We start from the raw sequence: 144,179 nt of genomic DNA, 5'->3' as shown, positions 1-144,179 counted from the left end.
ACTCATGCCAAGTATTTCTTTATTTGAAACAAAGATAAATTCGGCACAATTTTTTTGAAAAGTGCAAATTTAACAAAGACTAATAGGGGAAAATCAATGGTGGGAATACACCTTCCTAAATTAGGACACATGGGAAAAAATGCATCCCTTGGTATAGAGTTTGTTTCAAAGATATAACTGAGATGTATGTTTTTATTAATGACATCTATGTACATAAGTTACTACATGTAGTTCTGGTATACTGTATTTACTGAGTTGTAGATTACATTTCTGTCCATGTCAAACAAACCTCTAGTATCAAGCGATAGTCAAATTGTTTTGGCTTTCATTCATGTTTAATTACCTTGCAAAACCTAACTATCATATAATTGGTTAATTTGTTCTAATTTGGAAAATGTATGACATATTTGACACTTATATTAAGCAAACAACAATCAATGAATAAATCAATTGGTATGTTCATATACCGGTATATGATTAGGTTCATTTGTTGTTTTGCTGTCAATTACCCAATATCCATCTTTTTTAACTAACGTAGTTGTTTCTTGTACAAATTTAAAGAACAAAATGTTTCATCAATGATTACATTTTGTTGACGTTAATTAAAGAAGACTTCGATAGGACTTCCTACAAGTAAATCATAACTTTAAATTGGGAGCCAATAACAGAATAAGACAACTTGATTGTTGCTTGAGACTGTGACGTCAGATAGGACACCGAGAAGAGCCCGGACATCGATCGGAGTCATACATAAAGAGTTTACGGTCTGTTTATATATCATGAATGCGTAGTAAATTCATACCGTAAGTGGACGAATAATTGTTATACTGATGTCCGAAATGCAAATTTCCATTTTATTATGTTGTATTATTCTGAATCCTTAAAAAAAAAAAATTGTCTTAACGGCGTTTCAGTAACCAGCTGCTAGTATGTTTATTTGAAAAATATATGCTTAAGACAAAAACATATTAATTTTTATTTCCAACTCACGCGGTTAAATTTACTACTAAAATAAATAAATAATTCGAATTTTTTCAAACATAAAATACATGGATTTAAAAAACAAATAAGCATTAGTTGATATGCACAAGCAGAAATAATGTTACAAACTTTCAATTCAATTGGTAAAAGGATAATGAAATAACCACTCGCACCGATATACTCTTTCACAAAAAATAATATTTTCATTTCACCTATGTCATTAAATAATTTATAGGACATCAATAGTTATTTAAGTAAATCGTTAATCAATAACGCAATGACCCTTTAAATTATACTAAATCCTTTCAAATTATTGAGATAAGTTTGTGACACACACCTATTTAATATAAAGTCTTTTTCAACTTGTTTCTTTTTTAAATGAATATTTTATACATTCCTACTCTGTTTGAATTCAAATTGATAAAAAAGTAATGATTATATATTTTTTAAATTTCTCGGAAGAATTTATTTTTGTTCGTACTTATATACTTATAAAAGTATAGATCATCAGTAAACTCCTGTTGTCGCGAATCAAATACAGATATTAATATTCAATTACATCTCAATTTTCTCAACGTATGTACACTCTCTTATGTATACATATCTAGTAAAAATGTAATTTTTTTAAGAAAATTGAATTAAATCTTATACAGATTTTAAAATGTATGATTTAATGGCCACACCTTTAATTCGGTTTGACTTTCAACATTTTTTTTTCTGAACTCAGCGGTGAAAGCGAATTTATAATCATATTTTGTTCATTTTTTTAAAAATTAACTAGGTAAAAAGTATAAAAATGGAATACCTATACTGTAGTAGGTTGGTTATGATTCTATGATGATATCAGTTACCAAGTAGTCATTGTTTCGGCTATGACATGATTTATATCATGGATTTTCTTTTTTTGGCAGATCAATTTAGAAAACACTAAGATACATTTTACAACGTCTGATGAGGAAGTCCAGGAATTAGTTGGACGTATTAACATTTTAAACAGTTGTTACTCATTTATTAACCATAAGAAATATATCAAAGAGACATTCAAAAATTACAAATCCAAGAGAAAATACGAAAAGAAAACAATTCCATAATACACAGAAAACAGACTGAGAAAACACGAACCCCACCAAACACTGAGGGGAATCTTTTGTGCTCTGGAATAGTGACAAGATCCTGCTCAACAAGTGGCATCCGTCATGTAACTCATGGTAAAGAGACATTCGATGAAAGATAGGATTCGGTGATGCCACCACTAGTAAATGAATTTGTGTCTGAAAGGATCATTCTAATCTTCACATTTTCTGAAAAATCTGAACAATAATTTATTAAGTCAGTTCCGTTTTCAGCAAATTTTCAGACTTATCCAATGTGGTAAATTCAGTGCTGTTCACACAATGCGCTAGCAGTTAATTCAGTACGGTTCAGTAGCGTTTTAGAAAATTCAGTATGATGTTGATGTGTACAGGTAAATAACAGCTACTTAATTGACCGCAAGCGAATTGTCTGAACAATACTAACAGCAGTGAATGAGTCTGAAAATTGACTGAAAGACTGAAAATTACTTAATAATTTGTTAAGTATTTTTAGAGATGTTCAAAAAATGACCGTTTCAGATCAAATTGGTTTTATTACTAGTTTACAGTAACAGTAAAGAGTACGGGACAGTGGTTATGAAAATTTGAACATATGCGTGGTCATCTTTCGTGATGGCGTCATTCAGCTGTGTTTTTTCCATTGCTTATCCGTCAGAAAGATAGTATTAAATGATTAGCTTTAAAAATACCATGCCCACAAATATAACACTGTATAAATATAGTAAAGAAGAGGTTAAAAATGACTCGAAAAACCATTAATGATTAATTGTGATATATAAAGATAATAAATAAGAGATTTAAGTGTACAATACAAATTAAAGTATGCTGACAATGAACTCTCTAAATTAATCTGAATTTCTGCACAAACGTAAAAAATGTATCAATTAAGCATACGCATGCGAATAAAATAGCATAAATAAGGACAGGAAGTAGAGATTACCAAAGAAGAACGTGGAATTACAAACTAAACATGCTAAATAGGTAACAGTAGTTTACCGAGTTTTAAATCTTATAAATCGATGAAAAAACAATTTAAAGTAAACGATGCAAGATTAAGGAATATCAGTACCAAAATAATTGCTACTGACTGGAAGGCAGCTTCAGCCACTGATAGTCCACTTGTCTGGGTTTCAACGAATGTAAATTGGTATCGTATTATTTTGGAACTAGTATCCAGTTATTTTTCAGTACTTAACAGTATATTAGTTAAACGTATATATACATATATATATATATAAACAAACAAACCTTTTACACCCAAACAAATTAAATTTCTTTTTGTTGATTCAGGTGACATATTTTTAGGAAGAAAGGTTACGGCGTCTCTGTGATATTGTTTCCAACTCTATGTATAAATGTCAAATGTTTTTTTTACATAAGACATTTAAATGGAATGTATTACAACGATTAAAATTTCGATGCGTGAAAAGTTAATCATATGATCCGTCACTTATTATAATATTTCGAATATATTATCATAAATTGCACACTAATGGTTTTCAATTTAACAATTGCTCGTTTCAGTTTAATATTTAAACATTTGCACTTTTAATTATTTTCACTCTATGTAATTCCTCGTACTAATGATGATCTTATATGGCAAAAATTCTAGGAAGTGTACTTATAAGTTGGATTAATGTCAAATTAAAAATAAACTAAAATACACCCATTTGAACAGTAAGAGATGCCATTTTTTTTTTATTTAATTGAAATGCATTACAAAAATTCAAAAATGAAAATTTCGATGCGTGACAAGTTAATCATATGGTTCTTACGTTATCATAATATTCCGATTATATTATCATAAAATGCAAAATTAATGAAATTCTATAGATTGAATTAATTTCAAATAAATTGAAAATACACTAAAATACACCCGTTTCAACAGTATGAGTCGCCATTTATTCATTTAAATGGAATGTATAACAAAAATACAAAAATAGAAATACCACTGCTGCTGGAGTATTAGTCCCCAGGGGTATCATCAGCTCAGTATTCAGTACTTTGGTACTGATATAATTCATAACAGACCTTTCTAAAATTGTCCATTTGTAAATTAAGAAATTACAAAGAAACTAAGGTTTTAACTCCCTCAGGCAAAGTTGACCTTAGATGATTTTTGCTATTTTTTATGTCCTTTTTGTTCATATACCTCTTTGACTGTCCCGGCTCTTATATATCCCTGGCTTTCAAATATTCGGCTTTGTGCGTAACTGATGAAGATACATCAAGACATGCTCGTCGGACGCATGAAATTCGTAAAGTGTTGTTTTTTTTTCAGAAAATATGACACATAGAAACATAAGGATTTAAATTTAAAACCTTATGTTTACTTGTATATCCCAGTGAACTTGAAATCAAAGATACTACTGAAACTAGAGGGTCTAGAGTAAAATATGGTATGGATTCTTTAAGTAACTACCATCAAGTAAATTATGTTTTTAAAGTCATTTCATGAGTCACTATTTTAAGGTATTCCTTCAGAAGAAGAAACACTTAAATGAATCAAACTCATTTTTTGGGTAAAACTCGTTTCTTCTCATTTATTGTCTCTGATGGACTTCACTGTAGTAGGATAGTTATTATACAAATTCATCTTAAGTGAAAGATTATATTAAAATACTTAGATCTTCTAATGATATCAGAGTTCCGCAAACAGAGCAAATAAAATTCAAACGTGAAGAAACAAGAAAATATTCCGAACTAACGTTTATTTAACGAAAAGAAGGAGAGAAACCAACATATTGAGCTTCATCGGAAAATTAAACATAAAAGCGAAAATATAAGTCCTTCATCCTCAATTTAGCTCGAGGTAGTTCGTTTTTATCACTATAGAATCTTCCGGTTTGTTTTTTTAATTTCCTTTGCAAATAATACTTTATCAATTGTGTGCGTCTGAAATAATTTTCTGGATCAGAATCATCAGTAACATGCAATTCCTAAACTTTTAAAGCCAATAATGAATACATACCTAAACACTTGAGGAGCTACGATCAAAATAAAGCTAAAAAGAATAGCAGAATTCGTTTATTCGAATAATTCTTATTTTGTGAAGAACCACACTGATTCTACCAGAAAATACAGTGAAGATGATATTATCAAAATGCTGGACTTTTTAATCGACAATATATTTGTTCAGTTTGGAGGATTGATATTTCAACAGACAGTCGGTATTCCAATGGATACTAATTGTGCACCCCTTCTGACAGACTTGTTTTTGTACTCGTATGAAGCAGAATTCATTCAGAACCTTCTAAAAGACAAAAAGAAAAAGCACCTTGCAAAATTCTTTAATTTTACTTTCAGATATATTGATGATGTCCTATCACTGAATAACCCATATTTCAGTCAGTACTTGCATCTCATATATCCCAGTTAACTTGAAATTAAGAATACTACTGATACAAGAAGGACTGCTTTATACCTTGATCTTTTCCTCAATATTGACACAGATGGACGACTTCACACTAAAATCTATTACAAACGGGATGATTTCAACTTCCCAATTATTAACTTCCCATTTCTCAGCAGTAACATACCCTCTGCTCCGTCATATGGTGTTTACATATCTCAATTGATACGTTATGCTCGAGCATGTTCACACTATACTGCCTTCATATACAGGAGTGTGCTCCTTACGCAGAAACTGCTCCAACAGAGTTATGAGGAGGAAAGATTAAAAATGACACTCCGTAAATTTAATGGACACCATCACAAATTGGTTGATCTATACGATGTGTCTGTGTCTAAACTAACTAATGACATTTTTACCACGTCTTAGATTGTGGTTTAACATCTTTGTCGTCTGTCTGCTAAGTACCGAACGTGACCTATTACTGAATATGACTGTTATACCGAGTGCGAATTTGCATTGCTATACGACGTGTCTCGGTATTTTGTACATCCAACATTCATGTATTTTTTTTTAAGTTTTTGTTATGGTTTCGGTTCAATAATGTTTTATGTCTGATTGGTTGTCGTCCAGATAATTATAAAATTGCCTTTCAATACAATCATTGTCATATTCCAGAATATGACTGTTATACCGAGTGTGAATTTGCATTGCTATACGACGCGTCTAGGTATTTTGTACATCCAACATTCCTGCATTTATTTTTGATGTTTGATGGTTTCGGTTGGATAATGTGTTATGTCTTATCGTTTGTAGTCCAAATAATTATAAAATTGCCTTTCAATACCAACATTGTCATGAAATTTGTTTGGACGAGTATTGTGAAAATAATTGTATAAAGTTCGAGATTGCATGTTAGTTACGTAAGCGAGCCATTGTTTGTAGGCGAAAGAATAGCACTACGCAATTTAAAAAATGATAAAACATTTGTAATTTAAAAGGCAGATAAACATTCAGGTTGTGTTATTTTAGACAGGCTAGACTACATAGCAGAAGTCACTAGACAACTGAAAACTCAATATTACTGCCAATTAGACCCATTTACAATAACAGAATTGAGAACCCAGGTCATTAAGTATGTTAAATCATTATACAACCAAGGCATTATCGACAAAATATCATATACATTTTTAACAAATGGTCAAACATTAAGAAATGCACGTTCAGTGTGAATTTATATTTTAACAAAAATTTACAGTCTTTAAACGGAGACGTTCAAACAAATACATTGTACAGCATGCTGGATTAAATTAATTAAATGTAATTCAACCTGGCAGACCAATATATCATTGTGTGGTTCCTTGTATGAACTTATTGGACATTATGTAGTTTATTTTCTTATACCAATAGCTAAAATATCTCGACATTGCGCACATAGAATTTTAAACAAAACACTACAACAAAATTCATCTACAATAAGGTAATAAAAAAAAAGTTGAAAATTGGCCAGTGCATCACGTCCAATCATGAACAGAAAATAGTAGATACTATCTGCTAGGTTATAAAAAAAAATAAAAAAAATGGAAAGGTTTATTATGTATTGATTTGTAGAAACATAAAAAATTATAAATGTTTTTCTTATAAAATTACACTTTACTGCTGATTTTCTTGTTGTTCTAAGAGCAAAGACACTACTTCCGAGTGGCCATTCTGTCTTGCAAAATAAAGAGGATGTATACCATCGTTGTCACATATATTGACATCAGCCGAATGTTTTAACAGTTGTTTCACAATGTTAACATGTCCTTGTTGACTTGCAATCCATATAGGTGTCACACCAATATCATTGCCATTATTTACTACGGCTAAATGTTGTAACAATTCCGAAACAACATGTTCATGTCCTTCATGAGTTGCCCAAAAAAGTGGAGAACATTTATCATTATCACAAAGATTAAATATCAACATCATCACGCTGACGAAGTTCTTTTACAACCTCTATTCTTTTGTTGTAACATGCAATAAGTAGTGGGGGTCCACCATTATCACTACATTTATTTACTTCTGCTGAATGTTTTAACAGTTCTTTAACAACACCAACATGTCCATTCTCACTGGCTTTCCACAGAGGTGACTGACCAAAATAATTGCAACTATTTACACTTGCTGAGTTTTTTAACAGTTCTTTTATAACATCAACATGTCCGTTTTGGCTTGCTATCGAAAGGGGTGGTATATCTTTATTATCACAGCCATTTACGTTAATGCTGCAGCTCATACTGATACCTACCTTGATTCTAAAAATAGAAAAAACTACAAACTGTAAGAGGATAAGATTACACAATGTTTTCTCATATATGCTTATTTCCACAAGATATGGCATCCCAGCTCAAATCTTAATAGAATTCCAGATTATATTACCCTATAACAGTATCTCCGTTTAAAAAAAAAAAGTTGTTTCCATCTTTATTGTACTATTGTTGATTTGTAATTGACCAAGCTTCATTGCTTCATTGCTTTGTTAAAAATGTAGAATTGACTTCAAGAGATATTTATTCTAGGGTTTCTTACAGTAGCATAATTTAACCTATGCTGTTTGTTTTATATTTGAATGATTTGGTCTTCTATTAAGAACACAGAGATACAGACGTATAAGCATATGACACTCCTGTCCGTCATTTATCACGTGTTGTGGGTAGTTTACTAAGTAAATTAAACTTATACACACTTAATGTGCATAGTTTGTGTACAGATAAAGATATGGTAATTATATTGAAAAATTTAAATTCATATTGGTTGCTTCCAAAACAGTGCTAGTACTATTAATATATATTACTAGAATGACGATATCAGGTCAGATTATTAAAAATACAAAACAAGGAGATGTGGTATGATTGCCAATGAGACAACTATCAACCAAAGTTCAAATAAAGTGAATGTAGGCAATTATAGGCAATCGTACGACTTTCATCAATGAGAAAAACCCATACCATATAGTCGGCTATAAAAGACCCCGACATAAAAAATATGAAACTATTCAATTGAGAAAACTAACGGCCTAATTTATAACAAGACAATTTACGAAAAACCAATATGACAGACGTGAACCAACGACAATTACTGTCTCCTGGTCTACTTGACATAAATATTGATAATTATCTGTCATCGTGTGAGCAAAATAATGATATGTTTCCAAATATCATCTAGATTTGGTTGGTGTCGGTTAAGAAATAGTTAGTAATATGATGGTCTTACTTTTTTTATTATTGTAGTAAAATGTTTATTTCAAAGTAATAAAAAATATATACAGACTGCACAACGAGCTGCAACAAGCATTCTTGATTCTGAACATGATGTTTTATCACTTCGGATGTATCAACTTCATGATAAGCTTACACACAGGTGCAATTTATTATCATAGATGTGTCCTTATGTATCAATGTATTAAACTTTATCGTGCAGACTATTTTTGTAATATGTTAATGCATCTCATCACAATTAGTATTATCTTAGATCATATCTAATGGAAATATTTTAATAAATCGACAAAAACTGAAATTAATGAAAGAAATACCTTCATTTTCAACGCAATACTGTCAAGGCTACAGGAAACCATCTATAATTAACAATCCCAAGTTCTATTTTCACTGTGGATTTGTTTAAGAAGAAAACATATGACGTCATACTTGAATGTACAAAACACTAGATCAACTGTTTTTAATTAAACACAACGAGAGTCGTGACTATAAGAGAAATAGGTTAAACAACTTGTGAGAATTTGATATCGCTTGATACTCTCGTTATTTAATTTAAATAGTTATAATAAACTCGCCGGAGGCTCGTTTATTATTATATTTAAATCAAGTAATTCGAGTTAATATCAAGAGATATCAAATTCTCACTCGTAATTAAACCTATAAATATTTACTTGATATCTCAAAGAAGGAATAATGATATAACTTTCAATTTAATTATTAAAAAGATAAATGATATAACCACTAATTCAACCCACCTACCAACCCTTTCACAAAACATATTATTTTCATTTTCACGACCAATTTTTTCTCCTATGTCATTATATACTTTATAGGACACTATTTATAAGTTAATCGTAAAAGCAATGACCCTTTAAATTATAATATGTTCTTTCAAATCATTGAGATTAGTTTGTGACGTACACCTATTTGATATAACTTCTTTTTCAACTTGTTTTATTTTCAAATAGATATTTCAAACATTCCTAATTTGTATTCAAATTGATCAAAATAATGATTACATATTTTAGATTTCTCGGAAGAATTTTATTTTTGTTCGTACTTTAAAATTGAGAATTTTAAATGGGGAATATGTCAAAGAGACAACAACCCGACCAAAGAGCAGACAACAGCCGAAGGCCACCAATGGTTTTCAACGCAGCGGAAAAATCCCGCACCCGGATGTGGTCCTCAACTGGCCCCTAAATAAAATTGTGTACTAGTTCAGTGAAAATGGACGTCACACTAAACTCCAAAACATATAAATGAACTAAAATTAAAAAAACATACCAGACTAACAAAGGCCAGAGGCTCCTGACTTTGAATAGGCGCAAAAATGCGGCGGGGTTAAACATGTTTTGTGAGATCTCAACCCTCCCCCTATACCTTTAGCCAATGTAGAATAAAGAAACACATAGCAATACGCACAGTAAAAATTCAGGTTAAAGAAGTCCGAGTCCGATGTCAAAATAGGTAACAAAAGAAACTAAACAAAATGACAATGATACATAAATGAACAAAGGACTTTGAATGTTCTTACATGAATAAATATTACTGATCATCCGTAAACTACTGTTGTCTCTAATCAAATACAGACATTACTATTCAATTACATCTCAATTTTTTTGAATGGAAGCACGTACGTAAACTCTCTTTTGTATACATATCTAGTGTTTGTAAGTAAATCTTATACAGATTTTCAATGGAAGCAATATACAAGATATAATTGATATAGTTTCTATTTCCTAAAAAAAAATAAAATAGGACAATTTCTAACTCAGTTTGTTCTTTATGGATTCAAACCGTATACATCCCTTTTGAAATATTTCGCTTTTTGTTGTAATGGTTTGCAGTCTTACGGACTTTACCATCAATTCATTCAAGTATATAAGTTCCAATCGTTTAATGGAAGTATGTTTTATGTTGTTTATGTGAAAAAAAATTTAATTTTTGTTTACGCAAAGAATATTTCACAAACAGCGCCATTGAGGTATTAACTGTTATATACGAAGATACAGATTCAACTCGGTAAAAAGTATAAAGTGGAATTCCTACACTGTTGTAGGTTGGATAATATCATTTACCTAGAAGTCAGTGCTTCGGCTATGACATGATTTATATCATGGATTTTCTTCTTTTTTTGGCAGATCAATTTAGAAAACACCAAAAAACATGTAACAACGTCTGATGAGGAAGTCTTATAATTAATCGAAGGTATCAAAATTTTACAATGTTCTTCCTCATTTAAAAAAAAAGAAATATACCATAGAGACGTTTAAAACTTACCAGTCCTAGAGAAACTGACAACGACATGGCAAAATACGAAAGACGACGAAAAGAAAACAATTCCACAAAATAATTATCAAAAACACTAGAAACTGAGCAAACACGAACCCAATCGATCACTGTGACCAGATCCTACAGCACAAGTGACATCCGTCATGTTATTCTAGGAAGAGAAACATTTGATGAAAAAATTCATTCGGTGATGTCACCGCTAGTTAATGAATTTTAGTCTGAAACAATAATTTTAATTTTAACATTATCTGAAAAATCTTAACACTAATTTATTAAGTAAGATCAGTAGTTTTATACTTTACTGTGGTATATTCAGTACTGTCAAAACCATTCGCTTGCAGTGATTCAGTTACTGCTGGGTGGGTTTTTAGACAATCCAGTATGATGTTGATGTGTGCAAAAAAATAATAACTACTTAATTGACGGCAAGTAAATTGTCTGAACAGTACTGAACAGCAGTGAATAATTTTGAAAATTGACTGACAGACTTAAAGATTTGTTAAGTCTTTTAAGAGCTATTCAGATCAAAATGACCGTTTCAGATCAAAATTGGTTTACTAGACTAAGTGCACAATAGCAGAAAAGAGTACAGGGTGGTGGTTATGACAATTTGAACATATTCGTGGTCACATGACGTGATCGCGTCATTCAACTGTATTCGTTCCATTGTGAATCAATTATTGTGATATATCTAATGCCAACAAAAAGTTGACATTGGTCAATTAATTTAAAAAATACCATGCCCACAAATATAAGGGTAGTACAGAAAAAAGTTTAGAATGACTCGAAAAACCATTAATAATTCATTGTGATATATAAACATAATTTTATAAAAGATTTAGCTTAAAGTTACATGGTGTGCAATACAGTACTATAAAAATAAAGAATGCTGACAATGAAATCTCGAAATAAATCTGCATTTCTGCACAAACGGCAAAAATTGTATCAATTAGGCATTAGTATGAAAATAAAATATCATGAATAAGGACACGATGTAGGGAATATCAAAGATGAACGTAAAATTACTATTCTTCAAACGCGTTGAGTACACACCTGTGGTAACATTCGTATATGTTCATATGTCAGCTGAAAGGCAACGTCATGATCCTACCTGTTCCATTTCTACTCCAACGTCGTATGTTTTTCATGAATGATTTACCTCACGTCAAATAGTGTAAATGACGTCATTGAACGGTACGATGACGTAAGGATGTAAGGATTTTACTGGAAAATGCACGAATCGGAAACCTAAAGTTGTCAAAACACGAAAACATCAACAAACGATGGTAAGAATTGTATAATGTACATATCTTCTTAAATGAAAGTCAGATAGTCAGTTAAATTGATCCAAATCTGTCTCAGTATGTTATTGTATATCGTTTAAGAATATCACATGTTCAATTTTCTTCGTTGTTTTTGTCAATATTAATATTCAAAGAAATTTGTGTTTAATTACGGGAACAGCAAACATTTCTCTTCACATTGAGCGCTTCGATCCCAAAGAATTGCTGTCTTTGTCCTATTAGAATAGATATAATTCATTTGGGCTTAATTAATATTGATTTTACCACGGGTTGGCCCTTTATGCTGATATTTTACGCCTCGCTGTCGCTCGTGGTAATATATTTAGCATAAAGGCCCAACCTGTGAAAAAATAACAACAAATTCAATCCCCCATGACAGAAGTTAACCTAGTTTCATATCTTATAAATCGATTAAAAAAATATAACGTAACAACTGAAAGATTTATTTATACATGTATAAGCAGTAACAAAGTAAAAGTTATATAGCGAAAGGAAGCTTCAGGGATTGATATTCCACTTGTCGGGATATCAACGAAAGTAAATTGATATATGAATATTTTGAACAAGTATCTAGTTATTTATCAGTACTTAACAGTATATTCAATTGGTTAAACGTATATATACTTATATAAAAACTAACAAACCTTTCACGCAAAAACAAATTAAATTTCTTTTTTGTTGATTCAGTTGACAGCTTTTTAGAAAGAAAAGTTACAGCGTCTCTGTGATATTGCGTCCAACTATGTATAAAGGTTAAACGATCTTTTTTATATAAGACATTTAAATTGAAATTTTGATGCGTGACCAATGAATCATATGGTCCTTAAATTACATGTATCATGATTTTGCACAAAATATAGTTCCTTGTATTAATGATAATTTGATATGGCAAAAATTCTAGGAAGTTCATTTATAGATTGGATTAATATCAAATAAAAGATAGACTACAATACACCCATTTCGACAGTATGAGTTGCCATTTATTCATTGAAATGAATTGTATTACAAAAATTGTTCTTACTGGAGATTATGTTTTTTAAGAATCCACTAACCACTGTGTTAACTTAAGATAATTTATATTATAACTTTTTACCTTTAACTTACGATCTTTTATGCTCTCAAAAACGATTTTCATACGAAGGGTTCGAACTCGCGCGTATTTTCATCGTAAATCATTGCAGTCTTCAGTCGATGCATGATAGCACTATTCCACGGGTCCTGACACAAATTTAAATTATTCTCTTAAAGCATTAAATGTCAATACATGTCAATAAACTGGAATTCGTCATTATATGAAAATAAAATATATAATATCTCTAAGATTAAAAAAAAAAAAAAAAATTGGTAAGAGAGAAAAATGTTCGATGAAAAAAATAATTCCGGTTCAATGTTTGAACTCCTTACTGTTCATATCACCGTAATAAATTTCGTTTCCAACGACTAAACGATAACGGCTATGAAGAGCTTGGTTAAAATTGTATAAAATCAACATAAATATACATCTGTAGCAGGAGCAATTTTGTTGGTTTCTGTTGAGGATTCGGGAATGCATACCACAGATAATACTAGCTTATTGGCTGATTAACGATTAATGCCAAATGTAATAACGCTTAAGTACAGCTCTTTGTAAGATCCAGGCAGAGCAAGTTAACTTGTGATTCATGATATGTCTTAAAAAATATATAAATTGGCTTAAACCTAGGCAACCAACAACAAAAACGTTTGCAACATAAATTATGGATCAATTTCATCTAATACTGAAAAAAATATGAATTTGATTTTGCGTCTTTTCCCTGTTCATTTCTATAGAAATTAAGGGAAAATTATCCTTAGGTAAATTTATTTAACTAAATTAATTCTGAATGAATTGTATTTTCAATAAAATAATACCAACCAAACTTTATTTTTCAATACTTAAAATTTTGGGATCTAGTCAAAAAATTGTTTACTTAGGGTTATCATATGGACCCTCTGAAATTACTTTTGACTAAGAGTTATTTCCCTTTGTTGTACTCTCCATTGTAAGGGAGATTACTCCAATTGCAGCCATGACAATGTAAACAACTAGATGGCAGACGATGGCAGGAACTTCAACTGATACATCTTTAGTATGCAGCTTTTTTCAGCTTTCACAAATACCAAATGTGGTTTGACACCCTATTTTCCAAAAGAGACAGAAGTCCTGTTATTGAAATATTGACAGAGATATTAAAAATCACACCTGTCTTCTTATTATATCAATGATGATATTAGCACTTAGTGTAAGCTCATTTGTCACCGTGTTGGAATATTTGCTGAGATTGATAGCTATTATGTGTGTCCTTATCATAGATACTCTCTTGGTGTGTATTGGAAAAGACTTTCAAAATGTACACATCCGGAACATACGGGCAAAGGGAAACCAGAAGGAAACAGACGAGGTGTTACTGTAGCTGCAAGTCTACATCTTTTGCAAAGATTTAGCTGTGTAGTCCCGGTTGGATCAGGTAAACTATATGATATAATTACTACATGTCTCCCAATATACTTTCTGTCACATTTAAATTGGTGGTTTGGGGACAGGCATCTGTTTCTGAGGCAAGTGAAAAAGGGGGAGGGGCAATTTTCAAGGGACAGACTATTTATAATTCTTTTCAACTTTTTGTTGACCAAATTAATATTTTCTGAGTGGATATCAGACTGCTAATTGTGTAAGGTTTACAGATTTTCTTTACAGTTAATTTTTACAATAGGCACCACATGAGGTGGGATATGGTTCATGTCTTTAATAAACGAAACTGTTCCACACCTGACCTCTTGATTTGTTTCTCAATTCCCTACTTTAGAGTCAGGGATTGGGTGCTGCCCAATTTTTTTTTAAATCTGGACTTTGTCATTTTCAGCCTTTATGGGGGGGGGGGGGGGGGGGGGGGGGGGGGGGGGGGGGAATGGGTAGGGGTTCTTATCTTATTAATTGCAAAGTTAAAAGTAAGTGGAATTATTAACAAGTTTAAAGGTTTATTAGTACAATCAGACAGATATAACGCTATAACAAGGGGCAGTTAATAAACATAATTACAATTTGACAATGGCAAACAAAAAATGTTTGTTGTTTTTATAACATGACCCAAATTCCTGTCTAATATTTATTTATTTTTATTTTAATTTAATTTTTTTTTTGAGGGGGGGTCTGCCCCATACCCTCCTAGCCTGTTTATATCCAATTATGACAATCACTGGTGATTGTACTGACAGAAGGCTAAAAATATTGATGATAATTGTTGAAAATACTGATAGACCTCATATAAGGCATATAGTTTTTTTTTTAATTTTGTTTGTTTCAATGCTGAGTACAAGACTGTAGCATATGAAGTCAAAGAAAATAACAGATATATGCTCAACAAAAGACTGTGTGCTTGTACTATCAATTTGTGTTAGGAGATTCAAAAAGCACTGATAACTTGTACAATATTACAATTTGTACACAACATATATGCTCTTTGTTTTGGTTATTGAAATTGAAAGTGGAAACTTCATGTTTGATAAACAAATTCAAGTTAGAAAACTTAACTTGTACATACTGTATCATGCTTATTAAGATAATGAATGTCCTTAGCTTTGCAAGCAACATTAATTTAAATATTTATTAAAATACATGTAGTATGAGTACACATGCATATTCTGTGATGTTGGGTAGTACTGCATGATTCAATATAAATATGAAACTTTACATACATTTTCTGCTTAATAAACAACATAATTATGTTTTTGCATTTGGGCTTATTTTGTGAATGAGAGGAGCAATGTGTGTCTCTTGTGAATTGAAAATATGTTCTTCAGAAGAATAAACTTTATGTTGGCTGGTTGACAACAGAGGTTTGTGTCTATAAAAAAAGCAACGAGAGTTCACACGCTGAAATGTCTCGCCTTCTTTACTGACCATTGATTTTATGTTGATAGTCCTATATACAAAGCTTTACTACAAGTAACACATAAACTTAACATTATCCAAGAAAATGAGGTCAAGGTCAGATAAACCAAACGAGAAATACATGTACACCTTACAATCATTCAATAAACCGAACATAGTTGACCTATTGCTTATTGTTTCTAAGAAACAGTCTTAAACAAGAAAACTTAACATTGACCAAAGAACCATGAAAATGAGGTCAAGGTCAGATGAATCATGCCAGACAGACATGTACACCTTACAATCAATTTAGGCATTAAATATAGTTGACATATTGCTTATAGTATCTAAGAAACAAACTTAACCATGAAAACTTAACATTGACCAATAAACCATGAAAATGAGGTCAAGGTCAGATGATACCTGCCAGACAGACATATACACCTTACAATCCTTCCATACATCAAATATAGTTGATCTATTGCTTATAGTTGAAGAAAAACAGACCAAAACACAAAAACTTAACACTGAGAAATGAACCGTGAGAATGAGGTCAAGGTCAAATAAAACCTGTGAGACTGACATGTACATCATAAAATATTTCCATACACCATTTTTAGTTGACCTATTGTATATAGTATTAGAAAAAAAGACCAAAAACTCAAAAATTTAACTTTGACCACTGAACCACGAAAATGAGGTCAAGGTCAAATGACACCTACCAGTTGGACATGTACACCTTACAATCATTCCATATACCAAATATAGTAGACCTATTGCTTATAGTATCTGATATATGGACTTGACGACGAAAACTTAACATTGTTCACTGATCCATGAAATGAGGTCAAGGTCAAATGAAAATTGTCTGACGGACATGAGGACCTTGCAAGGTACACACATACTAAATATAGTTATCCTATTACTCATAATAAGAAAGAAATTAACAAAACAAAAAATGTTGACCTTTTTTTCAAGTAGTCAATGAACCATGAAAATGAGGTCAAGGACAATGGACCTATGCCAGACGGAAACTTCGTAACATAAGGCATCTATATACAAAGTATGAAGCATCCAGGTCTTCTAGCTTCTAAAATATAAAGCTTTTAAGAAGTTAGCTATCGCTGCCGCCGCCGGATTACTATCCCTATGTCGAGCTTTCTGCGACAAAAGTTGCAGGCTCGACAAAAAGCGAATTAAATATGGATACAGTTGTATCTATCAAAAGAAACAAATGAATAGTAATATAGTTAATAGATAAAATCAAGTGAGAACATTTTTACCACATCTCTGGACATTTATATATTATATATTAAAGTGTTATGACTCAATATTTTAGCTAGTCATATGTGAATGCCCCCCCCCCCCCCCCGATCTACGAAGAAATGCTTACGGAAAAAATGTAGAGAGACAGAGGTACATGTATACATTAAAATTAATTTTCAAGTTTATATTGTATAGAAATGATAAAACATTATATTTGTCAAACTTTCATATTTTCTGGAATAACTCCTATAGTATATATGTGGACGTTCCTACATATGTTCCTGACACTTTGGTTTAGTTCTTTAGGTCCACATCTGAGGAACAACTTACACCTGAATGTACAATAATGAAGAAACAAACTTAAAGATTTTTTTTTATAAATCGTATGATTACCGTATATTGTATTATATGGTATTTATTTTTTTAAACTAGTGGATGTGTTGTACAAATAGTGTGACACCATTCACCATTAAATTGATTTTGAAACACTCTCTACAAAGAGAGCTTGAGGGTACATTTTGGGGAAAATTGAGAAAAAAATGTACATTTACAGCCTGTTGAAGATTGACATTTAATGAGAGTTATTATCTGTATGGTATGTGTACCTCTCAAAACCAGTTTAATTAAGAATATTTCTATACGAAATCCTGCCTATTATACATATTTTCTGGAATAACTCCTATAGTATATATGTGGACGTTCCTACATTTGTCAAACTTTCATATTTGTTATGTTAGTAGTTCTGTGTAAAATCAATACCGCTTAATTGGGACCACTTAAATCTGATCTTACACAAGAGTTCAAGAGTTTTGTAAGAACAAATACATTGATCTGTATATTCATGATATTATATATGATGTACATTAATAATGATAATATTGATTTTTATTTGCAGAATGCTGTCTTAGTAAAAAAGATGAAAAAAGATATATTTTTTAGTGATGAGGTAAAACATTAATTTATGCTATAAACTTTTTGGGGGAAATATTATTTTCACGGAGTTGGAATAGAATATTAGGTGACAAAAGCCTTAAGTTGTCTGAAAATACTGGGAAAAATAAAACCAAACTTAGCCACAATTAGCATTAGGGTATTCAGTTTAAAAAGGCCACTGTCCCCACAACTAACCAACATGGCCACCATGGCTAGAAATAAAGCGTAAAATGCAGTTTTGACCAAAAGCTATATTTTTTAAAAGTTGAGCATATTTTTTTTTATCAGGCAAAGATTAACTTTGAAATTTTCAGGCAACTCATTGTTTGGTTGCTGTTTCTGAATTGATTTTTCACCTTTATGCCCCCGCCGCCCTTATCTGTTGGGTACGTGCATACATACGTCCCTAAAATAGGATTTTGTTCTCCAACTTAAGTTTGCCTCAACCAAATATTATGAAACTTATATACAATGCTTATATATACAATAAAACACAGATTAAGTTTTAAATATGGGGCGTCACGTTTACTGTTCCTGAGTTATGTGCCTTTATAAGGCCAAAAAAATAATATGTGTGTTTCCTATTACATCTTTGAAAAAATAGGGTAGGTAGGTAGGGATTTTTTTTTATTTTACAGTTTTTTATTTTTACATTGAGTCTAAGGGAGGGATATTCTGACTTTAACAGTGCTTATTGAAAAATGAAGAAAAACAACTTTAGGGTAGGCTATTTTTGAACTTTCAAAAAAGGGAGGGTAGGGTAATAGGAAACAACTATCTTTTTTTATTTGGCCTAAAATATAAATTGCTAAATTTGTCTTTTCCGTTCCCTAACTTTAGTTTGCATCAACCACGTATGAGGGGAGGACAGGGGGTAGTCTTCTCCCTTCTTCCACCACTCTTCTCCTTTCTCCAACCCCTCATCTCCTTTCTCACATCCCTCTTCTCCTTTCACATAACAGAAAAATGTATCTCCCTTTGAAAAATAGATATGGAATACAAAGTAGGCGACATTTTACATCTTTGTTTCACCCTGAATCGTATCGGGAAGATATCTTTCCATCTTTGTGTTGATTCTGTGAAGAACCTCGAACTACAAATTTTATTTATTAGATGAATTAACATGCACACCTTCTTTGAGACTTCATCTTATTTTCCTTAAATTTATTTCAGTCTAATTTTGAAATGTCATCTCAAGAGACATGTTCCCAAGAATCAAGTCGGAGTCTATCATCTTTTGGAAGACTGGAAATACGCAATGGGGTACACCAATTAAACAATGCCATACACATGTTAGACAGTAAGATCAGTCCTGTGAAGTATATGATTAAGAAGGATTTGAATGGATCCAATGCTAGCACAGTTCGCTATGTAAAGAGAAAATCAAATGAGACAATCAATGAGTTTTGGATCAGATTGCTCCTGGCCAGTCATCCATGTTTCTAGAATTAGTTGGGGCAGATATCAAGCCAGTTCCAGTTTAAATTGAGTCTGATAAAAGTATTACAAACCTTGTTGCAAAATTGTACAGTGAAAGTGATAATAACATGTTAAAATGCCAGCTACTTTCATTAATTTCATCACCTAATATGCATACTAAATCTGAACTTATGGAGCTTATACCAGACCTTACAAAACACAAAATTGACCAAAGTAGAACTCATGCATCACAACATGGTCCAGGATCTCTTCCTTTAAAGAAAGAGCTTAGTCACAGGAATGGGATGGATGAAGTCAAATTAGATCATGCTTTGTCATTCTTCTTGAATCCTGATTTTCAGCAAATTTGCTCATATGGAACTAAGAAATTGGAGTTTGATAAAGGTGAAGTTGTGACCATTCCACAAATAGTAAGGACAACTTGTCATTCTTTGTTGATTGATATGTATGCAAGTTACCGCAATGAAGAACATTTTAATCTATTATCACAATCGACACAGTTTAAACTACTAGCAACATGTGCAGCAGCCAAGAGGTCCAATCTTAGTGGTTTAGATAATATTGCAGCTGATGGTGCAGCATCTATGGACTACATCATAGCAACATTACAAAAGCTGCAAGAGCATGACATCAGTAAAGATGAACTTGAGAGGACAACTTCAGATGTAAAAGCGCTTAAGCTATACATGAAGACCATGTACAAGTTTGACATTAAAAAAACAAGCCATTGCATGGACTATTGCATTAATTTTGCTCTCAGCAATACCAAAGATATTCTTCTACAAGAAGCTTGTACTGACATCAGTCATGATGATGTGTGCAATAGCTGCAATCTTCTTGGAAATGTTACTGAACAGATATTCAAAAATGTTCAAAAAGTGTCTGGTAAGAATGAACTTTTTTGTATAATAACATACAGTGAAACCTGACTAATTGAACCCCTTTGGCACTCGAAAATGTGTTAGGTTTACACATTTGTTTGGTTTACACATGTTCATAGAACATAGAAACTTATATGACAAGACTTAAGAACAATTTGGGTTTAGACAGGTTTCACTGTATTATTTTATAATATTATTGTCTTCAATATTTGTCTACCATATGTAAATTCAATTTCAAGAAGTGAATACATACATTTTTCTGTTTCCATATTGAATACTAGTATAAATGATCTAGAGTTGGCTGTTTTACATTTATCATTATTAAGTTTTTTTTCTATAAATGAAAACATATGTATCATTTTTAGCTCAACTGGCCCAAAGGGCCATGTGAGCTTATGCCATCACTTGGCGTCCGTCGTCGTCATAAACTATTTCAAAGATCTTCTCCTTTAAAACTACCCGGCCAAATACTTTCAAACTTTAACTCAATGTTCCTTAGAGTATCTAGTTTATAAATTATATCCAAAGTGTTGATCCATCAACAAACATGGCCGCTATGGCTAAAAATAGAACATAGGGGTCAAATACAGTTTTTGGCTTGGATCTCAAAAACTAAAGCATTTAGAGTAAATCTGACATGGATTATAAATGTTCAATAGGTCAAGATCTATCCGCCCTAAAATTTTCAGACCAATCGAATAACCCATTGTTGGATGCTCCTACTAAATTGGTAACTTTAAGGAAATTTTGCAGTTTTTTGTTATTATCTTGAATGTTATTGAAGATAAAGATAAACTGTTTACAGCAAAAATGTTCAGCATAGTAAGATCTACAAAAAAGTTAAATGACCAAAATTGTCAATTGACCCCTAAAGGAGTTATTGTCCTTTTAAAACAATTTTACAATGCTTTTTCTTTTCTTTGGAAGAAAATATGACAGAATCAAATAACTGTTTATTTGCATTTTTAAGCAATCATTAATATACATTGAAAAGCAAAAATAATCATTGATGAAAGATTTAAGCAAAAAAGTTACAGGTGAGCGATTCAGGCTCTTGGGAGCCTCTTGTTTAGACACTGTATGGTATACTTGAACTTTACTTGGCCTGTAGATAGTTAATGGGTAGTGCAAATGGTTTAATATTGAAATTGTCAATTTGACCTTCTTTTTTGGCTAGAGGGAAACTATTTTATCATGGACAGTAAAAACTGCTTTCAGAAAATTTATGCAATTCCCAACCCCCACCACCTTCCAGTTTAAAAGAAAACACTCGAAAATTAATATCATATTCTTTTTACACTTCTTCTGTTTAAGATGAAGAATCCAGGGATGATTTATACACAACAACAACAATAGATATGTCAAGCAATGGAAAGCTCACCAACTGCGGACAAAAAACCAAGATGAAGCACGACTGAAGCTCATAGAGTCACTGGAACCTCATCAACTATTACTAGTTATGGATTTGGCAATGAAGTTTTTGTCAATGCGTTACAGGGAGAAACAGTCTGATTTCTTCGGCCAGAAAGGTCTGAATTGGCATTTCAGTGTAGCTATTGTCAAACCAGAAAACACTACATTGCAGGTAATTAACATGATTAATGATTATTTCAATGCAATATTTTGTGTATTCAGATCAAAACAAAATTTGAACTTGATCTTTAACTTGTCATGGTTAAACTTTATTTCAGAATAAATTTTTTTACAATTCAATATCTTTATTACTTTAAGCATGACAAATATAAATGCCTAAAACTGAAAACTTCTATTATTATTTTAAGTCAAAGGACCATATTAAACTCTTCAAAAAATAATCATAAAATAAAATTAATCTCTAAATTTTCATGTAAACTATATACCAAACATGGTATCATTAAGTTATAATGCTGTTTGTCCTATGCATCTATGCAATGTACTTACCACTGTTGTAAACAATTTTGCAAGTTAAACTGTAAACTGATCTTGATCATTTGTATGATTTAAAAAGAATATGATATGACTGTTACATGAATTCATAAAAATAGAGACAAAATGTAATAACACTAGACAAATAATCATAACGCATAAAAGATATTTAGAATTTTCTTTTCTTTAAAAAAAAAATTAAACAATTTATGCCAAGATTTAAAGTTGTATATTATGATACATTATACAGATCATGCTTTTATAGATATTTATATTAATTTCAGCACAAGACATGTGTTCATCTTTTTGATGGGGTACGTCAAGACTGGTTTGCTGTGGCATCCATCATAGAAAATACGTTGATGACCATTAAGAAGCAAATGCCGAATATAGAGGAGGTTTTTCTGTGTAGCGATAATGCAGGTTGCTACCACTGTGGGTGTTTGTGGCTCAGTTTATATGGAATAAGTCAAAGAACAGGTAAATAGTGAAGTTTTTATATGTCCAAATCAAACAATAGATTTGTTGTTCTTCTGTGCAACCCAATCTGAAAAATCTGTAAAATTTTGGAAATTTTGGGAAAAACACATGAACACTGGTTTAATAAACTAGTGCCAGAGATGATTAATGACAAGACACACTAAATTACCTCTTATTTTTTTTTTATTTAAAAAAAAACTTAGATTAGAAAAAAGATCTGAAAAAGATAAGGTTCTTCCTTAGGCATGGTATTGGTGAGGTTTTTAAATAATCATGTTAAATAAAGGATCATTATTTCAATAACTATAAAAACAAGTAACATAAAATATGAATTAAGGCATGCTTGCACTTATCAAAATGTCAAAACTGCAAATCTTGCAAAGGTAAATATAAATAAGAAGATGTGGTATGAGTGCCAATGACACAACTCTCCATCATAGACACAATGTATTTTATAAAGTTTAACAATTATAGGTCAAAGGCTATCTGATATTGATTGATAAAATAAAAACAACAATAAAGTTTATCAGATTTTCAATTTCAATCCTGAACATTTTGACATTTTTTCTTTAGTATTTGTGAGTTTATTTCAGGTTTGAAGATACTGAGGTTTGACTATAGTGAGGCACAGTCTGGGAAAAGCTTTTGTGATGCGAAAATAGCCCATATGCGTTCCAAAATGAAAATGTTTGTCTCTTCAGGCAATAATATTTCATCAGCAGAAGAAATGCAGGCTGCAATTATGAGTGGAGCTGGTGTCACTGGGTGTCAATGCGCAGTTGCTGAAGTGGATACTTCCAAACTAGAGATGACAAGCCATAGATTTAAGGGTGTTAACAGTTTTTCAAACTTAGAGTTTAAAGATGGGGATATTCTTGTTTGGAATTCTTACAACATTGGAATTGGCAAAAATATTCCAAGGTCATCCGTGCTACGACAAGAGCAAGGTGAAACAGGACTAAATGTTATAAATGATTTTAGTGAACAAAGAGCCACTTATGGAGCAATAAAATCAAAAGACACTTCAACAACAGTCAATCATCAAGAGTCTGAAATTTTTGAATGTCCTGAGCCTGGCTGTTGTGTCACTTTTTCATCATTTCATGACATTGAAACCCATCAAAGTAGTGGAAGACACCTCATTAATAGACTTTCCACATATAACAAAGTGAGGAAGCGTTGGGTAGAAACTTGTAATGCAAACTTTCAAAATACCATAAATATTAGTAATATGTCAGACACAGGCACAGAAGGAACCTCATCAGAAGACATGGGATGGGCCTTCAGAAAAGAACGAAAGTTTGTAAGATTTTCTACAGAAGTTAAAGATTTTCTTAAGCAGGAATTTGAAGCAGGGGAAATTAGTGGAAAGAAATCTAACCCAGTTACAACATCTATTAATATGAGGACTAAAGTTGATGAACATGGTTTAAGAGTGTTTAAAGCTGACCAGTTTCTTCAGCCTTCACAGATAGCCTCATTTTTTTGCTAGGTTATCTGTAATGAGTAAGAAAACAGCACCACAACAAAGCACATTAGATTTGCCTGAAGAAAATGATGATGACCTTTTCAACATTATTCGAGAAATTGAGGAAGGAGAAATTCGTGAAGTCATTCTGAATGAAGATTTACAATAACTGTTTATATAAAATGTTTTAAGCCTCACTTTGTCCCTCTGTATGTCTGTCTGTCAACCTTTTTTTATTTCTGATTTTTTTTAATATCACAAATTTTGAGAAACATATTTTGTATAAGCACAAGAACTTCAAAACTATTGGTAGAAGGCCAATGACATTTTGCACAATTGTTGTGTATAATTTGTAATGGTGAAATTTTTGTGAAATTTGGCTAATTGATTTTAGAGAAAAACAATGTTTTTGTCAAAATTGACAGTTTGGAGATGGGTCTTTTGTGAAGAGCAAAAGCTCTAAAAGTATCAGTAGGAGACCAAAATCATTTTTAAACCGTTGTTGTTCATTATATTGATTGTGATTACTTTATTTTGGTGAAATTGGATTCTTGGATTGTTTTTTTATTATCACAAAATTTTGAGATACATCTTTCAAAAGAATAGGTAGGAGGCCAATGATATTTTGCAGAATTGTTGTGCATAGTATATTTTGATGAAATTTGACTCATTAATTTGGTAATAACGATTATTTTTTGGTAAAAATTGCAAATTTTAAGAAATCTCTTTTTCATAAGTATATAAGTTAGGAGGCCATATTTGAAATTTTTCACAGTTGTCATAAATGTTGTGCCTTTTATTTTGAACCATACATTAGGGCAAAAAACTTAGTTATCTAAAAAAAACATTCAGGAGTTTAATATCTTAATGAAATAACAAATTGTATCATTGTAGGGCAATTTATTATTATGGATGATCTTCTTTGCTTCTTATTAAAGAAAGTAATGCACAGTTATAAATGGTTAATGTATATATGTTACAACAATAAAATATGACCATCATCCAGTTTGTTTGTCCATGACACTTTCTAAAAGTATGAATATAAAAATTCATTAAAGATGGCTTCTTATAACTTGAATAAGCAGAACTTTGTGAAAAAAATAATTATAAATTTTCTTTTAAGGTTAAGGTTAATTTGTAATTAACCCATATTCATGGAAAATGATAGTATGAAGAGTGGGGCATCTGTGTGCTATGGACATATTTTCTTGCTGTATAAATAGTTACACCCTACCCCCAGCTAGGTCAAGGGGCCTATCAGAATAATTATTTACAATTTAAAACACTTATTTAACACTTTCAGTGAAAAAGTGTTTAATTTGAATAAACTTTTAAAGTACTTTTAAAAGTAGTAACTTTGGGAAATAAGAATATTAAAAATTGACTTTTTTTCTGAAAATGATGGAATTATTTATAAAACCTTAAGCACATCACTATGTTCATTTTGGAAAGCAGGATCACCATGAAACGGTAGGTTTGCGGCCGTTGCACTAACCTAATAGACTTGGATTACGACGGGTTTTTTTCATTTGATATGGATTACTACGGCTATACTGTAAATCTTGTCTGGATTTTTCTTCATCCGGAACGTTCAAACCCGAATATTTGAAAGCCAAGGATATATAACAGCCGGGACAGTTGACGAGGTATATGAACAAAAAGAAGGTAAAAACATTTAGCCAAAACCATCTAAGATCAACTTTGCTGGTTGAAGGTAAATCCAGACAAGCGCTTTGGACGCATGAAATTTATAAAGTGTTGTTTTTAATTATTTAGAGAATATGACACCTAGAAACATAACGAATTAAATTTCCGTTTGTGAAGTAAAACCTTATTTTTACTTATATATTCCACTGGATTTGATATTAAGGATACTACCTAAATTAGAGGGTCTGCTCCATATCTCTATATATTCCTTGATACTGACATAGGAAACAATTCTTAAGTGATTATTACACTAGATTTGCAATTTGTCTAGAATGAAAATAACTTCCAATTGAAATGCTTCTATAGCAGAAATAAAGTAAAATAAGGTATGGATTCTTTAAGTAACTATCATTATAATCAAATAAATTATGCGTTTTAAAGTATTCCATGAGTCACTGTTTTAAACGTATTCCTTCCGAAGAAGAAACAATTAGATGAATTAAACCAATTGTTGGGGTAAAACTCGTATTTTCTCATTTACTGTCTCTAATGGACTTCACTGTAGTCAAAAGTTATCTTAATTGAACGATATGTATCAAAATACTTAATGCTTCTAATTGTATCTTGAATTGTTGCTCAGAGTTCCGCAAACAGAGCATATAAAGACAAATATATGTCACTGGACGTTAAAATTTCGTTCCATCGTCATCATCATCTTCGTCAAATGTTGCTGTTTTTCTTTACATGAACATATATACACTCCAAGTTATCCCTATTTTATAAAATATATATATATATAATGCAAAGGGAATACTAAAGATGAAAGTCCAATAGGCTGACATAGTTCGATAATGCTTCGAATTATATACAAACAGAGTATATCAAATAACTGCCATATCTATGCCGAATATCTGAAGTCAGCGGTTGATTTGTGAAATAGAAGACAGTAGAATACTTGGTATCAGATTGAACGTACCGTCTCGATCAAGCTTCATAAATTGATTACAGAATATTCAAGATTTACATCTTTTCTAAGATAAAAAAAAGATATGGGCTATGGTTGTCAAAGAGATAAACTATGCGACAGAGACCAAATCAGCCCAATTATTTATTTTGTGTACTATAACAACTGAAGCCGATATTCTGCTGAAGTGCACGTCGGTCACATCTGTTATGACAGGAAGTTGCATGGAATCCATATCACCTAACTAAGTTTATATGTATACAATAACCTTATTTTTGTGGATTATACGCTGGGAAATATACGTCTTATTATTTAGCATGTACTATTAGCAAATGCTATATTTTAACTAAAGTCTTAAACTAATGCGCAGATTTTCATTTTATCTGATAAGCTAAATTAATTTGGACAAAATGTCCATACAGGTACGGAGGATAGAATTTATAATTCGGGATGGCTTTGGTTGTCTTCCTAATATAAACACCCCCGCCCCATACCCGTTACTTTTCACATAAAACATCTCGTTTAAATTTCAATCTGAAAACCCCCGCCCCATACCTGTTACTTTTCACATAAAACATTTAAATTTCAGATTCTAAAGTTTTCATATAAATATCATTATTTAAATTTCTTCAAAAAACTTACACACCGGAGATGAATAGTAGCGTATGGCTAAGTACACCATGCAGACATTTACCCATCGTCGACAGAGATAAAAGTATAACAACGAGAAACTAATACTGCATATTCCTTAAAATCAGGCGTATTGAACAATGGCTTATTGATTTTTTCTCGTTTAAATTTCAATCTGAAAAAAATACAATATAGTACGTGTTTTCGTTTAAGTAAATGAAAGACAGATGTATGCAATGGTAATTCTTCTTTAATTGAGAATATTTATAGTATGAATACAACTATTCTGTATCTTAATGTTTTTATTTGTATGTTAATTCCATAGTAAACGAAAATTGTCCCATTTCGTAGTTTTATATACTGCCGGAATTTAGAATTCGCATTTTATTTTTAGTGAAATTATACAACTAAATTAAATTTAAACTTGTACTAGACATTTGCGGAAACTACGTCTATACCTAGGATTACACTTAGACTTACGATTACAGTTGACGAAAAACAAGGGGTCATCTCAAAATTTAAAAACAGTAACAATAGAGATACCTAGTAAAACCAAATAATTGTTTTTTTGTTATGTAAATAAAACGTTTCGACGACACACAAATGCAGCGCAAATGGTCACAACAGATTTGAATCGCTGTATTGGATATGTCACCAAATAATCCCCATAACTTTGTTTTGTTTTTTTTTTTAATTCTTCGATGGCGTGTTCAAGCTTTACCTTATAGTGTGTGTAATAAGTCCATTTAATTTTTTAGACTGCCTCTACATATCCTGGTATTTCGAACAATCTGTTGTCTTGTATAAGGTTTATAATCTTTATCGGGGAATATGCGACAAGCAAGTATAACACAATATAATTATTAAGCAATGCTTTTGAAATATCAATGTCCTTCGTTTTCACGATTACATTTTGTATCCGAAACTGTTTCCTAACCGGCATAAATAGTTTTTCTTCTCGGCTGATATACCTTTGCACCTTTTATCCCTTTTAATCAACGAAATAATTTTGCGGATAAACTTTGTGTGACCGTCAGAAGTGCACTCTAGAGTACAATTGTACCGGTCTCGGATCAATACTTACTGCTCATGCTTCGATAAGATCAGACCCACCCATGTTTATGGGAGAGAAATAAATACTTATAGACACCGTGAAAAACCCGTCTATACTCAAATGATTCCCAAGATCTCTATCAAAACAAACGACTCAGAAGTCATTATTACCTGCGTCTCTGAAGGCGAAAGCAGATTTAGTAACCGCTCGGCCCTGTCCGTCCATCCGTTCGAAAGACCTTGCTTAAAGTTTTCCTGGTCTCTATAGAAAGGAATTATATCATATTTGGTCTACAGTTTAATAATTAGTGAGTTGAGACCCGCAAGTATAATGCCATGAGAATAAATGGTTCTTTTAAAAGCATCAAACCTCTGTATATCCTCCCATTTTCTTAAAAAAAATATGGAAACTATATGTCTTAGCATAAACATAAATATTGTCAACATGCTCCTTAGTTGATCGTCCTTTCTTTACGCTAAGTCTTGTTGAAATTAATTTCTAATTGTCCAAACCTAGCCAACGACAATACGGTTTTTTTTTGTTTCATGTAAAACTTATCAAGTGATGTTTGTCCATTCTATCATACTCCGTACATGAACACGATGTACAATAATTAAAATCCCTGTTGTTCAACTATAGAAAAACATCATCGGAGTTCTATAACGACGGTTCATATTTACGCTTTGAGACGACCCAAGATTTAAATGCTACCTGAAAGTGTAATTGTAATCCTAATCGTAGGTGTATGACAGTTTCCGCAAATGTCTATTAGCATCAGATATTCACGTTATCTTTGTGTATTAAGTTCTATCTGTTAAAATGACATTCACACCTGTAACAGTGTACCCTTGAGGCTAAATTTGTTTTCAGGTACTTGTATAAAAAGTTGTTTTCACAGTGCTCATCTATTCGAGAAATAAACAATGTCAATCCAATATAAAACCTGAGACTACTATAACAAATAGCGTTATGGTGAGTAGTCTCAGATAATACATGCAACGACCTAGCGTAATTAAAATGGTTGTCAAAATGTAAGATAAAAGAAAAACGTGCATTTGTCCGCCGTACAGTGTCAGTAAATAATATTTGTTCAACAAATACTTCTGAAAAAAATTCTCAACTGATAATGAACACAATTAAATCGATAATGCATATACCTTTACCATAGGAATTTTTATTTCGTCATTGTGATGGTTACACGTGTGTTCGTTTCTTTCAATCTTAGTAGAGGTTACCCGACTTGCTACCGTACCAACCGTAGTACTAAATGGGAGCCGTCGTTGAACTTTTGAAAATAATTGATATAAATACACTTATGATCCCACCAATGTAATACGGTTACAACAACGATATACAGAGAGGCATACAGGAGCTTGTTCGCTGTAAATAAAACCCAACACAAATTGTATGTCGAAAATGAGCATTTAATATGAAATGCCAATATCAAACAAGAGAACACATGTACAATATGATATCAAAAAACAAATTTTATAAAATATCAAAAATATCAAAAATATCAAAAGTATTCATGTAACCAATATGGTAAAACCATGCATATGACTAGACTGTAAATAGTGATTTGTTCATCTGATATAATTAGAGCGAAGTTGTGGGATACAAAGCGCCAATAAAGCTGTTTGAATTTAAATGTCTTAAAATGAAAAGTCAAACAGCAGCCCCAACCGATGTATGCCTCTGATAAAACATGTTTCATGAATCATAATCAAAAGTATTTAAAGGCTTTTTTGGTGCAACTTGGTATTAATTTCACGTGGATATTATTCGTATTTAAATCAAACAATATTGTATGTACTCGATTACACAAAATAATACCTCCATGGTCGAAGAAATGAAACGTGCACACTGACGAAAGACGCCGACAATATCGCACGTACCTTCCAATCTGTTTAAGTCCGTTCGAGTTCTATAAATGTTACTATAAACCTATATAACAATTGTCGTTGCTATCCAAGCTCAGCAACATGTTTCTTAATATTTTAATATTTTATAACAAAAAAATAAAAAAATAAAAATTCCACATTTTTTTTCACCATTTTCACAAAAAATAAACATCTTGACACCGAGAATGGATTCTGGAAAACTCTTTTGTTTCAATCCTTCCACAGAAATATGCTTCTAAGTAAACTAAGTTTTTTTTTCTCAAAAACTTTTATTTTTTTCAATGTGGCAAAAAAAAAATATACATTATCTAAACGTTTCATGAACAATAACTGCATGTTCAAAATTTAATCAACGTCATATCGCTAATTTTAGAGTTTGACTGCGTGTAAGAAAAAGTATTTCCATTAAAATGATACCTAAGACCTTACCTTTTACATGGAAGAGTAATTTATACTTTTCTTGGTTTTTATTCTCCTTTATATCTGCTCAAGTAAGATGACCCAAGTGATTTAGATGACAGATAACTATACATGTAACAGGAAATGGACCTCCGTCATGATTCTTTGTATTATTTATCATACTTCCCAACGAAACAGACATGGATTATCGATCCGTGAGAGTCTCGATTGATCTCGAGTCGCGTTTCCTTTCCTTTTGGATATACAACTCATAGGTGATGATGGATACAGTCAGAGAAATGACAATAATATTTTATGTGTATATATAGTCATTAAGGCTCTACATCTCTATCAAAATATAAATAAGGAAACAAACGAATTAACACAAGACAACTCGATGACATCAGGCAATTAGGTTTCTCGTATAGATTGTTTAACATTCGTCATTTCGGGGCCTTTTATAGCTTACTATGTGGTATGGGTTTTTTGAAGGCGGGACGGTGACATATAGTTGCTAACTTCTACGCCATTTGGTCTCTGGGGAAGAGTTGTCTCATTAACAATCATACCACATCTTATTTTCTTATATATACAGAAACCATACTTAATCGATACTTTGTATTGTTCTGACGAGTTAAAGTTTAGCCTTTTCCAACTTATTTTTTAATTTTTTTCTTTATGTGCCTGTCCCAAGTCAGGGGCCTGTAGTTCACTGGTTATCGTTGGTTCTTGTCTGTCATATTAAAAGTTGAAGTCCCACCTAAAGAAGAATCGGTGAAATTTTCTGGTAATTCCGTAAATTTGTATTCAAGTATAGTTGATACAATCTGTATTCATAATTTGGAGGGTCTAGTTGACAGAAGCCTTGAGCTTTTTGGGGACACTAAAAGACGATATCTTTGCAAATTATGCGATAATAAAACGTTAAAACTTTGTATTCATAAGCAAAACACGACACAAATTAGAAACACATTATTAGTCTTAAAATATTCGTATCCAATGGACATGCGATAACAAAAACAAGATTTTAAAATTGCTTACTGAACATGAGCTATACTGAATTGGCACTGTTATTCCTGCTTCCCCTTGTCAGTCACACAATCGTATGAAAAAAACATTTTGCAATCAATAATTTCATTCTATTTTGGCTAATTTACAAAATTATTAGTTATGAAATGAAAAAAGTGAGATAAATATTATGTTTGAACAAACTGATTAAAATATAAAGTTGAGGTTTCAAACTGTTTCCACTCTAAAAGCTTGATTAAAGTTTGCTGCCTTGGGTATAAATAAATTGAAATCAAGCATATCTTGAATATGATAGCCAATGACCAAACCATATAAACCAGTGTAATGGGTTTTCCAAAACTGTTTTAGTTTGGGATTAACAGATAAGAACATAGCTTTGGGTTTTAAACTATTCCCAAACTGTCAACAAAAACAAATAATCATGATTTATTTCATTTTTTAACTTCTTCAAAACAAATAGAAATAAGATGTGGTATGAGTGCAAATGAGACAACTCTCCGTCCAAGTCACAATGTGTATAAAATGTAACCTATTACAGGTCAAAGTACGGCCTTCAACACGAAGAGTTGGCTCACATCGAACAGCAAGATATAAAGGGCCCCAAAATGACTAGTGTAAAACCATTTAAACAGGAAAACCAACGGTCTAATCTATATAAAAAACGAGAAACGAGAAACACCTATGAACCACACCAACAAACGATAACCACTGAACAACAGGCTCCTGACTTAGGACAGGTGCATAAAAATGCAGCGGGTTTAAACGTTTACCAGGCGCCAACCTTCACCCTAACCTTAGACAGTAGTGTAACATAACTACACAAAAAGACACACTATAAAATATCAATTGAAATGGCTTAGCTCGATCAAAAAGACATTTAAACAAAAACAAGTAAACATACACTGAACGAATAAGTTTGATCTATGACACAATATAAATACATGTACAATATTAAAACGTAGGTATTAAAGACTGTTTTCAAATTTACAGGTCGACCTTAGGTAGCTACCTCTAATTTCAAAACAGCACCTCCGAATGTAACATACAGTGGTGTCTCTTATTTAGCATGTGTTAATGTTATCTATTGGAAGAGAGAGGCATGGGAGAGAGTTAAACGATTTCTTTAACAGGAAAATTATGCCCAACATTGAACTGCAGTTTCAGTACGAAATCCATGTCAGTTTTTCTACATCTTATATAAAAAAGAATTAGGTAAAATCATCCATCTTTATATAACAATTATCTGATCTTTCATACGAAACAGGCATTTGGGTTAACGGTTGCATTTCTTTTTTGTTAAAGAATGCAACTTGTCTTTAACTGTTTAATGAAGAACATTGGATTGACATTGCTATTAACATATTATTTATTCAGTACTGCTAATTATCAATATGAAAATAAGGAGATGAGTTATGATTGCCAATGAAATATTTATCCACTAGAGATAACTCAAATTTTATCCTTTTTCGTAGTATTGATAGACCAAATCAAGGTTTAGATCTTTTGAGATAAGAAGGGTCTTTGGAAAAGAGAGAAGGGGTCCCCCGCGTAACGTGTTTTTTTTTCTTGCCAGATTTTTCTAAAACGTAAACTATAGGTTAATAGCAGCAATATCTCGGACAATTTTTATAATAGTGGACGATCGACTTTTTTTTAAAGAGTTATGCCCCTTAGAGATATTAAATTTATGGAAAATGGCCTCGTTAGCGCTCTCACGTGAACAATTCTTGCCAGATTTTTATAAAACTTACACTATAGGTTAATATCAGCAATATCTCGGACAAGTTCTATAATAGTGGACGATCGACTTTTTTTTTAAAGAGTTATGCCCCTTGGAAATATAAAATATGTGCAACGCGGGGGACATTGAAACTCTGTTCTTTTATTTTTAACGTGTTATGCATCTTTATTAACACAATAGTAGGATTTTTTAATCTTTATTTTTATATACTTTTCTTGTATACTACTGAAATGCTGAAAAAGAAAGTGAAAGAACACATTAAACATGTGTTTTGAATGTATGTAAGCCCGTGCAATAACTGCCTAAAACTTTATGCTGTTACCCAAACAAAGGTCGGTTTCGTACATTTATAAAGTTGGTAAAGACCTCAGAATCCTACCTTTAAGGAAGTTTGGGGCGCCTGAATATGGACAATCACGTATATAATGTGGTGGGATTAATCATGTTTGCAAGCGCTCAATCCTTAATTGCCTATAAATATATTAATTCTTCATAATCTAGTTTAACGTTATTTGCTTAATTGATCATATGCACGAAGAAGTGAAATGAACTACAGCAATCTTAATGATTTATGCAACTATATATGTTGATGTCTGCAACATAATGTTATACATTTAAGCTATTAGAAAAAGTGAACTATATTGCAAAATGCAACACATAGAATTAACATAATACCTCGAAAAATGAAGGGCATGCCAAATATGAAAAAATGTTAGGTGTCGATTGTCCATTATAGAACATTCGTAATAGAAAGAAGAAGCCAAACGCCCAGAAAGGTATATTTAAAGTTGCAAAAATAAATAAATCAGGCATACTCAAAGTGAATGCATAGGAGTTCTATGCTATTCGTCAATGATATTGATGACGATTTGTATGATTTTTGTTCAGTGGCAAATAGTACATCCATTACATCCATGTTAGAGTGAGAACATGCTAACGTGATACACATATGAAATCTGCTTTGTACTAGACCGACACACTTGAGTCGGATTTTTAAAGCTTCTGTTCACAAAATAATAATCATCAGACACATGTGCATATAAACCTATAATGACACGTTATTATAATTCCGCGAGTTGACTGGTGTTTGTTTGTTTACTCTTTAAAGCCACATTCTCAATAGGAAAGCAGTAAAAAACAATTTTCACGTCTTGTGTTTGATGAACCACATCCCCAAACTCCGAAGGATTAAACTCACGACCTCCAGCACTAAAGGCGAGTACGTTTCTAAGGGAATACTGCGGCTTGTATTTGTACGTCTACGAGACAGCAGACTAACGACAAAAATAACAAAAAAAAATATAGACATAGAATAAACAGAATCAGTTTCCTTTTTGAATAAATAAGTCGTATAGATAAAAAAGAAATACTTCACAAATATGAAAACAATTCTATTTGCAAATCCATTATGTGAGACTTAAAAAATCAAATTAAGAGAACAAACATAAACATTAGTACCTTTCTACGAAATTAAAATCATGAAATTCAGTTACCTCCATATTGATCGATAATGATCATTGGTCTTAATAAAGGTAAGGAAAACACAATTTAGACAGGAACCCAACAACTAAAAAAATAAACATTTATTAACATACAAATGGTCTACATAATTTCTACATAATTATAGTTGATTAGTTAGTTGTATTTAATATTCAATTAATGATGTTCGCTCCTCTTGTTTTTGACTTTTTGTCAGATATTCGAAATATTCTAGTTTTATCCTTGTAATAGCAATGAAAATTTATCAAGCTGGCCCTTACTTTTCTTCATATTTTTACAGTTTAAAAATCACTTATTGAAAATTTCATAAAATCCTTGTTATTTTTTTTCACAGTTTTTGAAGAAAAAGGTGCCAATGTTAAATGTATGAAAAACCTATAGAGAGAATCATTTACCGCCAAATTTCAATTGACTATATCTCAAAGACAAGGACACGTACCTTTAATTCTGTTCTGATTTTTTAAATTTCGATATTTATATACTATCAATTTAATAGTCTTTTAGAAAGCTTGTTATTTTCAAAAAAGGAATGAGTAAATTATGCTTCAAAAGAAGTCGTTGAAAAAACAGCGACTTTGTTTTTCAAATTAAAGCTTGGTTAATTATGAATACAGATAGTTTAAATTTATTCTTTTTTAAAGAGCAAAACTGAGGAAACCCAATTAGGTATCAAGTGACTTCAGAAGATTATCCAGATTGAAGATTCATTTATTGATTGGTGATTGCTTTACGCCATATCGGCAGAAAAAGGCTATATCACAGCGACAAATTAAAGATAGTTAAGTAGGAAATATTTTTGAATTTTTTTATCGTCGCTTCATACGGTGCTTTTTGTCCGCAATTTGCTTTTTTCCGCTTTTGCTTTTTGTCCGACACTTTTGCTTTTTGTATGTTGCTTTTTTGTGATTTTATATTTTAATACATATATAAGTGATTACCAGTTGTAAACAATATAAAAACAAGGAGATGTGGTATGACTGCCAATCAGACAACTATCCACTAAAGTTCAAATTAAGGTCCTTACCATTTTTAATAAATATCCTATAATTTTCACTTTCTTTCTCAATATGAAATGTGATGTGTGTCATTTAATTTATATGGTTAGTATGTATTACAGAACAAACGACTAATTTATATTTTGAATTTTAGATACAGATGAAATTAAGAGTGTTAAAGAATTACAAACACTGTTAAATGTTGCCAGTGAATTTGAATTTGTTTCAAAATGGACCATAAGTTTAACGCAAAACAATCAAAAGTTCTAGTGGTAGATAATAACTGGATACTAGGGGATGTTTTAATTGATGATGTAAACGAACATTAAGACAGAAATAAGTTTCAATGGCCAAGAAAGTTAGACACAATGAAAGTGGAAAGGAAATTCGTTTTATTTATAACAGTAAGATGTGGTAAAGTTGCCAATGAGACTACTCTCCACCAGAGACCAAATGACATAGAAGTTAACAGCTGTTTGTATGTTTACTACCCAAACGGTTTCAAGGGGGGTAAAAAGCTTCGTTTTGAAGGGTACGAACTTATTTTGAAATTATATTTAGATTTCAAGAAAGCATATTTTTTTAATTATTTTATTGATCAATTCATGTTACTGGCTTAAATTTGCTTCAAAGCATATGTGCACTACAAGTATCAAAGTATTCTGTATGTCAAAACATGTTTAGATACAACAATTTTGTAGTTAAAATTTGTAACCCTAGTTGTGAATTTGTTTTTATATTTCAAAGAATATTAATTTGACTTGTATATAGTAGGTTGGAAATTAAGTTTGCATGTCACCAGAATTTTGTCGTAAGTATGCTTTTTGTTATTATAAGGTGATTGTATCCCGATTATAAACGTACTTATCTCCTTAATTTTATATTTTTGAAGCACGAAAACTAGCATACTTTGGCTAATGTAAATATTGCAAAAGTTTTCATTTGTAAATCTATAATCGAGAAATCATGTGATTGCTTTCAAAATTGCGTTGTAACTTTTCAGGTGTTTTTATACATGTATAAATCCTTTTAAAATATTTTTTTATGCATATAGAATGGTTATTTTACCTATGAAACCTTGAATAAAGCTTTGAAAATGTGTTTATCAATAGTTCATAATTAATTTGAGGGCTGTTAATATATTTAAAAAAAAGTAATAGCCTTGATTTGCCGAAATATAAAATTTTAGGATGATTTAGAACAACATGAATAATTTGTATACATAAGAGTGTTCCATTTTCTAAGTAGATTTTCCATGGTTTAAGGCTTGAAATTCGTACAAATATTTTATTGTATTTATTTTATATTTTATTTTCGACAAAATTTATTATCCTAAAGTTTGGTCCACAAATACTATTTTATTTAGGTTTTGATAGCCCTACTACTTTGCGAAGGAATATTTAAACTTGAGATATTAAAATTAAATGTTCGAAAATATTTGATGTGTTTTTCTATAACATGTAATGGATATATTAATTAAAATATGACATTTGTATTCATAATATCTGTCATCTAGATTCCAATATTCAAATGTTATAATCTTTATGAAGAAGGCAAGACTATACAAAATTCGAAGCAATAAATTTGCGTATAACTTGATCGCCGTAGTATTTAAGTGCCTGAATTTCCTTGATACAAAATGGAGATGTGGTAGTATTGCCAATGACACAACTATCCATCAGAGACCGAATGACATAGATGTAAGCAATTAAATTCGCCATACGGAGTTCAACAATGACCAAACCAATACCGCACAGCAAGTTATAAAAGGCCCCGACAAAACAAAATGTAAAACGGTTCAAATGAGTCAAACCAACAGCCTGATTTATGTTATAAAACAACAAACTAAAAAACAAAAATGGATTTACCCATGAAATAAACAACCATGTGAATTAACTGGTCGAGATTATCTCTGACTCGTATGAGTGTCCAGAGGGGTGCTTTCTTATATTAGTATATGAATTAAAGGTGATGAAAGGTAAACATGTATGAGACAGCAACCTAACGACACAAATAGTTATGGGAAAACAAGCTATAATTCTTATTGTATATTTTATATTATCGACTTGCAGGTCCAATAGAATATCGTCCAAAAAGTAACCAGTATTTTAATTGTAGGTTTATACATTTTCATTGTAAATTAAACGTTGAAATAGTATGCAATTGCACTTAAAGTAAGGTTGTGACTCTATCTGGTTAGCTTGACCTTCGGAAGGTTTGTGTTTTTTTTGTTTACCAACTGGTCAATTTGTTTTGGATTAGCTAGTAGGTTTTACAGATTTGGCTTCCAAAACTTTGTCCTAAGCTTATTTGATGAAGATTATGTCAAAACCCACGAAGAATGTATTAAGATTGGCATCATACGATTATAAACTATGTCGTGTTTACCATTATACTGTCAAATACACAAAAAGAGTAACATTGTTGTTTGACCCATGTCGAGGGAACGCTACAGAAGTTTTAAAGAGTACCTGGCTTTATTCACATTAATTTTTTGGAATCCTTGCAGACAAATTATGAAAAGTCAGTATGTCCCAGGGCAAACTGTATCCACTTATGCAGCATTCTTTCTCCTTATAGTAAGGAAATTATATTACTACCTTTTCGATGCCTAAAAAGTTGTATTCTTTGACATTGACTTATAAAATTTGCTATGAAAGTTTATTACTATCATGACTATTGACCGATGTGATACTTTTTCTCTAGATCTTCATTTGTTGTAGTCCTTTGACCTCGGGTAATAAAGATGATGTCAGGACATTTTCGTGTCTGGAATTCATCCTTTCTATCCTTTATCACAAGGATATGGTAATTAGTATATTGGTTCCCCCCTCTCCCCCCCCCCCCCCCTCCCCATCAAGACAATGCTCATAATATAAAAGTTAACCCCTGAACTTAACAAGTGACAAACAGGTTAAAATGATTTAAGCAACTTTTAAATATGTTTATGTATCTTTGCAATGTTGTGAGCTTTTCTAAGCACCTTAGAATTTGGCCCAAGCAGGGTTAATGCACGACCCGCGTTATATAATTAATTGTGAAATCTCCTTGAAATGGTTCAGATTCCTATTTGAACCATTTCTTTTCTCGTTTGCCTTGATCAGACCTTTGTAGAGAGTATAGTTTTAGTTCTAGGGGAACATGTTTCGTCTTTTTCATATCTAAAATAGTTTAATATCTTGAACACAGTTCAGACTCACATCCCTACCATTTATATTTTACTTTTCATGCCGTAAGACCACATAGTGCGCAATAGAGGTTAGCCTTCTCAGTTGTGGCTTTCCCCCTGATATAGTAAAATGTTAAATATCAGTTTTCCATCCCTAAACTCATATCATTAAGTGTTGAATATATTGAACTGTCAAGATTTTCACTACTTAGCAAGATAATACTCTTAATCTACCATTGTCTACATAAGGAAATGCCTGTACCAAGTCCGAAATATGACAGTTGTTTTTCATTCGTTTTATGTGTTTTGAGCTTTTGATTTTGCCATTTGATAAGGGACTTTCTGCTTTGCTAGTTTCCTTGGAGTTCGGAATTTTCTTATTTCAATGTTTGCATGTAGCTACCGTGACCTGCAAAAATGTTCAGTACTAGAAAATTGCTTGACTCGGATAATTTCTATAGATAAAGGTGAATTAGAGATTTTTGTTTCAGTCAACTAAAACAGTTCAACCTTCTTCTGGTAGTTGGCGCTAATGCACATTCATTATTACTGAACTAGTATATATATTTGTTTAGGGGCCAGCTGAAGGACGCCTCCGGGTGCGGGAATTTAATTTCTCGCTGCATTGAAGACCTGTTGGTGACCTTCTGCTGTTGTCTGTTCTATGGTCGGGTTGTTGTCTCTTTGACACATTCCCCATTTCCATTCTCAATTTTACATGTTGCTTCAAACAGTGACAATGTTAAAGCTATGCTTTACTCAACTAAAACAGTTCAACTTTCTTTTGGTATTTGGCTATACTGCACCTGTTGTGTCGAACAGTGACAATGTAAATGCTATGCTTTATTCTACTAAAACCAATCTGAACTAACCAATGGTTGGTATTAATTTCAAAAACAAAATTGTATAAATGTGAAAGTCTCAACAACTGCTTCTTTAAACTGTCGTAATAACTGTGGTTATTTTCAGCCAAAACCTGCCAAAAGAGTACTTGCTAGAATTTACCAATACTGATGTCGGCCATATGTTGATAGCACTACCCCTTTTCTTGATATCAGTCAGTACAATTGTGACAACCCTGAGATTTGTTGTTGTTCCCTACTTATTGATGTTTCAATATAAAAAAAAATAACATATCAATTAAAAAGCATAAAAAGAAGAAGTTTTAATTTCATAAAGAAAGTTCACATTCAAAACCAATGCTCCTTAAATCATAGTAAAAGTTCAGCACGAAAGTAGAGTCAACTTTAGCTATCCAAATATGCAAATAAAAATGGTATTCTAAACTTCATAATAGTTATGTTTTTTTATGTGTGTACGCATGTGTAGTTATTGTCTAAACATGCTTCATTTTACTTTGCCTGACATCTTACAATTCTCGTGTTATCAGATTTGAGTAGGAAACAATGTTGGTCATCGTACTTCACGGTCATATATCTCAGTATGACATGATCGCCAACACTATGAAGAAACTGAGCTTTCTTATATGACCACATCAACATCTTCATTTCTCCTGTTTCATCTTTAACGAATACTTCTCGAAGAAATTTTTTTTTTGGTCTAAACAACTCCCCAATTTTACTAATTCTCACTTTCAATGTTGAAACCAACAAGTTCTTATATATTTCATTAATTTCTGATATCTTCTTTCCTTTCACTTTTGGTATCTCATTATACCCTTTTTCTATCGTCTTGATGGTAGTATTTTCCCGAAGAGTTATCTCATATTTGGTGTTGCTGTGCTCTTTCTTACTGTCTTGAATTTGGTAATACCGAAATTTGTATGTGCAACCTATTTGTAACTCTCTTTTAAATTTTCGGGCTGCATCCCCGAAAGAAACCCCTCTCATAATAGTGTTCCCATCGTGGAATACAATGCATATTCTGACATCGTCATGGTCTTTCCCGTGTCTAAGTATAGGTGAAATCGCTTTGGTGCCGAGCGTTATTGGATAGTGACACTTCTCCCTTGGCCCAGAAATAGAGAGTATAGGAGAGTCCTTTCTTTTCAATGTGATTCCAGCTACCTGCAAATGTTCAATAAAACATAATTTGTAAATCAAAATACCTGTAGTTTTTATGTTTGTTAATCTAAATTTCAATCAAATGATGCAGTTACCATTAACTCATCTGCTCACACAAACACACCCACAAACACAAAATTGAGTCTTTTTTCGTAATGATACTAAAATACACATGTTATTTTCCGTGATCATATATAACACTTATATCTGAAACTTTACCTTTAGCAGGCACGATAAAGTAACATCACTCGGAAAACAAACTATATAAATGTCGAAAAGCACAAAACCAGCGGGTCATGAATCATTCTTAATGGGTTGGCATTTAGCATCGACATCAGATGGATAATACAGGCTCATTGGATACTTATGTTCTAAATAATACAAATATCATGTTTATAGAGTATGCAGAGTGTATACTGCGTTGTTACGTTTTATGTGTGTAACAATGCATGATAAATTGTTTGAATGAGAATAAATTTGAATATGATCTAAAGATCTGTACTGTCTCAATTAACCATAAGACAGATCAGAAATAGGTTTTTGATAAGGGCCCATTATTGCCCAAAATGAAAAGCTGATAGTACAATACATGCCGTTACATACAAGGCTGATGTTTAATATTGTTAGTATAACAATAATTAATCTGACTCATATCTTTAGTTTGTTGAACCCTGTGCTTGATGTATTATATGCCTAAATGTGGTTGATATTTTGTCAACTTTTAGGAAAATCTCTATTGTGTGGCCTATTTAACGTATGAATATCAACGATTAATAATAAAAATAGACAAAGATAGTTCTGTTTCACTTTCTAACATCTTTTCATATTTTTTTCATCTTGAAAGAAACAAATTAAGAGCAGTTCTCTATAATAACCTCCTACAATTTATATAGAGGGGTTAGCACGGATTATTACTTTTTTTTCTTGAAACTATAAATAAGGTGATAAAACTAGGGAAAATGCCCTGAAAAATTGGTAGTTAATGGACTTTCCGTACATTTTGGGGATGTTAGCAGCAAAAACTACTATGCTACTAATACTACTTTGCAGTTATTCTGAGGCAAAACCAAATTTCACTGAATGGTATTTCTTTATATGTTTCAGAAATATGATACTTAACAAACAAAACAGTCAAGGGTAATTTTCATTCTATTTGTGAAGGCAAATTATATGTATATTTTGTATGCACAAAATGTTTCTTATCAACATGTTTTGGATTCAGTATGCTAGGATGGCTGCTTTTGGAACCAAAATGTGCCATTTTCCTTTTTAATGTAGAAATGTGTCCATGTTGTTAATACTGATGATTAACCAAAAACATTATTATATATGAAATGAATATGATGTGAAAATATTAAAAATTTAATGACATTTAATTTGAACCATGGTCAAATGTCATAAATGACATTGGGGATGTATAAGTACCCTGCTACGTCCATTCTGTGTTTTTGTTACTTGTTTTTGCTTTGTATCTATCTGATGAGTTAAGGTGTCAGACCACCAATTAAAAATCCCTATCTGTTCAACCAAATTTTGCAATTTTCACAGCTTTCTAAATATTTTACCTTAAGTTTAACTTCATAGAAAACAGGTATATCCTGAATCGTACAGGTATCACCTTTCTACATGCCAATTTTCAACATACCTTTAAAATCTTATAAGAAAGAAGAGACCTTCCGAACTGAGGTACCCCTAAAAATAACGCCTGGTTTTCTGGAAATTTTAAATTAGTATACTATGGAGCGCATTAATCATCAATGTTTAATGCAAACTCATAGACAAGTAAATTTTTGCTCAAAATGGTCTAAATATATTCCTCTTTCACCAAAAGTTTCATTTTTGCAAATTTGTTGGTTAGTTTAAGTAAACAATGACATCAAATGCACTATTTTTTGTCCGAGTAGGCCTACTTTTACATACGTTCTAAATTGGAGGGAGTAATTGATGGTCTGACACCTAAAGAGCAAAAGAAGTTGATCAGAAATCTTTTGTTGTGCTTTATTCTTAATCCTTGGTCAATTTGTATTAAAAAAACAATCCTATCTGAGCATAATGCGACTTAAATTACAATATTCACAGCTCAATTTAAAATGACCGTAATGTATAACTTTAATAGAACATACATGAAAATTTCATTTTGGACTACAGGAACATAAACTTTCAATGTCAAGATCAGGTTTGGTTGATTTTTTCTCGTTTGTCCTACTGCTTTAAAGACTTTCCACTATTTGTACAATGAGTTTAGTAAAAAATCCAAGGTTTTGAAGAGTCAAGAAATAATGACCCCCCTTTTTCACCAGGTTTCAGTAATGGGACTATTAATTGATCAAAAGCGCAGTTATGGTCATTAAACTGTTTTTACTTACTATCAGTCAATATAATTTAAGGTAGAAAACTTTCATTTGAGACAATAAATGGGATTGCGGAGAGTTTATGCACTGTTTACATTAGGCTATATTATCTGTCAAATTCTAATTTGGAGGGAGTAATTGGTGGTCTGACACCTTAAGCATTTTTCAACTGTTTTTTATAGTTTGTTCATATTTTGTATTGTTACACAACTGTCCCAAATTAAGGGGAATGTTGGGCGCCTGCTAACATGTAACCCCTCCACATTCTGTATGTGCCTGTCTGGCGTATTAAATTATAAGCCTGGTACCTTTTGAAGCTATTATTTGTGTGTGTCTCTGTCCTGTATGTTCTCCCAATTATTTGTATTGTAGTTCTCTCATGTAATCTTGTAATTTTAATTTTATATTTAACGTTGCCATCAAAGCGGGAGGTTTGGCTAGCCACACAACCAGGTTCAACCCACCATTTTTTTCTTAAAATGTCCTGTACCAAGTCAGGAAAATGGCCATTGTTATATCAAAGTTCGTTTCTATGTGTGTTGCATTTTAGTTTTGTGTTTCTGTTGTGTCGTTGTTTCTCCTCTTATATTTGATGTGTTTCCCTCAGTTTTAGTTTGTAACCCGGATTTGTTTTTTTCTCAATCGATTTATGAATTTCGAATAGCGGTATACTACTGTTGCCTTTATCTAAGTCAGGAGCCTGTAATTAAGTGGTTGTCGTTTGTTGATGTATATCATATTTGTTTTTCTTTCATTATGTTGAACATGAATCAGGCCGTTTGTTTTCTCGTTTGAATAGTTTTACATTTATCATTTCGGGGCCTTTTATAACTGACTATTCGGTATGGGCTTTGCTCATTGTTGAATGCCGTACGGTGACCTATAATTGTTAATTTGTGTGTCATTTTGAGTCTTGTGTTCATCATTTTGTTAAGAATAAAAACACAAATTGAAATCCCTAATTCTTCTGTGTTGTTAAATTCTGCATTGTCAAGCATTTATTACTATTTTGTTTAAAGATAGAATAAAGTGACAATCATTGCATGAAATACTTTTATTTGGATATTAGAGCACACTGGTTCCAGGAAGTTTGGTAGTACAAAAATACGGTCTTCTTATCTGAGCAACAGTTCAAATATGCCTTCCTATTATAATTTCCAGTATTTGTGTTACCCTTCTATACATTGATAATCTCAATATAAATGGGTGCAGAAGCAATAGTGTTTAATCAGTTCATGCAAAATGCCTATAATTTGCCTTCTTGAAATCAATAAAAATCCTTTATACCAATCAGTGTCGACACCTTTTCTTTCCCCTGCATTTTATAAGAACTAATTTCTTATTTTATATTACCAAATAAATGTTTTACTTTAATAAACAAATTGTACAATATTCATACAAATTGAAATCCAAAGACACCCGTTAACATTGTAACGGGTTACCATATTTCTGATATGTTTTCAACAAATACCAGAAATACAATTCAAAGAAATATGAGACTATGTGTGCTACGATATGGTTTGTGGTTAAAAATAGAGATTTCCTAATAATGGAAAGAGTCTTTTTAGCATCTATTCCTTCATGTAATGTGTTTGGTAAACTTCTAATTTCTTGTCAAAAGTTTGAAACAGAATATATTTAGTACATATAGCAAGCATAGACATGAATCGTGTCTGTATTGGTAGTTTGATCTCAGACACTTTTAGACAATATAGTATAAAACCATACATTACAATACTCACGTGGTATTGTGTTAACACATTAAAACACTTGCCTTGTAAATTTTAGTTTTGATTGCTTGATTGGTATAACAAAACAATTAGCTACATTTATACTTACAGCTGATTTGCTAGCTTCTTTGTCGTATGATGAGTCATATAATGATTCAAACTGTCTACTTTCGTCTGAAAAGCATATTTGTTTTCTCAATTATGCATGAAACTATTAAACTTGAAGTAAATTTCATTGTTATCTGCATTTAAACTTATTATGTTATGACTTTTACCTGGGACTATTATACTAACAGGATTAGAATCTCGTAGGTTTGTCCTTATGATGTGACCTTATTACTTGTTCAACGAGATTTAGCGAAACTTTGGAAGATTTGAACAGAAAGATGTCAACGGCTATGTAAATTTACCGAATATTCCAAACGATCGTAAATAACGTTTTATTTTTAAGTTTAAAACAAAACAAAATAAAATGTGTCATTTCGAATTAAAGAGACATTTCCAGGTTGTGAAGTAATTTAAAGCGTTGTGAAATGGTCAGTGATTTATGGCCACCAAAGCCGCCGTTCTTATCTATTACCCCATTGCATGTAGGCACACTTCTGTAACGAAACATATTCATGTTTTTATGAAATTTTATGAAATGGACAGGGATAACTTTTATCTAGTATAACTTGTTTCCTCAATAAAAACAATTTTACAGAAGAATATATTTCTTGAAAAAAAACCCACACAAAGTGTTGGACATTAAGTCACAGGACAAAAGGTGATATTATATATTTTGAAATTGTTTCCTTGATTGTACATCTCTGTTAATAGTAAGAAAATAAAACCAAAAAAAGAAAAAAATAATATTTGCAATTGCCGTTTTTTGTTCTAATATAAACTTTTAATTTCTGTCTTGTTGTTTATTTTATAATTTTGGAATCAATTAAATAGTTCTACATTATTAACATGATCAAAACAAAGAAGGAATACTATTCGCTGAACATACATAATCAAAGAGTCAATATTGTATTAGACAAAAATAAAAGACAACTCATTCATTGCTAAAAAATATATTAAAACACAAATACCTTTGACCAGTAATCAAATGCATGATTATTAAAATAAAAAAACAATTAGCAAAAACAATTTGTGATCAACAAAACAAATATTGAATGAAATTATACTTTTTTTAAGATTTAACGAATAAAACACTGTTTTTTTTTTTAAATTTGTTTGTAAAAATAACACATTTGAGTATTTTTTAAGTGAAAGTTCGTTTTATTGTTAGTGATAATAAAATAGAAAAAAAGAAAGAAAATTATAATCGCAATTGCCTTATTCTGTACAGTTTTAAAAAACTTAAGTTTCTGTATAATTGTTTATTTTATCATTTCGGAAATAGCTAAATGTTTTTACAGTATTGTTATTATATACAAGAAAATTTCCAGTCATTATATTTTTAAAACTGTTTCGAATTGGCTAGGACATAATATATTTTGAGTATACTATTCCCAAGAATTGGTAATGTAAAGATGTATATTATCGTCATTAGTCAGTCAGGGTCAAAGCCCGTCAACATATTATGTCCAAGTTTTTACAGTCAAAGTTCTCTAGTGAAAATTAAAAAAAATATATCTCCTTTTAAACAATTCAATGCAATACTAAACAAAGATAAGTTTTTTTTTCAGTGTCAAATCTCGTCAACAAATTATGTCCCAGTTTTTACAGTCAAAGTTCTCTAGTGAAAATTAAAAAAAATATATATCCTTTTAAAAAATACAATGCAATACTAAACAAAGATAAGTTTGTTTTTGTCATAAATGAAATTGCCATGTGTACTAAACTAAAATGATTTTCGAAGATCTTACATATCTAAATAGTCGTGTTCATTGAAAGAAAAAGAAAAAGAAAAAAAAAAACTATTCTATGAAGAAAGTGTCTATGTCGTATCAAATGATCAATTTGACATGTGTTGACAATTTCATCTATCAAAGTATTTGTCTTTGCTATATTTATCTAACCGCTGGGTTCTACATGATAGGATTCAAACATAGTATAGGTTGAGACTATTTTTTGCGATGATGAGCCATGATGACATAGCATTTGAGCTTGAATAACGTGTGTTAATACTTTTTCAGTAAATTCTGATCGAATGAAATAGGAATTCGATCACTTTTTCTCCTTTTATCGGTCAATTGATCTGATCTTTGATTAACATTAACCTCCATATGCAAACTTAATAGCAATAGTTCATGACAGGTGGAACTGTTATTCCATATTAGTCACGGGCACACATGATTGTTATAATATTGTATACTTTAATGTAATTAAACGATGATTTTTATACCAAATAACGGTTAATTTTAAGCAAATAATCTAACCTCTTTCAAAAATCAAAAAATATAAGAAAGGCGTTTTCTAGATATAATCTTTCTAAAAAAGGACCAAAATATCGTTAACCATCGAAAATTAATTAGAATGAGAGTGGAACGGTCTGTAACAGTAATTTGAATAAATGCCCATCGCTGGTGATGGAAGTTGGAACCAAAAAACATTATTTAGATTTTACATAATAAATGACTGAATATAAAATACATAGCCTACCTCGATGCAGGACTGGATCTATCCCCCATTTGTTTTGGCGACATATTCCCAAATGCGTATATATATTTGCCTTGTACTTCAATGGATTGTCAATCCTAGCATTCCTGATGCCATCTCTTAAAGCAAAAACATCTGCTTCATTTTGGAAGTTGTTATTGTAAATACAAATTACGTGGTTTTCATTCTCTTTACCAGCAGCACTAACTTTTGCAGAAAAAGTAGGAATTATTCCCCTTATTACACCATCTGCAACAGTTCTCCAGAGTCGATCGATTTCGTTTCCCGTTTCTCCATGGAACATCCATTTCCCATTGGTCAATGAATGCTTTTCAGCAAGCTTTTTCAAAGTTTTACTATTGACTATCTTGGTACCCTCGAAGGCAGACTGTACTGCACGGATGTTAGACATGCTTTTAGTTTCGTATAAACCGTTGTCATGTCGCCGTTCAATGGAAATCCAGTAAACCCCTTTTGATCTGCAGAGAAGTAAATGCCATACATACATATGAATATTCGGATGTATATCTACAAAGATTATTTGAGTTTTCTGAATTAGATAAGAAATCTTTTGAGTTAAGATATCGGATAGTATGTGACATGCAATCAGGCAATATTTCTATGGAGATGCGTAAAGGAGTGTACACAGTGTACATGGTTGTACTCATTCATTCTCTTTTTTTATATTTCGTGCTTTGTTCATTATGATTAGAATTCCTTTTGGAATATAAATTTCAGGCACTTACCTATAATGTGGCATGTACGTAAATGAATAGTGTAAAAATGTATTAATGCACTAAACGAGTGGATTATATTTATTTAAAGATTTACGCTTTATTATTTTTGGAAACAGTTTCCGTTTTAGCTCATATAGTGGGGACTACAGTGAATGGAACGAACGGGAAAACGAAAGCATCAAGTGGTAAGCAGAACTTAGCCCATTAAACTTTAGTTTACGATTTACTTATTTCACTTAAAGCACCAAATATCAAAGCTCATATTTTATGTATTATGCAAAGTGTGATCATGCGGTTTTACGATAGTTCAAGAGCAAACTGTATTGAGTTCCATGTCTTCGTTTTTACAACGAACGGCCATGATACGTTAAGGAACCTGTAATAAAACGATTTCTACACTAACAATTTCTAAAGTTGTATACGTAAACTGTATACGTGGATATTTTCGCGGGTAGTTTATTTTTTTGCGCTTTCAATGCATTCAAATCGACTTTGTTGATTTGTTTAAACTTTTCCCTCAGGATGGGAAATTTTATGTATTTGAAATAAAAGAAAATTACCTCTTAGCGAAAGTTTCAGCAAATAAGCACACAATTGTACATTTTCGAAAAACATTTTGTCTGGAATTTGTTCCAAAATTGCTTTTCATGCTAATTCTATTATTATCATATCATGAAGTATAGTTTATAATTTTCGATCGAAGCAAACAACATACTGCATACTTTTGATGTTGAGACGGAAGATTTTCCTCCACCCATTTGTTAAAAACAGGATGCTCTTCTAAGCAATCTTCACTTGACTGTCCTGCTAGTTCATAAATTGGTTGAGTAACTAGTAAAATAAAAATTAATAATTTAATATATTAGTGAATTATTTCTATCATATGTGTAAGCAATGCACGGGGAACCTTGAGTAAAGAGCTATGTAAATAAAAATCCCATGGTGTGATGGCAAAATTTCAAGTCAAGAAGTTAACAATGAATATATTTCAAGAAACTTCAGAATAGCCTTACAAAGTAGTAGTGAGTTCTTCCCTTGCAGCCTCACCATTTGTCGTATCATCTTTCGTTTTTTTTAGAGGGGGTATTTGGAGTTATGTTATTTCAGTTTAAAATTCCAAACAATTTCACCTTTTCTGCCTGAGTTGCAGCCTTATCTTCAGCATAATTACAAAATTGTATGAGTGAAACATGCTTTTAACATCAAAAACTTTGTATATTCCTGATAATAATTATATCTCAGTATGTCATATAATTCTTTTTTCCTTTGCGACAACTTATGTCTGTTCTTAGTTATTCAATTAGCGTTGCATTTTCCATGTTTTCCCTTATCAACTCTTCATCGCTGTCAGATTGGCTTTAATACATTCTGCATCAATCGACGGAATTAGTTATTTACTCACTGGCGGCGAAAGATGTTTATTTCACAGATGTGCTTGGTGTTCGCTCACAGGAAATATGTTCGACCGCTTTTAAAAACTGACTTTAGATGAATTTGTCTATCTTTTAATGTACATTTTGCGTATGTTGGTCATTTAGCGTTTGCGTGTTTAGATCTTATATATCAATGGCTTTCAAGTGTTCGGGTTTGAACTTTTCCGATTTAAATTTCAGTCAAAACCTGCATCTCATATACTCCAGTGAAATTGAGATTAAGGATACTACCGAAATAGAAGGTTTGCTTCACACCTTGATCTTAACCTTAATTTTTACACAGATGACTAATTTCGAACATCAACTTTCCAATTGTCAACTTGCTATTTCTGAATTCTCAATTAATACGTTACACTCTCGCATTTTCACAGAACTCTGACATCATTAGTAGGAGCGTGCTCCTGACATATCAACTGCTTTAACAGAGTAAATAAGAAATATGACTTAATTTGACACTTTAAACGTTGTACGGTCACCATCGCGAATCGGTGTCCGATACGATCTATCAGTGTCGGAACTCAATATCAAATTGTTTTTAAGGGGCTTGGATATTTAGATATCAAAATGGCCATCTGATCTGTAAATTCCTGGTATCTACGATGAGTTTATTTAAACGATTGTGTCGTTTTTCCGATTGTGAAAATCCGACTGAGAGTCGATTTTCATGGCATGTGATGCATGCATAGTAAAAGACACCTGGTCATGCTGCTTCCAAAGTTCATGTGATTCCTTCATTTTTTAAAACCTTGGTTTATCAAAATAAGAAGATCTGATATGATGCCAATGAAACAATTATCATCAGAGACAAAAGGACGTTGATTTAATTAACTACAGGTCATTGTACGCCATTCAATAATTAGACACATTCATACTGTATAGTGAGCTATAAAAGGCATCGACTTGAAAGAATTGAAAACATTGCAAACGAGAAAAACAACGTCCTAATTTATATTCAAAACAATAAATGAAAATCGCATATGAAATACAGCAATCAACGACAACTACTATATCACAGGTTCCTGCTTAATTGTTTAGTCTTAATTGATTTTTTTAACATCGGTAAACTACACTTGTTTTTTATTTATACTTGTGCCTGTGTATAACTTACATTCGATGTACTTTACAAACCATTGCAGTAAGGCGAACCACTACAACGTTTCAAGTTATAGAAGAATCATATCAAAATGCGTGGATACTTACCTCTTTTTGTCAATCCTTTTGCAGTTTTAGTCGTACCACCTTTTTCGTCCACTTTAGATCTTTTGAGAGATGGACATTGCTCATTTTGTATCTATAGAAGACTTTTATACATGTATGAGTGTCACTAAATTAAACGATTGAATTTCTACTACTTTCGTTGGTGTTGGAATATGAACAGCTTGGAGCAACTCTGATTTATTTAAGTGGAGAAATATAATGATACACTAATTGTCATTTAAATGTTTGTATTTATATAACATGTATAATATACGTTTTCTTTTTTTTTCTTTTTTTGTGTGTGTTTGCTTCGTTTGCTTTGATAAACACTTTTTAACTGATCTTACATGTATGTAAGGAAAACTTTTGTTCCCGCAATTTAACCAAACCAAAATACTAATCTCCCCCACTAAGAGTAGACTACAGATTAACTGCGACACATTATACTTTATCATCCGATAATTGGATGTATCAAAAATCCTTCTAGTTTTTGGATTAACTGGAAAGATGGTAGTTTTCCTAATCTAGAAACTGTTTTTAAATTTTGGCAAACTATTTTAGTTGTAGTTGTAGTGACTGGTGGCAACATGGAAGGGTAATTACAAACACTTAAGATTTGTATAATAATATGTCATAATGTTTCAATAACCTAAACAATATTTAAACAAAAATATTATGTCTTATGTTTTAATAAACCTAATGCACCCATACACATACAAATTTGTTAAACATCATTAGATCATATTTTGTATAGTTGTAGTGACAGGTGACAAGATTGAAGGGATAATTTAAAACGCGAACGATCTTGAAATGTCATTAGACTGCAAACGTCCGTAATAATATTTAAAACATACTGTTTATTTTAGATGTATAAAAAAAACCTTCAATCCATGATCATCATAACTCTAGAAACATCACAGAATCATCGTTTTGAATATTTAGATAAACGTTATACGATAACAAACAATTTTACAATATACAAAAGCTTCGAATATACTGTCTCATATGCGTAGTGTTCAGAAGTACCATGTTTTAGCTTTCTAAACGTTCAAAATAGAGGAAATCAATTAGGAATACGACATACACATAAGATCTACAGCAGCAAGTGTCATGCGTATTTAAAGGACAAATTAGAAAAGTCAAAGAACACCATAGATATAACCCTTGATCAAACCAGTTTTTCGCTGTACCAACATATTACAAGAGTGGATTGTATACACTTCTGTTTTCTTCAATGTACTTAAAGATTGGAATACGCGTTCAAATAGTCAAAAACTCAAAACATGATCACAACAACGCATTCAAAGCAGAGGAAAAGTAAGTAAATGTGTATCTTGCTGTGTCATGAATATCAATTAAATGTATGCTTCCTCTATTCGTATTCATTTAAGCAAACTGATATGTCCTTAAACAAGCCCTATTGGGAATAAACGGAAATGCTCTCATCGGTTATCAATGAAAATATATCAACTAACACGACAGTGTTGTTAAGTCTTTAAGAATTTTTGTATTCCATAATTTTATGGACGCGTATTTTTAAACTGCAACTGTATATTGATTCCTATATGAGTTTTACCTTTAGTTTTATGTGAATCTTATTAAATATATGCTCAGCAAAAACTGATTTAATAGGAATGGCTTTGAAATTTGTCCTACAACTTGTTGCTCTCCGTAAGATATAAAAAGTTATGTATGTAATATGCAAGTCCAAAATGAGCCTTTCACTATCATGTACACACTATATTTACCTTTAATTTCCTTTTTGTTTCACGTGGTGTGTTATTTTTGTCCTTATTGGATTGAGCTGTTTTCTCCATTCTTCGTTGGTATTGTGTATCACTGATGGATTACTTCCTACTGTAAAGAAATGTCGTATTTTCTGATGAAAAGGCTTTCGGTTATGCGATTTTCTACAAGTCATAGAAAGTGATGTTTTTCTATTGTGAAATTTTGACTGACGGCGAACTCGTATGGCGGTATTGCATGTAAAGACAGGAGACGCTTATCCTATCGTCAACGTATCTTACCCCGCTATGTTTGATTTTGTGTCAGGTGTCATAGTATTATTCAATTGTTGATTATCGTTTATTATGTGACCTTGCAAATTCAAAAATTTAAATGTCTTTTTTCAAAGTGGTTGGTTTATCTATACCTTTGAACAGCAACACATAAGATAACAGTTGTCGTTTTAACCTTTCGCTATTACCTTGATGTTAAAATAAAGATATCATGAAAAATGTCACCGTTATAAAAATGACTAAGGAATCTTCTATAGTATGTACTCCCCTCCCCCTTATAGTACCAGTATATGTTTAAATCTGCTACAAAATATGTTTGCCATTAAAAACTAATCTTATATTAAACAGACTCTATGTTATCATATTGAAAAGCTTGACACAAAGGCAACAATGGTGACTGGTTAACAATTCCTACCTGTGATTTTTGTTATTCTCTGTATATTACAACGAATCCAAACTAACATGAAATGAAAAAAAACGCTTTGTCAAATGCGTTCGTCGAAATTATCAATTACTACAGCAACCTAATACATTTTAGTAAAGCTGCTTAAAAATCATTTTCCTTACCTCAAAGACGGTCACTGATACACCATTACAGAATATTTAAAATTTAAAAGGAAGTCCAAAAATAAATTTTCAAGTTTCACTTTCACTTAAGTTTAATATACAGGAGATAATCTATCAAACCAATGACTACGAAAAAATGACCACATTAATATTGTTCGTGTAAATATACAAATTGAGTTGAAAGTTCAAAGAATCAAAGAACTAACTTGTCAAATTTATGTCGAAAAGTTTGTTAACAACGAAGAATAAAAACCAATATTAAGTCAATTTGAAGAGTCATCAATACATATCAATCCATATCGTGTGCCTCTGTTAATAGGTTTGTTATTTATATTTTCTGTACATCGAGGTTATTGGACATAACTCATAAATTCTCGATTACGTTCATGTCAATCATTTTTTATATATGTTCTAAGCTTCTAAAAAAATGCTCTCTTTGTAAAATATTCTAGATGTTTACCTATTTGTGTATCAATTTTACACCTGGATGGCTGTAGGCACGATTAAAACTCATCCGCTTCTACTGCATGTATTATGAATACATCATATATATTGTTTCTTATTTTAATCCAAATCATACATTTTTCGTTTGTTCATGAATTCTCGATTACGTTCATATCAACCATTTTTTATAAATGTTCTAATCTTCTAAATATTGCTCTTTTTGTTAAAAATTCTAGATGTTTACCTATTTGTGTATCAATTTTACACCTGGATGGCTGTAGGCACAATTAAAACTCATCCGCTTCTATTGCATGTATTATGAATACATGATATATATTGTTTCTTATTTTAATCGAGAATTCATAAGTTATGTATAATTATACATTAGAAATATATGACAGATACAGTAAAAATGATATGTCGGGATCCTCGAGCTCATTGTCGATATTTTAAACCAACACAAGACGCTTTTGCGACTGAGTATCTGCACGTTTGAAACAAGGTATCTGAGAAGCGACATACAGTACATTATGTGCTCAACAACACAAAGAACGAATAATTTTCCCCATGTATAGTAATTTCATTATATCTTGTTTTCGCTAATAAATCTCTTGTATATTTTAAACATAAACTTGAAATTAACCCACGGCTTTACAGAGAACTTTTTACTTTAGTGGCGAAAATTGAGGTTTTATTCAAACAAGTAAGAAAATCAATAAAAAAGACCGATTAAGAAACAGAATATTCAAGCCATTTTCCTTTTTTTCAACTAAACTAACAAATAAACAAAACAAAAAAACACGCGTCTTCAGTTTTCAAAAACATGACATTCATGGACATTAATTTGTGTTTTTGGCTTGAGATTAAAACTGAAAATGGCAAGAATCGTCATATTTGAATACTTTGATATTGATGACCCTAGAAGTATTGTGTGAACATTTTGATTTATTTGGAGTTACAGAATTGTACTGTATGTTTTCTAGGCTTACATTTGGTTGCCGTTTAGACGTTAATGTCAAGCTTCACAAAAAATTTCTACTTTTGGCATAAATGAGTTTTCAGGTGTAAAGCCACCTTTGTTTTTCCCCTATTAGTCTTTGTTAAATTTGCACTTTTCAAAAAATTGTGCAGAATTTATCTTTGTTTCAAATAAAGAAATACTTGGCACGAGTAAAGTTTTATCCTGTACAGTACTACAGACAAATTTTTACATAACATTTCATTTGTATATACGATAATACTTATCACTGGAACATGTGGAAGTTAACCAATCAAATTTCCACCCTTTCTTTCCTGCTTACAAGCTGTAGTAACCATGTAACCTCAAGTTTCCAAAATATTTTATAGAAACACCAAATAAAAATAGAACGGTGCTTTGAAACTCCCAAGATATATGTTTATGACTCAGAAATGTTTAACTGCAATGAAATGTAGGATTAATTTCCTACAAGTGTCAAATTCTAGGGAATATTTTTTTTCGAACCTTTTTCGTATGCAACAGGATGTGACGTACTACGATTTGGTGGTATTACACCTAAAATATTAATGTTTTATAAGAAAAGCTATTTAAACATATTTCTCTGTCTTACGTGTCTTTTCAAAAACTTGATTCTTTTTTAATTTGAAACAATGGACTTAATATTCGAGCCAAATTTAGTCCTTACCGAACTAACTCCAGCAGTTGAGAACTTCGACAATCGATATTTCTTCAGTATTGCTAGCCCAAAATATTTAAAAATTCAATACATAACATAATCATTTTAAAGCCGATTCAATCAAATATCACCAAAAGTAAAGCCAAACCCGGACAAGGTAGCAGAATTATGCACGAGGAATACATTTCTTAAATAAAAAAATGTTTAACACACGATCTATATAATCAATTAATAGCCGTCAAAACATACGTATCATACATTCTTTGAACTTTCCTTAATTGCACACTGTCGTTGTTTTAATCCGTATCTTTAATATTCTAAATCTTTAACATGTTTAATGTGCTAAATATATTAGAAGGCAGCGCTCGGGTGAAAACAATCTACTAATTTACTATAATGCATCTTTCTACATGTTTAAATACTACACTCCATTATTGATACATGTAGGAAGATGCATTACATTACGTATCCAGTGAAATTTATTAGAGGTATATAATCTTAATTTCTCATTCAGTAATCAGTCTAATTAGATAGATATGTTCGTAATCTTGTTTGCAATACTTTTAAAAACGCTTACTGGATGTCAAGCAATACGTTATATTAAGTATTATTGTATGACCACTCCAATTATTTTACTTTTTATAAGAACGGGCATATTGATCCCTCCAAAAGTTATGACAAAAACACTGTACATGATTTAATTACGTGATTTTCAGCGTTTTTGTGTAATTCAATGTTTTCTATTGTGCAAAATTTTATTCAGATCAATAAATAACAGTCAATTAAAAGTTGTCATTCTAATTAAAGTATATTGGGAAATAAACCTAGTCGAAACAATACATACTGAATATTGAACTTTGACTATATAGTGCGAAGTTTCTAAAAGTACTGAATTTACCGCCACAAACTATGTTAGAAATTACTCGCAATATCTAAATAAGGCGTAAACATTATTTTTTAACCGTTTACGACACCAGAGATTACAAAACCAGATCGGTATAAAGTTCATATATTGTTTTACGATTTGGGATACAAATGTATCACAATGAGTGTAATTTATTTTGCATCTAAATTTAAGAAAAAAAAATATAAAGAACAATTAACGAATTACCGAATTAAGTTTAATTTTTAATAATTATATATAATTGGTTCTACAGAGGTCAATGGTCTCAAATAGCAACTGCAACAAGTTTTAACATTAACAGATGTGTCCCCTGGTCACACTTTCTTTTGGAACATACTGAATAAAGGAAAAGTTAAACACTGCTGCAGGTTGATTGTAATTTTCCGGGGATATCAATTAAGAAAACACTATTTTCCTCAGGAAAAAATTTACCTTAGATTGGTTTAGGTCCCAAACGAAGCACTCGTGAAGTAAATCCAGAAAACGCTTCGCACGTCAATAAAATTGAAACAATTATTTTTGTTTCATTTACAAATGTAGGATGAACGATACCAACTGAAATATAAAACTTAGAATATTCTAGTCTTAGATGCATGATTTTTTGATTACTTGTTTTTAGCTTTGAACTAGCTGACAGTAATTGCGAGTACTCTCAGATCTGTACTAAGTGTCTTTTTGTTGTGAAGATGTATAAGTACCCGTCCACGTCCACTGTGTTTTTGTTAGATGTATTTATATTTGTATCCATCTGATTAGTTAAGCCTTTTTCAACTGATTTTTATAGTTTGTTTCTATGTTGTAATGTCATACCACTGTCCAAGGTTAGGTAAGGGTTGGTGCCTTCAAACGGGTTTAACCCCGCCACATTATGTATGTGCCTGTCCCAAGTCAGGAGACTGTAGTCTGTAGACTGTAGTCAGTGGTTGTCGTTTGTTGCTATGTAACATATTTGTTTTTCGTTCATTATTTTGTACATAAATTAGGTCGTTAGTTTTCTCTTTCAATTGTTTTACATTTGTCATTTCGGGGCCTTTTATAGCTGACTATGCGGTATGGTCTTTGCTCATTATTGAAGGTTATACGGTGACCTATAGTTATTAATTTCTGTGTCATTTGGTCTCTTTTGAAGAGTTGACTGATTGGCAATCATACCACATCTTCTTATTTCTATATTATAAGTCGACGAGAAACTGACAACGCCATGGGAAAAAATGAGAGACCACGAAAATAAAACAGTTCACATAAATACTGAACAACACGAACCCCACAACATCTTGCAATGATCTCAGATCCTCAGGAATGGTAAATAGACCATGTTCGACCAGATGCTTTTGTCATATTGTTCATGGTAAGTACAAATTCATAGATATACCTCATTTGTTGATGTCAAAATTGAGAAAAGAGGACATCATTGTAATTATGACAATTGCAAAATGTTCGTGATCATCTGTCAAATCTGTGACAGCAAAATTCACTTATGATTAACAAAATCGTGATGGTGTCATTCACATGTGTTCTTTCTGAGCGAATGGCAACTTTAGGGAAATATATTAAAACAGTTGTGGTATCATCGAATGTAAATTAATGATGTATTCTTTTGAACCAGTATCATGTCAGTTGCCAGTACTTAACAATATATAGGTTAGGCATATGTATATATAAAACAAACCTTGTACATCCAAGCAAAATAAATTTCTATTTGTTGATTTAGTTGACAGCTTTGGTAGAGGTGGTCCTGCTTTGTTTCATAAAACAATATGGCCTACTTAGATACTTGTCTTAGGGAGGCATAAATCGTACTTTGTAAAAAATCACTCTGATTATAGCAAAAAATTATCTAAAACTGACAATATCAAGATGCCTGATTTCATGATTGACAACATTTTTGTTTCCTTTAAAGGACGTGTTTTTCAAAAAATAATCGGCATTCCCATGGGAACCAACTCTTCTTGCCGACTTGTTACTTTAATCATATGAGGCTGACTTTATACAGGAACTTCTTAGGAAGAAAGAAAGAATTTAGAAGTATCCTTTCCGCTCTATAGACGATTTGATTGATTTTTTTGTGTTTTAACGCCTCTTTTAAGCACCGCTTTTGGGCTATTTCGTGGCGGCCAGTTTTTATTGGTGGAGGAAGCCGGAGTGTCCGGAGAAAACCACCGACCTTCGATAGAAAAACTGACAATCCTAGTCAGTTTTAGATTGGAGTCGAGTGCACCCGCACGAGCGGGGTTCGAACTCATAACCTCCGTGTTGACTGGCTAGAGATTACAGTAGTAACTACTTAGAACACTCGGCCACCGAGGCCCCCTTCTATAGACGATGTTCTCTCACTAAATAAATCAAAATTTGATGACTATATTGAACGCATCTATCCCATCGAACTTGAGATACAGGATATTACATCTATAAATTGACAATAATGGTTGGTTGAAAAAACAATTTTACGACAAAATAGATGATTTCAGCTTTCCAATCGTGAACTTCTCATTTCTATGTTGCAACATTCCAGCAGCACCTGCATACAGAGTATATATCTCCCAATTGATACGATATTCCGGGGATATTATTTCCTATCATAATTTCCTTGATAGAGGTTTGCTGCTAACAAGGAAGCTATACAAACCAAGAGTTCCAACTGGTGAAGTTGAAATCGTCCCTTCGTAACTTTTACAGACGCCATCACAAGTTGGTTGGCCGTTATGAAATATCAGTTTCACAGATGACAACGGATATGTTCCAATTGTAGTAACAACAGTCTCGTCCCCTTTTCCCCGAAAGTGACCTACCGAATTAGACTCATCACAAGGTTTGTACTAACATGAGCATCACGACGGGCGCCACATGTGGAACAAGATCTGCCTACCCTTCCAGAGTACCTGAGATGACCACCAGTTTTTGGTGGGGTTCGTGTTGCTCAGTCTATGTTGTGTTTTGTGTACTGTTGTTTGTCTATTTGTTTGTTTTCTTTTTTAGCCATGGCGTTATCAGTTTATTTTCGACTTATGAGTTTGAATGTCCCTTTGGTATCCTTCGCCTCACTTTTTGCAAGTAAAAGCTACATGTGACTGTGATTTTGCTTCCAACTCTGTGTTTAAAAATTAAATGATGATTTAAATACATGTACCTGTAACGCATTTATATGGAATTTGGTATTATAATGGAAACTTCTATGCTTTACAAATTAATCACTTGTTCCTTGAATTATTTTAGTGTTCTTATTTTATTATCAGAAATTTTACATATATGGTTTAATCAGCTTTCTCCTTTTGTTGTTCTTTTCATTGACCTGTTTAAAGCTTTTCAACTTTCATTCACAATTTATTATTCCTGATAGATATACACGACGGTATTTTAGGTAGTTTATTTTAATTTTGGTTTAATACCTAAAGAAAGACTTAAATACATAAAATTTTGTTGCAAATTTCACAATTTACGATTTGTTAGGAATTTAAATACGTAATGTATTAAATATGACAGAAAGTGGCTGTTCATGAGTTTGAAAGTTCGGTTGGACGGCAAATCACAACACTAACAAATATCTAAACATTTCTAAAACCGTTAGAAAAAACGAAAGGCACACGTTCTGATGGTCACGAATTAGAGACTGTGTAGGGAACATATAATATAAAATAGTTTTAAAATATTGTATTTGTATGTACATCGTACTACTACGCGTGTCTTGTAAAAGAATTTGGAATAAATGAGCACTCAGGTAATGCCGCATACAAAAACATATCATTTGACAAGAATGAGATTTTGGCTAATCATAAGTCCTTCATTGCTTCAATAAACATTACATTGAACAGCAAATCTAAGGACCTACCTTGTTTGTATTCAATACCAAATTTTAACAAAATTCCGTACAAACAACGGTACTATGCCGGCTCATCTGCATGTTCTACAATTGTCCATGGGATCGACAAAAAGTATGTCCGCAGTGAAAGACGGTCTTCAGAAATATGGGAAACTGTTTAATCGCGTAGTGGTATTAACCATATGTGGATTCTAAAAAAAATTTAAAGAACTTCTGAATAATTTTAAATCTCGATCTTTCTCTAAAATCAATTCTATTAAATCTTTTAGTTTTCAAACCTGTATACCACCATTCCCCGTGTGAAATTGAAAAATCGCCTAAAAGAAATAATCCACAATGCTTTTCAATATAAAATGGTAGCATACGCTATAAATTTATTGCTTTGGGATACCATACGACATATTTTGTTAAAAGTGATCAAAAATGTAAAACATGCTACACAGAGGAACAAGTGATCAGTATTCTGGAGTTTCTTATTGACAACATATTTGTTGAATTTGGAGGTAAACTTTTTCAACAAATTGTCGGCATTCCTATGGGAACACACTGTGCGCCTCTCATAGCCGACCTCTTCTTATTTTAGTATGAGTCGGAGTTCCTTCAGACACTTATCAAATACAAGAAGATCAAAGGAGCCAGACCATTTAATTTCACATTCATATATATTGATGAGGTTCTTTCCATTAGCAGTCCAAACTTTTCTGATTGGGTTCCATTAATATATCATCGAGAGCTAGCAATTAAAGAAAACAACAAACACGGCTTCCTCCGCCTGATTTATATACTTATACCTCGAATTTGACATAAGTGGTCATATCAGTACCAGAATATATGACAAACTAGACGATTTATTTTAATTTTGAAATCATAAATTTCCCCCACCTTAACAGTACTATACCAACTTCACCTGCATATGGAATATACATCTCATTCGGTATTCAGGAGCTTGCAGCTGCTACTCAGACTTTATAAAACGTCACAATTACCTTGTGAGAAAGTTGATAAACCAGGGTTATGTCAAAGAACGTCTCGTCCTTTTTCTAAAAAAAAAACTTCATCGGAAGAACCCAAGACCTTGTTGATAAATATTTCGTATCAACCTCACAAATAGTACAGGATGGTCTTGAAGTATAGATTCTAGGTATTGACGTTGTTTATCATCTTAATTACGTGTCATAATGTTCTTTTTTATTTGCCTTTCTATATCTTTAAACTTTACTGTTTATTCAATTTTTGGTAATATACTTTTTGCCTGTTTAGGTATTTTTACATCCCGCCATTGTGTTATTGTACTATGGTCATTTTTGTATTCTTGTCTTTAATTTTGCTTATGTACTTTGTTTATAGAGTGTCTATATGCAATTTTGTTTTTCTTTGTTGATATAGTTATTTGTTTTTATAGCGATTACGATTATAACAAAAAAATGTCTGCTGTACCCAATTTTTTGACATTTTTACCTATTACGTCTGTTTGTTTTGCTCACACATTGCTGTCAGAATAGAATTCTATATGACTGTCATACAAGTGACATGTTTAGCTAGCTATAAAACCAGGTTTAATCCACTATTTACTACACAAGGAAATGCCTGTACCAAGTCAGGAATATGACAGTTGATTTTCATCCGTTTGATGTGTTTGAGCTTTTGATTTTGCCATTTGATATGGGACTTTTCGTTTTGAATTATCCTTGGAGTTCGGCATTTTTGTTATTTTAAATTTTAGACTACAGCGTTATGATTAAGATTTTTTTATTCGACTGACTCGTGATTCCGTTAATTCTGACATAGTTATACTCTTTTAAATGATTAAAATGTTTCTTGAAGAACAATGATAGCTTCGACTTTATCGACGCATGAAGTATACAGCGAGAATTACACATAAGTTGATGCACTATAAGTAAACTGTGTTTCGAACATACATTGCTGACGTTATATACTTGCGTGTTGATTTGAAGCACTTCTTTGGCAAATGTTTTGTTTGTGCATACATTAGGAGGAATTGTGTATATCACCATGAATATAGATTAACTGTTTACACAACTTTGCAACTTCGTAATTTATTTTGCCTTTTTATCTTTTTTATTCGAGCGTCATTGGTGGGTTTGTTGTAGACGAAACGCGAATCTGGCGTACAAAATGTTAAGCCTAGTATCTGTGATTAGTTTATTGTACTACTTTTGAGCAAAAATATATATATATCCTTTTTCTCTTACCCGTCCAAAGATATGACATTTGCAATGGGAATGCGTTATTTTTACATACGATTTGTTACATTAACTTCTCATTAGCACTTAGTCTACAATATTTCCATTACACTTTTGAATCTGGAACAAGGTGATATAGGCCAAACAATTTTATTTTTGTGAATATTGGCTATTTAGTTGTTAGGATATTTTGTTTTTACTAAGCTGTAATATATTAATCATAACAACACAATTTTGCAATAAAGTTAAATGTAGTTGAAAAATCAATAAAAACAGAAAAATTGTTTAAGAAAATCAATATTCATGAATGTTTGTGTAGAAACTATAAACAAAAATATTTGCAACTGTACTCTGAATCATGAGATTCAAAGTTATATAGATTTGCAATACTAATAACTCCTCTACGGCCATATGGGTGGGGAACAATAACCAATATCAATGTGCATTTGATCCTTCTGATGATGCATCACGAAACCAGCATAGCATCACAAACATATACATGATTAGAACAGAGAGGAGAAAGATACCAAAGGGACATTCAAACTCATGAGTCGAAAACCAAGCACCATGTCAAAAAAAAGAAAAAGCCCCAAAACATTACACAAAACACAACTTGGAAACCTAAAGACTGAACCACACAAAACCCACAATAGAAGATATGGTAGGTTGCAATTGAGACAATATCCACCAGATACTAAAATTACGTTGATGTAGGCAACTATAGATCACCGTACGACCTTCAGCAGAATCCATATCATATATTAGTAAGCTATAAAAGGAACCAACGCTGCCATCTTAAGTAGTACAAATATAAAATATAATGACATTTCTTGATATAGATAAGTCATAATAATATAACAGTGTTGTGTTTATGTTCTCACAAGCATGTTTCTGTTTGCTATTCATTACATCGCAAAATGATCATGTTATCAGACTTTTCTAAATAACATTGTCGGCAGAAACTGTCGTATCTCAAGGACACGTACTTTAGTTTCACAAACTCGCCCTCATTGTACGGAAATTTGTCTGCGTCATGCGACCACATCTTTATCTTTATTTCTCCTGTTGCATCATTAATATATATTTCTCGCAGGAACTTTTCTTTTGGTCTTATTAATTGTTCAATTTCAGTAATCATCACTTTTGATGTTGACACTAACAAGTTTTCAAATTGTTGATCAAGTTCTGATATTTTCATTTTTTTCTCTCTTGGTATTTTAGTATACCCATTTTTTAACTTTTTGAAGACAGTAGTTTCCCAGAGATGTATCTCATACTTAGTATTTGTATATTTTCTATTACTCTCCTTAATTGCGTAACTGCGTATTTTATATGTGCATTTAACGTTTAAAATCTCTTTCCACTTGCGAGCCGAGGCACCAAACGCAATCCCTTTTAAACAAATGTTTCCATCATGGAATAGGATGGAAAGTCTGACTTTTTCGTCATCGTTCCCGTATTTCTCTAGGTTCGAAATCGATTTGATTCCTAGCGTTATTGGAACTGCACTGTTCATCGTTGGACCAGCAATAGAAAGCAATGGAGACGATTCTTTAGTTAAGGTGATTCCAGCTACCTGCAATATTTTTTCTTAAACATCATCAGAGCTTCAATATGCAAAAAATAAAATAGCAAAAATACCGAACTACCAGGAAAATTAAAAAAGGAAAGTCCTTTATCAAATGGCAAAATCAAAAGCTCAAGCACAACAAACGAATGGAAAACAACTGTCATATTCCTGACTTGGTACATACATTTCCTGATGTAGAAAATGGTGGATTGAACCTGGTTTTAAAGCTAGCTAAACCAGTCACTTGTATGACAGTTGCATGTAATTCCATTATATTGACAACAATGTGTGAGCAAAACTAACAGACATAATACTATAAACATTGCGTATTTATCGTGGTTTTGAGTAAAGAGAAACAAAATTATTGAGTTGGAATATTGTTTCGACACTAGGTAAAAGGAAATTTCGTCCTATATTTTAATGTATGCTGTTTCATCATTGGATATGACTGAGGAACATATTTATAATAAGTAATAAAGCGAATGTCGCTTTCGACAGGAAATTGCTCTGCTTGTTTGAGCACCCAAGTTTTGTTTGGTACTATTTGAGTTCTTGGTGCTCAATTTTGTTTTTGGGTATACATTTTTGAACTGGTTTGTGTTAGTTCGTCGTTATTCATTTGCATACGGCGTTGTCTGTATTTCTTCGAGTAAAGGTGTTTTATTTTTTCCGTAGATGTCCCCCACCTTTTTGCAATGTAGGTTAATTGAGTGTTAACTGCGTAACTACTTATTCAGTTTGATTTTAATGATAAATATAGCGTTAGTCCGAAATTCAAGTTATGAGTCAACTTATAAATTTCTTCAAGGAAAGATAGACACTGCATATATTAGTACTTATATGCAATTGCACTATTGGAGTTGCCGTTTCTGCGATATTTTAATAGTATAGTATATATATTTAACTAGACCTGGGTTGAAATAGAAATAAAATTTCGTTTGAATATATAGTTACCACTTTGAATTTGAAATCCGACGGTCGTGACTCTTTAAATATTGTAATGTTGTTCTTCGTTCATGGTATATCTAGTTAGCCTAAAATCTAATACGATGAGTAAATCATCAAACTGTTAAACAGTTGTTGTGTTGATTTTAATTTGTATACTTACAGCGGATATACTTGGTTGCTTGTCGTATAATAAGTTAAATAAGATATCATCACATTGTCCTTTTTCTTCTGAAAATGATATAAGTTTTTTTATTATTGCCGTTAATTCATGTAATTGATGAACTCGAAAGTAACTCTCATTTAATGCTATCTCAATTTATTCAAAGCAATTCCATGTATTATTGTATTTATATATAATTGCATTTGAGCTTAATTTTCACCAGGAAATTACCAGGGCAAAAATTGGTTTAAGCACAAATGTATGTAGATGAATACAAAGGGAACATGCAAGTATAATTAATAAAAGATGACCATAAGGAGTGGGAAAGATATACTATGTGTCCATGGTCGATCATACTGTTTATTTCAACGAAATGTCTAAGAAGTTTATAAATTTGGTCTATGACTGCCCGATCAACTTTGCTTTTTTTGGAGATTAATGTATTTGCTGTATTACCTAACAGTGTTAGTATTGGTATCGTCAATAAAAAGAGAATTTCCTTAAACTATAACAAACAATAACAAATTAAAGGAAATTTCTCAATTTGCATAAATTCCAGAAAACTGTGATGATCCTCGAAAATTGTTATATTTAAAGTGATGGGTATAATAGCTGTGCCATACCATATTTCTTCTATATGATATAAAATAACAATTGCATGAAGGAAAATGTTTTTTCTGAAACATCCAGCAGGCCGCTATTGTTATTTTAAACAATCTTTTTCTACGACGAAAATACCATTTATTTATCGTCTAATTAACAATAAACTTCATCCATAATAAGTCAGCTGATAGTTTTAAAGATGGTTATTTCTTAGGTCTGTACGAAAACTTTTCAAATTCCATCTTAGAAAACTGACCTGAACTAAGTTTTAAATTGTTTAACAATAAAGACTTGAACAGTTGATTTTACCCCGCAGATTGTGTATTAAAAACAGATGTAGCTTGATAGACATCTAACAACTATGTCCGCTAAATCGATAGAATTATTCGTCTTGGACTCACATTGAGTTTGTTTGCAATGACGAAAGCGTTACTTTGCCTTAAATGAAAAAAATCACAAACAGCTGAGTTCATTGCTTTTTATCATGCTTGTTTAGTGATGTTTTCCACAAATAATTACATCGATATAAATTCTTTTCAATTTAAAAAAACAGGACCAAACAACACCGTCATAAGATGGTGTATGTCCTGAAGTACTTAGATGTCTACTTTCCAGCCACTGTAAAGGTGGAGGACAACATATAAGTGCTGTTAATGATATATATTTGTTTGGCAATTGTCTGTTGAAATACTTTGCGATGTACATATATATAATTTCCATTACGTACATGCACAAATCCTAAGTTTTGATAAATCTTAAAAAGTTCTAAACGCCTCAGAATGATTCCCACTCACCACCTTATTTGCTAGTTCAGCGGCCTTTCAAAGTATTCACTGTCATTGATGATTTTTCAAAAGTTATAATAAATTCATGCTTGGGAAGTCTTTTACGAATGTGACTTACCGAATTAGACTATTTACCAGATTTGTAATAACATAAGCAACACGACGGGTGCCACATGTGGAGCAGGATCTACTTACCTTTCCGGAGCACCTGAGATCACCCCCAGTTTTTGGTGGGGTTCGTGTTGCTTAGTCTTTAGTTTTCTATGTTGTGTCATCTGTACTATTATTTGTCTGTTTGTCTTTTTATTTTTGGCCATGGCATTGTCAGTTTGTTTTCGATCTATGAGTTTGACTGTCCCTCTGGTATCTGTCGTTCCTCTTTTATAAGATATCGAGTGAAAATATATGTTTTTTTAGGCAGATTTAGTCAATTTCAAATTCTATCTCGACGTTACTTCAAATTAAATAGTATCAAACAAACTTAATAAGACTCGCCTTTATGGCTAAAAAACCAATTAATGTCCTTTTGACGAAGCTGCACACATGATTTTTATAATTTGTGATTGAAATTCAATGGATTGAGATGCAGAATAAGAGTTAAAGTTAGCTCTATAATTTATTTGAATGTGAAATGAATTTTTGTAGACCAATCCCATTTAACTTTCTTTATGACTCCGTTATTTAAAACTCATTTAAAGCATGTTCAGGTATAATATAAATCATTATCCAGCAATTGCTTAAATGATCTCTTGTTGGTTGAAAATAAAACATAAGGGTAACGTGTTTACAGAATAAACGCATAAAACATGGTCAACACATCAAATAGAAATATATATAATAAAATGAAAACTTAATATACTTAATCATAAATAAAATTTACATTTGTATATATGAGATTGTGTTGAAGAGCTCGAGGTTCATGTTATACTTTTTGAAAGCGTGCATATATGTATATTTTTGTAATTAAAATAGTAATTATCTAACAAAACTGTCTATCAAATGTAACTAGTGAAAATTGTCATAACCTTGAAGTTCACTCCTAAAACCTTAAATTTGTATCTTAAATATGGTTTGTTAACAGCTTAGGTATAGTGTATATTTGCAAGGAATTATACCTAAATTTGTTTTTGTTTGATGAAACACTGTCTACAGATAACGTTTGAAAATGTTAGCACACAGAAAGGCATACTGCTGCATTTATTAAATTATTGAGTCAATACTGACAAGTTTGGGATGTTTTCTTTGAGCGATTTCTGATGAACTTAAAGAAATAACAATTTCATTTTTATATTCAGATTGTTATTTTCTTTACAGCTTTGGGTATTTTAATAATTAGTAAACAAGTTTGTTACACAGAAACATGCATATATAAACTAGCTATTTTAGCATCTTTAGTTAAAAGTTACAAATTTTTTATCTATGTTCTTATTTGAATTTACAAATTACAAATTGACTGAGTAAAGACAAATATACATGTACGTGCACATTTAGAAAGTATAACATTTATATGTACAAGCTCTAGAAAAAGGACAAAAGTGAAGATTTGACGAGATTTTGTTTTCTTTCCGAGTGAGTACGAACACATCATTTTTTTAAAAATTTAAACATATTGTTAAATCCTGAAATTTAAAGCGATACTCTTACACGGAGCCAATTAGTTCAATACCATGAACAGTAATTTGACTGTAGACAATCATCCATAACAGGTGATACAATAAGACGGTATTTGCATTGCTTATATTATATGGAAAATTACTGATTGTTTGATATATAGTCTACCTCGATACAGGACTGGATCTATTCCCCATGTATTCTGGCTGTATATTCCTAAACAGGTATACATATCTGCCTTGTATTTTAACGGTTTATCTATCCCAGAGTTCCAGATGCCATCTCTTAGAGCATAAACTTCTGATTCATTTAGGAAGTTGTCATTGTAAATGCAAATGACATGACTGTCATTTTCTTCATTTGAAGCACTAACTTTTGCAGAGACACTAGGAATTATTCCCTTTATTACACCATCTGCAACAGTTCTCCAGAGTTGATCGATTTCTTGTCCCGTTTTTCCAAACAACATCCATTTTCCACTTGTAAAAGAATATTTCTTAGCTAGCTTTTTCAAAGTTTGTGTATTCACTATCTTGGTACCATCAACATGATCAAATGCAGAGTGTAATCCAATGATGTCAGGCATGGTTTTAGTTTCATATACCTCGTTACTGTTTCGCCGTTCGACGGAAATCCAGTGAACACCCTTTGCTCTATAATGAGTGAAAATGCAAACAACGCATGCTACTTACTATTAGTCCAGTTGTAAAAGCTTTGATTACTGTGGATTCATTTTTATTCATGGGATACCAATTTTCGTGGATGTCATGAGTACAGGTGAACCACGAATTTTAGTTTTCAACGAATTAAAAATGTTCAATAGTATTGAGTGCAGACTGTGGCAAACCTCCGAATTCAAATATTCACGAAAATTGAAGTTTTCCTCAATCAACGAAAATTGGTATCCACGAAAATAAATGAATCAACAGTATGACATTATTAAGTACAGGTACGGGTATGATTAAATCGATACATTGTTTTTAAATGGTTTTTTATCTGGTATTTTTTTTTTACGCTCGGGGACATTTTTTTTGCATTTTTGATATACTCTTTTATTGACGTGTACCCACCATATTCTCTTATAGATACTGGCAGTTTATTTTTCATTTCAATTATTAAAGCCCTTGGATGGTGTAAACTTCCCAAAAAAACGTGTATGGTGTAATGGTGTATGACATATGGTGCAATGGTAGAAGGTGTATGATGCTATGGTGTATGGTGTAAGGGGAATGGTGTTATGGTGTAACGTGCGATCGGGAATGGTGTGAATGAATGGTGTACGACATTTAAAACTATGCGAAATATTGATAAGAATTGATTTTTAATTTTATACATTAATTTACAATACTGTGATCAAAATTCGTTTTTTAAAATAAATAAATAATTTTGCAGTCGCACGCTTTCTTTGAAATTAAATTGCATTATGGGGTAAAGTATAAGGTGTATGGTACAAAGGTGTAACGTGTATGGTGTAATTGAACAGGGTGTATAGTGTAATAGTGTATGGTGAATGGTGTAATGGTGTATGGTGTTAGTGGGAGGTTTACACCATCCAAGGACTGTACAACATGAAGTTTAAATATATAGTAATTTTATATCATAATTAGTGGCCAACATCTTTCACTTAATTGACCTTTATGGATTTAAATGTTTCAGGATCCACGTGATTTTGTTATACCTGTTGTGTAATACACTATTTGAAACTATACAATTAAATGTTCATCAGTTATACAAATTGTCTTTTTTTTTCTTTCTTCTTTGGAAAAGTAGGAGATGAATTTGAATTATTTGAATAATTGTTGCTTATGATACAGTTGCAAATATTCATGCATGTTTAGGACGACAAGAGATGGACAATATTTCAACATTAATTACGCAAATTTTTGTTAAATAATTCGTGTGAGTGGTATTTTTATTCCGAATTGCCGCATGCTTTATATCTATTCTAAGCATAACTTCTTTCATACATATGTTGATCGAGTAAACAGAATAGAACTTACTTTTGATGACGAGAGGGAAGATTTTTCTCTACCCATTCATTAAAGAAGGTATCTTCTTCTAGGCATTCATCAAGCGGTTGTCCTACTTGTACATACTTTGGTTGTGTAACTATTAAAATACAAAGCTGGTGCATGTTAAAATATATTAAATTATAATAAGTACTCATATGCGATGACACAAATATTTGGCTTTGAGCGTACCTATTGAAGGTAAATCCAGATACGTGCTTCGTACGTAAAACGTTGTTTTCTTTCACAGCACTGGGTCGATTCTTCCTGGTGGACTATCAGTCCCAGAGAGTATCATCAGCTCAGAGTTGATTTTAGTACTATTTGGCCATTTTTAGGTTCTTTTTGGTCAAATAGCTCTTAACTGTTTCGGTTTTTATACATCTTTGTCTTTCAAATATTCGGCCTTGAGCGTTCCTGATGAAGGTTAATCCAGAAATGCGCTTCGGACGCATAAAATTTATAACGTGTTGTTCCGTTTTTTCTGCAGAGGGATTGGTAATTAAACATCAATTTATAACAAAATCCAGCTTAAACGATTATAAGATACTATAAATTGGCCTTACAATTCTCAATAGATTTGAGTGTTTCCCTTGTGGCTTTGCAATGTTAGGGTGTTGAATAGCAATGTACGTTTCATTAAAATCTCGTTTTAAATCGACTGTTTTCCAGAAGTTCCAGTCATGTTTTCATCATGACCTTTTCCATTTACGAACATATCATTTAAACAATTTATCAAATTATCATCGGTTTCTTGCTGTAGGAACTCGTGAGTTTGTTTTAGGGCAAAACTATATAATGTTCATTCTTTATCAAGAATAAATTTCATTATTTCAGAAAAAAAATCTTTTCTACATTTTTTCTATTTTTTAAAGTTTTTATTATTCAGCCAATTCAAAACGACTAGTTCACCCTGTCAAACGGATTTTATGTTGCGTAAATCGGAGAACGTACACTATCTTACTCACTGACTAAATCACCAAAGATACCTGGCGTTCAGTATGATTCATTAGTCACATCTTTCGTCTACTCAAGAGGCATCAGTAGCCCTCGAATCGAAACAGTTAGAATGCTAATTTAAATACAAAGTTAATGTAGAAATTGGGTCAAACCTATGTCAGGGGTAGAACAAACTTAATGTTTCTAGCAAGATGTGTATCCTACAGATGTGTTTTGTGTTCGATGACATTTGCATTTGGTTTACATCATAAACCGTAGGACACTAGAAAATGTATTTTGACTAACAGAATGACCTTTGTAACGATAATATTAAAGCTTCTCACCTCTTCCTGCGTTTGGTTTTGCAATTTCAGTCCTTGCTCCACAACTTTGTGTTTCTAGCTTTATTCTTTTAGTAGTCGAATCTTTCGTCTTTTGCTTTTTAGAAAATATTTTCGATTTTAGTCAAGTAAACTATAGTTTTTTCACTACATTATATTGTACGATTTGGTCGCAAGAGGTTTTACCGTGTTGCTGTGATTTGGTTTATCCTTGTATTAATATCTAACTTAATGTGTACTTTATTGGGAAAGTGTATACTAGTACTAGCATTGTGTTTCAATATACTGCATGTACTATCAATTAAAATATCTTTTTTGTGGGCGTCTTTGTCAGATTTGTCAGTATTAACAACTATAATACAACACAAGAAAATACATTCATTTCAATAAAGTATTTTTTCATAGATCTTTGGGTTTTTTTTTTTTTGATTCTACAACGTTTTGATTGTGTGTTTTTTAATATTTTGTTTGATAATTTTGTTCATTGATAATTTTGTTTGATTTGTCCGAGGTAAAACAGAAATTGACTGGACTAAACAACGCTCCCTAATATGGCAAAATAAAATAAAACCTGTCAAAGTTCCCAACAATTGTGTATAATATATTGTTGTAGGAACACAATTTGTCTACGGAGTTATTGCGTCACATTGTTAATGTCATCCCATTATTGGTTATAACAATGAATAACAATTATATGCAAAATTTATAATTCAATAATTACATTACATGTACATGTATGTTTCATTATAATACGGTTTTTTTTATTGGCTAACAGCAATATCACGTAAATCTGAATTTAACCTTCATTCAAAAATTTCAAAATGAAATGTAGTATTCATGATGACACGAGCTTCCACAATAAAGTGACCAGGTAAATAAAAGAAAAACTTGATAGAAAGTATTGACTGCTTCTTTTAGTAATTTTATAGATTTGTAAAAGCGTTGACAGTGCGCACATACAAAATATACTTTGGTCAACGCTTTTATACTCCAATAACTTTACAAAAAGAAGTATTCAATTCTTAATGGAATTGTCGGTATATAAGAACATTTGGCTGGTCTACAATGTAAACAAATTTATAGTAATTGTAGTCGAACATTTGGTAAAGTGGTCAAATATGATTATGTCAAATCATCAAATGCATATGATAATAAAGCATTCTACTACGCGAATGTCCTCAGTAGTGTAGTTTTCATAGAGTTATTTTTGTGGACCAATGTTCACAATAAATTCACTTCCGATGCGTTTTGACGAGAAACTATTTAAATAGATCAGCATTATATAGATATATCGTTGCTTCTTGTTAAGTTCATATGTAAATAGTCTTCAAAAGACTCATCATTGACGTTGAAATAAAACACCTTGGAAGACTGAAATCAAACACAAAATTGATGAGTGTTGAAAACAAAATATTCGGAAACGTTGTTGCCAATACGACTAAGGGGTTCTAAGCCTGGGTTGAAAAAAAAAACCTAAGTGTTTTAAATATTTTAACAATCAAATAATATTTACAGTAATTTAAGATGTCATACCACTAATTCAAAATCCTCATATATTCAACCTTTTTTTCAATTTTCACAGCTCTTTTCAATTATGAAAACCATGTTTGTTCTGAATTATATAGATGATATATATGCATATTTTCAACCAATATGTAATGTATTGACGTACTGGATGTAACCTATCAAAAATAGCACTCTGGTTTTCTTAAAATCTAAATAAGCATACTATAAAGCACACTTTCCCTTAAATTAATTTCATGTAGGAGTCAATATCTGCTCAAAATTAACAAAACGTATTTCTGACTCAGCAAAAGTTTATTTATGTCAATTCATTTCAAAGTTAACAAAAAAAAACAGTCTCACAGTATTAAAAGAACTATGTTTTGTGAGAGTATGGCTTCTTTTACATACTATGTTTTAAATGTGATTGATTAGATTGGTCCTTTGACACCTTAACTGAAAATGAACGTATCGATGATATTTCACAGACATACTGGCTACTTGGCTAGAGATACCAGATCAGAAATAGTTGTCCTGTTTAACTATTCAACTGTTATGCCATATAATGAGCATGTAAGATTGTATCCATCAGCAAACAACACGTTACCAGATTAAGCTTTGAAGATTTTTCTCAAATCATGAGTTAAGGGGTTTTGGGGTTTTTTTTCATTTTTTTTTTTCGTTGATACATGTACCAAACAAAAGTAATAGAATGATGCAGTTTATTACAAAATCATCCCATTCTAATTGAAATACTAGCATTGCGTTGAAAGATTCAGAAGATATAACAATGTAACGTTAAGTTGTAAGAACATACAAAATGTATTGCAGACACATTTTAAAGACGTGTAGGATACACAACAAATAAATGTAATAACTACATATTCTATCACAGTGTTCTTAATGACATTCTACAAAAGATGTACTAGTACTAGAAATTGTTAAATGAATAAGTGAGCTAAAAATAATGTCATTTAATTTCTTTTTATTTCGTCAAATGTTATATGTAATATATTATTCTCAAATCTCCTTTCCCCTGTCATGTACCCTTTTATTTTACCTTAACTTTGAGTTTCCTTTTTGATCCAATTTTTTCTACATCTTTTCCTTTATCAGATTTTCCTTTTTTCTCCATTGGCTCAACTGCATTTTTTCGTTGATACATGTACCAAACAAAAGTAATGGAATGATGCAGTTTAATACAAAATCATCCCATCCTAATTGAAATACTAGCATTGCGTTGAACGATTCAGAAGATATAACAATGCAACGTTGACATGGTTAAGTTGTAAGAACATACAAAATGTATTGCAGCATAATTCATTTATTATGATGCAATTCATTTGAATTATTCAAATGTTATGCTTCTTTATTATGGCTTGTACTAAGCTGTGTGTCACAGAATGTCACAAGTCTGAAGACAAGGGTTCACACTTTAAAACACACATACATTAAGACGTGAAGGATACACAACAAACAAATGTAATAACTACATTTTCGATCACAGTGTTCTAAATGACATTAGTGAGCTAAAAATAATGTCATTTAATTTCTTTTTATTTCGTCAATGTTATATATAATATATTATTCTCAAATCTCCTTTCCGCTGTCATGTACTCTTTTATTTTACCTTAACTTTGAGTTTCCTTTTTGATCCAATTTTTTCTACATCTTTTCCTTTTTCAGATTTTTCTTTTTTCTCCATTGTCTCAACGGTATACTGTAAAGAAAAGTGTATTTTAAAGAAGATTAAAGTCTGAAAAACTGAATATTGCATTAAAATAGGGAATTTTTTATCGAAATAAACTGTAATAGCATTTTCGAAATCATTTTAATTAAAGAAAGATATCTCCCTAATGCAAAGCTCTGATTCCTTGTCCTGTGTTGGTTATACATTAGGTCCTTTTGGTTGATAAGCCATTAAGTTGTGTTAGGTTTTGGATTTTCAAATATTTTGGCCTCGAGCATCACTGAAGAGACATTAAATTAAGAGTTAGGGGTTTAAGGTTTTTTTTTCATTTTTTCGTTGATACATGTACCAAACAAAAGTAATGAAATAATGCAGTTTAATACAAAATCATCCCAGTCTAATTGAAATACTAGCATTGCGTTGAAAGATTCAGAAGATATAACAATGCAACGTTGACATGGTTAAGTTGTAAGAACATACAAAATGTATTGCAGCATAATTCATTTATTATGATGCAATTCATTTGAGTTATTCAAATGTTATGCTTCTTTATTATGGCTTGTACTAAGCTGTGTGTCACAGAATTTCACAAGTCTGAAGACAAGGGTTCACACTATAAAACACACATACATGTTACTATTTAGGCCTTTTGCACGACACATTTTTAAGACGTGTAGGATACACAACAAACAAATGTAATAACTACATATTCTATCACAGTGTTCTAAGTGACATTCTACAAAAAATGTACTAGTACTAGAAATTGTTCTATGAATAAGTGAGCTAAACATAATAACATTTAATTTCTTTTTATTTCGTCAAATGTTATTATGTAATATATTATTCTCAAATCTCCTTTCCGCTGTCATGTACCCTTTTATTTTACCTTAACTTTGAGTTTCCTTTTTGATCCAATTTTTTCTACATCTTTTCCTTTATCTGATTTTCCTTTTTTCTCCATTGGCTTAACTGTATACTGTAAAGAAAAAAGTGTATTTTAAAGAATATTAAAGTCTGAAAAACTGAATACTTGCATTAAAATAGGGATTTTTTTATCGAAATAAACTGTTATAGCATTTTCGAAATCTTTTTTATTAAAGAAATATACTCGAGCATCACTGAAGAGACATTAAATTATGAGTTAGGGGTTTTAGGGTTTTTTTTTTCATTTTTTCGTTGATACATGTACCAAACAAAAGTAATGGAATGATGCAGTTTAATACAAAATATTCCCATTCTAATTGAAATACTAGCATTGCGTTGAAAGATTCAGAAGATATAACAATGCAACGTTAACATGGTTAAGTTGTAAGAACATACAAAATGTATTGCAGCATAATTCATTTATTATGATGCAATTCATTTGAATTATTCAAATGTCATGCTTCTTTATTATGGCCTGTACTAAGCTGTGTGTCACAGAATGTCACAAGTCTGAAGACAAGGGTTCACACTTTAAAACACACATACATGTTACTATTTAGGCCTTTTGCACGACACATTTTTGAGACGTGTAGGATACACAACAAACAAATATAATAACTACATATTCTATCACAGTGTTCTAAGTGACATTCTACAAAAAATGTACTAGTACTAGAAATTGTTCTATGAATAAGTGAGCTAAACATAATGTCATTTAATTTCTTTTTATTTCATCAAATGTTATTATGTAATATATTATTCTCAAATCTCCTTTCCGCTGTCATGTACCCTTTTATTTTACCTTAACTTTGAGTTTCCTTTTTGATCCAATTATTTCTACATCTTTTCCTTTATCAGATTTTCCTTTTTTCTCCATTGGCTTAACTGTATGCTGTAAAGAAAAGTTTATTTTAAAGAAAGTCTGAAACACTGAATGGGTATATAAATACTCTAACTACGTCTATCTTTAAAGACCAAATGTTGCTCGGCATCTGTCCTTCCTTAATAACAAATATGATATTGTCCCCACTGTAAGGCCCCAAGGAACAATGTTTGGTACTGAAAACAACGTTACGTAAAATGCTCACCAAATTACGTAAAATCGTTTTGTTCTGTGTTTGTTTATTCTACATTGACTAGAGCTGTATGGGACAGAGTTGAGATTCCACAAAAAAAAAACCACCGCAGTTTTGCGCATGTCCCAAGTAGGGAACCTCTAGCTTTTGTTAGTCTTGTGTTTTTTTTTTGGGGGGGGGGGATGGGGGTTGGCGTTCATATTGCTGTACTAGTATGCATTATAATTTAGGGGCCAGCTAAAGCCCGAATACGGGTGCGGGATTTTCCCGGTGTGTTAAAGACCATCTGGTGCCCTTAGGCTGTTATTTTGCTCTTTTGTCCCGGTGTTAAACTCTATTCTAGTGATAACGAAGTTTCGCATGCATCTACAATTCACTTGAAAAACTCCCACGATATTAACCAAAGAGGAAATTCAGAAAATCTTAAATCTGTTCTATTTCCTTTAGAATTTAACCGAAGAACAGGAATTTGATCTTTCTACCCGTTATGAATATACATATTAAATATAACTGTTCTTACAAAAAACGTTATATTGCTCGATCTTTCTCCTGCTCCACATTCTTTTAACATCAATGTTATCTGTAATCAAAGCCGAACGTTTGATTTACTGTGAAACCACCTACTGTAGGGCAGTGCAATAAGACTTTGGATACTAAACAATTTCAAAGTAGGTTAACGTATATATACAATCTGAGGCTCTTCCCTCGTAAACTGTTAGTCCCTGAGTACTGGCATTAAAATAGGGAAATTTTGACTGAAATAAACTGTTATAGCATTTTCGAAATCATTTGAATAAAGGAAATATATCTCCGTCATGCAAAGCTCTGATTCCTTGTCCGGTGTTTGCTATACATTAGGTCCTTTTGGTTGATAAACCCACAAAGTTTGTGTTAGGTTTTGGATTTTCAAATATTTTGGCCTTGAGCATCACTGAAGAGACATAAATTGTCGAAATGCGCATCTGGTGCAGTAAAACTGGTACCGTTTATATTATCACTTCCACTGTATCGATACGTCTGCTGATAGACTATTAGTCCCCAAAGGTATCACCAGCTTAGTAGCTAGTACTTCGGTTCTGGCATTAAAATACGGATATTGTTTTGATTGACATTTACTGTTACAAAATTTTCGAAATAATTTTATATTAAGGAATAAATCTCCCTCATGCAGAGCTTTGATTCTTTGTCCAGTTTAGGCTATACATTGTGGTTGATCAACTCTTCAACATATGTGTTAGATTAAAGTTTTTGTGTTTATATTATTCCTACCACTGAGTCGAATCTCCTGCTGGTGGACGGTTAGTCCCCGATGGTATCACCAGCTTAGTAGCTAGTACTTCGGTTCGGTAATAAAAATATGGATAATGTTTTGATTGAAATGAACTGTTTTGGATTTTCGAAATCATTTTAAATTTAGAAACATATCGCCTACATGCAAAGCTCTGATTCCTTGTAGGGTTTCGGCTATACTTAAGGTCATTTTGGTTGATCAGTTCATCAATAGTTGAATGAGGTGTTGTATTTTTACATATTTATCCTCGAGCATCACTAGAGATACATTAATTAACGAAATGCGCATCTGGTGCAGTACACTTGGTACCGTTTATATTACTGCAAGAGTTTACATCTTTTCTAACCTTTACACTAGCATTTCTCATCATAACTTAAAGACAGATTCAAAGAATTGGTTTAACATTTTTTTTTGTAGGTATAAATCAGGGTAGACTTTGTTTAAAATCCTCTGATTCGAACACGCAGTTCTCTGAGCATGATATTATCAAGGTGATTTTTTGATTGACAAAATATTGGTTACGTCTGGATAACATGTTTTAACAAATAATCGGTATTTCTACATGTTCTATGTGAACCACTTGTGCTCATTAACACAACGGGTACCACATGTGGAGCAGGAACTGCTTACCCTTTCCTTTTGTTTGTCATTTTGTCGTTGTTCCTTTTGTTCCATGGCGTTGTCATTTTGTATTCGAATTTAGCATTTGAATGTCTCTTTCGTATCTTTCGCCCATTTTTCGGTTTAAATCAATTTACGGCTATTTGTCTTGATTATGTGGAGTATTACCGATTACGGTATTGCGAATAAAATTGAAAACGAAATGTATTTCTATTCAATTACTTAAACTATCATGGAATTAGTCTTTATAATTATAAAGAAAACTTGTTTTATACTTACAACTTACAGATCTTCAAAATATTCATCTTATGACCAACCTATTTAAAGACGGTTTAATCATCTGTCTTTGCAAACTAACCTAGTGGTATCATATTGGTATGGATATTTGATAATAAGTATCAACTTACTTTTTTCTCTCTCGGCATTGCACAGTATGCGCTTTTCTGCACTGTTCTTAGCTCCGATTTGTGAGTTTTAAACACAAATCATTAACCTGACTGGGGGATGTTTGCAGATCACCACGTTTTGCTCTTATTAACTGTAATGAATTTATTTGATAGAGTATTTCCATTTCATATTTCATAAAAATATGGGTGTACAAAAGCAAAAAAACAATCTTTTTACTGTTTAAGTGCTGCTTCTTTCTCTCTTTTGTTAGAGAGGAATGAGCAGTCTCCATAATATTTCATTCAACATTGACTTTATTTGTGAAGTTTGGTCTTTGACATACCTACACAGGTAAAATAGCTACGGACGTTTTACGGACGTTTTGAAATACGTCCGTAAAACATCCGTATAACGGACGTTTTACGGAAAAATAGTACCACGTCCGTAAAACGGATCTTACGTATTACGGACGTTCTAACACATACGTTTAATGAAAATAAAACATGTGTTTTTACAGCCGTAATACGGACGTTTTCTAAAACGTCCGTATTACGGCTGTAAAAACACATGTTTTATTTTCATTAAAAAAAACCTTGTAAAATATTTGCCTTTTAAATTTCTTTCACTTTAAATTTAAGAAATTGATATATTAACGTAAAAAAAAAGATTTAAAAGAAAATATCACGATTTTATTTAAAATAAAGGTTTATGTTTTTGACATTCCGTCCTCAATTAAGGATATACTGTCCTGCAAATTATAATGAACCTGTCTTATTCGTGTTTGTGTAATTGGTTTGCTGTCTTGTATTAAAGGTGTCTGCATGATGTATCTATGAACAAAAAATGTCATATATACATCGAGCGAACTCGCATGATCTTCACAAGTGTTTTTCAGAGTATTTCTATACGTGTATCACATATTGTAAATATTGTACAATCAAGAAATACACGTAAAGTGTACTTAGATTTGATACATATCACATTAATAAGTAAACTTTTTTTGGATTCGAGCGTCACTGATGATTCTTTTGTAGACGAAACGCACGTCTGGCGCAAATAAAAATAAATCAATCCTGGTATCTATTATGAGTGTATGAACATAGACATGTACTTTGTATATGTAAATATCTACATTACGCAACGGAAAGATTTACATAGTTGAGACAGCAACCCAATGACAAAAAAAAACAACAAAAAACAAACAACATATAAAGGGTTATATATTTTTGTCTTTGACAATTGACATGTGTCTATCTCGTATATCTCACAAGTCTATACAAGTTTTAAAAGATTAAACAGACACAACCAGACGAGCTGTCAACAACAAATACTCAAAATTGAATATGACAAAATTGTCAAACAACCACGTACTATGTTTCTTGGCTATGACAGTTAAAATGAATATGTGGAAGGGTTAACTGGCCTTTTGATTCATGCAAAAAAAGAAAATAAAAAAAAAATATTTTTGTATTACATTGCCAGCAAAGACTAATTAATGAGAAATGAGAATAAGTTTTAATTGGTGCTATAGAAAGATCTTGTTGGTAGACTTTGTATTATAAAAATTGCTAAGTATATTTCATAGTGTATTCTAAATTTTAAAATTGTCTATTTTGTTAAATGAAGTGTTGACATTAACTTCTTGTATTCAAAATACTAACATGTATGCATATTTGATACATCCGATCACTTTAAAACAAATTATTTATTACACGTGTATATCATTTTTTTCAAGTCCTAACATAAGAAGACATTTTACAAAGTTACATTTGGGACCTGGAAACTTTCTTGAATAGCATGTAATACATATATACATCATTTTTTTTTTAAATCCAACCATCATAAAATATTTTAAATTTTTCTTTGATTGTTTACAAAAATTAAAAATGTCCGTTACTTTTACCTGCAACTTAACAAAAATATTTTTTTTTCGTTGTAAATTTGAATAATATTGTAACTATAAATATCTTATATTTCACTTAATTCCCTCCCCTTCTTTTAATAGAATAAAATGATTTTGACATATTAATACTAAAACAATTTTGAGTAGCATTTGACACCAATATCTCAACTTTTTGAAAATGAAATATAAGCTCAAGAAGATGCTTCTGACAGATTTGTTCAACAAAAACTGAGTTTTTAATCACAATTACTGTCTAAATTTAACAACAACCAGATGCTCCGCAGGGCACAGCTTGATACGACCGCAGAGGTCGAACCCTGAACAGTTGGGCAAGTATGGACACAACATTCGAGCTTGATACAGCTCTGAATTTGGATTGTGATTAAATAGTTGACACAGGATAGGTTTCTATCACAGAATGAATGTGGTCTAAGAACTTAAAAATTTTAAATTGAACATTTACTTATTATGGTCCAATATCCAAAATCTAAATACATGGTTAGATTCAGCATATCAAAAAAACCCCAAGCATTCAATTTTTGAAGAAATCAAATAAAGTTCAATTTTGGACCCTTTCGACCTCAATGTGGACCAATTTGATAACGGGGCCTAAATATCAAAAATCTAAATACATGGTTAGATTCAGCATATCAAAGATTCCCATATATTCAATTTGTGTTGAAATCAAACAAAGTTTAATTTTGGACCCCGATTTGGACCAACTTGAAAACTGGGCCCATAATCAAAAATCTAAGTACATGTTTAGATTCAGCATATCAAAGAACCCCAATAATTCAATTTTTGTTAAAATCAAACTAAGTTTAATTTTGGACCCTTTGGACCTTAATGTAGACCAATTTGAAAACGGGACCAAAAATTAAGAATCTAAATACACGGTTAGATTCTGCATATCAAAGAACCCAATAATTCAATTTTTGAGGAAATCAAACAAAGTTTAATTTTGGACCCTTTTGGCCCCTAATTCCTAAACAGTTGGGACCAAAACTCCTAAAATCAATCCCAACCTTCCTTTTGTGGTCATAAACCTTGTGTTTAAATTTCATAGATTTCTATTTACTTATACTATTACTAAAGTTATTGTGCGAAAACCAAGAAAAATGCTTATTTGGGCCCCTTTTTGGCCCCTAATTCCTAAACTGTTTGGACCAAAACTCCCAAAATCAATCCCAACCTTCCTTTTGTGGTCATAAACTTTGTGTTTAAATTTCATAGATTTCTATTTACTTATACTAAAGTTATTGTGCGAAAACCAAATGTCTTCGGACGACGACGACGACGACGACGACGTGATACCAATATACGGACCACAAAAACTTTTTTTGCGGTCGTATAAAAATAGGTTCTTTCCTTTTATGAATATCAACACTATTTACATGAAGGTCAGAGGTCAAGGTCGGGTGATTATCATGGTAATATGCATAACACCTTCATGTAGTAATACACCTTTTCATTCATTATTAAAAAAACCATGGTGAGGAGATAAAACAGTCTTCATCTGGACAAGGTTGTATGGGAACAACAGAGTGAGAAGAAACACAATTAAACATATTTTAGGGCTCTCTCTTTGTCTAAAAGAATTACTAAAATTGAAATACTATGTGTATACTTATATTTGTGTCTCATGCTATACTGAGCTAATTCACTATTATTCTTAAGTCCGTAAAATAGACATAATTTAACAATCTGTATGACAGACGCGTTACCAGGGTGAATACGGACGTTATACGGATGGGGAAAAACGGACGTTATACGGATTGGAAATAAACGGACGTTTTACGTCCGTAGCTATTTTACCTGTGTAGGAAAGGTTTTTTCCAGAAACAGTAGTTGTTCACACTGGATCATGTCACCTGATGCGTTATAAGTTTGTTCGTGTTTAGGTTTTTGTGTAATGTCATATCATGGAAGTTTTTTTTTAAACAATGTTTAAATAAATCAATGGACACATTGAATTACACAAAAATCGTTAATAAAAAAATTTGACATACTTCGGGAATTTAAAAATATATTTTATTTTGCTACGTCGGGTATCGACCGACATTACAATGACCAACAACAACTAACGAAAACTGCGTTTCGTACGCTTCACATAAAATAAAAGATCGATATAAACGAACTCAAAACCAGTTGTTGATCTCAAGAATCCAAAAAGGATAGTGATTCTTGCCCCACGTCGTGATGCATCAGCCAGGAATTTTAAAAACTATTCTGCATTTTGTTTCAAATTGTTTCAACTGTACACCATACATTATACTGTTAAAATGTGTTTAGTACTTTTTTGTTTATACGATAATAGTTTCGAATTTCGGTTTGATATCAAGCAAAATAAATCCATATTTAAAAGAATGATAATTTCGTAATATAATCGTTGTTATGTTGACCAATTTAATTTATATATCCCTTCATTGACGCTGATAAACCGAGGACAACATTTATCAAATCGGTGCAGTTTACCTATAATTCTTTTTTGATCAATATTATCTACTAGGTACTGATTTGCAAATGAGAAAATTATATTCTATTTATAGAGTAACTCGCTGAATATATGTTTACTAATTGAACCTTATCAACAAATCATTACATATACTTTATATAAAGATAGTATAACAAACAGTTCAAAGTTATCGCCTAAAGATGTTGATTTGTAACATACTATATATAGTTATATACATAAGTTACTTTATGTTATACATGTAAATCGAAAACAAAATCATTGTTGTCAGTATTCCATTTAAGGCAAACTCTCACGTATCTAAAAGAAGTACAACTTTGCAAAAAAGTAACAATTTTGACTTGAAAACAATACCCCATCATTCCCTAGTGTGAAGATGCTGTCAACGCATCCAAATATACTTAAAAAAATGTCAACTTACCTGTGGCTACTTGTACACCTTTACAATTTACTGCGCAGTAGGAAATATTGTTGGATTTCCTACTTTCACTTTCGTTTAGTAATAATTTGGTGTTAGTCTCGGGAAGGACTATTTTTCCCTGAAGGGACCCGACCTAGACTAAAGATGTATACAGGTGTAAGGCTGTACACTATAATATTACCTCTTAATTCGGGCGTAGTAAACTGTGTTTTCGCAGTATGTCTTGCACACGATGATCATACACAAGAGGGCGCTGCAGGCGTGCGCAGACTCCGTCCTCAGCTTCATCCGTCAATAGGCCTACTGGTGTCGGTTGTCTGCTCCTAGCTGGGAGAACCAACACCCCCTCCTTCCTAAAAAGGAGGAACTGCAAGTTCCGACAAAAGCATGACAACTGAAGACGCCCCTTTTCTTATTAACAATCAAAACCCTTAATCATTTAACATAACCTACGAATGGGCAACTGGACAACTATCCTCAAAAACATTTAAAAAAATTCTGATTCACCCATTTTTCATAACACTTAGCCAATATAAACCTGAGCTACAACTCCGCACCGACCATAGGTGCAAGCAAACCCTCAAGACCTAGACCTGGAAACATCTCACAACGAGACGATAGCTCACGGTTCTTGCTAAGAACTGAGTCCAGTAAGTTAATGGATAAACATTGCGTTGTCCAACCTAGAATCGTCCTAATTATTGATTGCATATAACAATTTATCACAAACACATAAAACAAAAGATACTTCCAATAATCAATATATATACATAGATATAACTGCCAGTTCATTAATCTCCCCTTGAATTTCCAATTAATCTATGTTAAGTACTACTGTTACTACTAAGAAAAAAACCCATATTTAACAGAAAAGCACCTGTTCCAGCATAAAAAAAGGGAAAACCATGACCATAAAAACCGAGTTCTGCTACTGCAGGCAACAGTTCCAATTTCACATTTCTGGTGACCTCTGCTCCTTGGTAGGTCAGCACTACCTCCTCCTCTTCCAAGCCAAAGAGATCACGGGCCCTCTCTATGGCACTCTGCACTGTGGTAAACCAGAACCACTAGAGATTCTCTGGCGGTGGGTGCTGCCACTGCCACTGGCTCCTCCACTTGTGGAATAACCCTTCCCGTCGACTTTGGCTTTTCCTCCTGCACGGCAGGCTGGACAACTGGTACGCTTGGCAGAACCATTGGTACACTTGGCAGGACCACTGGAATGCTTGGCTGGACCACTGGAGCGGTTTGTCTTGACTGAGCCACGACGGGCTCTGCACGCTGGATGAACCTCCAGTTCATTTGGCACACTACATCATACGATGGGCCGTTGCTTCCCCGGTACTCTTCCGCGGTCACAAGCCATGTTGGCATGGTTCAGGTGACGTAGAACAGAACTGGATGCAGTGAATAGACACTGAGTTGCGGCCATTTCATGGTAGAGCACACTGTCCGTAGTAGAGGCATATCGGGTCATTGTATCCTGCATCCCCTAGGAATCCCCGCTCGCTGCTGAAGCCACTGTACAAACACAGCTGAGGTGATGTCTTCCCGTCCAGTCAACCACCTGGCCAGGACAGGCTACATCTCGGTCACTCACAGGTTCGCTCCTTGTACCCACTGTAGGGTCCCGTCCAGTCCTGGTTCTCTTTCCCCTTCTAAGCTTCTGGTATCTCTCGTTTAAAAGCCATGGGATCCTCTGGACCAGAGTTGGCTGCCACCGGAGCTGACTGCTCCTCCTCCTGAGCTGCTGGTGCTCCCCCCACAGTGTCCTGCACCACAACAGGTACCTCCTCTACCCCATGCAGACTTACCGCTGGTACCGCTGGTACCTCCAGCGATACTTCCTCGTCTGCCTGGGCAGGTTCTTCTTCCAGACTACTCTTCTTGAGTTGCTTCCATCCAGCACCGAGGTGTTAAATGGCTTGATGCCCACTCCCGGCTGGGAGTTTGCACTACTTGGCCTCCATGATTTTGTCTCCTCATCGCTACTCTCGTCTGAGCATGACTTAACGGACTTTGATGAATCTGACATTCTAAAAAATATAAAAAAAATACAATTTGATGACTTGATAATTTACCTATCATCTCCCCTACTTTGTCTGTGGAGGGTGGAGTTATGCAAACAATTGGGCAATTGGGACAGATATAAGGGTCTATCTCATTGGTCTCCCGTACCGATGCCTAAACAAGTCAGGTGAAACCACTTCATGCAGGTATTGCATTGTACCATAGTCTCCCCTGTGTCCAGGCCACGACACACAGAGTACTGTGGACTAGTAGGTTTGGTTTTATTATTTGCCAAAACATCCTCACCCTTTTTGAATTGGTCCCTACATGTCTCCAACCAAGCCGGAATTTTTCTGTCCCCACATGGCTTCAGCCTGTCATGATTAGTATTAAAAACCACTCTTTGGAGTTTAACTTTCTAAACATAAACAGTAACCTAACCAATAATGATACCCCTTCTATGGTGACCCCAATTTCTTGCTTTTACCCTTGATCTGGGCTGTGTCAAAAACATATACAAGGTCTCCCGGCTGGTATGACTTCTCCAACACTCGGATATCGTAGTCCCTCTTCATTTTTTCTTGAGAGGTCTTAAGTTTGTCCCGTGCTATAGTTTGTGCACTTTTGATAGCTTTATCTAGCTCTATGATGGAACCGTCAGCACGCTCATACCTTTTTTCACTCTGACTGCCAAACATAAGATCAGCTGGCTGATTTTTCTCTCTGCCTAACATGGGCTTGTTCGGTGTGTACCCTGTATTCCTGTTCACACTTGACCTCATAGCTACCTCTAGTTGAGCAAGGTGGTGGTCCAAATTGTCTTGTTGGGAGTCCACAAAGCATCTCACCGCATTCATGAGACTGCGGTTCTGTCTCTCCACTTGTCAAATTGACTGAAGACGATATGGTGTTGTTCGAGCCTTATAAATTTGCAGCAATTCACATACTGCTTTATAGAGTGCGCTCTCAAAATTACGTCCCTGATTTGAGAATAACTGGAACGGGTAACCGAATCTGGTGAAAAACTCATTGATAGCAGCCTGAGCGGTCACTTCAGCTGTTTGTGACGGGAGTGGAATGCATTCTGTCCACTCAGTGCACTGATCTGTCATCATTAAGATATGTTCCATGTTTTGTTTCGTCTTTGGCAAAGGGACCATTAAATCGATGTGGACTCTCTCCATAGGGTACCCAACATGGTACTTGGTCAGATGACACTTACCATATCTGCTTGCTTTCTTGTTCGTGTTGCAGTATCACAACTGAGTACAAACGAGTTGATGTCCTTGGTCATATCATATTAGTGATATTTGTCCTTTATTTTGGACATTGTCCTTGATACACCTTGGTGTCCTGCGCTCGGCAGTTCATGACTAAGCTCCATTACTGCCTCCCTTAAGGTAGCAGGTACAACTAGCCTTGTATTGGCTCCCTCCGTCTTGGGTTGACTCTTTAAAACACCATTACCATGATTATCGTCCATGAAAAACATTTGTTTATTAGTCCAGTGACTCTTGGCTGCTGGTGATGCCAAGCACAAGTCATTGTTCAGAGATTCACTGCCATCTTTTATCCATGGTAGGATAAATTTCAGGTCTGGATCACTCTCCTGTTGCGTTTTAATTGCCTCTTCACTTAAACCCAATTGGTTATTCCCTCTTCTTGTGTGGTCGTTGCCACATAGCAATAATTAGGACTGTCAACTATAATTCTTGCTGTTGAAGGAGTAAAAATCAATTCCATACCCGTACTGAACGGTATTAAATCACACTCCGGGGTCAACTGGTTGTCAACTTGCTCCATTGAGTCCAGGGTATTGGTGTGGAAGCAATCTTCAATAACGGAGGGCAGAACTGGTATTACAGGTTGTAGGACTGATTGTTCCAAGGTTGAATCTTTTTCTGGTGTTTTAAATAAGAGCATCATTGCTGTTGCTACCCTTTAAATTACAGTGAAACTTCTCTAAACCGGTCCCTCCGAATACCGGTTCTCCCCTCATACCGGCCAAATCACGAAGTCCCGGCCGATTTGAATTCACTCAAATGGACATGTAACCTTATAAAACCGGCCACCCCTGTAAAACAGATACCGGCCGGTATTTTTGTATTTAGTTAATCAAAATCAATAAAATGTAATCTCATAAAACCGGCCTTGTCATCTGAAATCACTGATCCGTACATTACATTGTTATGTAAACAAAAGATAATACGGTCAATCAGGACACCTGCAAGGTGACTGATTACTGTTCACGTATCAATTTTGTTTCAATACCCAATCTAATCATATTATATAATTATATTTAGATAGACAATTGACATTAAATTCAAATATTTTATTTACTGCAGAAATAGTGATGTCTAAATGTAGAACATTTTAATAAATTATAAATGAAATATCATTTATGTATGGTATTTTCATTTATTATTCCTGCAAAATAAAAAAATAAAATGATGAAATAGAAGTTGTAACTGTATTTTATGATACATATAACACACAAAACTAAAATTCACAAAGGAAAACATATGTTTTGATTAAGGTAAAATACAATTTCACATATACTCAAACACCCATATTAAAGGGAAGTAACTTTTGGTGATTTAAATTTTCAACAAACCGTCCACCCCCGCAAACCGGCCGTTTTTCATGGTCCGACGGGCGACCGGTTTTGAGAAATTTCACTGTATTTAAGGCTTCTGTTTCCTTTTTCTAGCCAGTGGGACTGTCTAATCTACATCACATAAAAACTGTGCCTAACTTTGATGTGCACTCTTGCAGTAATTACAGCCCTTGCAAGGTAAACTTGCTTGTATGGTGTCTGCAGTATAATGTGGGCATTCTTTAAAACTATCCGGAAGACGGGACTAGACATCATCATCAATGTGTTGTTTTCCTGGTCTGTGCTTTATAACAAGGTCATATTGGCTGAGCTCCTCCAACCATCTAGCCAGCTGTCCCTGGGGCTCTTTGAAATTGACAAGCTATGTCAACTACTATGGTCTGTCCTCACAGTGAATTGCCTTCCCAGAAGGTAGTGTCTAAACTGTCTAGTAAATCTAATGACCGCCAAGAACTCCTTCCTAGTTGTACAATAACGTTTGTATTCTGCTGTAAGTTCAAAACTACCATTTTGCACCTGAATGAATTCAGCACCTATTGCATTTTGGGAAGCATCCGTATCCAGAATGAAATAATCCTTGTTGTTTGGTAATCTTAATACAGTTAACAAGTTGTCTTTTAACGTCTGGAATGCAAGTTGACGTTCATGGTTCCATGAAAACAATTTTTTTCCTGTTACTTCATATAGTGGAGCAGAGATCCTGGCATAGTCCTTGATAAATGAACGGTTGTACATGTAGTTCACAAATCCTAAAAATTGTTTAACTTCCTTTGTGCATGAAGGCACCACCCAACCACTAACTGGTTGCAAATGTTGCTGACCTATTTGGAGGCCCCGGTGACTTACACTCCTCCCTAAACATTCCATAGCCGTTCTAAACAAAGCACATAGTTTAGGCTTTAATCTAAGTCCGTACTCTCTAAATCTTTGTTAAAAAATTTCTAAGTTTGTGAGGTTTTAATTGAAAGATGGTCCTAAAACCAATACGCCGTCTAGGAAGTCCAAGACAGTCTTCCACGTTAATCCCATGAGGACAAGTTCATCACTCTTGCATAAGTCCGTGATGCATTGCACAGTCCGAAAGCCATCTTGACACACTCAAACAACCCATACTTGGTGACAAATGCTGTCTTTTTACGGTCCTCTGGTTTGATCTTTTTTTGACAGTACGCACTATTAGCGTCAAGTTTGAAGTACAATATGTTACCAGCCAAGGTATCAAGACATTCGTCTATTAGTGGTAAAGGAAAAAGATCACGTGATGGAACTGAATTAAGTCTCCTAAAATCTATGCACCAGCGCACTCCGCATCCTTCTACCTTCCTTGCTGAAGCCCATTCCGATGTTGAAGGTTGTATAACTCCAGCATCTAACAAATTTTTGAGGTGCGCCTCCTCCTCCTGAACAAAATAAGCTGGGGTCCTTCACATACGCAGCTGGATAGGCCAACCATCGCCAGTGTTGATTTCATGTTCTTAACTGCTGAAATTACCAAGGTCAAACTCTCTCTATGCAAAGAAATCACTGTAGTTGTAAAGCAAGGTTCTCAGTTTTGATTGCTGGTCTGTGGTCAAATCTTGACTTGATTTAGTATATAATTCCAGGATATGATCTGGTAGGTACTCCTGTTGGAGTGGTGTCCCACTAGAACTGGTACCCTGCTGACTGGTTGAGCAAGTGCCAACATTTGGCTCCTCAGGGCCATCCATAGATTATATAACAGCCACTGCATGTGCCTCAGCTATTTCTAATCTACTCTGGAGGCGGACAGGGATGTCCGTTACATTCATGAAACAAACAACTGGACTTTTTTTCTTTAGCACAAACTGATCTGGGAATCAAAAGTGTAGTCTTTGAGTTTGGTTCTACCACAAAATTATTCTTTTGTACTGGTGCTGTACAATTCATTCGCATAAGGTATAAAACCACTAATTCATAGCCCCATTGCTTTCTATGTTAAATTCTGCAATTTCAAGCATTAATGGCTAATTTGTCTTAAGTTCAAATAAAGTAGCAGTTATTTCATGTCAAAACTATACCTTATCCTGACTTGTGCTGAAAAATTCAACATACCTTTAATTGCATTTTAGAGCGTACTGGTTCCCGGAAGTTTGATAGTACAAAAACAGGTACTTCTGATCTGAACAACAGGGCAAATGTGCCCTCCTATTAAAATTGTATATACTTCTTTATTATTCAAAAGAAACTTTCAACACGGGTTCTACAGTGATCCCAAGTCCCCAAGCTTTCATTTGATACCAAAACTACCCAAATATTCCACCTATTGACAAAGATAAAGCTATGCGTAGGAACTATTTTGTTTAAAATATGTACTACTTTCTTGTATGTTCTTTCCGACCAGGCCTTAATTAGTGGTTCTATACCTATAACAGCACCTAACTTGTTATATTGACTTCTGCTTGACTTAATTTCTTTCTATGATCTATTTCTAGCATAGAAAAACACATAAAGCTTTAGTCAAAACAAATATCACTGAATTCAAGCTCAAATTGGACTGGTAGTAATATATGCGTTATACAAAGAAAACTCCATATGGATACTAATAGTGACAGATATGACACTTTTTCAATGTTTACCAGTTATTATTTGTTAATATCTACTCAAATAGCAGTGTCCTTACATATCTGTCTTATTTTTATCAAAGATTCTTCCTTGAATATAAATACAGTGGTCCAAACATAAAAAAAATAATAGATAATTTTGACCCCCCTTTTTTCTACATGTTGAAAAAGGAGAGTGATTTGGTAAAAACCATACTTTTATGTATAAACATGGATCAACAAGAGCAATTTATGTATCTCCCAGTTAGACAACTTGCTAAACTGGTTATAAAATGCATTTCAAGTGAGATTTGGGAAATCCTATATAAGTATACATCAATTTCATTTGAAATAAGTGATTCACTAAGAAACCCAATAAAACATGAACACTCACTAGATAATTTGACCAAAAGCAATATTTATACTATTAACTAGTCAAAATGTACATGTTTCATTGGTTTCAGTCTTAGGTAATGCAAAAATTCAAACATCAGGTAAAATCTTAACTGTGTGCATGCTAAATGATCAAAAAAGGCTGATATACCTTATTGTAGCAATTTGAGGGTTGTAATTTGACACCAACATAATTGTTACATAAAAAAAATAATGTAACATGATTACTGACAACAAATGTGACTAAATTTCATTGTAAAGGGTGTCATTTCTAAAAATAGAATTTCACATGCCTTTCAGTAATAGGTATAAAACCACTAATTCATAGCCCCATTGCTTTCTATGTTAAATTCTGCAATTTCAAGCATTAATGGCTAATTTGTCTTAAGTTCAAATAAAGTAGCAGTTATTTCATGTCAAAACTATACCTTATCCTGACTTGTGCTGAAAAATTCAACATACCTTTAATTGCATTTTAGAGCGTACTGGTTCCCGGAAGTTTGATAGTACAAAAACAGGTACTTCTGATCTGAACAACAGGGCAAATGTGCCCTCCTATTAAAATTGTATATACTTCTTTATTATTCAAAAGAAACTTTCAACACGGGTTCTACAGTGATCCCAAGTCCCCAAGCTTTCATTTGATACCAAAACTACCCAAATATTCCACCTATTGACAAAGATAAAGCTATGCGTAGGAACTATTTTGTTTAAAATATGTACTACTTTCTTGTATGTTCTTTCCGACCAGGCCTTAATTAGTGGTTCTATACCTATAACAGCACCTAACTTGTTATATTGACTTCTGCTTGACTTAATTTCTTTCTATGATCTATTTCTAGCATAGAAAAACACATAAAGCTTTAGTCAAAACAAATATCACTGAATTCAAGCTCAAATTGGACTGGTAGTAATATATGCGTTATACAAAGAAAACTCCATATGGATACTAATAGTGACAGATATGACACTTTTTCAATGTTTACCAGTTATTATTTGTTAATATCTACTCAAATAGCAGTGTCCTTACATATCTGTCTTATTTTTATCAAAGATTCTTCCTTGAATATAAATACAGTGGTCCAAACATAAAAAAAATAATAGATAATTTTGACCCCCCTTTTTTCTACATGTTGAAAAAGGAGAGTGATTTGGTAAAAACCATACTTTTATGTATAAACATGGATCAACAAGAGCAATTTATGTATCTCCCAGTTAGACAACTTGCTAAACTGGTTATAAAATGCATTTCAAGTGAGATTTGGGAAATCCTATATAAGTATACATCAATTTCATTTGAAATAAGTGATTCACTAAGAAACCCAATAAAACATGAACACTCACTAGATAATTTGACCAAAAGCAATATTTATACTATTAACTAGTCAAAATGTACATGTTTCATTGGTTTCAGTCTTAGGTAATGCAAAAATTCAAACATCAGGTAAAATCTTAACTGTGTGCATGCTAAATGATCAAAAAAGGCTGATATACCTTATTGTAGCAATTTGAGGGTTGTAATTTGACACCAACATAATTGTTACATAAAAAAAATAATGTAACATGATTACTGACAACAAATGTGACTAAATTTCATTGTAAAGGGTGTCATTTCTAAAAATAGAATTTCACATGCCTTTCAGTAATAGGTATAAAACCACTAATTCATAGCCCCATTGCTTTCTATGTTAAATTCTGCAATTTCAAGCATTAATGGCTAATTTGTCTTAAGTTCAAATAAAGTAGCAGTTATTTCATGTCAAAACTATACCTTATCCTGACTTGTGCTGAAAAATTCAACATACCTTTAATTGCATTTTAGAGCGTACTGGTTCCCGGAAGTTTGATAGTACAAAAACAGGTACTTCTGATCTGAACAACAGGGCAAATGTGCCCTCCTATTAAAATTGTATATACTTCTTTATTATTCAAAAGAAACTTTCAACACGGGTTCTACAGTGATCCCAAGTCCCCAAGCTTTCATTTGATACCAAAACTACCCAAATATTCCACCTATTGACAAAGATAAAGCTATGCGTAGGAACTATTTTGTTTAAAATATGTACTACTTTCTTGTATGTTCTTTCCGACCAGGCCTTAATTAGTGGTTCTATACCATAACTGAATTAGGTGGGACCACTACTGAGGTTGGTATTGTAATTCTGTTTATGGTGGGTGTAGCTGATGGTGTCTCTCCTCCCAAGACTAGCTTGACCGTCTTGTCGTTGATAGACATGTATCCTTGACCAATGTTGAGAATGACATTATTACTAGCTAGAAAGTCATGACCAAGTAGCATCTCACAGTCGATTGGAGCAATATAAAGCTGATGGCTGAAAAGTAGGTCATCTATCCTAAAAAGAGTAGGATTAGTTATCCTGCAGGTCATCCGCATGTCTCGGCCTGCACCGTGCAGAAGTGTTTCCTTAATAACATATGGTTTTTCCTGTCCTGCATAATGGTAACTTCCGAGCCTGTATCATTCAAAGCAGTCACTAGCTTGCCCTGGACTTGTACCTTAACTCTCAAGAGTTGAGCAGTCCCAATTGTCCCGACAACTGTAAACCCATTAGATGGCCCTTCAACAACTTGGTCCTCTGGCACATTCAAAGTAACTGACTTGCCTGTTGGGCGTCTGCCTGCCAGGTGAATTTTGTAATTCTGGACAATCTCGTTTGTAATGTCCCTCTTTATGACAATAATAACACTCCCCATTTGGATTCCGTGTCCTTCGGTTACCTGTATGATCATTATAACCACCACTCCTGCCTTGTCCACGTCCTGGAGATGTATTGTTTGCTCTGTAGTCACGACTGGGTGAAGTACCAATAGATCTGTTAGATTGTCGCATCTGCGCAGTGAGTGTTGCCATTGAGTATATTAGGCTTTGCATCGGCTGCATGCTCTGTTGTTGCTCTTCTCGTTGTTGTTGAAGCTGCTGCTCCATCTGAGACACTCGTGTGTCTATGGCTGATTTGGAAGAACCTAACCCATGCACTGAGGGTGTCTCACTAACTTGTGTTGCTGGTGTTGGAGCTCCCACCTGTGGCAATCCTGTGGTTTTTCTTTGAGCAATGTGGGCTTGTACAGCTTTCCTGGAATGTTGGAACCACTTTATTATGTCAATGGCACTCTCAAACGATACTGGCATAAATCTACATGCGTGTTGACCAGCCTCTGCATCATTGCAACCTTGACAAAATTTCAAAAATCCAAAGCCTTTCACCATTTTTCACTACTGGACGAAAAAACAACTGTCCATACCAGTAACAGTTGTTGTACGACTGTCTTAGTCTGTGGAAGACTGAAGATGACTGTCAAAGAAACTGATACAGTTGATTAATGTCTGTCCCAACACTTTAATGGGTTGTGAAAATCAAAAAATGTTATCAACAGTCATTTTAGGACTGTTGCAGTGGTTTACGGGGTTGTCACAGTCAAATATTATTTATTACAGTCTTTCCAAAAGTTGTGACAGTTGTATAATGTTTGTCCCAACCTTTTAATAGTTGGGACAGTTGAAATGTGTTTGTGTCAACTTTTCAGACGTTGATGCAGTCAAAAAATGTTTGTTACAACGTTTTTAGAGTTGGGACAGTTGTAAAATGTTTGTTACAACTTTTTAAAGGTTGTTACAGTCATAAAATGTTTATTACAAATTTTAAACGGTTGCTACAGTCGTTAAATGTTTAAAACAAACATTTCATAGGTTGTTGCAGTCGACAAATATTTTAGCGTCACGGTAGCAACTCAGTGTAAAAAAAAATTTACGTTTCACCCGGCTCTCAAGATTTGATATAGTTGTGAAATAGCCCATAATTTATACTATTATTATCTATTGTGCAGTTGTTGACTTGTTTTGTTTTTTTATTTATTTATTTTGCGATCATTGTTTGTCTTTTGTCGTTTTCCGTTTATTGCCATAGCATTGTCCGTTCATTTTTGACATACATGTGCGTTTGACTTTCCTTTAGGTATCTTTACTTTTTATTTTATCTATTCAGATTCGTTCATAACTGGTTTTACATACCAGAAGCCTTCGCTTAAAAATGGAGTTTTAATATTATTGCAGAAGATGCTAATGAATTCATTCAAATTTATATTTGAAAAAAGTTTTGATAAATTCTGAGGAATAGAAAATGTACCGTCGGTGTACCTGAAGTAAATTTAAAGAATATGACTAAGTTAGCAATATTGTACAGCATAATAAAACAGTTTTAATTTGAATTACTTTCCATGAGGGATATTTCCGATGATAGAAAAAAATAATTAATTTGATCTGTCAAGTTTCATTAAAAACGGAAAACATTTCTTCACCGTGAACGATTTACCCCCTTTATTTTCTTGTCGGCAAACTGGACCTGCAGGTTGGCAAACTATATTTTACACACTGTGACAGGACACTACAGATGTTAGACCACATGTACAATATAAGCTGAGCTGGAAAGTACAATCGGTGAGTAGAAATGAACAATATTTTAAAGCATGTTTATCGAATAATCATGGACCCAAGATTTTGAAGGGAAAATGTGCACATTTGTTCTTCCTACATACAGGCTATGAATACACCTTATCGCTATTCCCGCTTGACCCGAGAATCTGTCCCGCTCGAACTTTTGATGTCATACAACAATCACTTTTCCATTGTGGCGTCAGACATTTTCTATTATGACGTCAAAATTTTACGGGAACTTGTGTGATGTCCAGTAATGGCGGACAAAAAGCGATAAGGTGTATCGACGATCTATATCACCACACTCGTGCATAGTTGCATGTTCCAAGGCAAAGTTAGGATTTGGGCTTGGAAAAGTTGTGCATCATTAAAATTCATGTATGACACCATTCCCCCTCCCCCTTTTATCATGTGTATGTCATTTAATCCCTTATTTACTTTGCATACATCACCCCAAGGGTGACAAGTCAAGGGAATAAAAAAAGGTTACTCTTGATCTTCATCATCCTACTGTTAAACTCTAACATGTAGGGCATTGGTTAACTTTTGTTGTGTGGGATGGCCTTTAACAGGACCTATAAAACATGTACAAATTGTATGTTAATGTATTTTTAACTCTCTGGTCTTAAATTTGCATGAAATACTTGTCACTGGACTTTTTATAACCAACAACCAACCAATCTTTACATGTAAATATCCATATAATTGTGTTACTAATGCTGGATTACAAGTATTTCCCTGGTTTTGCTTTATCAGCTGATAGTTTTCGTTCTATTAAAAATGCATTGTGACGTCACAATTTCCATGGAAAAAACATGCATAGTACAAATTAATATGACGGTGTACAAAAACATATGATATGACCATAAAATTTTATGAAAATTATTAATTTTAGTGACTTATTTAGCAAGTATGCATTTTCATTCAATTTCTAAATAATTCCCAAATCATGGATAACAAAACATGAATATATTTGATAATATGTTAGGCATTGAAAGTGAATATGTATTAGATGGTTCAAAATAACATTAATCATCAAAATAAAACAATATTATTAAATTAATGTTCCTGAAACCATGTACAAAGTCATAACAGTTGCCATTAAGATTCATATTGAACAAGGGTTGTGGAGGTTGTTGCATCTTTTCTCAAAATGAATAATTACAATGATTAAAATATCTATAAATATTTCATCATGTTAATTGCTACATGTACATGGTTTTAAGTTAAAAAGAAATAAAAAACATATTAAAAGAGCAAAGTTAGCATAATAATTATATTCTTTTTAGATTTAACATAGAATATTAAATCACTATACATTTGTAAATACTTTGAACCTAAACTATATATTTTCATGTGAAATTTTTATATAAATTGTGCCATTGTGCCCTGTAGCATGGTTAGTCAAAATTCATTTATATCTAGTAGTAACATTCAAGGGTCTTTTTATTTATTCCACCATTAAAATGATTAAAGGACTTTCTATTCATGAGTCAAATTTGTGTGTTAAATTGTGTTTTGGTTACTTTATTGTTGCCTTACTGTTGGGTTGATGCATCATTGATATATAAATATATCCCACATCTTTCATCATGTGCATTCACATCTGACTGCAGATTTTTTGCCTTTTCTACATAATTATTTTATGTTTAAGATTCAATATGTGGGGAAAACATAACAAAAAAATCTATCTGTAAGCATTTTTTTTTTAATCTAAACATGGTATAAACTTTTTTCAAGTATTTTATGAAGCTCAATATATTTTTATAGATATTGTATTATCTAGTAAGTTGTCATAAAATTTACTGTGTTAACTGCATTGTATGTCTAATAATTTAGTTTAAAAATACCTTTTATTCAAATTCAAAATAAATGATTAAAATATATGTATTTACTGAACATGAATTCATGACCATGCAAATGTAACATTAAAATAGGTAATAATCAGGATGTTAACACTGGATAGGTAATAATCAGGAATTCTTATATACATGCTATAGCTAATATACAGATTAAGACACACAATAGTTTTAATGATTGCCTTGGGGAGGAATTTTAAACTGTCATGGGTATATATTGAAGATGATTTTATAATGATGTTCACAAATTATAATTGTCCTCTTCAAAAGTTTGATAATTTTTTCAAAATAAATATTTTGGATACAAAAAATGCATATTTTAAAAGTTATCTGAGTATTGATTTATCAAAATAAAATTGGGTAAATAACTAAAATAAAATAAAGAAAATGTTGTCTGAGCTGCAAAGCATTATTTAATACAGGCTGTAATAAGTAAAAAGTATACAGGGTAACACAAAAGATGTAAAATTAAACTCAAGGATTTAAAACATTAACAGGGAGGGTTAAGCCTTGGAACAGTATATATATTATCCTGATTAACCTTAGGACAAAGATTCTACATTTACATCACAAAGGTTTATTCATTATATATGCACTTGACAAAGGGAAAGTCAATAGCATCTATATTGTAACAGTGCATTTATTTATTTAATTATTTTTTCATTCTTTAAACTTTCTCTGTAGTATCAATCTATTTCATATTAACATGAACAAAAGCAATAATGTGTTGTGTTTTAGAGAGGAATAACTATGTCCATGATGTCTGACTTTAAAGAATTGATGAAATAAAGTATGATGTGAGGCTCAATAAGACAGTAACCCTTCAATGAAAGTACACAGTCACACATAAAAAATCATTAATGTAGGAAAAAAGACAACACCATATATATATATAGAATTTAGACCCCCTAAAAAGATTTATTCTTCTTGTTTAAAATTGGAACTTAAAATATAATTGTATAAGTCCAAGAAATTTTTTGTCAATCAAATGAGGATTGCTAGTTTTCATCTAGGTAAATACAGTTATTGTAATTGACTTTCTTCTAAGTACCGTACAATGTATATAGTATTATGTTAGCTAAAATTTTACTGTACTTTAGTCTCAATGTATATTTTTTTTTTGTAGATTCATATTGGCTTGAGCATGATTCCCACTAGAATATGAAGCCTGCTACATGTGCACTTTGATGCATAGGAAATATAGATGTCACTGAGTCACTCTTATAGCTGCAAATTGTGAAACAGTGGATTAATTCATTATTTTGTGCTAGTTATTTATTGTTTTTGGAAATAATGAATAGCATTTGCAGCAGTATTCCATGATGATGATGACTTGTGATGTTAGGATTAAATTGGACAAGAAAAAAATTGTGCATTGTACAAATAGGAAACTTACAAATTGTATTAAAGGAGGACCACAGTACTGGATGACTACATGTAAATAACATGAATAACTTGGATAATCATGATAATCATTCATTTGGTATATCAATAATGAATTTGGAATAACAAGATTTCATAGTTTCAGTGCATATTAATAGTGCAATCAAACATTGTATCTGAATTCCATGAATACCTTGGATAATTATTCATTTGAAATAGCCATTTGGAATAAGAAAATTCATAGTTTCAGTGAATATTAATAATAATAGTGCATCATATCTGAATTCATGAATACTTAGTGGATAATCAGTCATTTTAATATATCAACAATTTGGATAATGTGAATTTCTAGTTTCAGACTCAGTGAAATTTACAAAACAGTGCATGTGTATCGCATCTGAAGTTTATGTTGGCATTGCAATTGTTAACTACCACCAGGGTGTGTAAAAAGACCTTAACCACCCATGAGGGTCTCTCGTAGTCCGTCACAATTGTTTAGTGTCAAATGACTGCTTGCTGTACTTTAAGTCTGAATTAGAATTAAATAAAAATCTAAATTAGTGCCCAAGCATATTAAACAAATAAACCATGTACTTCAAAGTATAATTTTATTGTCCCGCCTGCAACAAAAGTTGAAGTATGCAAGAAATAGGTATTACAATCTGGCAGCAGCTACAGCGTAACCTATTTGTATAAAGCTTCACTTGGTACATTTTAGAAGCTTAAACACCTGGATACTTCTTTATGTTATGAAGTTTCTGTTAGCAACTTGTCCGTTGAACTTTACCTTGTTTTCATGGTTCACTGACTGTTTGAAAAAAATATTACTGTTTGAACAGTCATACAGTGAAATACTCTCTTAGTCTTACATGTACATGTATAACATGTATAATGAGTAATTGGATAAATTTATATGGTATATATATATAGGTATCTTGAAAGGTCTACATGTCTCATTGTCTGTCAGCCAAGGTTAACCTGACCTTGACTTCATTTCATGGATCAGTGATTAAGGTTATTTCAGTTACTTTGTCAAGTTTGTTTCTCAGATACTACAAGCAGTAGGAATGGTAGGTCAACTATATTTGGTGTATAAAATGATTGTAAGGTGGATATATCTGACTTCAAGACTTGCATCAGACTTTGACCTCAATGAAAATGTCATGGTTCATTAAACAATGTTTTGTTTTTGTGGTTTGGTCTATTTCCCGATGTTTCTCAGATGCTATAAACTACATGTACATGTACATGCATGACATGTATAGGATCACTATTTTTGGCGTATTGGATATTTTCGTAAGTTGTACATGTTTGATTAGGAGGTTTTAAATCTGACCACGACCTCATTTTCTTGTTTCATTGGGCAGTGTTTAGTTTTCATGGTTTGGATGTTAAGTCTATTTCACAGATACTATAAACCACTAAATTTTGGGTATGGAATGTCAGTTTGTAATGTGTACATCATCTGTCTGGCATGGTTAATTTGACCATGACTTCATTTTCAAAGGTACATTGTAATTGATAATGGAAAGTTTATGTGATACTTGTACATGTAGTAAAACCTTCATACATGTACAAGTATCACATAAACTTTCCATTATCAATTACCTTTGAAAATGGAAAGTTTATGTGATACTTGTACATGTAGTAAAACCTTCATACATGTATTACATTTTTTACATTCAACATAAATTCAATTTTACATGTACATGATGTAGGCAAAGCAGATATGACATTTCAGCGTGTGCACAGTCACTCTTGTTTACATCACCATTGATCATGTCTACCATGTTGATTATAGCTGCTTTTTGTTAACAAAAGTCGGACAACTATTAACAATTGTTATAATTCATTTGATAATATTGTAGTCTTGTATAACATGTATAATGTCATCATGGTCATGAATGTACAATAACCAGAATAAGGAGATGTGGTATGATTTTCAATGAGACAACCATCAACTGTAGACCAAGTGATGTAATTGTTAGTAACTGCACATCCTTCAACAATGAGCAAAATCAGTACCACATAATCATGATAATGAAAAAACTATAACAGGCCTAGCCATATTGGATGATGTAACACAATCATGACAATGTAAACAAGTTTAGATGAGAAACCCAAGTTTGATTTATATACAAAAGCAACAAACAATCAGTTGGCAATAAAATTGGGTCAGTTAATAGATGTAAGAAGATGTGGTATGATTGCCAATGAGACAACTTTCAATCCAAGTCAAAAAATTTGAAAAAGTAAACCATTATAGGTCAAAGTACAGTCTTCAACACAGAGCCTTGTCTCACACCGAACAGCAAGCTATATAGGGCCTCAAAATTACAGTTAAGCATGTTTAGAATTTGAAAAAATTGTTCCTGGATGATCATTTCTGATGTCTCCCATTTTTATCATGTTTACAGACCCATTGAAACATGAGTGATGACAAATGTATTATGGTTTACCGAAGACTTGTAGGTGATCCAATATTAACAGGCTTCTGCCCTTATTCATGTTTTTCTACAAATCCATTCTATCTGCTTTGAATAAATGCCTTCTAAATATATATCCCAATATGTTTAGAATCATTTTTAATATACACAATAAGCATTACAAAGGCATACATGTATTATGCACCATTAGCATGATTAGTGAGCTGTTTGTCATGTTTGTTATAATTTAATTATAATATTTATGTGTGGAAGCATATTTTGGGGTTTTTAATTTGCTATGATTTTAAAAGCTTCTAACAAAAGAAAAAAACCAACCTGAAATGAAAAAAAAAATATACATAAAGTGGTTTCAAAAAAGGGATGAGAATTGGACATTTTTTTTTTTTGGCTGTACAATTAGAATTAATGTATCGACTATGTTTGTACATTATACATATATATATAGCATGGTGTGAAAAGCCTAGTATGTAATACAAACATGACAAATAGACTAAAGCATATGATAATAAACTGGTGAAATTGAGTAAACTGCTACTATATGACATCAAACCAACAACAACTAAATAACAATCTAGAGGTCAACATATATCTATAGGTCTAAACACTGAAAACTTTATGACAGATTCATCCATTGGAGAACAAGTGATCATTGATGGTGATACAAGGCTGAAATCATAATTGCTCAAAATATCGACACAACAATGTTAAATAGAACTGCAATTTTTTTAATAAGATCATTATTTAATAAATAAAATGATGTGGTACTTGTTTACAAATTAGACAATTTTTCACCGAAAACCCAATGACATAGAAGTTAGCAACTGAATTGGCAAATTTGATAAAGTCAGAATATTAATTTCCAACATATAGGCAGCCAGATTATATATTTTCACTCAGACCAGGGCCAGAATACTTCAGTTATTTTGAGTCCATCCTTCTATTAAAGTGAGTCAAAAAAAAAAAATATGATTTAATTAATCAATGATTTTTTTTTCTAAGGGGCGCCCAAATAAGTTCTGCTGGTAATACAAACGTACTGTTTTCGTCACTGATTGCAGATGAATATAATTAGAATAATGGACCCATTTGCCTAATTTATAAATGTGACCATTTAAAAATTTCCATTACATCTAGTAAAATTGTTAAGTTTTCTTTACTGGTTGAATAATATATATCAATATTGGACAAGCATTTATATGATTTAATAAATTGAATTTAAAAAATTATGGAAATTGGAAAATATTTTGGATAAACGTTAGCATGGTTTATAGTACGACATCTGATCAACTGAAACCACGAAAGAGAATCTGATGTCAGTCTGTAGAATTTAACAAGACAGGAGTCTTAAGAATACAACAAGTTCTAAATCGTTATGTGAATAAATAAAAGAAGATTTGATTTCCTTGTCTGAAACAATGCGAGTTTTCTTGTTTTTGAACTTTCACTGGCGCTAGTTATTTTGTCGGTATTGTACAGTACGTCCATCTATTTATAAATACTTTTGGTAAATTGTTTGAGAAAAATCCGGTGAATATATGAATGATCTGAGTGATAATATTTTTACCTCACTCAATCATGAATGAATGCCGAAGTGCTATTTATCAAGGACATTTGAACTTCAAATAGACCACAAGTTACAATATACAGTACAAAGTCGAGTCAATATTGAACTATTCAAAAATAAAATACAGTAAAATAAATTAAATTTAGATAGATTTAAGAGTATTTTTGTTTTTCCATAGCTGCAAAAGATCATGCGTTAAATGTTCATCATAGCTTTGATTTTTTTTATATGTATAGAAATCAAAATGGTTAATACGGCAATATTTATAATTTTGCAAGAAAAAAAAATGTAGCCCCAAATAAAAGCTCAAAATAAGTGTGTGAAATAAGCCCTCGGGGGAAAAAATTAAGAAGTTTAATATGGGGATAAGTTTGACAAGTGTGTATATTCAGAGTTCCCCGCTAGGTTTACAGTATACCATGTATATTGACCGTTATTATGAAGTAATGTGATTCGTAAAACTACGGGTATTGAAGACAACCTTGTATGCATGAATGATTTCACACCTAACTAATTTTAAAAAATTAAAAAGTTTTTATTTAGATAATATTGAAAATGGTCAACTGGTAATACAGTTAAAGATACATTTGGTTACAAATATATTGGGTAACCTTTTTCGATTTATCTGTAAGCAGTTTTAAATACGAATAAATCCGTCCTGTGTGAAATTGCAGGTATCTAGTGCTGGTTCCGATTTTGTTCGATGAAATGAGAGGCGAGGGAGTGTTAAATAATTATATAAATTTAGCACATTCACTAAATAAGCGGGTAATACCAAAATGTTCAGCGGCAAATATTTCAAAATACTATTTTTTTAAATCAATTTGTATCTAAATTTAATGTATTAAATGGGTGTGATAGTTGTGTCTCTTTGTCACAACCTTGTATTGCACACGGTGGATTGCACACGGTAAAATTGTTTTACAAATAATTTAACCTATCCCTGACTGTCAGAAATTTTGTATCTGTGAGTTTTAAGTCTTAATGACGATCAATGTTTGGAAGTTGCTACACTTATAAATTAGCTATGACTATGTAATGGTTGTAGCAATCATTTTTTTTTTACTGTTACAAACTTTTCAGCGTTTAAACAGTTTATTTATGACTGTTTCAACGTTTTCCGTGTTGGAACAGTTATTAAATAACTGTTACAACTTTCAAATGGTTGCAGCAGTCTTATTATGACTGTGACAACCTTTTAGGCGTTTAATCAGTTTATTTATGACTGTTACAACGTTTTTCGAGTTGGGACAGTTGTAAATCAACTGTTACAACTTTGAAATAGTTGTATCAGTCCTTTAATGACTGTGACAGTTGTTTCTAGCGTTGTTGCAGTCGATTTATGTTATAGACAAACACTTTTAAAGTTGGGACAGTTACAAAATAACTGCAGCAGTGAAATTTAACAACTGTTACAACTTTAACAAACATTATCAGTCTTAGAACGACTGTTACTGGTATGGACAGTTGTTTTTTCGTCCAGTAGTGTTTGACACCACTGCGCTAAAAGCAATGTCTTTATTAGAGTCTAACAGCACTGTATAAAAATCACTCGCCTTGTCCTCCCAGCCCCAACATAGCTGTTCTCTTTTTTGTTTCTTCGTCCAACCTGCAGCCTCAGCATACCCAGAAAACTGGGTAAAAAACGACTTCCAGTTGCCTTTTCCTGTGTTCTTAAGGTTCTTTGGCATTGAAAAGAAAAATTTGTTATCTTGTTTTTTCGCAGCTTGCTTAGCTCTATGGCGGTTGCTATCGTTGTCTGATTGAACCTGCTTGTCCGACTGGAATGTAACGATAAGTGACCACTCACCTCCTCCTTTACAGGAGGAATTTGTCTACTTGATACACTATATCTAGAATGTGTTCTGTGGTTTCTACTTTTGTGACGACTGCGACGGTAGACTACCCCTGATGTAGTACTAGACAAATCTGAGTCACCACTTGCATAATCTGAAACCCTAGCTATACTTCTTTGACCCTGAAACTGAGCCTCTGAATATGGCTGTGTCTGGTTGTTGTACCCCTGTTGATCTGTTTGCGGGGGATTGTAATTTTAAGGTTGCATCCTAGGTAGTATGCCTGGTTGTTGTTGTTGAGGGTACACTGGCAAGTGTGTAGCTGCACCATAATGACATGATTGAGCTGTTCCCTGAACAAGATTCTGCGTCGCTGTAGGCTGATGAGGCCTCCCATGTTGATATAGTATATAGTATATTCCCATGTGGCGGTTGAGGCTGATGTACTGGGGCAGCAACATGTTGGAGATGTTGTACCGGCTGCTGTCTGTAAAATTCCTGTTGACACTGTATTGCCTAAGGCGGCTGCCTCTGTTGACACTGTATTGCCTAAGGCGGCTGCCTCTGTTGACACTGTATTGCCTAAGGCGGCTGCCTCTGGTTTGTGTTAGTTTGCAGTTGACCTGGCCTTTTGTTAAAAGTGGTCGTGTCGGTGGAACTTGGCCACTGATATGTGGGATAGGTACAGTTTGGCTGATCGGTGGATCGTGTTGTGGATTATTCATCACCCTGTTGAAGTTTTATCGTCCGGCTGTATGACCGGGAATGTTATAGCTCTGTTGACTTGTTGGTTGTCTTGCTGACCTTTGGAAGGGTGGTTGATCTGCCCTGTTGGGGGTCGGATGAGGTGGTTGTTGACAAGTAGCCCTTTTGTTGACTGGTTGAGTGACCTATGTACAGTCAAAGGGGTTAACCTGTTTAAGGTGGGTTTAGGTGGTTGTTGACCTGTAGCCCTTTGGTTGACTGGTTGAGTTGACCTATGTACATTTGTAGGAGTTGACCTAATGGTGGTTGGTTGAGGTGGTTGTTGACCTGTAGCCCTTTGGTTGATTTGTTGAGTTGACCTATGTACAGTTGTAGGAGTTGACCTGTTGATGGTGGGTTGAGTAGGCTGTTGTCTGCTAGACATGTATGTACCTTGTAGTTGATTTAGTGTGTTGCTTATGGTATGCTTGGTTGCTTGTTGAATGGTTTGTTGAGTTGGTTGTGTGTTGTTGATGGTATTTTCAACAGGTAGTTGAACGGCTTGATGATTTGGTTGAGAGTAGTTGACGGTATGTTCAACAGGTAGTTGAACGTCTTGTTGCGGTGGTTGATTGTAGTTGATGGTCTGTTCAACAGGGAGTTGAACGGCTTGATGATGTGGTTGGGTGTAGCTGACGGTATATCAACAACCGCTTGTTGAAGTGGTTGAATGTAATTGACAGTATTTTCTATTTGCAGACTCTGTAGATCGTTGGTGTACCTACTCTGGCTGTAGAAGTCCAGTTCAGTTGGAGGTTTACTTCGTTGAAACCTATCGGTGGGTTGTGGTTCCTCGAAATGTTGCTCCATCATAGTTGTTGATGGCTCGTGTGGTTAAAAATTTTCACCCCCAAACCTTGGTTGCTGGTTCAGCTGAATCTATATCATGCTTCCACTATTGTCGTGCTGAATACCAACAGACTGGTTGTTTCCTTGACATCTTAAGGCCTGATCTTGACCCGTACGGTCTGGTTTATCAGATGGTTCATATTCAACGTATGCCTGACTACCATATGGTGACATATACCCAGAGCCAACAACTTTTGGTTGTAATGGTTGACTGTGTAGTCATTCCTCACAATAAGACATATGCTCGTCTGATATTCTGCAGTCATTCATCTCCTGTAAGGGATATTCATTCCCTTCGCAAGCACTCTGGATGCATGATGGCATGAGTTCCACATTGCTCGTTGCACAGCAAGTGTTAAATCCATGACAATCTCTGTGTCAGAAAAAACCGGTCGATCCAAAGTAGGTGTTTCATGCATGCCCCCCCCCCCCCTGGACAGGTGCATACGTTGAACTATGTTGGTCTATCCACCTCTGTGTGTCAGTATTGAATTGTTGGAAATGAGCAATTTCCTGTCTGATAGTTCGAGGAGTACAAGGTGTTGATTCGAAGTTAGCTGCCACTTCCTCATGTTCCAATTTGACATGCGTATTTGTGTCACATCCCTGTGTTGGGACATATGACCCTGGTAGTTACATCCCCTCCTCCTGTGATAAATACGGTTGACCCTGATACCGTGCATCAACGTTGTCCATGTCATGCAATTCACCCGGGGAAAAATCAATCATATCCAACCAACCCTGGGACATTTTATTTCTCATGTATGATATTTGGGACAATATTTCTGGTGTTATTGTTATGCCATTATTTCTCATAACCATAATTCTAAGGGCAGTAGCCGTACCAATGTCAGGTACATGTAGGAGAACAAACTCCGGACTGGAGTTCATTTTCGTTTTATACCCACTCATTATGTTTAATAATAACCTATTTACAATGATACTCTCATTATAAATGAATGACAAAACAATAAAGAAAGAAAAAAACAGGTCTTTATTGATTCTAAATCCCATTTACAAATAGCCCCGATGTGTAACGCCTATGTAAACAAATCACGGAAATCACTTCCGGTATTGATCTCCAGTATCACCGTTACCTGGTAACGCGAACTCACGCAAGACTCAATCTGAAAAAATCAATACTTTGAACAAAGTTTAAAAACTTTCACAGACAGTGAAAAACTTAACATAAAACGCGTAATTCAATGAGGTACTGCTTCTAAAGCTATAGCGTTTAGCCGAAACCGACTTCAGAAGTCACATCACAGCCAAATAATTTTGCAAGTCACACTTGATTGCACCGACCTGGACTATAGATGTATACAGGTGTAAGACTTTACACTATAATATTACCTCTTAATTCGGGCGTATTTAACTGTGTCTTCGCAGTATGTCTTGCACACACGATGATCATACACAGGAGGGCGCTGCAGGCGTGCGCAGACACCGTCCAAAACTTCATCCATCAAAAGGCCCACTGGTGTCGGTTGTCTGCTCCTACCTGGGAGAACCCCGGGCTTAGGGTAAAGATACATTACACAATGACGTATTCTCTGAGTACGGCAAACGAAAACAACCACATCTTCAATTTGCACGGCGGAATACAAAAAAACACATAATTTGGAAATCCCAATGTTTAGGTAATGAAACAACTGACTAGTCGAAGTAAGTATCACTTTTAGGTTTTATAGTATCGAAAAACATGTTTTAAAATAATAACATTTACGAATGGTTTTTATGAAAAGAAAGATATGTATTTTGTATTTTTGCCGCTGTTTTGTCTATTCAGTGATCATTGTTATTTTAATTGTCCCTGTGATCAGGGTCTTGTGTGTTGGGTACTAACCCTTTGTTTCTAGAATTCTAAATATTTTTTGGTACCTACTTAAACACGTTAAAAACCATTTGACCACTTAATCACATGAAATGGGATGAGCATGATGAGCTTAAAATAAACATTTTTTTGATGGTCATCTTTTTGTAGAATTTTAGAAAGCCTTCGGTTTTTGTCTTGTGTTAAACAGAAAAAATATATCAGCAGAGTATGCATCAAAATATTATATAGCAATAAAGTATAAGTTTGTTACAACCGTAAAAAAAACGCATTCTTTTATATACTATCATCTTGTTTGTTTTGGGGATGGGGTTTAAGTAACTAGTTTATTTGTAGTTGACCTGTTGTTTTTCGTACTCAAATCCAAATATTGATAGGCCAAGGATAACTAAGAACTAAAGAGGTTGACTAATTATTTGACAAAAAAAGACATGAAAAATTGCCAAATCCTTCCAAGTCAACTTTTCCTGACCATGTTGAGGGAGTTGTAATATTTTGCTTTATCTATATATTTTTAAACGGAAATACTGTCGATACATCGTAAATCAATATCAGCATTTCGACACATAAAAAAAAGATAACACCGATTGTTGTCAATAACAATGTTGCTAATTATTCTAAATCCTGTTTTCCAAAATTCACGGAATACTGATTGTTTTCACTCTAATATTCTGACATTCATGGGATACAGATTGTTTTCACTCCAATATTCTGACATTCATGGGATACAGATTGTTTTCACTCCAATATTCTGACATTCATGGTATACTGATTGTTTTTCACTCCAATTTTGTAATATGAAAGTTTAAAGCAAACTAATTGTTTGTTTTCTACCATATCCTACAGTTCATGGAATTCTGATCGCCCTCTACTATGTACTGAAGTTAATGGGATACTGATTCCTTTCACTTCAATGTTTTGAAGTTCATACAATGCTTATTATTCTCACTCATACGTTCTAAAAATCATAAGATTCCTATTTTAATTATTCCCATATTCTAATGGGATATCGATTGGTCTACTTTCCATTTCTGAAGTTTACTGAATACAGCCTGTTCTTTCATTCCATATGTTGTGACATCCATTTGATACTAAATGTTCTCACTCTCATGTTCGGAAGTTAAATGGATATTAACTATTCTCACCTTCATGTATAGATTTCTAATATTCTCACTTCAATGCTCTGATTTACATGTGATCCCGATTGTTCGTATTTCAATGTTTTGAAGTTTATGGTATAACCGTTGTTTTCACTACCATTTTATGACATTCATAGGATTATGATTATTCTCACTTCAATTTTCTAACGTTTATTGGACACCGATTAATAAATGTCACTATGACAAAATGGATGATTTTTCTTTCCCTATTGTTAATTTTTCAATTTTGTGAACATTAAGTTTAATGGAAAATAACTTTTTTCTCCCATGTGCTTCAGGTCATGGAATTCTGATTGTTCCCACCTATGTACTGACGTTAATGGGATATTGATTGTTTTCTCTTCAATGTTTTGAAGTTCATGCAAATAATTTAAAAACGTTAATAAATTCTTCCATTTGTACAAAGATTTAGTTTGCAAGTTCGGCAGTACCTTTAAAAAACTTATTTTAAACGGAATAGCACATCCTAAACTTTACTGTGATGTTGTTTACTGAGCCCGAAAATTTAGATACAATCCGAGTAAACTTATCAATACTTTAGATAAACTAATTCAAAAAGGTTATCAATTCAACACTGTAACATGTATAAAATCTTAAAACTCGTGTCCACTTAAATAATAGGTGAAATGTTTTGAAACTTAAAAAGATTGATGAAGACAATTCAACGGACACTTGTCTTTAAGTGAGTTATTAAGATGTACCTCTGCCAGATGAGACATCGAGGTTCATAGAAGAATTAATTGTATATGCAGCTGAAATCGTGTCAAATGAATCGTCTTACGGTTATTTGTGTCGATAATGTCTGAAACGACGCAAAATATGAAACTCGGTGTTGTATACATTCTTTATAAGCTATTTTACCAATAAACTCATCATAGATACAAGGCTTAATATTTAGTACGTCAGATGCGCGTTTTGTCTATAAACATGATTAAGGACTCATCAGTGACGTCGCTCGAATGAAATTTGTTGCCAAATAGAAACCAAAAGAGACCAAAAAGAATTGCTAATACTATGTAAGATGATTAAATTAGCTATTGGGAGTTGAAGATCAAGTTTCTTGATCATTTCTGAATATATTAAAGGTCTACGAAAAATATATTACAAACCATTTCTTAGCTATGGAAGGACTACTGGGCGGCTTAGGATACACTAAGAGACAAACAACTGACACGCAGTGGTATCATACCAGTTCTAGTAATCACAATTAACAGTTAACAAATATGTTGTATTCATATGTATTACAATATATTGAAGGTATACATGTATGAAACAGTACCCTTACGATACAAATAATTAATAGACAACAAGCTATGATTCTAATTTTGTATTTTATACCATTGAATTCTAGGTCCAATAGGATATCGTCCAGAAACGTAGCCATTACTTTCATTGTAGATTTATACATTTTAATTGTTAATTAAATGTTGAAATATTATGCAATTGCTCTTAAAGCAAGTTTGCAACTCGCTCTGGTTTGGATGACCTTCGAATGATTTTTGTTGATTTGTCTATCGATTGGTCAATTTTTTCTAAATGTCTTGAATGTTTTCCGATTTGGCTTTCACAACTTTGTCTCAATCATATTTGATGAAGATTATGACAGAAACACATGAAGAGGGTGTGAAAATTGGTCTCGTACGATTATAAACCATTTCGTGTTGACAATTTTAATGTCGAATAAAAAAAAAACGAGTGACATGGTTATATGACCCATGTCGTAAGGAAACTTCAGTAGATATCAAGTGGTAAAGAGTACCTGGATTTATTTCTTTTTGAAATCCTTGCAAACAAATCATTAAAAAATATTATGTCCCAGAGCAAACTGGATTCACTTATCCACCATTCTTTTTATTTCCAGCAGGGAAATGCTGGACTAATTTTCCCATGTCAAACAAGTTTATAATTTATACTATACTTCAACTTCACAATATCTAATCAAACAAAATGTTTCCCTTTTAATCAAATGGTCGTTTGAAAAATCTGATTGCAAAATAAACTTGTTGCAACTCATGTAAAGCCGTTTTCTCAAAGGAGAAAGGTAAATATGCTACATATGTGATGAGATGTTTGACGTTGTAAATTTTCTCCTCGACAACATTTAAGTACGTTTCGGCAATACAGCTTATCGACAGGTTGTAGGTATTCATACTGGCTCCAGTTGTGCCACTTTAATAGCAGACTTGTTCCTGTACTGTTTGAAATAAAGCTCAGTTTATGGCCAACTCTCCGTCTAAATTCCATTTAATCATAGATTCAACAACACTTACCGTTATCTTGATGAAAATTTTCGTTGAATAATCAAGAATTCTCTAAATATACCTCCAAACTCTACCAAAAGGAACCTACTTTAAATAAATCTTTAACAGCAATAACTGTCCTTTCCTAGATTTAGATATACAGTGTGGCAGTTTTACATGAGAAACTCTTCACAAATATTTTAAGACAAAAAGGACGATTTTTTTTTTCCTTATTGTCTTTTTTTCCTTTTTGGGACGGTGATGTTCTTTTTGCAACGTCTTACGTTGTTTATATATCCAAAGTCGTTTTCTATGCCCGTGTCTGTAGTGATCTTTTGGATTTCAATGATCGTAATCTATGTATAACTGGTAGATAATTAAGTAAGAGATTTCGTTACCACAAATTACCAAAAAAAATTTACAAAATGTTTTCATAGATACAAAGATTTGGTTTGCAAGTTTAGCCGTGCATATTTAAGACGGAAAACACATCCTCATTTTACGGTGATGTTGTTTACCGAGCCCGGAAATTGAGATATGGTCTGGGTAAACTTATCAATCCTTCAAACAAACTTACCCTAAAAGGTCACCAATTCAACACTGTAATTATATCTTTGAATATGGTTTTTATTATATAAATATTGATTTTGGTATCAGTAAATCAAAACCATATTAAATATTATTGGTCTACACAAATACACATACACCGTACTACAATCTGTCGATGCCTTTATTTTGGCATTGTTCAAGGTTATATTTTTCTCTTGATGATTGTGACGTCTTTCTTGTTTTGAATCGATCTGATGAGTTAAGTCCTTTTTAAGTCTTTAACACAACGGGTTCAGTAATAGTTATCCCACTTGGATTTGGTGTGTCAGTGCAAGATCACCCCGATGGCCGTAACTGATTTTTAAAGTTTGTTCTTATGTAGCACTGTTAAACCACTGTCCCTGGTTAGGGGGAGGGTTGGCTCCTTCAAATATGTTTAAACCCTCCATATTCTATATGTGCCTGTCCCAAGTCAAGAGCATGTAATTGAGTAGTTTTCGTATATTGTTATTTCTCGTATGATTGTTTTGCATAGATTGTTCTGAGTTGTACCATTACACATTTGTTCGACGTTATGGGAGTGTTGGTGCCTTCAAACATGTTTAACCCTACCACATTCTATATGTGCCCGTCCCAAGTCAGGAGCCTATAGTTTAGTGGATGTCGTTGTTTCATGTATGTCATATTTGTTTTTCATAAATTTGTTCTGTTATAATTAAGCAGTTAGTTTTCTCAATTGAATTGTTTCATATTTTTTTATGTCGTGGCCTCTTATAGCCGACTATTCCTATGATTTTCATTGTTGAAGGCTGTACAGTTGCCTATAATGGCTTACATCCACTTAATTTGATCTATGGTGGACAGTTGTCGTATTGGCAATCATATCACAATTTATATGTATCTTGTGACATTGACTTATGAAATTTGCTATGAAACTGTGCTTCTATTGTCATGATATTCATGTGTCCTTGCCCCCTTGATCTCAGGTAATGAGGGTGATGCATTGGACATTTTGTGTGTCCGGAACACATCCTTTCTATTCCTAACCACAAGGATATGATAATAAGTACATGAGTGCAATCCATCATGACAATTCGCTTATTATATTGGTTGACATCTGACTTTCACAAGTGACAACAAAGTTAAAATAATGTTAGGAACATTTTCAAAATATTAAAATCTTAGAATTTGGCCCCATCAGGATTAATGCACTACCCGCGTTATGTAATAAATTGTTAAATTTCATTGAATGGCTATAAATTCCTGTGCTAACTATAGCTTTTCTAGATTGCCTTGACCAGACCTTTGTAAACAGTATAGTTATATTTCTAAGGAAACATGTTCCGTATTTTCCATAACTTTAATTTGAACACTGTTCTGACTCACATCCCTACCCATTTATATTCTTACTTGTCATGGCGTGAGACCGAAGAGTTACTAAAGGGGTTAGCTTTCTCAGTTGTGGCTTTCCCACTGGTATAGTAAAATATGAAATGTAAACCCCAATAGAGTGAAAAGTTAAATTTCAGATTCCCATCTCTAAACTCATATCATTTTAAAAAGTGTAAAATATATATTGAACTGTCAAAATGTTCACGACTTAGGAAGAGAATACTCCATTTTCTACATAAGGAAATGCCTGTACCAAGTCAGGAATATGACAGGTGTTTTCCAATCGTTCGATGTGTTTGAGCTTATTTCTTAGTATTTACATGTATCTGCCGTGACCTGCAAAACTGTTCAGTACTAGAATACGTATGTTGGATTATTACTTGGCTCGGTTAATTTCTATAGATAAATGTTAAACTGCAACGATTTTAGTTTCATTCAGCTAAAACATTTTTTTGTTTACCTTTTTTCTGGTAAGTGGTTATACTGCACATGTTGTTTCTAACAGTGACAATGAAAAGGGTATGCTTTATTCAACTGTAACAGTTCAACCTTCTGCTGGTAAGTGGCTATATTGAACCTGTTGTTTCTAACAGTGACAATTTAAAGGCTATGCTATATTCAACTAAATATATCGATATTGATTAATTGTTCGAATTCGTTAAGTAAAAATCATTTCTTAAATATTTTAAGGGCAGATCCCTCCAAAGTTTGAGTCAACGTCGAAATTTCTTTCAATGGTTGCTCAATTTTTCATTATATTCAATGTTATATTACCTACAAATGTATAATATATATTCCTGGTAATATTGATTTTTACAAAAACTGGATATTACAACTAAATTGACAGTTCTCTTGTCTGAATTCCAGGAAATCAAGAACAACACATGTGATGTCGTAAGATTTTAGTATACTTCATCCCAACGTATTCTTATCATCATACTGAAGGAAAACTAAAGTTTCATCAATAAAAAGTGCATTGGATCGCTATAACATGTTAACATTTCGTGCGCATTTTAGGACTTAACGTTATCTAAATATAATTAACCATCGAGATGACCTCCGAACAGTATTAATCTGTTGTTTTCCAACTCCACTATACGTAAAAGTTTCAACTTTCTGAAAGGATATCAATGCTTCCCATCTTCATCAATTTACGTCAACATTTCTTTTTGTGTAAACGTATTTTTTTTTTTTGGGGAATTTTTATCCGGTTGCATTTTTATTAGTAAAATGACACAAAGTGTAACGTAATATGAAACAGGCTCGTTAAGAACAAAATTTATCAGCATCCGTTCTGATGGGCAAGATTTAGAAAATGTGAAGGGAAAATATAACATTAGAACATATTCATGTGACCAAACAGGTTCTATTTTTGGTCCCCTTGATAACAGTTACACGATAAATTATTTCATGTCAATATATAAATAACACATAGCTGAGAGGGTGATAGAGCAGATTGTTACCCCGAGAAAACATTGTCAACTGAGGCTCTATCACCCTCTCAGATATGTGCCATTTTATTTATTATACTGAATGTTCTGTTATTACTGTCGATTAAATTTCAAATTCAAAGTAATAAACTATGACGTCTTGTACATAACAACCATCCGTATTTAATAAAGCGCACACTTGATCAATTGTCTCCGTGAAGGGTAATAGAGTATTTGCCATAGTATAGAGTCGTATTTGATAAAGCGCACACTTGATCAAGTGTGTCTATGAAGGGTAATAGAGTAAATTAACACCCTCGTATTAGCCAATCAAAATATGGCATTTTAACGTGAAGTATAATAAAATCTATTGTTACCCTCTATGATATTGTCACATAGGTAACTACAGTATTTAGTGAGAGTAACATAAATTGACGCTGAAAATTTAAATCTTCCAACTGTTGTTAGTTACACATACAATGTTGACTTTTGTTTTATACATGCATGTTTTGTTATATTTTTAAAAGCAATTCTACGTTCTAGACCTACACTGTCTTAATTGCATTCGCTAATCATTTGTCGTGTTCCAGGTTCGATAACTCATCAATATTCAATAGAATCCTACAACATTATGAGGCAACCAATCCGAACTAACTTTTGTTTGGTATTAATTTCAAAAACAAAATTGTATAAATGTGAAAATCTTAATGACTGCTTCTTTTAACTGTCGTAATATTTGTGGATATTTTAAGCCAAAACTGGCCAAAATAGTTCGTGCTAGAATTTGTCATTACTAAGTCAGATATATGTTGATAGCACTACTCCCTTTCCTGATATCAGCCAGTATAATTGTCCCAACCCTGAGATTTGAACGAACCACGGGATTTAATGTTGTTCCCTTCTTAATGGAGTTTCAATAGAAAACAAAAATACAAATCAAATTATACAGCGTAAAAACAAGAAGTTTTAATTTGCATAAAGTATGTTTACATTCAATGCAAATGCTCCTTTCATCATTGAAGAAGTTCGGCATGAAAGAAGAGTCAATTTTAGCTATCCAAATATGAAAATAAAAATGATTTTCTAAACTTCCTAATAATTATGTTTTTTATGTGTGTAAGCATGTGTAGTTATTTTTCTAAGCATGCTTCATTTTACTTTGCCTGACATCTTACAATCCTCGTGTTATCAGATTTTTTATGGAAACAATGTTGGTCATCGTACTTCAAGGTCATAAATCTCAGTATGACATGATCGCCAACACTATGAAGAAATTCAGCTTTCTTATATGACCACGTCAAAATCCTCATTTCTCCTGTTTCATCACTAACGAAAACGTCTCGAAGAAATTTTTCTTTTGGTCTGTACAACTTTCCAATTTTGCTAATTCTCACTTTTTTGTGGAAACCAACAAGTTCTTAAATATTTCATTCATTTCTGATATCTTCTTTCCTTTCACTTTAAGTATCTCAGCATATCCTGTTTCTAGTGTCTTGATGGTAGCTATAGTCTTTTCCAGAAGATATATCTCATACTTAGTGTTGCTATACCCTCTATCACTGACTTCAATTTTGTAATTCTGAAATGTGTATGTGCGACCTACTTTTAATTTGTTTTTAAATTTTCGGGCTGCGTCTCCGAAAGCAACCCCTCTCATAATAGTGTTTCAATCGTGGAATAGAATGGATAGTCTGACATCATCATGGTCTTCCCCGTATCTAATAATAGATGAAATTGCTTTGATCCCGGGAGTTATTGGATAGCGACTCTTCTTGCTTGGCCCAGAAATAGAGAGGATAGGAGAATACTTTCTTTTCAGTGTTATTCCAGCAACCTGCAAATTTTTAATTAAAAAATAGTTTTTAAACCAGAATACATGTTGTGTTTATTTTTGTGATATAACTTTCAATCAAACGATGCAGTTATACATTACTCACAATGCACAAACACACAAACACACACACACACTGATATACGCACACATATATATATATATATATATATATATATATATCTATTTCAAAGGTTTAAGCGTTCCCGGTGACGGTTTATCCAGAAAAGCGCTACGGGCACACATAATGCATAGAATGTTATTTTGATTTCATACTTAACCTGGCATTCTGGACCGACATGTTGGTGAAATTGATGTATTTAATCTTTTCTTGATAATAATAAAAATACACATGTTAGTATCCATGATCATAACACGTGTAATTTAGTATCAAACAAAAACAACACGTTGCATGCGTCCGGAGCGCTTTTCTTGATATACCTTCATCAGAAACGCTCAAAGCCAAATATTTGAAAGCCAAGAATGTATAAGAATGTATAAGGATCAGCGAGCCAACTGTATAAAACCGGCTGGGTTTGCCAAAAAGGAATACTGGAGCAGTCAATATTATTCAATGAATCATTGTCTCGTTATTCGGTTGGAATTTTGCATCGACATCAAGTGGGTTGGGCTCATTTGATACCTTTGTTATATATCATGTTAATAGAGAATGTAGAGTGTATACTGAGTTGTTACGTTTTAAGTATGAAACAATGCTTGACAAACTTATTTGAATGAGAATAAATTTGAAACTGATCTTTAAATGTTCTGTAATTTTTAACCATGAAACAGATCACTCAAACGACTAGAATATAGGTCATAAGGAATAGGTGTTCGATTAGGCCCCATTATGCCTCAATATTACAAAAAGAAGGGAGAAAAATACCAAATGGATATGCAAACTCATAAGTCGAAAACAAACCGACAACGTCATGGCTAAAAAAGGAAAAGACAAGCAGACAAACAACAATACACAAAACACAACATAGAAAACTAAAGACTGAGCAACAATTACCCCACCAAAAACTGGGGATTAACGCAGGTGATCCGGAAGAATAAGCAGATCCTGCTCCACATGTGGCATCCGTCGTGTTGGTCATGTAAGTACAAACCCGATGATAAGTCTATATCGGTAGTTCACATTCGGGGAAAGGGAAGTGATAGTGGTTACGACAATTGGAACATATCCGTCGCCATATGTGAAACAGATATTCTATAACGGTCAACCAACTCGACATGATGGCGTCCGTACAATTCACGAAGGGACTTATGATCACCGATGTTCTTTAAATTTAGCCAAAACATATATTAAGTGAAAAAAAAATATGAAAAATGCCCTGAACTGAAATATTCTGCTAGTCAATGGAGTTTTCCGTACATTTTTGAGATGTTAGTATTTGACAAAAATCTTGATCTATATGCTACTAATACTACTTTGCAGTTATTCTAAAGCAAAACCAGTTTTCACTTATTGTATTTTGCTAGTATGTTTCTTCGGTTTTCTATGTTGTGTCATCTGTACTATTATTTGTCTGTTTGTCTTTTGATTTTTGGCCATGGCGTTGTCAGTTTGTTTTCGATCTATGAGTTTGACTGTCCCTCTGGTATCTTTCGTCCCTTTTTCAGAATTAAATACTTAAAAAACAAAACAGCAATGTCGTACCTAGAAAATATATTGTCTTAATATCGACACAACCAAAAGAACCAGCGGTCAAATTTCATGCTATTTGTAAAAGCAAATTAGATATATTTTGTATGAACAAACTGTACGTATTTTTTACACAATTGAAGATATTAAAAGAACATGTTTCTTTTCAGCATGTTTTCGATTCATGGCGTTAGGATGGTAGCTTTTGGTGCAATTGTTCTTTTTCATATAGAAATTTGACTATGTTATTAAGATAACCACAAATCATAAGTATATAAATATGATGTGAAAATATTGAGCATTAAATGACCATCAATTTGACTCAAGGTCAAATGTCATTGAATACCTTAACCTTTAACCTTGGGTAAAGTAATTGGATTTTGTGAGAGAAGTAAATAGAAGGAATGATTTACCTTTGTTTCACTTTCAATGTTGACATTCTTTTCCTTTAAATATTTGAACACGCACAATGCATGCGGTATCCATCTCTAGCTAAGGGGCTAAATTGAAGTGCACCTGAATACGGATTCAATGAGGTCGAATTATTCACTTGCAAGTGAATAATTCATCATCAATGTTTCTTAGCTTATTTTGACAAAATTGAACTATACTGGCTGCTAAAAGCGATATATTATTTCCTACCTATTATAATTTCAGAAATTTGATTTATCATTCAAGAGGAAATTTCAACTCAGATTCCATGTCCTTAAGCTTTCAATTGATACCAAAATTACCAACCTGAAGCCAAAACATTTTGCTATAAATTATTACTAGGCAACAGTAATATTTATATATTGATAATCACAATATAAATGGGTGCAGATGCAACAGTGTGTAATAAGTTCATGCAAAATGCCTATAATTTGCCTTCTTGAATACAATGAAAATCCCTTATATACCAGTCTGTGTCGTCATCTATCCTTCCCTCTTTTTTTAGTAAAACTAATTTTAACTTTTTCTTTCCAATTAAATGTTATATTTTCATAAACCAATGTTACATTATTCTTACAAACTGAAATGTGTGTATGATATCTTCTTGTCGTTGGTAATGTATTTGTCTCATAATAAGCAATTCTGGGCTTAAATCCAAGGGAACCTGTTACCATGGCAACAGAGACATAAACAATATTCTGCTACTTAATTTCGGATACATTATATTTGTTTTCAACAAACAAAATTTCAACAAAATATGGCACTATACATGCTGCAACATGGTAGATTGTTACAGAGAATTCCTTTTTACAATTGGAACAAATTGAGTTTTTTTATTACATATTCCTTCATATAACATGTCTAAAGTGTGAGACAGCATACAGAGAGTATCTATACATGAATCCTGCCAATATTGCTCAGACACTTTTTGACATTATAAAATAAAACCATACATAACAATATTCACACGGTATCGTGTAAACACCTTAAAACACTTGTTATTGTTTTAAAAATGCATGTTTTGATTGTTTGATTTATATAATTAACTATATTTGTACTTACAGCTGATCTGCTAGCTTCTTTGTCGTATGATAAGTCAAATAATGATTCATCTGTAAACAGATATTTGTTTTCTTCATTATGCAGGGAACTATAAATTTAATTATGTTATGAAAATCAAAGTAGTGCTATTAAATCAAATCCTTTCAAATAATACCATACTAAACTAAAATAAGTATATTTTTACATAAATACAATTGCTAATTGTACAAAACTGAAGAGGATCTTTGAAAATATACATATATCCAAAATTGTCTTGTTCATTGAAGGTCACAACAACAAACAACAATTCAATGAGTATAGTGTATATGTCGTTTCAAATGATCCATTTGAAATTTCTGTTAAATACCTATGAAGTATGTGTGTCTGCTATATCTAGTGACCCGCCAGAGCCTGAATAAAAGGATTTGAAATAGAATATAAGTTGAAAGTTGAGACTATTTTGTCAATGGTGAGGCATATGTACGTTTCGGCATATTGTGGGCATTCTTTTGGGCACAAATTGCGCTTCTTTTAAAGTAGTCTTGTTCCTGTATCATAGTGAATAACAGCTTACGGTCAAACTCAGTAATGATCCTTCTACATTGCTTTTCAATGATAAATTTAAAAACACTAACTGTTACTTTAATAAAGTTTTTGCTATTTCCAAATTTTTACTGCGAACATTTAACCAAAGGAACTTATTTTAAATACATCTGATGCAGACAGCAATAATTGGCCTTACATGCAATTACAAATATTCACATTAGATATACAAACACTATCGGAAAGTATCACATTTATAGGACTAACTGAAGGAATAGGATAATTGTAGTGTCGACGAAACTTCCACCAGTTTCTATTTGAGAACATATACATTTATTTTCCGATAATATATTATATTACTGAAAACTGCAATTCGAATATAAAGCTTGATGTCTAAGCTGTTGTCAGCTTTTCTCTCGAAAAAATCGCATTGCCAGGATACTGACAAGTTAACGGACAAGGACGCAATATAAAAAGTGAAGTATTCGGTAATTTGAATAAATGCCAATTGCTTCTGATAGAAGGCAGAACAAAAACAACACTAACTAAATTGTACATTTCAACAACAAAAAGTTACTAAGTACAGATCTGAGAGTACTCGCAGATACTGACAGCTAGTTCAAAGCCAATAACAACTAATGAAAAAATCATGCATCTAAGACTAACTTATCAATCATTAAACATCCAACATCCAATGGATTTAGTGTAAAGACGTCATAAACAGCCATAGAAAAAACATGACCTTGTGCAATGCCAAGATACAGGTATCGACAGATTGTAGATCCATGAATGTGCATATGTATAATGCGTCGATAAATAACGAAATTACTATGAAACTGAAAGGAGAAGGTATTCTTCATACTTTGATCCTTTTCTTGATTTAGACACAGATAAACAACTTCAAACTAGAATCCACGACAAACGTAGTGATTTCAACATTCCAATTGTCAACTTGTCATTTCTTAGCATTAACATACCCTCTACTCGATAGTATGGCGTTAACAAATCTGAATTAATACGTTACACTATCCCATTTTCACAACATTGGACTTTATTTATAGGGGTGAGCTCCTGACACAACAACCGCTTATACAGAGTTCTAAGAGCAAGACAAAAAAGGACACTTTACAAGTTGTACCTTCACCATCATGAACTAGCTGCCCAATACGATGTGTCAGTGTCTCAGCTCACCAGGAACTTGTTTTTGGAGTTTAAGGTAAAGATTGTATTTAGATATCTGAATAGCCATCTGTTCTGTAAATTAACCGATTGTGTGCTATTCCGGATTGTGACATTTTGACTGAGTGTCAATTCGCATGACATGTGATGCATGCATAGCATGAGATGTCTAGCCTGTTCACGCGCTTGGTCTTGCTGCTTTCACAGTTAATGCGATTTCCTCAGTTTTTTTTATAACTCAAATATATGGCGGGTTCCAAATCTATGGCAGATTCCTAATCTATGGCAAATATGACGTTACAAACGCCAAACAAATCAAATATATGGCAAATTTTTGTTTTCTCCAAATCTTTGGCAGATATAGGAATTACGTAATTTTCCGGGAAAAAGAGAAACATATAACGTCACAATAAAATAACGCCATATAAGTCGTCGCCGACAGTAAAAATTGGGCTCTCCAAACTTTCCTGAAGTCCTGAGTTTAAAATACTCAGGAAAACACTTTCCGCTTTCCCTCTAGAACAATTTGCCGATGGTTTAAATGAAGATGGGATGTTTTATCCATAGGAGGGACACTCATTGTTGTACCGTCCGAATCCCGCGATCAAGAAAGGCACAGCTGTTTTTAGTAGTGGATATTTTGGGAATGGAGTTATAGTAAATATTTTAGCGTCTACGGCTGGCAAAGTATTTAAAGTGAGAAAATGAAATTACAGGATACCAACTTGACTTAAATCGTCACCAGTTAAAAAAGATTGATTAACGCTGAAATAAATATTATGTAAAAAGTCAAACTGTTTAAATTGTTTTTTATAAAAAAAAAACTGCTTTCTTGTTTGTTAAGGGACTTCCATTTTTCTAGTTGTTTAAATTAATGGATTAAACAGGTACCATGCACAGATTAGGATATGCTTATTTTTCCAGGGAAGATAATTTTAATCCCGATTTCTGTATTATGGTATATCACTTCTACACTTTTTTATGGTTGACATCACGCTTTGATTGACCATTATGGAATTTTTATTTCACAAATGTTTATAGACATGCTCCCGTTGTCGTACATTTCAACTTATTTAAGACAAGTTAGTGACTGTATATGTACTGCCTTGCTCTACATTTGCACACAATCTGCCATAGATTTGGAAACAACAAAAATCCGCCATAGATTAGGAAATTACAAAACTTGCCATAGATTAGGATTTTAACAAATCTGCCATAGATCTGGAATGGCATGACGTCATATTTACCATAGATTAGGAATCTGCCATAGATCTGGAACCCACCATAGATTTGAGTCCTACATATATAACCTGGATTTGTCAACAAAAAAAATGGGATGATTGCCAAAGAGAACACTATCATCAGAGACATTGATGTAATTAGCTACAAGTCATTGGACGGCCTTCAACAAGTGGGCCACACCCGTACTGTATATAGTGAGCTATACAAAGCCTCGACATGACACAATTGAAAATATTTCAAACGAGAAAACCAACAGCCTAATGTATATAAAGGCATCAGTAGTATACCGCTGTTCAAAAGTCATAACTCGATTTAAAGAAAAATAAATCCGGGTTACAAACTAAACTCGAGGGAAACACATCAACTATAAGAGGGAAACAACGGAACAACAGAAACACTGAAGTGCAACAAAAACAAACGCCAATGCAAATACATAGAAATGAACTATTTGATAACAACTGCCATATTCCTGACTTGGTAGAGGACATTTTAAGAATAAATGGTGGGTTAAACCTGGTTTTGTGGCTAGCCAAGTCTCCCGCTTAAATGACAGTGTTAACAAATACCGTTAAAATGACAACATTACGTGACAGGTCATCAGAATATATATTTTATATATTCAAAACAATAGACAAAGACCGAAAATGGAATAGAGCAATCAACGACAATCACTGAACTACAGATTCATGTTTTATTGTTTAATCATAATGGATTTCTTAAACATCGATTAACTACTGAAGTTTCTTATTTATGCATGTACAGTACCTAAGCATAACGTACGTTTGATATGCATTACAAAGAATGGCAGTAAGGATAATCAACCCTCACAAATTTCAAAATTGAAGAAAGTGGTTAAAGGCGTGGATATTTACCTCTTCTTGCACCTGTTTTTGAAATTTCAGCTCCACCTTTTTTCTCGTCCACTTTAAATAATTTCACAGATGGACATTGCTCATCTTGTATCTGTAGAAGACTTTTATAGATGTATGGGTGTCATCAAAGTAAACGATTGAATTTCTACTACAGCTTTTTTTATTTTTTCATTGGTGTTGGAATATCAGAAGCTTCGAGAATATGTAACAGCTCTGAATTCTTTTAGTGGAGAAATATAATGATGCACTGATTGCTATTAAAATGTTAAAATCAATTTTATATTTACATTTTGTTTTGTAGTGTTTGCTTGGTTTAATCCTTTCCACTTATGTAAGTTAAAGTAAGCTACTGTCGCCTTAATTTACGAAACAAAATGAATGTATGCAAACAAAATATCTCCCTTCCCCACTAACAGTAGACTACACTAGATTACGGAATAATACGGACACATTATACTTTATCATCCGATAATTGGATGTAATAAGTATTTTGCTACTTTTTAAAATAAGCTTATTTTCCCAGCTTGGAAACTGTTCTTTAATTTTAGGAAAATATTCTAATTGTAGTTATACTGACTGGTGGCAACATGGAAGTGGTGAAAAGATCTTGAAATGTCATTATACTGCAATATCCCCAAACAACTTTTCAAATGTTATATGTATATTTTATATAGTTTAATAAACCTGATGATTCCATGCACATCAAAATTCGTGAAATATCGTTAAATCATATATTTTATAGTTGTAGTGACAAGTGACAAAATTAAAGAGGGGATTGAGATTGCAAAATATTTTGTAATGTCATCATGCTGCAATAGGCAAAAAAAATATTTAAAACATTTTTTTTAATTTTTCTAGATGTACAATAAACTCATGCGTACATAACTTAAAAACCATTCAAATCTTAATTTTGAATTTTTTGGTAACAAACAATTTTTATTATATGAAAGCTTCAGATATACGGTCTCACATGAGTAGTGTTTAGAACTATCAATTGTTAGCTTTTTAAACGTCCAAAATATAGTAAAACAATTAAGAATAGGACACACTCATAAAATATACAACAGCTTGTGTCACGCATATCTAAAAGACAATTTTAGAAAAATAATCAACAATCTCCACGAATATAACACTAGATCAAAATAATTCATTTTGTTTGTCCCAACATAGTAAAGGACTGGACTGAACATCTATTTTCTTTAAATGTTATTTTAGACTGGTATACGCTTTCAAATAGCGTAATCTAAATAAAATACCACAACATATTCAAAGCAGAAGCAAAACAACTTCGGAATAATAAGTAAATGTGTATGTTGCTTTGCCATTAATATTCATTAAATGTATGCCAAGCTTCCTTGTTATTCATTTAATCAAAGTGGTATACACTTAACTGATCCCACTTGGAATAAGTGGATACTCTTTCGTGTCTTTTATGCTTAATGTACTTGCTTTATTTCATACTTTTAACATATTCGAATTTTTCAAACTGTTTAATATCGATTCCTTAATGAATTTATCTCACAAGTTTTATTCATATCAACCGTATTTACCATATTTACTCTATGTTCATCTCTTATCATACATAATATTGGGGTACATTACATTTACAATGGATTATATAGAAATATCTTACACATTTTATGTGTAATGTATAAATCCAAAATTTCACTTTCACTATCGTCTATAAAATCATGTTACCTTTAATTTCCTTTTCGTTCCCTTTTCACTATCGCTGCATTTATTTGATTGAACTGTTTGCTCCATTCTTTTCACAGACAGGTCTGTTTTCGGGAAATGATTCTAAAACAAAATGCAATGGCTGTTCTTATAAATTGCAGGAATTTTACATATAAAGTATGTATAGTTGATACGGGATAATTCGGTAAAAAAATTCCCAATTGACTTTAATGCAAATCTATGTCTTGAATTAAATCTATACCTGGTTTACCTTTAGACTTCAGAAGCTTTCATATATCATTCATTGAAAAACAAATATAGTCCCATCTTTTGCAACAATAAAAACATAGGGTCATGCGGCATTTTTGAGCAATTCACATTGCCTTGTTTACAAAAATTATAGATTCGCACTAAATTCCTATACTGACCCACATTACTTTTCATTCATGTAGCAAAAAAAATAATTGATTTAACCCACGTGTTTACCAATCTATCAAAACATATTTATTACAAGCACTATCTACCAATCAGAAAAGCAGAGGACTTCAGTGTTATACAGAAAGCACTCCCCCAAATGGGCTGTCTCCGATGACGTATATTTATTTATTGAGTAAATCCCCATACAGCAAGGTAAATAACTGCTCTGTTTTGTTTCATGTAATGTGTGTGTATATTTTTATAACTATAAAGCAAAACCATTTTCTTCTGAATAAAATTTAAATTCACCATTCTTTGCCTATAGACCGGTGAACATAATTAAGTCTTACATATTTGAAGATGGATTTGCTTATCAAAAATTTTAACCAAATCAATAAGATGCTTCATTAAAACCTACAACAAAATTAAGTTTCAAAACCTCACAGTATGTCAGTTCGGGTATTTCTGCGCTATTATGACGTTGATACATGAACCATCAGCAGGAAAACATCAGCTTGGTTTGAGTTATTATTGACAATGTCTGCCATTTCAGCTTGCTCAAAGAAACTGACAGGATATGCATATGACACAGTAATTTAACCATATCAAATTATGTAATGTTGCTATAACTGAAACCAAGGTTTTTTTTCACATATTTATTACTAGGTCCTTTTTTGGGGATTACTTAATTGTGTATTTGCTCGTTTTTAAGTTTCTTTTTCACTTAGTTTTTTTACCCTTTTTTTCTTCATTTTTTAGGGGGGGGGGATTGCTAAATATTGTTCTTTAATGGCTCTGAAAAAAATTGTGTCGACCAAAACTTAAAAAAGATATTTCACAAACACGTGATCTGAAAATCTATCATATGTTTGAAGCATTGTTTCGTATCTGTTTTATTTTGCTTATCAAATTGCTATTTCATGATAAGTTATGTTTTTGACTGCATTTGAAATTGCATGGTGGGTGATGCATGCAAAGAAATTTACGCATGCCCTGTCGAGGTTCCTATTCTAGCTCCGTTTGAAGGCGTCATAGTATTTTTTGAATTTTGAATTTTTATATTGTCGTTCATTATTTGCAAATTCAAAGTTTTTAACTGTATTTTTACTTGAAGTATTTGGTTTATACTTTTAAAGTGCTAAAAATCTGATCTAACTTATCGTTTTAACCTAACACGATAACCTTATATTGAACTAAAGATATGTTGAACTATGTAAGCGTTATTAGCATGATTAGGTAAAACATTGAGCAGCCCTCCCAAGCATGCACTTATATTTCCACTTACAATGCCAGTATATTTTTAAATCTGAAACAAGATATGTTTGCCATTCAGATTAAGTCACTATCAAACAGACTCTATAATTTCATTTTAAAAACTTTGAAACAAACGCAACAATGGTGACTCGAGAAAAATTCCTACTTGTTATTGTTTCAATTTTATGCCTGTTACAAAGAATTCAATAAAATTACTTTTTTAAATCAGGTCGTCCAAAGCGCTAATGATAAAAGCAACCTAATAATATGTATATCAAGCTGCCATAAAATAATTTGACTTACCTCAGGAACGGTCACAGATACACTATACAGATTATTGCGCGGTAAAATATTTAAAAAAGGGAAGTCCAAAAATAAATTCCCAACTTTCACTTTCACTTTTAGTTTGAAATACAGGAAATGAGATAACGGTGAAATGACTACAAACAACGAACCATCGCATATTTTCCGTGTAACTGTACTTACTTTAAACGTTTAAAATTCAAATTTATAGAGAATGAAACAACTAACTGTTATATTGGCGAGCCAAATATGTATTTCTTGATATACATACACAAGACTAGTTATGAGTTTTATTCTAATATAAACTATATATACGTGTTTACAATAAAGTGTAAAGCATACAAGGGACGATATCATGGAAACAATTATCATATAAAAAAACGTAGATCATAGTAACTTTAGCATCTGATAAGAATTTCAACTTGATAGTGAACATATTCACCCTGATGTTTTCTAATTGACTGAACTGATATTACATCTTTTTTTGACTTGTGAGAAAATTATTGCTATAGTAACTAATAAATGTTATCATGAATGGAACAGCCGATCTGTGTTTACAAATCTAACTGATTTGGTGGTTTTGAGATTCTCCCCGACATAGTTACATACGAAACAGATTTATCCGATTAATCTGTTGTGTTATCTTTCAGTTCATTATTGTGAATTGGTATTTCATCGGGGATTGTTTCAAAAGTATTTTTATCAATTTTAGTATCAGGCATATAAGGCAAATTGGAAAAGTGTCGCCGATTCCAATTATATTCACAACAGTCAGGTTCAATGATATATGAATGCGGTTCATTTGATTTCGAATTTTTACCCAAACTTACTTTAAAAAATGGTCGCACTCGGTGTCGTCTGTCATAATACTTTTTGTTTCAATTTACATTCAGCTTCCTTTTTCGGCAACTCGCAAATGTTAGGCCATTTAGGTGCGAGGTTTTTCGGAGCGACTGGTACCAATGTTTTTATCTTACCCCCATCAAAAGTTCAGTCGTGCTAAAACCGTTAGCAAGCAGTGATGTTCGTTAGGATAGCAAAGACTTAAAATTCATTGTCCTTTAAAACATATTTTAAATAGTTTGAACATTTTGTTCAGATATTCCATTAGACTGGGAAAATTGTGGATTAATCGTCATGTGTTGAAACCCATACAACTGCGCGAACTGCTTGAATGTTAAAGAGTTATATTGAGGTCCAACGTCCGGAATAAACGTTTCGATATTCCGTGTCTCGCAAACATTGATTTAATTTATTCACGACGGACTGAGGAGTTGTGCTAGACAATTTTGCTATATCGATGTATCTTAAAAAATCACCAACAACTAATAGATACGTCTGCCCATTTAGTTCAAACAAGTCGGACGCTAGTTTTTGTCATGGTCGTTTAGGAAAATTCGACTGCAATAGCGGTTCTGCATGATCTTTTGCATTTTCGATACATTTTTGACATGTTTTGACCATGTTTTCTATTATTGTACTCATGCCAAGTCACCTCACTATGGATATTTAACAATGTCTTGGCGACCATCATAAAGTCGTTCTAATAGTTCGTCTTGCAACGACCGTGGGATAACTAACCTATCGGTTTTTAATAAAATATTTCCAACGATAGTGAACCCTACCTGCAGACTCCAATACGGTTTCAAGCTGTCACTCAAACTAGATTTTTCTGGTTACCCTTCTTTGCTATATAACATAAGGGCTTGGCATATTTCATCCTTGTGCGTCGTGTTTTGAAGTCTCATATCTGATGCCAGATAATTATATATGATACTGTCTTTTGTCTCGGTCTCGAATTCATTGGACTCGGACAGGATGTCTACCGGCGATCTAGATAATGCATCTGTGATATTGAATTCTTGAATTAGAAAGTGCTCAATTGTGAAATCGAACCTCAAAAGGTGAATTCGGAGTTCTGCAGTTATACCTTTACTGAGTAACGGTACGAGCGGCTTGTGGTCAGTTTCAAGAATGAACATCTTCCCTGTCTAATAATTACTGAACTTTTCACACGCCGAGGTCAAATCTAACGCTTCTTTTTCTGTTTGCGAGTAGCGCTGCTCTGTGTCTGACATAGAGCGCGACGAATACGCGACAGGCTTCAATATTTCTTCATGTTTTTACCTATGCCTGCGCCTAGTCCAAATGCCAACATTGTCCTTATTTGGATCATAATGTCCAAGTGTTCCGGACGAAACGAGCTCATTCTTTATCTCGGTAAACGCAGTTTCTTGTGCTATACCTCAATGCCAAGGATTCTGAGTCTTTAGTAGTTCACAGAGCGATCCTTGTGTACGAAAATTTAAAGTTGGTTCACCATTCCTAAAACACGTCTTACTCCTGATATATCTTCTCGGCAATAGCCTTAACTTTATCTGGGTCTACCCTACAACCCGACGTGTCAACGATTTGTTCCAGGAATTTGGCTGACGGTTTTGAAAGTTTACACTTTTCATTCAGTGTGAGACCGGCTTTTCCGATCGCTTCTAAAATTCTCTCTTTGTGCTAGTCGTTCTCCTCCTGTAAGGCAACAAACGCGAGTACCTATATCAGTAGGTGACCTAATCTAGTTCGTCAAAAGACAGAACAGGACCTGGCGGTGTACCAATATTCATATTACAAATATCTCTAAACAAACACACATCTAGCTATTATAACACTAAATAAAAATACAATATAATGTAAATATCTACTATGCAGAACGTGTTGTACTTAGAAGTGACTATGACCACCTAGATACATACTATATAAGTATCGGGCTTATATGTAAATATAGAACCCAACCCGTAATAGCACCGAAGAAATATCCGTGCAGTACTAACACAAAGACTTATAATTATAAGTCATGCGTGTGAAACTAGTTCTACAAACTAGTTATACAAATTAAAGTAGTTCCATAATATTACGAGTATCTTTAGATATAAATAGAAAAGGCAAACCGAAAAATAACGGAATAGAACTAAATATCCTTTGCATTTAAGCAAGAATAAATGTACCTACGTCAAGGGGCTCTTTCAATTTTCTGCTACGTTTGTGTCAATAATTTTCTTAGCTTTATATTCTAAGCTTATTGATAACGGAGATTTTTATAATTTTGTATCCCACACATGCTTACGAAACGTCAATACAATCATAAGTAAATATCCGCACTCTTGCTCACTTTAATTGGATTAAAGAAACATGTATCTAACTGACATGGAAACAGTGTTTTATTTAAAGAAAACCAAGATATCAAACTTTAGCATCTGATAAGAACTTCAACTTGATAGTAATCATATGCAACCTGGTGTGTTTTCCGATACTATATGAATATGTCGTCAGATTTGTCTTTACGGATTAAAAATGATGATATGGGACTTCAAAAACAATATACTCGTTGTGCACATGAATGAAATAGTTGCCACTTGAGGTTTAGCTACAAACAAAATCAATCAACCGACATAGTGTACCAACAGTATACTTTTCCCAGAAGAGAACTTCATATACTTTTCATTATAAAGTAAAAATGAAATCAGACATGTCAGTGTTGGATGATGCAGTCAAATAGTTTTGTTATACACACCATCCTGAACTACTAACTTTAGTGATGGTCTAATATTATTAATACAGAGATGAAATGCTGACAATCTAAATTGATGCGGAAAAGATATTGCATCCATTGTTTTCCAATATTTCTGTCATTTGTATTATAATACAATACATCCTGACATAAAAAAAACTTCTAATTAAATATAATGCAGCCATATAGATTTATATACTAAAGTGCAAATATGGTCAGTTTTAGTTGATACGGTCATAACAATTTGCTATACCAGTCAGCCTGAGGTATCAAATGTACTGAAATTTTGTTACATATCAATATATTGAGCAACAGGAGGACATGCTTGCACTCTAAGTTTATGCGGACAAAATTTTGTATTCATTGTGTTCCAATATTACTGTCATTTGTATTATACATTAAATCCTGACATAAAAATATTACTGAATTATTATGCGGCTATAAAGATTTACATAATAAAGTGCAAATAAGGTCAGTTTTGGTTGATGCGGTCTAATAATTTTGCTATACAAGTCAGCCTGAGGTATCGAAACTACTGAAATTTAGTTACGTATCAATATATCATGTATATTGACCAAAAGGAGGACATGCTGGCACTCTTAATTTATGCGGACAAAAATTTGTAGTTGTTGTGTTCCAATATTGCTGTCATTTGTATTATACATTAAATCCTGACATAAAAATAGTTGCTGATTTACTATGTGGCTATATAGATTTACAAAATAAAGTGCAAATATGGTCAGTTTTGGTTAATGCGGTCAAATAATTTTGCTATAGGAGTCAGCCTGGGGTATCAAAACTATCGGTACTGAAATTTTGTTACGTATCAATATATTGAACAAAAGGAGGACATGCTGGCACTCTAAATTTATGCGGACTAAAATTTGTAGTTGTTGTGTTCCAATATTACTGTCATTTGTATTATACATTAAATCCTGACATAAAAATAGTTGCTGATTTACTATGCGGCTATATAGATTTACAAAATAAAGTGCAAATATGGTCAGTTTTGGTTTATACGGTCTAATAATTGCTATACAAGTCAGTCTGGGGTATCAAAACTACCGAAATTTAGTTACGTATCAATATATCATGTATATTGACCAAAAGGAGGACATGCTGGCACTCTAAATTTATGCGGACAAAGTTTTGTAGTTGTTGTGTTCCAATATTGCTGTCATTTGTATTATACATTAAATCCGGACAAAAAAATAGTTGCTGATTTACTATGCGGCTATATAGATTTACAAAATAAAGTGCAAATATGGTCAGTTTTGGTTAATGCGGTCAAATAATTTTGCTATACAAGTCAGCCTGAGGTATCAAAACTACTGAAATTTAGTTATGTATCAATATATCATGTATATTGAACAAAAGGAGGACATGTTGGCACTCTAAATTTATGCGGACAAAAATTTGTAGTTGTTGTGTTCCAATATTGCTGTCATTTGTATTATACATTAAATCCTGACAAAAAAAATAGTTGCTGATTTACTATACGGCTATATAGATTTACATAATAAAGTGCAAATATGGTCAGTTTTGGTTGATGCGGTCTAATAATTTTGCTATACAAGTCAGCCTGGGGTATCAAAACTACTGAAATTTAGTTACGTATCAATATATCATATATATTGACCAAAAGGAGGACATGCTGGCACTCTAAATTTATGCGGACAAAAATTTGTAGTTGTTGTGTTCCAATATTGCTGTGATTTGTATTATACATTAAATCCTGACAAAAAAAAATAGTTGCTGATTTACTATGCGGCTATATAGATTTACAAAATAAAGTGCAAATATGGTCAGTTTTGGTTAATGCGGTCAAATAATTTTGCTATACAAGTCAGTCTGAGGTATCAAAACTACTGAAATTTAGTTACATATCAATATATCATGTATATTGAACAAAAGGAGGACATGCTGGCACTCTAAATTTATGCGGACAAAAATTTGTAGTTGTTGTGTTCCAATATTGCTGTCATTTGTATTATACATTAAATCCTGACATAAAAATAGTTGCTGATTTACTATGTGGCCATATAGATTTACAAAATAAAGTGCAAATATGGTCAGTTTTGGTTGATACGGTCAAATAATTTTGTTATAGGAGTCAGCCTGGGGTATCAAAACTACCGAAATTTTGTTACGTATCAATATACTGAACAAAAGGAGGACATGCTGGCACTCTAAATTTATGCGGACAAAATTTTGTAGTTGTTGTGTTCCAATATTGCTGTCATTTGTATTATACATTAAATCCGGACAAAAAAATAGTTGCTGATTTACTATGCGGCTATATAGATTTACAAAATAAAGTGCAAATATGGTCAGTTTTGGTTAATGCGGTCAAATAATTTTGCTATACAAGTCAGCCTGAGGTATCAAAACTACTGAAATTTAGTTATGTATCAATATATCATGTATATTGAACAAAAGGAGGACATGTTGGCACTCTAAATTTATGCGGACAAAAATTTGTAGTTGTTGTGTTCCAATATTGCTGTCATTTGTATTATACATTGAATCCTGACAAAAAAATAGTTGCTGATTTACTATACGGCTATATAGATTTACATAATAAAGTGCAAATATGGTCAGTTTTGGTTGATGCGGTCTAATAATTTTAATATACAAGTCAGCCTGGGGTATCAAAACTACTGAAATTTAGTTACGTATCAATATATCATATATATTGACCAAAAGGAGGACATGCTGGCACTCTAAATTTATGCGGACAAAAATTTGTAGTTGTCGTGTTCCAATATTGCTGTGATTTGTATTATACATTAAATCCTGACAAAAAAAATAGTTGCTGATTTACTATGCGGCTATATAGATTTACAAAATAAAGTGCAAATATGGTCAGTTTTGGTTAATGCGGTCAAATAATTTTGCTATACAAGTCAGTCTGAGGTATCAAAACTACTGAAATTTAGTTACATATCAATATATCATGTTTATTGAACAAAAGGAGGACATGCTGGCACTCTAAATTTATGCGGACAAAAATTTGTAGTTGTTGTGTTCCAATATTGCTGTCATTTGTATTATACATTAAATCCTGACATAAAAATAGTTGCTGATTTACTATGTGGCTATATAGATTTACAAAATAAAGTGCAAATATGGTCAGTTTTGGTTGATACGGTCAAATAATTTTGTTATAGGAGTCAGCCTGGGGTATCAAAACTACCGAAATTTTGTTACGTATCAATATACTGAACAAAAGGAGGACATGCTGGCACTCTAAATTTATGTGGACAAAAATTTGTAGTTGTTGTGTTCCAGTATTACTGTCATTTGTATTATACATTAAATCCTGACATAAAAATAGTTGCTGATTTACTATGTGGCTATATAGATTTACAAAATAAAGTGCAAATATGGTCAGTTTTGGTTGATACGGTCAAATAATTTTGTTAGAGGAGTCAGCCTGGGGTATCAAAACTACTGAAATTTTGTTACGTATCAATATATTGAACAAAAGGAGGACATGCTGGCACTCTAAATTTATTGGGACAAAAATTTGTAGTTGTTGTGTTCCAATATTACTGTCATTTGTATTATACATTAAATCCTGACAAAAAAAAAATAGTTGCTGATTTAGTATGCGGCTATATAGATTTACAAAATAAAGTGAAAATGTGGTCAGTTTTGCTTGATACGGTCAAATAATTTTGTTAGAGGAGTCAGCCTTGGGTATCAAAACTACTGAAATTTTGTTACGTATCAATATATTGAACAAAAGGAGGACATGCTGGGACTCTAAATTTATGGGGACAAAAATTTGTAGTTGCTGTGTTCCAATATTACTGTCATCTGTATTATACATTAAATCCTGACATAAAAATAGTTGCTGATTTACTATGCGGCTATATAGATTTACAAAATAAAGTGAAAATGTGGTCAGTTTTGGTTGATACGGTCAAATAATTTTGTTAGAGGAGTCAGCCTGGGGTATCAAAACTACTGAAATTTTGTTACGTATCAATATATTGAACAAAAGGAGGACATGCTGGGACTCTAAATTTATTGGGACAAAAATTTGTAGTTGTTGTGTTCCAATATTACTGTCATTTGTATTATACATTAATTCCTGACATAAAAATAGTTACTGATTTACTATGCAGCTATATAGATTTACAAAATAAAGTGCAAATATGGTCAGTTTTGGTTGATACGGTCTTATAATTTTGCTATACAAGTCAGTCTGGGGTATCAAAACTACTGAAATTTAGTTATGTATCAATATATCATGTATATTGAACAAAAGGAGGACATGTTGGCACTCTAAATTTATGCGGAGAAAATTTTGTAGTTGTTGTGTTCCAATATTGCTGTCATTTGTATTATACATTAAATCCTGACATAAAAATAGTTGTTGATTTACTATGTGGCTATATAGATTTACAAAATAAAATGCAAATATGGTCAGTTTTGGTTGAATGGTCAAATAATATTGTTATAGGAGTCAGCCTGTGGTATCAAAACTACTGAAATTTTGTTACGTATCAATATATTGAACAAAAGGAGGACATGCTGGCACTCTTAATTTATGCGGACAAAAATTTGTAGTTGTTGTGTTCCATTATTGCTGTCATTTGTATTATACATAAAATCCTGATATAAAAATAGTTGCTGATTTACTATGCGGCTATATAGATTTACAAAATAAAGTGCAAATATGGTCAGTTTTGGTTGTTATGGTCAATTAATTTGGTAAAGGAGTCAGCCTGAGGTATCAAAACTACTGAAATTTTGTGGCAAGCCAATATTTTGATTAAAAAGAGGACATGCTGGCAATCTAGATTGATGCGAACAAAATTTTGTGTTCACATTATGTTCCAATATTGCTGTCATTTGTATTATACAATACATCCTGACATAAAATATTACTGAATTATTATGCGACTATATAGATTAACATGATAAAGTGCAAATATGGTAAGTTTTTGTTGATACGGTCAAATAATTTTGCTATACGAGTCAGCCTGGGGTATAAAAACTATTGAAATTTTGTTAGGTATCAATATATTGAACAAAAGGAGGACATGCTGGCACTCTAAATTTATGAGGACGAAAATTTGTAGTTGTTGTGTTCCAATATTGCTGTCATTTGTATTATACATTAAATCCTGACATGAAAATAGTTGCTGATTTACTATGTGGCTATATAAATTTACAAAATAAAGTGCAAATATGGTAAGTTTTTGTTGATACGGTCAAATAATTTTGTTAGAGGAGTCAGCCTGTGGTCTCAAAACTACTGAAATTTTGTTATGTATCAATATGTTGAACAAAAGGAGGACATGCTGGCACTCTTAATTTATGCGGTCAAAAATTTGTAGTTGTTGTGTTCCATTATTGCTGTCATTTGTATTATACATAAAATCCTGATATAAAAATAGTTGCTGATTTACTATGCGGCTATATAGATTTACAAAATAAAGTGCAAATATGGTCAGTTTTGGTTGTTATGGTCAATTAATTTGGTAAAGGAGTCAGCCTGAGGTATCAAAACTACTGAAATTTTGTGGCAAGACAATATTTTGATTAAAAAGAGGACATGCTGGCAATCTAGATTGATGCGAACAAAATTTTGTGTTCACATTATGTTCCAATATTGCTGTCATTTGTATTATACAATACATCCTGACATAAAATATTACTGAATTATTATGCGACTATATAGATTAACATGATAAAGTGCAAATATGGTAAGTTTTTGTTGATACGGTCAAATAATTTTGCTATACGAGTCAGCCTGGGGTATCAAAACTATTGAAATTTTGTTAGGTATCAATATATTGAACAAAAGGAGGACATGCTGGCACTCTAAATTTATGAGGACGAAAATTTGTAGTTGTTGTGTTCCAATATTGCTGTCATTTGTATTATACATTAAATCCTGACATGAAAATAGTTGCTGATTTACTATGCAGCTATATAGATTTACAAAATAAAGTGCAAATATGGTCAGTTTTGGTTAATGCGGTCAAACAATTTTGTTATAGGAGTCAGCTTAAGGTATCAAAACTATTGAAATTTTGTTGTGAGACAATATTTTGATTAAAAAGAGGACATGCTGGCAATCTAGATTTATACTGACAAAATTTTTTTTTCACATTATGTTCCAATATTGCTGTCATTTGTATTATACAACACATCCTGACATAAAATATTACTGAATTATTATGCGGCTATATAGATTTACATGATAAAGTGCAAATTTGGTAAGTTTTGGTTGATACGGTCAAATAATTTTGCTATACGAGTCAGCCTGGGGTATCAAAAAGACTGAAATTTTGTTACGCATCAATATATTGAACAAAAGGAGGACATGCTGGCACTCTTAATTTATGCGGGTAAAACGTACCCCGGTAGTGATTGTGTTTCAATATTGCTGTCATTTGTATTATATATTCTATCCCGACATAAAAATATTTCTGATTTACTTTACGGCTATATATAGATTTACATTATAAAGTGCAAATATGGTTAATACAATTTAAAGAATTTGATATGTATTGGAATATATATTCAGCTCGTTAGCATTGTAACCATTATCGGTTTTTTTAATATATAGAAAGGCAGATCACGGATATATTTGTATATAAACAAGCAAATTTTTATGCGTACTTTTTTTACAAATAGATCACTTCAACACGGAGCTACATGTATTTAATCATGTTTATATCACGGAAGTATTAAATTGACTTTATTTTTTTATGTTTATACCAAGAAACAAAGACATTAAAAATATTTAAAAAAATCGATGTAGAGCGGTCCTGGTTACAAGTTAACTTAGTGTTGAGCAGACCAGGCCAAAAGTTAATTTGAGATCAGGTCTGGTTCGATCGGAGTTGTCAAAATCAAAGTTAACTTGTGTTAACTTATGACAGAACTGGTTTCGAAGTTAACTTATATCAATAGCGGACCTGTTTCCTAGTTAACTTTTTCGGCAGACATTAAAAAAACAGTCTTAGGACCAAGTCCGCTTTTCAAGTTAACTAGATTGTGGTCCTAGGACTGGTCAGAGCAGTCCTAAATCCTGTCACAGGTTAACTTTGACCAGTCCAAATGACTGGTTATCAAGTTAACTTGCTGTACAGGTTAGGACTGCACCCATCTGTAGTTAATGCCTAGGTCACACATTCACGGATCACCTCGCCGGTTCCACTACGGATTAAATCTCACGGATGATCCCGGAAATTTAGTTTCCATAGTCCGATATGGAATCGATACGGATGCATAACGGTATGACTACGGGTTTTGACGTAAATACCACGGATAGTGTAGGAAAGGGGTCATTTGGCGACATGAGTGATACGGATTCTTACGGTAAGACACGGTTTAATACGAAAAAATGACACGGTTTAATACGCAACGACTAGTGTCAGGGCGTATGTACTGCGGATAAACAGCGGTTTGCTACGGTATAAGTAAAGTTTAGTACGAATGAGAACGGTCTGATACGGAATAGTACGAACCGCCACATTTTCATAAGCCGTTAATCATTTCTAATTCAAGCTTGTGATTTATCATTTCTTTATGGCAGTGAATCGATGATTTTTTTTGTTTTTGTTTAATAAATTATTTATCTGTCCGTCTGTACCAGGTGGTGTTCTTCGTAATCCTCGGACCAACGACATGTAGCAGTTCTTGGAACATATTCGGGACTATGCTTACAAAGTTCTTAAATGCAGCTGGATTTTCCACACAAAATTCAGCCATGGGGGCCTCATACTGATCATGGATAGATCTTCCAAGAAGCCATGGCAGTCCCTAGTCCAACATCTCCTCTGCCTCCGGTCACCTCTACATCTGTCATCAAGTATCTCGACCACTTCCGTGGAATTTTGTGCCATATCAATATCCAATTCAAGCCAATTAATTGCAAGCACCAGTTGTTGATCGTTCATGTTGGATAATGTTATGTATACCTCTACGGTGAGACACAGACTATGTTGGGCCCAATGAGTAGGGAGTATTTATATATGGTCTCAAAACTACTGAAATTTTGTTATGTATCAATATGTTGAACAAAAGGAGGACATGCTGGCACTCTTAATTTATGCGGTCAAAAATTTGTAGTTGTTGTGTTCCATTATTGCTGTCATTTGTATTATACATAAAATCCTGATATAAAAATAGTTGCTGATTTACTATGCGGCTATATAGATTTACAAAATAAAGTGCAAATATGGTCAGTTTTGGTTGTTATGGTCAATTAATTTGGTAAAGGAGTCAGCCTGAGGTATCAAAACTACTGAAATTTTGTGGCAAGACAATATTTTGATTAAAAAGAGGACATGCTGGCAATCTAGATTGATGCGAACAAAATTTTGTGTTCACATTATGTTCCAATATTGCTGTCATTTGTATTATACAATACATCCTGACATAAAATATTACTGAATTATTATGCGACTATATAGATTAACATGATAAAGTGCAAATATGGTAAGTTTTTGTTGATACGGTCAAATAATTTTGCTATACGAGTCAGCCTGGGGTATCAAAACTATTGAAATTTTGTTAGGTATCAATATATTGAACAAAAGGAGGACATGCTGGCACTCTAAATTTATGAGGACGAAAATTTGTAGTTGTTGTGTTCCAATATTGCTGTCATTTGTATTATACATTAAATCCTGACATGAAAATAGTTGCTGATTTACTATGCAGCTATATAGATTTACAAAATAAAGTGCAAATATGGTCAGTTTTGGTTAATGCGGTCAAACAATTTTGTTATAGGAGTCAGCTTAAGGTATCAAAACTATTGAAATTTTGTTGTGAGACAATATTTTGATTAAAAAGAGGACATGCTGGCAATCTAGATTTATACTGACAAAATTTTTTTTTCACATTATGTTCCAATATTGCTGTCATTTGTAGTTGCTGATTTACTATGCGGCTATATAGATTTACAAAATAAAGTGAAAATGTGGTCAGTTTTGGTTGATACGGTCAAATAATTTTGTTAGAGGAGTCAGCCTGGGGTATCAAAACTACTGAAATTTTGTTACGTATCAATATATTGAACAAAAGGAGGACATGCTGGGACTCTAAATTTATTGGGACAAAAATTTGTAGTTGTTGTGTTCCAATATTACTGTCATTTGTATTATACATTAATTCCTGACATAAAAATAGTTACTGATTTACTATGCAGCTATATAGATTTACAAAATAAAGTGCAAATATGGTCAGTTTTGGTTGATACGGTCTAATAATTGCTATACAAGTCAGTCTGGGGTATCAAAACTACCGAAATTTAGTTACGTATCAATATATCATGTATATTGACCAAAAGGAGGACATGCTGGCACTCTAAATTTATGCGGACAAAGTTTTGTAGTTGTTGTGTTCCAATATTGCTGTCATTTGTATTATACATTAAATCCGGACAAAAAAATAGTTGCTGATTTACTATGCGGCTATATAGATTTACAAAATAAAGTGCAAATATGGTCAGTTTTGGTTAATGCGGTCAAATAATTTTGCTATACAAGTCAGCCTGAGGTATCAAAACTACTGAAATTTAGTTATGTATCAATATATCATGTATATTGAACAAAAGGAGGACATGTTGGCACTCTAAATTTATGCGGACAAAAATTTGTAGTTGTTGTGTTCCAATATTGCTGTCATTTGTATTATACATTAAATCCTGACAAAAAAAATAGTTGCTGATTTACTATACGGCTATATAGATTTACATAATAAAGTGCAAATATGGTCAGTTTTGGTTGATGCGGTCTAATAATTTTGCTATACAAGTCAGCCTGGGGTATCAAAACTACTGAAATTTAGTTACGTATCAATATATCATATATATTGACCAAAAGGAGGACATGCTGGCACTCTAAATTTATGCGGACAAAAATTTGTAGTTGTTGTGTTCCAATATTGCTGTGATTTGTATTATACATTAAATCCTGACAAAAAAAAATAGTTGCTGATTTACTATGCGGCTATATAGATTTACAAAATAAAGTGCAAATATGGTCAGTTTTGGTTAATGCGGTCAAATAATTTTGCTATACAAGTCAGTCTGAGGTATCAAAACTACTGAAATTTAGTTACATATCAATATATCATGTATATTGAACAAAAGGAGGACATGCTGGCACTCTAAATTTATGCGGACAAAAATTTGTAGTTGTTGTGTTCCAATATTGCTGTCATTTGTATTATACATTAAATCCTGACATAAAAATAGTTGCTGATTTACTATGTGGCCATATAGATTTACAAAATAAAGTGCAAATATGGTCAGTTTTGGTTGATACGGTCAAATAATTTTGTTATAGGAGTCAGCCTGGGGTATCAAAACTACCGAAATTTTGTTACGTATCAATATACTGAACAAAAGGAGGACATGCTGGCACTCTAAATTTATGCGGACAAAATTTTGTAGTTGTTGTGTTCCAATATTGCTGTCATTTGTATTATACATTAAATCCGGACAAAAAAATAGTTGCTGATTTACTATGCGGCTATATAGATTTACAAAATAAAGTGCAAATATGGTCAGTTTTGGTTAATGCGGTCAAATAATTTTGCTATACAAGTCAGCCTGAGGTATCAAAACTACTGAAATTTAGTTATGTATCAATATATCATGTATATTGAACAAAAGGAGGACATGTTGGCACTCTAAATTTATGCGGACAAAAATTTGTAGTTGTTGTGTTCCAATATTGCTGTCATTTGTATTATACATTGAATCCTGACAAAAAAATAGTTGCTGATTTACTATACGGCTATATAGATTTACATAATAAAGTGCAAATATGGTCAGTTTTGGTTGATGCGGTCTAATAATTTTAATATACAAGTCAGCCTGGGGTATCAAAACTACTGAAATTTAGTTACGTATCAATATATCATATATATTGACCAAAAGGAGGACATGCTGGCACTCTAAATTTATGCGGACAAAAATTTGTAGTTGTCGTGTTCCAATATTGCTGTGATTTGTATTATACATTAAATCCTGACAAAAAAAATAGTTGCTGATTTACTATGCGGCTATATAGATTTACAAAATAAAGTGCAAATATGGTCAGTTTTGGTTAATGCGGTCAAATAATTTTGCTATACAAGTCAGTCTGAGGTATCAAAACTACTGAAATTTAGTTACATATCAATATATCATGTTTATTGAACAAAAGGAGGACATGCTGGCACTCTAAATTTATGCGGACAAAAATTTGTAGTTGTTGTGTTCCAATATTGCTGTCATTTGTATTATACATTAAATCCTGACATAAAAATAGTTGCTGATTTACTATGTGGCTATATAGATTTACAAAATAAAGTGCAAATATGGTCAGTTTTGGTTGATACGGTCAAATAATTTTGTTATAGGAGTCAGCCTGGGGTATCAAAACTACCGAAATTTTGTTACGTATCAATATACTGAACAAAAGGAGGACATGCTGGCACTCTAAATTTATGTGGACAAAAATTTGTAGTTGTTGTGTTCCAGTATTACTGTCATTTGTATTATACATTAAATCCTGACATAAAAATAGTTGCTGATTTACTATGTGGCTATATAGATTTACAAAATAAAGTGCAAATATGGTCAGTTTTGGTTGATACGGTCAAATAATTTTGTTAGAGGAGTCAGCCTGGGGTATCAAAACTACTGAAATTTTGTTACGTATCAATATATTGAACAAAAGGAGGACATGCTGGCACTCTAAATTTATTGGGACAAAAATTTGTAGTTGTTGTGTTCCAATATTACTGTCATTTGTATTATACATTAAATCCTGACAAAAAAAAAATAGTTGCTGATTTAGTATGCGGCTATATAGATTTACAAAATAAAGTGAAAATGTGGTCAGTTTTGCTTGATACGGTCAAATAATTTTGTTAGAGGAGTCAGCCTTGGGTATCAAAACTACTGAAATTTTGTTACGTATCAATATATTGAACAAAAGGAGGACATGCTGGGACTCTAAATTTATGGGGACAAAAATTTGTAGTTGCTGTGTTCCAATATTACTGTCATCTGTATTATACATTAAATCCTGACATAAAAATAGTTGCTGATTTACTATGCGGCTATATAGATTTACAAAATAAAGTGAAAATGTGGTCAGTTTTGGTTGATACGGTCAAATAATTTTGTTAGAGGAGTCAGCCTGGGGTATCAAAACTACTGAAATTTTGTTACGTATCAATATATTGAACAAAAGGAGGACATGCTGGGACTCTAAATTTATTGGGACAAAAATTTGTAGTTGTTGTGTTCCAATATTACTGTCATTTGTATTATACATTAATTCCTGACATAAAAATAGTTACTGATTTACTATGCAGCTATATAGATTTACAAAATAAAGTGCAAATATGGTCAGTTTTGGTTGATACGG

At 32.7% G+C, this 144,179-nt stretch overlaps 3 protein-coding genes across 11 annotated transcripts; all 3 read right to left on the bottom strand.

The window, feature by feature from the left end:
* Nucleotides 1-40,714: 40,714 nt before the first annotated feature.
* On the bottom strand, nucleotides 40,715-54,258 carry LOC127710823 (uncharacterized). The gene is made up of 7 exons (XM_052216782.1): nucleotides 54,221-54,258; nucleotides 53,384-53,492; nucleotides 51,639-51,729; nucleotides 49,728-49,836; nucleotides 48,272-48,747; nucleotides 45,789-45,853; nucleotides 40,715-41,601 (listed from the first exon to the last, which is right to left on the bottom strand). Exons 2-7 carry the CDS (start codon nucleotides 53,450-53,452, stop codon nucleotides 40,927-40,929), a joined length of 1,485 nt encoding a protein of 494 aa, XP_052072742.1. The 5' UTR covers nucleotides 53,453-53,492; nucleotides 54,221-54,258; the 3' UTR covers nucleotides 40,715-40,926.
* Nucleotides 54,259-63,189: 8,931 nt separating this feature from the next.
* Nucleotides 63,190-108,590, bottom strand: LOC127710499 (uncharacterized). 9 transcript variants are annotated; one of them, XM_052216386.1, is made up of 10 exons: nucleotides 108,529-108,590; nucleotides 79,723-79,853; nucleotides 77,130-77,219; nucleotides 76,290-76,379; nucleotides 75,344-75,433; nucleotides 72,214-72,307; nucleotides 70,922-71,030; nucleotides 69,090-69,574; nucleotides 65,923-65,990; nucleotides 63,190-64,820 (listed from the first exon to the last, which is right to left on the bottom strand). In XM_052216386.1, the coding sequence occupies exons 2-10, from the start codon at nucleotides 79,738-79,740 to the stop codon at nucleotides 64,143-64,145; spliced, it is 1,722 nt and encodes a 573-aa protein (XP_052072346.1). In that variant the 5' UTR covers nucleotides 79,741-79,853; nucleotides 108,529-108,590; the 3' UTR covers nucleotides 63,190-64,142. The 9 variants fall into 9 exon arrangements, 8 of the variants coding, with proteins under 8 accessions (XP_052072346.1, XP_052072345.1, XP_052072344.1 ...); XM_052216385.1 differs by lacking the exon at nucleotides 108,529-108,590 and adding an exon at nucleotides 84,681-84,766; XM_052216384.1 differs by lacking the exon at nucleotides 108,529-108,590 and adding an exon at nucleotides 84,500-84,554.
* Nucleotides 108,591-116,721: 8,131 nt separating this feature from the next.
* Nucleotides 116,722-126,470, bottom strand: LOC127710708 (uncharacterized). The gene is made up of 4 exons (XM_052216644.1): nucleotides 126,267-126,470; nucleotides 124,569-124,659; nucleotides 120,754-120,803; nucleotides 116,722-117,614 (listed from the first exon to the last, which is right to left on the bottom strand). Exons 1-4 carry the CDS (start codon nucleotides 126,330-126,332, stop codon nucleotides 117,447-117,449), a joined length of 375 nt encoding a protein of 124 aa, XP_052072604.1. The 5' UTR covers nucleotides 126,333-126,470; the 3' UTR covers nucleotides 116,722-117,446.
* Between the last annotated feature and the right edge of the window lie 17,709 nt (nucleotides 126,471-144,179).

Source organism: Mytilus californianus, unplaced genomic scaffold (genome assembly GCF_021869535.1).
Source record: "Mytilus californianus isolate M0D057914Y unplaced genomic scaffold, xbMytCali1.0.p SCAF_8, whole genome shotgun sequence".
Lineage (NCBI taxonomy): Eukaryota > Metazoa > Mollusca > Bivalvia > Mytilida > Mytilidae > Mytilus > Mytilus californianus.
This window is presented reverse-complemented; position numbering and strand designations above follow the sequence as displayed.

Bases quoted from the DNA above. Each gene is read 5' to 3' on its own strand.
- LOC127710823 (XM_052216782.1), bottom strand. From the start codon at position 53,452: ATGGAGAAAACAGCTCAATCCAATAAGGACAAAAATAACACACCACGT. The intron at 51,730-53,383 runs GTAAATATAGTG...AGTCTTCTATAG, and splicing joins AAACAAAAAGGAAATTAAAG to ATACAAAATGAGCAATGTCC. The intron at 49,837-51,638 runs GTAAGTATCCAC...TTATTTTACTAG, and splicing joins AAAAGGATTGACAAAAAGAG to TTACTCAACCAATTTATGAA.
- LOC127710499 (XM_052216386.1), bottom strand. The intron at 72,308-75,343 runs GTAAAATAAAAG...TTTTCTAAAAAG, and splicing joins AAAGGAAACTCAAAGTTAAG to CAAAAGACGAAAGATTCGAC. The intron at 64,821-65,922 runs GTAAGTATACAA...AAAATATTGCAG, and splicing joins AGCAACCAAGTATATCCGCT to GTAGCTGGAATCACCTTAAC.
- LOC127710708 (XM_052216644.1), bottom strand. From the start codon at position 126,332: ATGGAGCAAACAGTTCAATCAAATAAATGCAGCGATAGTGAAAAGGGA. The intron at 124,660-126,266 runs GTAACATGATTT...AGTCTTCTACAG, and splicing joins GAACGAAAAGGAAATTAAAG to ATACAAGATGAGCAATGTCC. The intron at 117,615-120,753 runs GTAAGTACAAAT...AAAAATTTGCAG, and splicing joins AAGAAGCTAGCAGATCAGCT to GTTGCTGGAATAACACTGAA.